The sequence below is a fragment of the Triturus cristatus genome, chromosome 3_2, assembly GCF_964204655.1.
Source record: "Triturus cristatus chromosome 3_2, aTriCri1.1, whole genome shotgun sequence".
Classification (NCBI taxonomy): Eukaryota; Metazoa; Chordata; class Amphibia; order Caudata; family Salamandridae; genus Triturus; species Triturus cristatus.
In genome coordinates, this window is record NC_140584.1 from 1,214,809,077 (window position 1) to 1,214,930,972 (window position 121,896).

The 121,896-nt window shown below is 50.5% G+C and overlaps 1 protein-coding gene across 1 annotated transcript; it reads right to left on the reverse strand.

The window, feature by feature from the left end:
- Nucleotides 1–43,934: 43,934 nt before the first annotated feature.
- LOC146859482 (peptidoglycan-recognition protein SC2-like) lies at nucleotides 43,935–118,706 on the reverse strand. Its single transcript, XM_085650212.1, has 5 exons — nucleotides 118,637–118,706; nucleotides 89,671–89,756; nucleotides 72,331–72,532; nucleotides 64,761–64,879; nucleotides 43,935–45,131 (listed from the first exon to the last, which is right to left on the reverse strand). The coding sequence occupies exons 2-5, from the start codon at nucleotides 89,717–89,719 to the stop codon at nucleotides 44,953–44,955; spliced, it is 549 nt and encodes a 182-aa protein (XP_085506338.1). The 5' UTR covers nucleotides 89,720–89,756; nucleotides 118,637–118,706; the 3' UTR covers nucleotides 43,935–44,952.
- Between the last annotated feature and the right edge of the window lie 3,190 nt (nucleotides 118,707–121,896).

The following is a 121,896-nucleotide window of genomic DNA, read 5'->3' on the forward strand; positions in this document are numbered from 1 at the left end:
GCCCCGTCCACCACAAAGGGCTCAATGGCGGTATCGACGCCATCTTGGCGCAGCCGCAATCACACCTCGCAGCACGTGAGCTGCTTACCTCCTGGGCGCAATAGCAGCCGCCCGGCCGAGGGCAATGAAAGTGCTGTCAGGGTCCTCTCCTGTGGCCTGTATGTCCTAGGCCTCACCATAGGTCCCTCCACAACCAGGATGCTGGGCACACTCCTCCGTGGGCTCCACCGCGTGTGTGGGAAAGGCCTCCCTTCCCTCCAGGCACTCTCCGGGGTTGCAGGGCTTCTCTAGGATGCAGCAGATTCGCTTGGGGGCACACAGCAGGTCAGCACAGGCCAGGCAGCACTTCGTGGGTCCAGGGCTGTGATCAAAGGCTCACTCGTCACCATTTAGCTTAGGCTCATTAAACTCTGCATGGGGTCGTTTCTGCCCCTCGTCGCCAGTGTAATGGTCATGAGGCCGCTCGCACACATGCTATCAGCGCTGCGGCCGTAATAATTGCCTGGGACACTCGTTCTGGTCTCAGCGTGGTCCCGACTGCTTTTTGCGGGCCACGCCCCTTTATTTGTAGTAAGCGCGTGACGTCACGCGCCAGCGCTAGCGCAACACCTCCGACGCGGGTAGACTGCACCGCTACCCCACGTCGTAGAATACTACATGCCCCCTTTTAGTCCTCTTCCAGCAGGGCAAATGCAGGGGTCTTCTCCAGAGCAGTTCCAACTGCATGGGGTCACTAAATTGAAGGTGTTGCCAGGGCACAGCTCCTGCACTCGAGCAGCCGTGTGGAAGTGCCGATCTCCCGCCTGCACCGTCTACCCCGGGACCTCTGCAGGTCAGGAGGGCTCGCTCTGGGGCACACTGCTCTCCAGCACAGGCACCATGCCGTGATGCACCAAAACCCAAGCGGGAGCTCCACACTGAGTGCCCTCCACCCACCCTCCCCTCAGAATGCCGAGTAAGCTCTTGTCCAAATGACATTTTTCAAAACTCTCCGCACTTCATTAGATTCAAAACAGGGTTATACCCAGATGTAGCACCTCTTTGGGTACCAGGCACACTTCAGTGTACTCAAGGAACCACCCTATGTTACTGATGCATTGGTGCTTTCCCTTGACCTGGAAAAGGCATTTGCCATACTGAGCAGAAGATACATGTTCGCTGCGCTGCGCCGCGTAGGGCTGGCAGGTGATTTCATATGTGGATCTCCCTACTTTATTCTAACCCTACAATCGCTGGTGCTGTTTGCATGGGTGATGGAACCAGTGGCCGGTACACCTGCCAGAGGCCTACCTTTGACCAATGACCTACACATATTTTCAATAAAATAAAACAAATTCCCTATTGTGCTGTAATTTCTCAATATACAATCTTACCCCAATAGGTGTGCACTGAAAAGACTTGCAATCTTACATTACCATACTCAATATTATCAGTAACAAACTGTCCCCTATATTGTATCAAAAATGGTTTATTTACATAAATATTAAAATACCTTTTACAATGTCGATCTGTCGATGTATGAACATACAATCAAACAACATAGGGGACTTGCATGGACAAATGCGGTGTATCAGGACATTTTAGATGTAAAGCAGGAGAGTCCTATCACTATTACATTCAATATGTAACACTCGTCAGCAGATCCTCCGTTCCTACTATCATTACAAGTTGTAGATCGCATGTCAATTATCGAAACCTCATCGAAAAATAAAAATGTATAATTAATAACACATTCAGAATCTTAAAAAGATTATGTCATCATAATTCTTTAAAAATACTATTGACGCGGCGTTTCGATGGTGCTTGTAATCAAATCCCCGCCTTCAGCAGGACAAATTCACATGTATGTAGACAACGTATGTAACGTTTAAAACGTTGCTGTTGGTTTAAGCAAAACGTCTAGGAAAAGTCTGGATCGCTTTTTATCCAATATACGATGATTTACTTTATCTTAGGGATTGAGATGTGAATCCCCCGCTGTCAGTCTCGCTTGTTGTCATTTCCTTTTTCATAGTACCCTTGTTTTGATGTGTTGTTTGTTGTACTGTGTCTCACTTGCTTCACAATAGAGGGTGAATCTCAACTGTGGATGGATTATGCCACAGATTTCCTATTTACCTTTGCTCCCTGGTCTTTAAAAGATCCTCTTGGAGCACAGGAATCTTAACCGCAGAGTTTTTACATCCTTTCATGGATCGTTATCACACTTATAGTGACACATTGTGGACTCAATGTGCAGTTTTGGATTCTTCCTGGGGTCTTATGCTGAGGTGGCCTATTGTGTCTTATAGCGACATGTTGTACAATTTTGGCTTCATCTTGGGGTCTTATGCTGAGGTGGCCTATTATGTTTTATAGTGACACTTTGTGCAGTTTGGGATGAATATTGGGTTCTTATGCTGTGGTGACCTATTATGTCTTCCAGTGACACATTTTGCAGTTTTGGATTCATGTTGGTGTCTTATGCTGAGGTGGCCTATTATGTCTTAAAGTGACACATTGTGGAGTTTTGGATTAATATTGGGATCTTATGCTGAGGTGGCCTATTGTGTTTTATAGCGACATATTGTGCAGTTGTGGATTCATCTTGGTGTCTTATGCTGAGTTGGCCTATTGTGTCTTATAGTTGAACATTGTGCAGTTCGGATTAATCTTGGATTGTCTTATACAGAGGTGGCCTATGGTGTCTCATAGCGACAGATTGTGCACTTTCGGATTCATCTTGGGGTCTTATGCTGAGGTGGCCTATTGTGTCTTATAGTTGCACATTGTGCAGTTTTGGATTAATCTTGGGGTGTTAGTCCGAGGTGGCCTATTATGTCTTCTAGTGACACATTGTGGAGTTTTGGATTAATCTTGGAACGTTAGTCCGATGTGGCCTATTGTGTCTTCTAGTGACACATTATGCAGTTGTGGATTAATCTTGTGGTCTTATGCTGAGGTGACCTATTATGTTTTAAAGCAACACATTGTGGAGTTTTGGATTAATCTTGGGGTCTTATGCTGAGGTGGCCTATTGTGTCTTATAGCGACACATTTTGCAGTTGTGGATTCATCTTGGGGTCTTATGCTGAGGTGGCCTATTGTGTCTTCAGGTGACACACTGTGCAGTTTTGGATTAGTCTTGGGGTCTTATGCTGAGGTGACCAATTATGTCTTATAGCGACACATTGTGCAGTTTTGGATTAATCTTGGGGTCTTATGCTTGAGGTTCTGGACTTTTAAGAGTCCAGAGGTGTCAGGGAAACAACACCCGAAGACCCCTGAGTTCCTCCTGTCCCGGTGCACAAATAAACAGAGACACGGGCTTCTCGATGGCGGCGTCAAAGACCAAGGTTTATTTACTGCAGGGACACAGAAATCATAGGAACCACACAGAGGCAGAATCTACGAGACTGTTCAAATTGCATTAAGTGGGTTACTCTTTAAATACACGCAAAATGTCTTTAGGCTACATTACACGAATATTTCTCATGCCCAACCCGGTATCCCAAACAAACAGTAAATTTGACATCAAACAATAATTAGTCGCAGGTTTTCGGTATTCGATCAGGTCCTCTCGACAGTTTTCCATTCGTTGCCCGATCCTCCCCATCATAAAAATCGTAACCTCCCCATTGTAAAAGCCCAGAAGGTAAGGAGCAGAGCCAGGTGCAAAGGATTGAAATGTAGGATAAGAGGTGTTTATGGATCATAAACGGGCATGGCTACCGTCTTCGGCCTTTCAGTCAGGACAACGGACACGAGAACCAGTATAGCAGGAGTGGCCTCAGGCAAGGGAGGTAGCTTGACTCTGCCTCGTCATGCAGCGTCAGCCTTTCTCGAGCTCGAGCTTACGTGTCCTTAACAAGGTGACTCTGCCGGGGTCATCGTCCGTTCATTGACTATGTAAGGGCAAGAAACAAGATGGATGCCGTAACTAAAATGGATGCCACGACTTTACCACAGAGTGCCCTATTTCTCAGTGAATTCATGCTAGTTGCGTAGCGAAAACACTGTCATGTATGCAATGGATCATTTGCGGTTCATTGGCACCAAAATCGTGTCAGTACTACGATACCGAATTCACGGGTTCGGATCGCTACAGAACCTCAGACCGTCCTTTTGCCCTTACATAGGCAATAACTCACTCTAAGTCAGAGTCCATCTCTATGTTCATCAGGTCACTGATATGTTGTTGGAGCATTACTCTATCCCGTGGCGTATCTCTAAAAACAGGTGGTCTTCTTACGCATGTAGAAATGCAGAGATTACATAAGGCAGGACCACACTGAACAATGAGACAGCACGAAAATAAAAATACTAATGCAACACCAGTGACTATCAGAACCTTCCATCCCCACGCAGACAACAGGCTCCAGAACCATCCCATTAATGACCAGTCACCTTCCTCTACATGAATAGAGTCAGAAATCTTATGTAACTTAGAGATGGCCTTGTACACCGTTGGCGCATTATCTGGAATAAAAACGCAGCAACTTGATTGGATCATCTTACATACTCCACCTCGATCTGCAAGTAACACGTCAAGGACCATACGGTTCTGTAACGTCATGAGGCGATCCGCTTGAAGCTCAGCTGTCAGGTTACTAAGAGCACCCGCCGTTTCAGTGATAGTGGATTCAACCCGTGTTAGTTGACGTAAGTTTCTACTGTTGGCCATAGGCCCCCAGAATGGAAGGAAACCCTTGAAAAAGTCTCCTGCCTCTTGGCCAGCAGTATCTTCTTTACTGAAAACACCTCTCACAACTCTAGTTTTGTGATAGTCCGGTGCAGCAGTATATGTCGGAGGTAACAGTTGAGCGATATAACATGAGCCTGAGAAGTCAGCAGGCAGCCATGTGTATGCTCTGTCTTGGCAAACAAAATAGGTACCCTTAGCAGCTAAGAATGCCGGGGAAGACTGTGACGGAAAAACATATGTTTCGATACAGTCACTCTTCCCTAGTCGAGCTTTCGGATTCCTCCCATTTCCTTGCAAACAGACCTGACCTTGGTGGGGTACGACCCAGATCGGAGTTGAGCTCTTACGTTTGTTCTCACCCAGAGTAATGCCATATTCCGTAACATTCCAACCCATGTAAACTCGCAATTCATCCTTGGGAATGAACGGAGTATTATTGACATCTCTCACCATGTCAGTGATTCCTTTTACCAAGGCTCTATTAGCAGAGTTATACCGGGTGGAACGCGGAGGTCGTGGAGGATAGGTCTCTAGGGCATAAGCGAACATGGTCTGAAATGCCCAGAATGATCCATTATAACTAAAAGGCAGGACCAGATAGGGGATGCCCTTGTCCATGGTATGTGGTATCAAACCACACACCCAGCAGTTTGTTGTATTAACCACTAGTTGATGTTGGTGCAAGAGTTGAATGAAAGTGTTATTTATAAACTCAGAGCGTCGAGCTTGCTCGTGGGCAGGAAAAGGATGGAAAGAATGAAGAGAAACAACAGTCGGAGAAACAGGAGCATGGGGAGATACTGTAGATGCAACAGGTGTAAAGATCAACTGAATACCAAAAATAATTCCGCCTACCAAAGTTATTAAAACAATTAGAAGTGTCAGAGTACATTGCATTAGAAAACATTTGCTATACAATATGTCATATAGCTTTGTCTTGTGCACATTTATGACATTAACCCGTCGTAATTCAGGAAGCTCCATCTTCTACAACCGTTCGCAACGGATGGTTTGTACCTGTTAAAAACTTGCCTCTGTTTATCCTGGGAGTTCCCAAGACAAACAGAAGAAACCGACCTAGTGTCTGATTCCCTGCAAATTAAAACAAGGCACACGTTACGACCCTACGGTAACCCAGATGGCAAGGTGAGAGAAACAATAAAAAAAAAAAAAAGATAAAAAAATTTTGAGCAAACTTCCTGACTGAATGGAATGCAGTAAGATCAAAACAGTTTTCAAACAGAATGGTAATTATGCAATGTCATTAGTTCATAACATGAGAACGTAGATTATATCTGTACTTTCCGGGTCTTGTCTGGTCTTGAAATAGCTGGTCTACAGGTGCGGAAATGTTCGACTCCACAGGTGACAAATGTTCACTTTGTACAGTACTTGGTTCGGGATTCAAAGGAGTGGTTCCTGCTGGGGTGTCAAAGTTCTGTGTTTCCGTTCGTGGGTGGTCCGTTATGTACTCTACATCACTGAAAGGCATGTGCCTAGGAACAGGTTCTGTCTCGGATGCACCAATTCCCTGTCTAACCCAGTTATCATAGGGGAGTGGAAGGGGGACATGCTTCGTATGGCTGGCGTGCACCCAGTTTTTCCTTCCAGCTAGGCGTACTGCAGTTCTTGTTGTGAGGAGGACTTGGAACGGACCCACGAATCTTGGCTGGAGGTTCCGAGTACGTTCAAAGTTCCGAACTACCACTTGGTCGCCTGGTTTCAACGTGTGGCCTGGACTCTCCGGCAGTTTAGGCAAGAATTCGAATACCTGTTGATGAATAAGGCTCAATTTAGCAGTCAGATCATGAAGGTAATCAATCAACATTGGGTATTCAATCTGTTTGAATTCCTTTGGCCTAGGGACTCCCCAAACATTAGCAGGGCGGCCGAACACAATCTCATATGGGCTAAGCCCTACTCGAGAGTGTACAGTCGCTCTGGTGGACAGTAAAGCTAAAGGCAGTGCGTCTGGCCAAGAGAGACCAGTGGAAGCTTGAATTTTCGCAAGTTTCAGCTTCAGGGTGCCATTGTACCCTTCAACCAAACCCGCTGATTGTGGGTGATTCGCACTGTGGTATTTTTGGGAAATACCCAGACCTGCACACACACTCTTCATAACTTTCCCTACAAACTCACTTCCATTGTCCGACCAAACAATCCGTGGCATACCATACCTGGGGAAGTATTCTTTTAGGAGGATTTTGGCAGTGGACATAGCAGTGTTGTCCTTTAACGGATATGCCTCAATCCATCTTGAGAAGGCACAGACTACCACTAGGACGTATTTGAGATTGTTACATCTATCCATGTGGATATAATCCAACTGAATCACTTCAAAGGGACAAGAAGGGGGAGCAAAATGGCCAGTTGGGGTTGGGGTTCCCTTGCCAGGATTATGCATGAGGCATACCATACAATTTTTCACCACTCTTTCTGCACACTTAGTAATTCCATCGTTCTTCCATACTGGAGCTAACATTTTACAGATCCCTTTCGAACTGATGTGTGCCGCTCCATGCGCCATCGTAACTACTGCAAGTACATACGCATCAGGTAACATCCAACGCTGCTGCTCAGACAAATCGACCCAACATCCACTTGAATCCATTTTACCCGTTTTCTCCTTCCATTCATTCTTCTCATTTTCAGTTGCTTCATTCTGGATTGCCTTCACACTTTCAATCGTATTCTCACACATCCCTGATTCAGCAATCCATCTTGCAGACGTTGCAACATACATTCGGCTCGTCATGTTCTTGGCCGTCTCTTTGGCGACCTCATCAGCAAACGCATTCCCACGGCCAACATCATCCGTAATCTTCCGATGTGCACTGCACTTCACAATTGCAACTTCATTCGGTAGAGTCAGGGATTCCAATAGATCGCTGACTAACTGTCCATGTTGGATCTTAGTCCCATGGGACGTGAGAAAACCTCTTTCTCTCTAGAGACGCCCAAAATTGTGGGCAACGCCGAAGGCGTATTGGCTATCAGTAAACACATTCACTCTCTTTCCCTCAGCTAAAACACACGCTCTTGTTAGTGCAATTAATTCTGCAGCTTGGGCAGAATTCTGACTTATTCTTGCAGTCTCAACAATCGTACTCAAAGTCGTAACTGCATACGCGGCCGTCACATCACCATTCTGTAGCTTATAACAAGATCCATCGACATATAAAGTGCCGTCTGGATCTAGTAACGGAGTGTCTTTTAAATCAATCCTACCTTTTGTTTCTTCCTCAGTTCTGAAACAACAATCATGGGGCTCTGAATCACTCGACTCCTGAGTAGTCGGCAACAGTGTTGCTGGATTCAATATGTTGCATCGCTTGATCTGAATATGACTTGCCAAAAGCGTCAGCTCATAGCCTGATAGTCTAGCACTGGTGAGGTGCTGAGTTTTCGTTCGATTCATGAGTGTATCCACAGCATGTGGAACCATGACTACTAACATGTTGTTCATGACTAGTCCAGCAGACTGTCGAATAGACACTGCAGCTGCTGCTGTAGCTCTCAAACAACTTGGCAACGCTCTGGCTACCGGATCTAATGTGGATGAGAAATATGCACAAGGCCGCTGTTTGTCACCAAATTGTTGCGTTAATACACTCAATGCACAACCTTCTCTTTCATGGACATATAAAGTAAATGGCTTACTGTAGTCAGGAGTACCCAACACAGGAGCTGAACACAGCGCATCACGTAAGTCAGAGAAGCTCTGCTGACATTCATCAGACCATGGCAAAGGGCTTGGAACACCTTTTCCAGTCAGGGCTACCAATGGTTTCGCCATGAGAGAAAAATTTGGGATCCATTGCCTACAGTATGATGTAATACCCAAAAACGCACGCACTTCTCTTTGTGTGCTTGGTACAGTCATCTGTGAAATTGCTTTGATTCTCTCTGGGGTCAACCTTCTTCCCTCCTTTGACAAAAGATGACCTAAGTAGGTCACTTCTTGGCAACAATATTGCAGTTTAGAAGGTGACACCTTGTGATGTAAGTCTGACAAATGACGTAATAAAGAAATTGTAGCTGATTTGCAAGTTTCCTTGTCATCAGCAGCCAGTAAAAGATCGTCTACGTATTGGATCAGAGCAACACCATGAGGAAGTACAAGGGCATCTAATTGACTCTTCAATGCTTGGCTGTAAATTGAAGGGCTTTCACAATAACCTTGTGGAGCGCGTTTGAACCTGAAGCTGCGACCTCCTAAGGAGAAACCAAATATGTCTCTACTTTCCTCGGCTATGGGAATGCTGAAAAAGGCATTTTTCAAGTCGATCACTGTTAACCATGAAGCTGAGGCAGGAATCAACGTCAGCAATGCTGTGATATCTGGGACTACAGGAAACTGTGGAATCACTATTTTGTTAACTTCTCTGAGGTCAATCACAAACCTGTAAATTGGAGGTTTGGAAGGGTCAGTACGTTTCAAAATTGGCAGAACAGGACTATTGCAGACGTTCCCTCTAGTTTCCCCAATCACATCTTTCTGTATTAAGTCTTTCACAATCAATAAGAGTGCTCGTTCACCTTCATTCGAAATCCGATACTGTGGGATTCGTGGGAATTTAACATTAGCTTTCAGACTTACCACATAAGGGGGAATTTCCAAGAGGCCTACATCGTTAGGACTAGTCGCCCAAAGAGTATCAGGGAGAGAACGCAGCTCCAGTGGGAGCTTATCCATCGCTATATACATTCGAGAAATGACTCTTTTGCCTAATGTGAGCTGTACTCCTGAGGGGGAACAGTACAGTGTCGCGTGCAGGCGTTTCAACAGATTTAAACCAAGCAGATTCTCATTACAACCGGTTGTTAAGATAAGGGGTGCTTCTAGTTCGCATGGCCCAACAGATATTGACAAAGGACTAGAAACAGGATTGTGAACAGGGGCGCCTGAGAATCCTACCGAAGTGTTCGTTAAGCCAGACAAAGGTGCGCCAGGGAGTTTCGCATGCATAATTGAACTTTTTGCCGCACCAGTATCCAACAGAAACGGTTCGACCACGCCTGAGGTAACTACTGCGACATAAGGTCCACTCTGATCAACTGGAACTGATACTACTCCCTCTCTTTGTCTGCGGCTGTCCTAGTGCTCGCTTCTTTGAATCTCCTCATTATTATCATAGTAATCTTCAACATGATACTGTGGAGATCTACCTGTTTGCGCAGATTGTGCATTTCGCTGATCGAAATAATTCGATTGGCGATCGGCCTGTGGTGTCATCGTACCACGTCCTCTACCTCTAGGAGCTTGCATAAACCCAACATTACCTCTCTGAGCTGGGACACCACTAGTTTGTGGGTGCAGTACTGGACACTCATTCTTATAGTGACCCTCCTTTTTACAATAGGCACACTGATTCCATGCTAACTGTTGTCGCGGAAAATTATAATTAAATCTTTGGGCCGTCCCTTGCTGGAATTGTGGCTGTTGCTGAAACTGGGGTCGCTGCTGTGAATCTGACTGATTCGATCGAGGCGGATACGCCTGTTGCAAAAGAACTTTAGTCTTTAAATCTTTTGTTTTCTTTTCTGACTTTTCCTTCTCTTCTTTCTCTCTATTCTCGTAATACTGAGCAGTTGCAAGTATCTGTGCTGTCGTCGACACTGCCCATGCACTTTCAGAATCCTTTAACTTGTTACTAAGCTCAGGTAGTAAATTAAACACGAACTTGTCGACAAACAATCTCTGGCCTCCCTCAGTACTCATATCTTGCCCACTGTGGTCTACGAAGGTCTCTTCAAATCTAGTAAAGAAGTCAGAGACGCTTTCGTCCTTCTTTTGCTGGCATGCCGATAATTTATCCCAATTGACTCGTAACGCTGGCATCAGCGTTTTCATCAGAGTAATTATTCTGCCAGGTAAAGCAGCAATCAGAGGTTCAGGTTTAGCACCGCCAATTTGTTGCGCATTTGCCGCTATAATAGCTGCCCAATCACCTCCTAAGGCGACTGGGTGGTTCTCTTGCCGAATTTTAGCCCATATAGGCTGTGGCACCACATTACCAAATAGCATTTCAATGTCTGCTAAATTCATGACACACGCTTGAACTGTCTGCGTTAACTCTTTGTAATAACCAGCAGGATTTTTACGCGGGTCCGGTAACGCTTGTTTTACGGCTAATACTTCGGCCCGTTTCCAAGGGATGTGTATCCACACTCTCTGGAAATGTGCCGGAGCAGCTGCAATATTACGAGCCGCATCAGCTTGAACTGCATCACGCCATATCGGTGGAACTTCCCTCATCGGATATTGACCTCGTTTTTTCCTAGTAGTACTCGGTGAACCATCAGGGTCTCTTGTCGCTCGAAGAGGGGACTCATCCCTATAAGCTAAAATCAGTTCTATCGCTCCCCTTACTTCTGGACCTATTACCATTCCTGCGGCAAATTTCTGTTGAATATTTATCAGGTCAGAGGGGACGGAGTCTAAATCATCATCTTCCCATTCTTCACGCACAAGAGAACACATCACGTCAAAAACATAACGTTGGGTTGGTTCATTCCATTGCATAAAGGTATCTAACACTCTTCGTGCATTATACTTCGCAGCTTTCGACATCCACCTAAGAGCTGTCGAATCTAACGTGTCTCGTTCCTGGGGACCAGGAAACTGGCTACGTCTCTGTATAGAGTCAGAAACGGGGGTCTCAATTAAAGACCTGTAGAGAGGAGTTAAGATATTAGTTACAGAGTCGGTTATTTTCCGACGAACGGAAAGCGGAGTCAGAATGTTCACAGGGTTCGGAGACAAAACAGCTGAAGCAGATGAAATAGTAAGGGTAGGAGTAGCAGGTAAAGCAGTTTGTGAAACGACAGGCAAAGGCGGAACGGGCGCCCCAGGAAGAGGGGGTGCCAAAGGAACATTAACCACGGGAAGGATAGGAGTTGGAATCAAAGGAAGTGGAGCAACTATTCCAGGCTGACCAGCAGCTGGCTGTACAACAGGTAGCAACTGTGGTACTGTAATACCCTGTGCATACGGTGGGGGTGAATTCAACAGGTAAGACAACAGAGGATCTTTTTCATGATCCTCCATCGGCTTAGTAGGACATGATGGCAATACAGGGTAACATTTATCAATTGCCAAATTATATTTTCTATTCGCCATCTCCATTGCTTTCTCAGTCTCGTTGACATGCAGCTGCCTAGCAGACTTCATTAAAGTCAACCCTTTCTCTTTCTGTTCTTTCTTTGTTTTCCTAATTTCTCTCTGTTTGGCTTCTTTGCGCCATACGCGAAAAGAATCAAACATTGCCGGCCGGGCTTTTTTCTTGAACAATTTCATTTCTAGATTGTCTAGTATTTCCGTTTCGAAGCTACCATGCGGTGGCCAACTAAGGACACCATCTTTTTTGGTATAACGGACCCATACTTCATTATACGTAATAGGACCAACACCATGTTTACAATAGAGCTCATATGTAGGAGTTCCAATCGGAGGAACCAAACACGAATCCTCCAACCGGGAATCCCCGTTGCAACGTAACCAGGACAAAAAATAGTTACTACTGGTAGTCATGACAACAAAGACAAATTCCAACCAAAATGCGCAGAGAACTTAGGCCTACCAAAATGAACCAATACCAAAACAAAGATTATCTAAACAAGAGCAACCAATGATAATCTACGAATTAAACCAAAGCAACAAGGAACAACCAAACTGAGCGTAACCCACTTAATACTTAACTGAAATGTGGAAGACGTCACCAAGGAGAACCCGTCTACGTCTCGCCGTACTAAGGTCTGCACCTCGGGTCCAAGACAGGGCGACAGTCAAGGCAGCGGTCCTCTGTAGCCGTCTGGGAACGGGAACCCTCGTGGAAGAGATCGTCGGGCCACTTTTACGACATGCAGGGATCGATGAAGCAGGGTACCTCCCTCCGGAATCTTCACACGAAACTTCTCGAACTTTTCAGGCTTTGGACCGGTACCGGATGACGTCGCCCCACGTTGGGCGCTAATTTGAGGTTCTGGACTTTTAAGAGTCCAGAGGTGTCAGGGAAACAACACCCGAAGACCCCTGAGTTCCTCCTGTCCCGGTGCACAAATAAACAGAGACATGGGGTTCTCGATGGCGGCGTCAAAGACCAAGGTTTATTTACTGCAGGGACACAGAAATCATAGGAACCACACAGAGGCAGAATCTACGAGACTGTTCAAATTGCATTAAGTGGGTTACTCTTTAAATACACGCAAAATGTCTTTAGGCTACATTACACGAATATTTCTCATGCCCAACCCGGTATCCCAAACAAACAGTAAATTTGACATCAAACAATAATTAGTCGCAGGTTTTCGGTATTCGATCAGGTCCTCTCGACAGTTTTCCATTCGTTGCCCGATCCTCCCCATCATAAAAATCGTAACCTCCCCATTGTAAAAGCCCAGAAGGTAAGGAGCAGAGCCAGGTGCAAAGGATTGAAATGTAGGATAAGAGGTGTTTATGGATCATAAACAGGCATGGCTACCGTCTTCGGCCTTTCAGTCAGGACAACGGACACGAGAACCAGTATAGCAGGAGTGGCCTCAGGCAAGGGAGGTAGCTTGACTCTGCCTCGTCATGCAGCGTCAGCCTTTCTCGGGCTCGAGCTTACGTGTCCTTAACAAGGTGACTCTGCCGGGGTCATCGTCCTTTCATTGACTATGTGAGGGCAAGAAACAAGATGGATGCCGTAACTAAAATGGATGCCACGACTTTACCACAGAGTGCCCTATTTCTCAGTGAATTCATGCTAGTTGCGTAGCGAAAACACTGTCATGTATGCAATGGATCATTTGCGGTTCATTGGCACCAAAATCGTGTCAGTACTACGATACCGAATTCACGGGTTCGGATCGCTACAGAACCTCATGCTGAGGTGGCCTATTGTGTCTTATAGTGACACATTGTGCAGTTTTGGATTAATCTTGGGGTCTTATGCTGAGGTGGCCTATTGTGTCTTATAGAGACACAATGTGGTGTTTTGGATTCCTCCTGGGGTCTTATGCTGAGGTGGCCTATTATGTTTTATAGTGACACTTTGTGCAATTTTGGATGAATCTTGGGGTCTTATGCTGTGGTGACCTATTATGTCTTCCAGTGACACATTGTGGAGTTTTAGATTAATCTTGGGATTTTAGTCCGAGGTGGCCTATCGTGTTTTATAGCGACACATTGTGGAGTTTTGGATTAATCTTGGGGTATTATGCTGAGGTGGACCATTGTGTTTTATAGCGACACATTGTGCAGTTTTGGATTCTTCCTGGGATCTTATGCTGAGGTGGCCTGTTGTGTTTTATAGCGACACGTTGTGCAGTTTTGGCTTCATCTTGGGGTCTCATGCTGTGGTGACTTATTATGTCTTCCAGTGACACATTGTGGAGTTTTAGATTAATCTTGGGATTTTAGTCCCAGGTGGCCTATTGTGTCTTCTAGTGACACACTATGCAGTTGTGAATTAATCTTGGGGTCTTACGCTGAGGTGACCTATTATGTCTTAAAGCAACACATTGTGGAGTTTTGGATTAATGTTGGGGTCTTATACTGAGGTGGCCTATTGTGTCTTATAGCGACACATTGTGCAGTTGTGGATTCTTCCTGGGATCTTATGCTGAGGTGGCGTATTATGTTTTATAGTGACACTTTGTGCAGTTTTGGATGAATCTTACGTTCTCATGCTGCGGTGACCTATTATGTCTTCCAGTGACACATAGGGCAGTTTTGGATTCATTTTGGTGTCGTATGCTGAGGTGGCCTGTTATGACTTAAAGCGACATATTGTGGAGTTTTGGATTAATGTTGGGGTCTCATACTGAGGTGACCTATTGTGTCTTATAGTGACACATTGTGGAGGTTTGGATTCATCTTGGGGTCTTATGCTGAGGTGGCCTATTGTGTCTTCTAGTGACACATTGTGCAGTTTTGGATTCATCTTGGGGTCTTATGCTGAGGTGGCCTATTGTGTCTTATAGTTGCACATTGGGCAGTTTGGATGAATCTTGGATTGTCTTATACTGAGGTGGCCTATGATGTGTCATAGCGACAGATTGTGCAGTTTCGGATTCATCTTGCGGTCTTATGCTGAGGTGGCCTATTGTGTCTTTTAGTTGCACATTGTGCAGTTTTGGATTAATGTTGGTGTGTTAGTCCGAGGTGGCCTATTATGTCTTCTAGTTACACATTGTGGAGTTTTAGATTAATTTTGGGATTTTAGTCCGAGGTGGCCTATTGTGTCTTCTAGTGAAACATTGTGCAATTGTGGATTAATCTTGTGGTCTTATGCTGAGGTGACCTATTATGTCTTAAAGCGACACATTGTGGAGTTTTGGATTAATGTTGGGGTCTTATGCTGAGATGGCCTATTGTGTCTTATAGCGACACATTGTGCAGTTGTGGATTCATCTTGGGGTCTTATGCTGAGGTGGCCTATTGTGTCTTCTAGTGGCACATTGTGCAGTTTTGGATCTATCTTGGGGTCTTATGCTGAGGTGGCCTATTATGTTTTGTAGTGACACTTTGTGCAGTTTTGGATGAATCTTGGGGACTTATGCTGAGGTGGCCTATTGTGCCTTATACCGACACATTGTGCAGTTTTGGATTTATCTTGTATTTTCTTATACTGAGGTGACCTGTTGTTTCTTATAGTGACACATTGTGGAGGTTTGGATTCATCTTGGGGTCTTATGTTGAGGTGGCCTATTGTGTCTTCTAGTGACACATTGTGCAGTTTTGTATTCATCTTGGGGTCTTATGCTGAGCTGGCCTATTGTGTCTTCTAGTGACACATTGTGCAGTTTTGGATGAATCTTGGGGTCTTATGCTGCGGTGACCTATTGTGTCTTCTAGTGACACATTTTGGAGTTTTCGATTAATCTTGGGGTCTTATGCTGAGGTGGCCTATTGTGTCTTCTAGTGACACATTGTGCAGTTTTGGATTAATCTTGGGGTCTTATGCTGAGGTGACCTATTATGTTTTATAGCGACACATTGTGCAGTTTTGGATTAATCTTGGGGTCTTATGCTGAGGTGGCCTATTGTGTCTTATAGTGACACATTGTGAAGTTTTGGATTCGTCCTGGGTTCTAATGCTGAGGTGGCCTATTATGTTTTATAGTGACACTTTGTGCAGTTTTGGATGAAACTTGGGGTCTTATGCTGTGGTGACCTATTATGTCTTCAGGTGACACATTGTGCAGTTTTGGATTAATCTTGGGGTCTTATGCTGCGGTGACCTATTATGTCTTCTAGTGACACATTGTGGAATTTTGGATTAATCTTGGGTTCTTATGCTGAGGTGGCCTATTGTGTCTTCTGGTGACACATTGTGCAGTTTTGGATTCATCTTGGGGTCTTATGCTGAGGTGACCTATTATGTCTTATAGTGACACATTGTGCAGTTTTGGAATAATCTTGGGGTCTTATGCTGAGGTGGCCTATTGTGTCTTCAGGTGACACACTGTGCAGTTTTGGATTAATCTTGTAGTCTTATGCTGAGGTGACCTATTATGTTTTATAGCGACACATTGTGCAGTTTTGGATTAATCTTGGGGTCTTATGCTGAGGTGGCCTATTGTGTCTTATAGTGAAACATTGTGCAGTTTTGGATTCATCTTGGGGTCTTATGCTGAGGTGGCCTATTATTTCTACCAGTGACACATTGTGCAGTTTTGGATTAATTTTGGGGTTTTATGCTGAGGTGGCCTATTGTGCCTTATAGCGACACATTGTGCAGTTTTGGATTTATCTTGGATTGTTTTATACTGAGGTGACCTGTTGTGTCTTATAGTGATGTAGGAGAGTAAGATCTGCTTCACATGGGTACCCCACTTTTTTGCTGGTGTTTCACTATTTTTCGACCTTAGTCTGGCTGTGGCCCTGCTAATCAGTACCTCAGCCTAGCTGCTTCGTCTCTAAAATGGTTTCCATGTACATTACGTACATTTCTAATTGGATTCTGGAGTGCCTTATAAGCCCCTAGTATATGGTATACTATGTACCTAGGGTATAGGTACCTCAGAGGCCTACCAGGGGCTGAAGCATGTATTATGCCACCCCTGGGAAGCAATCCAAAATGACACCACAGGTCTGCTACTGCAGCCTGGGTAAGGTGGTGCTTGCACCCCTTACTGTGGTATAAGCTACCTATATCACTACCATTGCACCCACATATAAAACCTATAACTAACTCCTATGGCAGGCCTTAACAATCCTGAAGGCAGAGTGCTTGGTTTTTATGTGAGAGGGTGCCCCTGCATGAGCAGAGCCGCTCTGCAGCGTTCGGAGTACCTCCTCTGATGCTTTTTGTGGTGCAGCCTGACCATATACTCTTAAGTGCATTATAACCTCATGGTAAATGCTAACTTTGGACTGGCTGCACGGAAACATGTCGTGTTTGGTGTCAAACGCTTTGGAATACTACCCCCCCCGCCAGTTCTGGTGGCGGAGGTAGCATTCCACCCTTCTAGAGGGAGAGACATGTTCACACTGGTCTACCTGGTAAAGACTTTCTAAAGCCCTCGCATCACAAAATGGATGCCACTGCCACAGACACGGGTCTGACCTCCTGCTGCTGACGGAAACTCTGGCAGGGGACGCCTGGACAATAGATTTCCTGGCCCAGGGAAGTGTAACCACCTCTTCTCAACAAAATGGAGCTAAGGAGGTCAAAAGGCAGGTCGCCCCCCACTCATAACCATATACACAACAAGACCTGCCCTGAAAAATAATTTTTGTTTTTATAAGCACAGTGAACACATCCTAATCAATGACCCTGGCTCTTTCAAACCTATTGTGTTTTACACCATGTGCACGGCAATATTTGCCATTGGCCAAACAGGTCTAGTATCACTAGCTCATGAGACTCCTAAATGTCTAGGTGTATTTACAAAGGTGTTTCCCTGCTACTCTGTTTCCCAAATGATATATGTGAAAAGGAAAACTCGACAGGACCATGTAGTGTGGTACCTGTTCAAATGTCACAGAGAAGAAAGTGCAAAAAAGTGTGGGGGCCAGCAGTGCCTCACGGAAGTAACCCCAACGAGGATGCGCAGACAGGTACTCGCCTGCTACCTCACGTTCTCATAGGCAACTGCCGCCCGAAAGGAAAAAAGGAATAAATCAAAAAACCTTATGTCAATCCTAATAACTAGTGTCTAGTGGAACTAATAATCTAATCTGTGTCTATGTTCCAAAAATAATAATAATGTGAGTGTCGACCCCAAAACAAGGAAGACTGTGTCTGATCAGGACCCACGTCACTCCCAATTAAAACCGGGCAAGACTACACTGGCTATATGAGACTTTATTCTGTGCTGTGTGTCTGCCCAATAAAACCAACATATTTCGTTGCCTGTTTAAATTAGCGGCAACTTCTTCAGGGCTAGGGTCGACTGGCCTCTCTGCGTTGCTAGTTCTGACCAGTATTCTATCTGTCTGCACCGTAGGGGTTGCTCACTTTCAGCATACCTCAACCCTTGGTATAGGTAGGTGTGTGCTACCTCGAATAGTCCTGGACTGCTTGCCCACTGGCCGCGGATTCGCGTTTCTCGTCAGCCTGGCAATCCGGATACTTCTCAGTTTTGGATTAATCTTGGGGTGTGATTCCAAGGTGGCCTATTATGTCTTCTAGTGACAAATTGTTGAGTTTTTAATTAATCTTGGTGTCTTATGGTGAGGTGGCCTATTGTGTCTTACAGCAACACATTGTGCAGTTTTGAATTCATCTTGGGGTCTTATGCTGAGTTGGCCTATTGTGTCTTCTAGTGAGCCGTTGTGCAGTTTTGGATTAATCTTGATGTCTTATGCTGAGGTGGCCTATTGTGTCTTCTAGCGGCACATTGTGCAGTTTTGGATCTATCTTGGGGTCTTATGCTGAGGTGGCCTATTATGTTTTATAGTGACACTTTGTGCAGTTTTGGATCAATCTTGGAGTCTTATGCTGCGGTGACCTATTATGTCTTATAGTGACACATTGTGCAGTTTTGGATTCATTTTGGGGTCTTATGCTGAGGTGGCCTATTGTGCCTTATAGCGACACATTGTGCAGTTTTGGATTTATCTTGGATTGTCTTATACTGAGGTGACCTGTTGTGTCTTTTAGTGACACCTTGTGGATGTTTGGATTCATCTTGGAGTCTTATGCTGAGGTGGCCTATTGTGTCTTCTAGTGGCACGTTGTGCAGTTTTGGGTTATTTCTTGTGGTCTTATGCTGAGGTGGCCTATTATGTCTTTCAGTGACACATTGTGCAGTTTTGGATTAAGCTTGGGGTCTTATGCTGAGGTAACCTATTGTGTCTTCTGGTGACACATTGTGCAGTTTTGGGTTATTTCTTGGGGTCTTATGCTGAGGTGGCCTATGGTGTCTTATAACGACACATTGTGGAGTTGTGGATTCCTCTTGTGATTTTATGCTGAGGAGGTCTATTGTGTCTTATAGTGACACATTGTGCAGTATTGGATTAATCGTTGGGTCTTATGCTGAGGTGGCATTTGTGTCTTATAGGGACACATTGTGCAGTTTTAAGTTCATCTTGTGCTCCTATGCTGAGGTGGCCAATTATGTCTTCTAGTGACACATTGTGGAGTTTTGGAATAATCTTGGGGTGTTAGTCCAAGGTGGCCTATTATGTCTTCTAGTGACACATTGTCGAGTTTTGGATTAATCTTGGGATGTTAGTCCGAGGTGGGCTAATGTGTCTTCTAGTGACACATTATGCAGTTATTCATTAATGTTGGGGTCTTATGCTGAGGTGGCCTATTATGTCTTCTAGTGACACATTGTGAAGTTTTGGAATAATCTTGGGGTGTTAGTCCCAGGTGGCCTATTATGTCTTCTAGTGACACATTGTCGAGTTTTGGATTAATCTTGGGATGTTAGTCCGAGGTGGCCTATTGTGTCTTCTAGTGACACATTATGCAGTTGTGGATTAATGTTGGGGCCTTATGCTGAGGTGGCCTATTGTGTCTTAAAATGACACATTGTGCAGTTGTGGATTCATCTCGGGGTCTTATGCTGAGGTGAGCAATTGTGTCTTATAGAGACACATTGTGCACTTTTGGATTAAGCTTGGGGTCATACATTAGGTAGTCTTCCACCCGCACATGCTGGCTGGTAGTCTTCAGTTTTAGATTATTCTTGTGGAGTCTTGAAATGTTTTATAATGACCTATACATCTTGCCACATTAGATTATTCTTCGGAAGTCTTGCACCGCACAAGCTGTGCATGAAGGACCTACCATCGTCATCTTGTGGCTCACACACAGGAAGAGAAGTGGCAGCTGGTGAGCTGGGTGGCATCGGCGGCTGAGGCGCCAAAACGTGCCCCGCGATCCCCCTCGGTTGAATGCTGACGCTTGTTGTTCCAGCATTATTAAAATAAAGCATGTCCTGCTGAGCTCATTGGTATTAATCACTCAGATTGACCACTAGGTTAGCTGGTTTAACCACACATCTTTGGAATACCTGAGGCTCTGACAGGAGCGCCATCTTGAGGTCAGGCACTGGGTCTGGGATAAGGATGGTAGCCACTAAGGAATGCGGAGCGATCCTTGCTGCAATATAGGTTTTCTATGGGGCAATTTAAATATCTGCATTTCATATTGACAGCTTTCAGCAAAATATGAGAGATAAACTTAACATCTTTAAAACTGATCTACCCAGTAATTATCCAAACAGACATTAGCTGGGTTGGGAGTCTAGTGATTTTACCATTACTCTGCCTGACCCGCTGCTCGAGGTCTCCATAGTAACAAGTGAGTACGCTGTGAACTGCAGCATGAAGTAGCCTCACAACCTCCCTGCTCAAGATGTAGAGCTAGACACCAGGGGCCTCGTTCACAAATATAACTTACACTTTTGAGTAAGTTTACTACTTGTCGGTATTCACAAACTCGGAGTGTTACTACAAAAAAACCAGCAGTAAATACTGTAGCATCCTCCCGTAGAAAATAACGTAGGTAGGATTTTAAATAAAATCCCATGTGGAATAACGTTACATTTTTTATTATTTGTTTTCTGTGGAGTTTTATGTAGCGTGAACTAGACCTGAAGGTATCAGAGCGCGTTACATGAGCACCAGTTGCATTACAGATAGACACATTCCTTTTCGTTAGGCACTAGGAGATTAAGTGATTTGCCCAGAATCACAGGATGTTGAGTGTCCCGACCGAGACTCGAACCCGGTTCCCCAGCTTTAATTAGTAATGTAATAAAACATTTAAAATGAGAATATTAAAATATTTTATAATTAAATAAATAGGTGCTATTTTTATAATTTTAAACATCAATTTATATTTATGTATGTATGTTTGTTTTTACTATTTTTTAAATAATTTAATCTAATTTAATATTATTTCCTACAGGGTTTCAAAAATCCTTACATCCATTATTTTCTATAGGAGGGTGTTGCAGTACTAGTGGTTGGTCATGTGTAGTGCTGGACTTACCACTGTCTTTTTAAGTAGTAACTTACACTCAGAGTTTGTGAATACCGAAAAGTAGTGAACTTACTCAAAAGTGTAAGTTACCTTTGTGAATCCAGGTGTAGAGACGCCTCCATAGTGCCGAGCGGCGGTCCACTGGTGTGTGCTGGGAAAGCTGCGCTGGTGGCGCCGCTTTCCACCTGACCCAGATGCTGCGTTTGCTTTAGCTGCAGCAGTGAGGTTTGTGCCTGTCTTGTGCACAGTGTGGTTTACTCTGGGTCCATGCCTCTGTGCCTGTGATCACTAGTGGCTCTCTGTGTGTTGGTCTGATTGGACGGCCAGCTTGTGTATTGTACTGCGTACATGCACTGGTGGCTTTCCACTGTGTGAGTAGGTGCTGTAGTAAGTCTGGGATCAAAGAGGGTCTGTCTGCTTGTAGTGCTCGTGGCCAAGCGAGCACCTTTAGTTTGAGACTGTGTTGGTGTTTGGGGTCGTAAAGTGATTGTCGAAGGCTCTCGTACAGGATACACTCTACTATCTAACACGCAGCATCCATGACCTTTGTGCTTTGAGAGCGCGTGGGATGTGTTTTTGAAAGATAGCGGCTAGTGCACTGGTAGCAACATTCTCCGTAAACACTAGCCCCTTTGATGCTCATGACGGAGCGGTTCCGTCATGAGCATCGGTTGGGCTGTGCTTATGACGGAACCGCTCCGTCATGAGCACAGCCCCTGGTGGAAGCACTGGCACTCCGCCCCCGATCTTGCCCCCACAGAGGGGGATGGCAGCGGAAGAGTTTCCGCTGCCACCCCCAACCCCCCCTACGCTTCCCCATAACATCAGTGCGCACAGCGCGCGCCGACATCATCAGGAAGAGCTGGACGCGCTGGAAACCATTTGTTTCCAGCGTGTCCACGGAGGAGGAGGTAGGTTTTGGTCTCCGGTGGGGCGGGGGGGGGGGCAAATCTGGATGCCTTGTCTCAATGCAGGGCATTCCTGGTGCACGATCGCGCACAGCGTCGCGATCGTGCACCAGGAATGCCCCCACTAGACACCAGGGATGTCATTTTCTGTGCAAAGGAAGGGACCCCTTGGGCAAGGGTCGCTTCCTATGGGGGAAAATTTAATTTCAGACTTTTCTGCCTCCCCTGGGGACAGATCGGCTGTTTTTTGGCCGATTCTGGACCCGGGGGGCAGAAAAGCCCACTAGAGCCAGGGAATTGTTTTTTTTTAAATCGGAAGCTACCCCTTGGGCAAGGGTCGCTTCCAGGGGCCCAAAATATTATTTAAGTATATTCTGCCCCTTCTGGGGGAGATCGGTTTTTTTATTTGGCCTTTCTGCCCCCAGGGGGGGGGGCAGAAAACTCCACTAGACACCAGGAAATGTATTTGGTTTTAAATGGAAGCGACCCCTTGGGCAAGGGTCGCTTCCAGGGTCCAAATTTATTTAAAAATTATATTCTGCCCCCCCCCCGGGGACAGATAGCCTGATTTTTTGGGTGTTTCTGGCCCCAAGGGTGGGGGGGGGGGAAGAAAAGCCCACTAGGGCCAGGGAATTTGTTTTTTTTAAATTGGAAGCGCCCCTTGGGCAAGGGTCGCTTCCAGGGGCCATATATTTTTTTTAAGTATATTCTGACCCCCCTGGGGGCAGATCAGTTTGTTTAAATGGCCTTTCTGCCCCTGGGGGGGCAGAAAACCCCACTAGACTCCAGGGAGTGTTTTAAATTTTAAATGGAAGCGGCCCCTTGGGCAAGGGTCTCTTCCTTATGGGCCTAAATAATTTTAAAGACTTTTCTGCCCCCCCCCACCCCCGGGGACAGATGCCTTATATTTTTGGGCGTTTCTGGCCCGGGGGGCGGTGGGGCAGAAAAGCCCACTGTTAGACGGACCGGGGGGGTCGGCCGAGGACAAGGGGAGAGGTCTCCGGGGAGAGCCGTCTCCAGCGATCGTACAGATGAGTAACTTCCCCCCCACAGATACACACCACACAAGGATAAGATTTAACGTTCTTTATAGGTGATTTCTTAAGGTACGATGAAATGGTACAAGGAGGTCTGGACTCAGGGGTCCCCTCGACTCTAGTCTCTTGGTTTGGGAAAAGGGGGTAGCGGGACAGTCTGGTTACCAATCTGGTAGCTGAGATGGTATGGTGGATAGCTCACAATCCTCGAGCTCGGTGTTCTAGCTTGGACGGGCCGCGGCAGCGCCAGCAGGTCCCGGTGAAGGTGGTCGTTACACGGTCCGCGGCAGCGCCAGCAGGTCCCGATGAAGGTGGTCGTTACACGGTCCGCGGCAGCGCCAGCAGGTCCCGGTGAAGGTGGTCGTTACACGGTCCGCGGCAGCGCCAGCAGGTCCCGATGAAGGTGGTCGTTACACGGTCCGCGGCAGCGCCAGCAGGTCCCGATGAAGGTGGTCGTTACAACGGTCCGCGGCAGCGCCAGCAGGTCCCGATGAGGATGGATGATGCAGAAGGCCGTGGCAGCGCCAGCAGGCAGGACGATAATTCACAAGGCAGAGCTACGGCAGCGCCAGTAGTCCGTCAAGGCTGAGTTCTTCTCGGTGTCTCTCGACTCCAGGATACAACTGCCTTCCTGCTCTGGAGCTGCCCTAGTTATAGGTCTGGCGCCCTTTGATGTCCGGACCCTCGCACTTGGAGGTCGGGGGGTCCGGGATGAGGGAGTCCAGACACCCAGCAGGGGGTGGAGCCAGCGCCTGGGGGAGCTGGAGGGCAATCGGCACCTGGCGGGGGAGAGCCATCGACACTTCTTTCTCCTATTGACCTGCCAAGTGGTCCATTCACCTCCTGGGTGGAGGGTGGTGCCGGGATGTCGGGGCCGGGCCAGGCCCAGGGTTAGGGTCGAGCTGAGGCCATGCGGCCTCGTGGCGCAGTGTCCACGATGGCGGCTGATCCGGCCGGGGGAGCCGGTAGTGGTTCGGCCCCATGATACATGGATGTCCGGGGGCAGGAGTTCCGTTGGGAGACGGGGTGCGGGTTGCCCTTGTGGGTAACACCTGGGAGTCCGGGGCTTGGGCCTTGTCATGCGGGGAGGGAGCAAGCCCTTCATGTGGCCTGTCCAACATGCGTCCCCCCCAGCTGAAGGCGGGGGGAGTCACCCATCCTCTTGGGGACTCTCCTCGTCGAGGCGGAAAAAGCGTGACAGGCCATCTGCGTTGGCGTGGTCTTGGCCCGGTCGATGTTCCACAGTGAAGTCCATCCCCTGCAGGGAGATGGACCAGCGCAATAGTTTTGGGTTTTCCCCCCGCATCTGCATTAGCCACTGCAGGGGTCGATGATCGGTTTGCACCCGGAAGTGGGTACCGAAGAGATAGGGCCGGAGCTTTTTGAGGGCCCACACTACTGCGAAGGCCTCCCTCTCGATTGTGCTCCAGCGCTGTTCTCGGGCCAGGAGGCGTCTGCTGATGAAGGCCACCGGCTGGTCAAGACCCTCGGGGTTCAGCTGGGAGAGAACCGCCCCGATGCCGTGGTCGGAGGCGTCCGTTTGCACAATGAATTCCCAACTGTAATCGGGGGCCTGGAGCACAGGGGCGGTGCACAGGGCGGCTTTCAGCTTCTCGAAGGCCGCTTGACAGTCGGGGGTCCAGTTAATCTTCTTCGGGTGGTTTTTGGACGTGAGACCCGTGAGGGGCCCCACGATGCTGCCATAGTCCCTCACGAACCGCCGGTAGTAGCCGGTGAGTCCCAAGAAGGCTCGGACCTCGGTCTGCGTGACTGGGGGTTGCCAGGACTGGATGGCAGCGATTTTGAGTTGCAGAGGGGCCACCAGACCGCTTCCCACCTGGTGTCCGAGGTAGGTCACGGACCCCTGACCAATTTGGCACTTGCCGGCCTTGATTGTGAGGCCGGCCCGCTGGAGGGCTTGCAGGACCTCTCGGAGGTGGTGGAGGTGGTCGGACCAGTGGCGGCTGTATACAGCGATGCCGTCCAGGTAGGCGGCGCTGAACTCTTCGAGCCCCGCCAAGACCTGGTTCACTAGTCGCTGAAAAGTAGCTGGGGCATTCTTCATGCCGAAGGGCATGACCTTGAAGTGGTAGTGGCCATCGGGGGTAGAAAAGGCGGACCGTTCTTGGGCCCGGGGTGTGAGACCGATCTGCCAGTAGCCCGCTGTCAGGTCGAAGATGCTGAGGTAGCGGGCAGCCCCCATGCGGTCGATCAATTCATCCGCTCGGGGGATGGGATGAGCGTCGGTCCTGGTGACAGCGTTCAAGCCCCGATAGTCGACGCAGAATCGGAGTTCAGGAGTGGTGCCGGGGGCAGCGGCTTTGGGGACCAGCACGACCGGGCTGGCCCAGGGGCTGTCCGAGGGCTCGATGACCCCGAGCGTGAGCATCTTGGACACTTCCTCTTGGATGCAGGCCCGCACCCGATCTGGTATGCGGTAGGCCCGGTGTCGGATAGGGGGACTGTCCCCAGTGTCCACGTCGTGCAAGCACCAGGGGGTGACCCCTGGGGTGAGGGAAAACAGAGTAGCAAACTGCAGCAGGAGGTCCCGGCAGCCTTGGCGTTGCTCTGGAGTGAGGGCATCGGAGAGCCGGACCCCGTCCACTGAACCGTCTTTCTCCTGAGTCTTCAGGAGATCAGGGAGAGGCTCGGAGTCTTCTTCTGCCCCACTGTCTGTAGCCATCAGGAGGCTGAGTTCCGAGCGCACAAAGTGGGGTTTGAGTCTGTTGGTGTGGAGGACCCGGAGGGGGTTCCGGGGAGACTCCATATCGATGAGATAGGTGACGGGGCTCTTGCGTTCGACCACTTTGAAGGGCCCCGTCCACTTGTCTTGCAAGGCACATGGTTCGGTGGGGGACATCACCCACACTTGTTGACCAGGTTCGAATTCGACGGAGGAGGCATTCTGATCGTACCATTTTTTCATGTCCTCCTGACTGGCCTCAAGATTCGCTTTTGCCATTTCCCTGAATCGCCGGGTCTGATTGCGTAGTGCCAGGAGGTACTTGAAGACGTCTGGAGGGGTCTTTAGGGGGGGCCATCTCCCAACCTTCTCTGACTAGGCTGAGGGGCCCTCGCACAGGGTGCCCGTACAGGAGTTCGAAAGGGCTAAAACCGAGGGACTTCTGGGGAACTTCTCGATAGGCGAAGAGGAGGCACGGAAGTAGTACATCCCACTGGCGACGGAGGGGCTCTTCCAATCCCCCAATCATTCCCTTGAGTGTGCGGTTGAATCGCTCAACTAGTCCGTTCCCTTGAGGATGATAGGGGGTCGTGAATCGGTAGGTGACCCCGCACTGTTGCCAGAGGGACTTCATATATTTCGAGATAAAGTTTGTGCCTCGGTCGCTGACGACTTCTCGGGGGAAGCCCACCCGGGAGAAGATCCCCATTAAGGCCCGGCCGACCACCGGAGCTGTTACAGTTCGCAGGGGCACAGCCTCGGGGTAGCGGGTGGCGTGGTCCACCAGTACCAGGATGAACCGATGTCCTTGTGCTGTGCGGGGGTCCAGGGGCCCCACAATGTCTATTCCTACCCTCTCGAACGGGGTGGTGACCACTGGGAAGGGTTGCAGAGGTGCTTTGAGCTTGCGGCCGCTCTTCCCGCTGGCCTGGCACGTGGGGCAGGACCGGCAGTGGTTGAGGACGTCATTTCGCATCCTCGGCCAGAAAAAGTGGGTCACCAGGCGACTGTAGGTTTTGTCCTGGCCCAGGTGTCCAGCCAGGGGGACATCGTGGGCCAAATTTATCAGGAAGTCTCTGAAACGGAGGGGCACCACCAGCACTCGACTGGCCCCTAACTCCGCGATTCTCTGTTCACTGTATAACAGGTCGTTATCCCAATAGACCCAATGGGCTCCGGTGGAGTCCCCTGCGCTCTGGGCGATGGCTTGCTGGCGGAGTCCCTCGAGGGAGGGACAGGTCTTCTGCTCCTGGCGGAACTGTTCCTGGGTGGGCCCCCCTTCTTGACGCCACTGAGCCAGGCCGGGAAGGTCCTGGGGCTGGGCGACCCCTTCGGGGGTTGGCTCTGGGGGGTCGGTATAGTCGGTGTCCTCTACTGGAGCGATCGGGGGAGGAGGTGCAGGCCATTCTGGTTCTTCTGGTCGGGGGATGGCACGGGCGGCCATGGACCGGGTGGTTACGCACGCCCAGTCCGGGAGGCCCAGCATCCCCAGGTGCTCTCTTCTTTCGACGGCGGCCCACGGGGAACTCTCAAGATCATTCCCCAGGAGACAGTCCACGGGGGCATCATCCCGGACCGTCACCTTCAACATGCCGGAGACCCCTCCCCATTCGAAGGGGACGCAGGCCATCCGACATAGACTCTCGGAATTGTCGGCTGAGCGGACGGGGCAGAGAATGTTCGGCAGGATCTGCTCTGGTTTTACCAGGTGACAGCGGACGGCCGTCACACTGGCCCCTGTGTCACGTAGGGCTTCGGCCCGGCGCCCATTAATGTTCACCCACTGGCTATATTTTCTGGTGTTGGCGGGTAGGGGAGCCCGCGGGACCATGTCTTTTCCCCCTAGGCACGCTAGAACCATGGCGGCCGGTTCCCACTCTTGTTGGGCCTGCTCATATTCTTCTTGTTCCTCGGAGATTTGTTCTCCCCCCAGGGCGGCGGCAGCTACCTGGCGGGGTTTTGGCGTTTGGTTCTGCGGGCAGTTCGGGTCATTGGCGTAGTGGCCGACTCGCTGGCATCGGTGACACGTGACGTTGGCTCGGAACCCCGGGCGCATCGGGGGGTTGCCCCGGCCGGCCGGGGGCGGGGTGCTGGCCGCGGGAGTGGCCGGGACGGTGTCTCTCCCTCGCCCCTGGCCTCCTCCTCCTCCTCGGGGACGGTGCTGACCTTGGTTGTTCCGGTCTTGCTCGTGTGGCCCTCTCCGGCCCACTCGGGTGCTTTCCCACCGGTCAGCTTCGGCGGCGAGTTGCCGTGGGTCAGTCAATTTACTGTCGAGGAGGTGCTGCCTGAGCTCGACGAAGCAGTTGTTAGACAGGTGCTCCCACACCATGAGATTAAAAAGTTGCTCGTAGGTCGTTACGTGGCTTCCCTTGATCCAACCCTCGAAGGCTCGGCTGAAATAGTTGACATATTCCACCCACGTTGTACCCGGGATCCGGGTGCAGTCCCGAAACCTCTGGCGGTACATTTCGGGTGTGAGCCCATATCGGGTGAGGAGGGCAGCCTTCATGTGGTCATAGGATGACATCTGATGGTCTGGGAGCTGCAGTAGGGCATCGCGGCCTTCGTTGACGAACCTCCCCCATAGGCCGTCTCCCCAGTCACTCCGATCGATCCGGTGGGAGGTCATGGCGATCTCGTAGGCTTTGAACCACTGTTGTATGTCGTCCTCTCGGACATACTCTCGGACAACATCCTTGGGGATGTGGACTTTCTTTTCGGTTGCTCCCGGGGTGCGCGGTCGCTCGGGCACCTCCGGTTCTTTGTTCTGCTTCCGTAGTTCTATTTCTGCCAGTTTGCGCTCGTGTTCGAATGTTAGTCTTTTTTCTTCGAGCTCTCTCTGCCTCTGTTTTTCTTCCCGTTCTTCTCGGAGCCGCAGATGTTCTAGGTTCAGTTTTTGCTCGGCTAATTTTAGTTCACCGTCCATTTTGAGTCGTGCCATTTCCAACTCATGTAATCTGTTTTTTTCTCTTTCTTGGATCTCTTCCTGCGAGAGGCCCGTTCCTCGCTCCTCGGGAGCCGTGGCGTTCCTCTCCGATGCTGCACCGTTTTGGTCTGGGGATCCGGCGACCCCGGTTTCTGCCCACGACTCAATGGCGTGCTTAAAATCGTCTTTGGTACTCAGGCCGGTGGTAGCAATGCCTAGTTCCATGCAGAATTGTTTCAGTTCACGATGGCTATACTCTTCCAATTTATCCATCTGGAATTTCTCGGTGGATCCGCTCTCTTTGGTTGACATCGTGGTTTTGTCGTGGGGTGAGCTACTCTCTGTACGATTACGCGTTGATTCGGATCGCGCCGCTGGCCACCAATGTTAGACGGACCGGGGGGGTCGGCCGAGGACAAGGGGAGAGGTCTCCGGGGAGAGCCGTCTCCAGCGATCGTACAGATGAGTAACTTCCCCCCCACAAATACACACCACACAAGGATAAGATTTAACGTTCTTTATAGGTGATTTCTTAAGGTACGATGAAATGGTACAAGGAGGTCGGGACTCAGGGGTCCCCTCGACTCTAGTCTCTTGGTTTGGGAAAAGGGGGTAGCGGGACAGTCTGGTTACCAATCTGGTAGCTGAGATGGTATGGTGGATAGCTCACAATCCTCGAGCTCGGTGTTCTAGCTTGGACGGGCCGCGGCAGCGCCAGCAGGTCCCGGTGAAGGTGGTCGTTACACGGTCCGCGGCAGCGCCAGCAGGTCCCGATGAAGGTGGTCATTACACGGTCCGCGGCAGCGCCAGCAGGTCCCGGTGAAGGTGGTCGTTACACGGTCCGCGGCAGCGCCAGCAGGTCCTGATGAAGGTGGTCGTTACACGGTCCGCGGCAGCGCCAGCAGGTCCCGATGAAGGTGGTCGTTACAACGGTCCGCGGCAGCGCCAGCAGGTCCCGATGAGGATGGATGATGCAGAAGGCCGTGGCAGCGCCAGCAGGCAGGACGATAATTCACAAGGCAGAGCTACGGCAGCGCCAGTAGTCCATCAAGGCTGAGTTCTTCTCGGTGTCTCTCGACTCCAGGATACAACTGCCTTCCTGCTCTGGAGCTGCCCTAGTTATAGGTCTGGCGCCCTTTGATGTCCGGACCCTCGCACTTGGAGGTCGGGGGGTCCGGGATGAGGGAGTCCAGACACCCAGCAGGGGGTGGAGCCAGCGCCTGGGGGAGCTGGAGGGCGATCGGCACCTGGCGGGGGAGAGCCATCGACACTTCTTTCTCCCATTGACCTGCCAAGTGGTCCGTTCACCTCCTGGGTGGAGGGTGGTGCCGGGATGTCGGGGCCGGGCCAGGCCCAGGGTTAGGGTCGAGCTGAGGCCACGCGGCCTCGTGGCGCAGTGTCCACGATGGCGGCTGATCTGGCCGGGGGAGCCGGTAGTGGTTCGGCCCCATGATACATGGATGTCCGGGGGCAGGAGTTCCGTTGGGAGACGGGGTGCGGGTTGCCCTTGTGGGTAACACCTGGGAGTCCGGGGCTTGGGCCTTGTCATGCGGGGAGGGAGCAAGCCCTTCATGTGGCCTGTCCAACACCCACTAGAGCCAGGGATTTAAAAATAAATTAATTGGTGGCTTCCAGGGGACATATTTTTTTTACGTGTATGCTGCCCCCCCCCCGGGTCAGATCAGCCCGTTTATTTGGCCTTTCTGCCCCCATTTGGGTAGTGACATAGTATGTTATAATGTGAATTGTTTTTATTTCTTGTGAATTGTAATTGTAATGCTTTATTTCTCCCTTTTTGTTCTAGTTCAAGGCTTCTGCTCTTTAGATTGTTGCAGGTTGCGGTTTCGTTACTGGTGGTTCTGCTGTTTGTGTAGTTGCAAGTGTTTGGTAAGGGACTTTTTTTGTACAATGTAAATGAGTTTCATTTTTCTGCATGAATGTGTTTTTTGACTAATTGTTTTTTTTTTCTTTCTAGTTTTTTCGTTGATTTTTGCTGTGTCTTTGCAGAGTAGGTGCTGGTGAGTGTAGCTGTCTCTTGTAAGTGATTCGTATAGTTTTTGAGTATAGAGATCTTTGTGATAAAGGCACACAATGTTTTACTTACTTATGTTGCACAGTGTTGGTTGTTGACTTGTTTGTGCAGTCTCCTTTCTTAGTAAGGATAATGGCTAGCCGCAGGATTAATGCTCAGCAGGTTGTTGGTATGCTTTTTGAGTCTTCCTCTGACCTTGGTTCAGAGACTGACTCTGCATCTGAGGCAGAGGAGGAAGGGGAAGATTCAGGCAGTGAGTTTTCTCTCCACATGGCATTATCCGATGATGAAGCTACTCTCAGTGCGGATGAAGCTACTCTTAGTGTGGATGAAGTGCCTGTGTTAGATGATGACATTGATGTGCCGATAGTGCCTGGGGCTGCAAGGCTTCCCGTTGGAAGTGCTGACCTCTGGGTTGCCCCAGGCATGGTGCAGCCGGCATTGCCAGACTTTGCTGGTGTTCCAGGGTGTAGAGTGAATACTGAACACTTTTTGCCAATACATTTTTTTCAGTTGTTTATGGACGATGTGTTTTTGGCAGAGGTTGTTGAGCAGACTAATTTGTATGCCGAACAGTTTTTGAGGGACAGCAGTGCCAGCCTTAAGCCCCACTCTAGAGCTACCCGGTGGACTCCCACAAATCTGGAAGAGATGAAGAAGTTCTTGGGTTTAACTTTTTTGATGGGCTTGCTAAGGAAGCCATCAATGTCTTCATATTGGTCTAGCAGTCCCTTGATGGCAACGTCTATTTTTCTGGCAGTCATGAGTCATGATAGGTATTTGCTTCTGATTCGGATGATGCATTTTGTTGATAATGGTTTAGCATTGCCACGAGATCACCCTGATTGTGACCGTCTTTTTAAGATTCGGCCCATCCTTGATCAGTTTGTTGATCGGTTTTCTGAGATCTATGCTCCAGGGAAAGAAATTGCAGTGGATGAGTCTTTGGTGTTGTTCAAGGGCCGCTTGGTTTTTAGGCAATACATTCCTAGTAATAGGGCACGCTATGGAATTAAGCTGTATATGCTGTGTGACAGTAGGACTGGATATGTCTCTAATTTCAGTGTGTACACCGGTAAGGAATCCAGGATTAACCCCCCTGTTTTTCCGTCCACTTTTGGAGTGACTGACAAAATTGTGTGGTAACTTGGTAGAGGATTTTTTAACAAAGGCCACCATTTATATGTAGATAACTTCTACACTGGTGTGCAGTTGTTCAGGGAATTGGCCAAAGTGGACACTGTTGCTTGTGGCACAATCCGCTCTAACTTGTTTGTCAAAAGCTTGTGCGGGGACAGTGCAGTGCGTTGCGTTGCGAGGAGCTTCTAGCTGTGAAGTTTTCAGACAGGAGAGATGTCTACATGCTGACTACCATCCATGATGAAAGCACTGCACCTGTGACTGTTTGGGGTCAGGTTGCTGAAGCGCGCAAACCTGTGTGCATTTTAGACTATAATAGGCACATGGGTGGTGTTGACAGAGTAGATCAGAGGTTGGAACCTTACGCTGTTCTTCGTAAGGCTTCCATTTGGTACAAGAAGTTGGCTATCCATCTTTTCCACTTGGCAACCTTTAATGCTTTTGTTGTGTTCCAGGATTCTTGTCCTGAGTCAAAGCTGACTTTTGCTAAGTTTCAGGAGTCTGTAATAGGCAGCCTTGTTTTAGTGGAACAGGCAAGTGTTCCTAGAGTTGGAGCTGTGGTGGATGTTGCTAGATTGAAAGATCGCCACTTTCCTGATCACATTCCTCCCACACCCTCAAAAGACTTTCCCAGTAGGAGATGTAAAGTCTGTTGGTGAAGAGGTATGCGGAAGGAGACTCGTATGTACTGCCCCAAGTATACTTCTAACCCTGGGCTGTGTGTGCCTGCTTGTTTTAGAATGTACCACACGCGTAAGAATTTATGGGAGCATCCATGAGTGGTAAAGTGAACTGCCTGGCCTCTATTGTTAAATATTTTTTGTTCATTTTCAAGGTTGGCATTTGTGTAGTGTATTTAGTTTCAGTTTTTGTGTTAGTAGATTTGTATCTATTTGCAATTTGTGTTTTCTTATTAATATAAAAAAAAATCCTAAATGTGATGGCGGTATGCATGGAGTGGCGCTTGTCTGGCAGTGTGCGTGGTCTGGCGCTTGGCTGGCATTGTGTTTGGATTGGCGCTTGGCTGGTGGTGTGTTTGTACTGGCGCTTGGCTGGCGGTGTGCGTGGACTGGCGCATGGCTGGCGGTGTGCGTGGACTGGCGCTTGGCTGGTGGTGTGTTTGTACTGGCGCTTGGCTGGTGGTGTGCATGGACTGGCGCTTGGCTGGCGGTGTGCGTGGACTGGCGATCGGCTGGCGGTGTGCATGGACTGGCGCTTGGCTGGTGGTGTGGTGTGTGTGGACTGGTGCTTTGCTTGCGGTGTGCGTGGACTGGCGCATGGCTGACAGTGTGGTGTGTGTGTGGACTGGCTCTTGGCTGGCGGTGTGTGTGACTGGCACTTGGCTGGCGGTGTGCGTGGACTGGCGCTTGGCTGGCGGTGTGTTTGTACTGGCGCTTGGCTGGTGGTGTGTTTGGACTGGTGCTTGGCTGGCGATGTGGTGTGTGTGGACTGGCGCTTGGCTGGCGGTGTGCATGGACTGGCGCTTGGCTGGCGGTGAGGTGTACGTGGACTGGGGCTTGGCGGGTGGTGTGTGAGTAGTGACTAGCTGCTGGTCACTACACACACTGCTAGCCAAACGCCACTCAACGCAATCAGTGAGCTGGTGTGGTTGCTGTGTCAGGAATGTGGGCGTGTGAAAGTGATGGGCCCTTGAATGGCGCTGTCTGCTGGTGTGAGTGTTGTAATGTGCTGGGCCCGCGGCTGGCGTTGTGAATGGTTTTATATGTGTCACACGTATGAAAGGTGTATGAATGGCCTGTAAAGAGGTTGGTGCCTTGTCGTGGCTTTACAGCTCACAAGCTGTGAGTCAATGGTTCAGTTTCCGGTCCTTTCAATTAACAGTGCATTTCATTTCTCTGGTTAATACAACTGTATATACTGAACCTTCACTCACCCTTGTGCCAAATCCAACCAGAATGTATGTGTGCTTGAGGAATTGGTGGTTGTGCATAAAAATTTGTCTTTTCTGTTTTTGTCAAGCAGGGTGTACCTAGTTCTTTTTTGTGAATGTTGTAATGTGTTGGTTTTGTGCCTGGTGGTGTAAATGGTCTTGTGTGTATCATGTATGAAAGGTGTGCGAATGGCCTGTAAAGCGGTTGGTGCCTTGAAGTGGCTTTACAGCTCACGAGCTGCGAGTCACTGGTTCAGTTTTTTGTTCATTCAATTATTGACAGTGCATTTCATTTTTGTGAAATCTCTTGTTAATAACATTTTATATACTGAACCATCACTCGCCCTCGTGCCAAATCCAACCAGTATGTGATTGTGCTTGAGGAATAGATGGCTGTGCAGTAATCTTTGTCTGTTTTGCCTCTCTGCCAAGCTGTACATTTCATTTAATAATAACCTAACAACTGTAGTTTTTGTCGTAAACTAAACACCCATGGGAGTGCATGGTGATGTTTCTCTTGTGGATCCCAACAAGTTATCTTACCCACAATGTCCTGCAAACCTCAAAATGTGACTGTGGCATGTTCCTTGCATTATTGTGCCCAAATTTTCACACGGCGGAAAGTAACAACAAATTTCCAACCCTCCAGCATTTCTCCAAGTATCTCAATAGAAATGGTACCTCACTTGTGTGGGTGGGGCAAGTACCCGCGGCAGGGAAGGGCCCAAAACCTATTGAGGCAACATCAAAATTACCTATCACAAACCAACCTGGTTTTGCAAGGGGGGTCCCCCATCATTCTCCTACCCAGAATCCCCTGCAAACCACAAATTTAGCTGAAAATCCACTTTTTTCTCACATTTCTGTGTGGGAAAGTTCTGGAATCTGTGTGGATCCACAAATTTCCTGCCACCCAGTGTTTCCCCAGGTCTCCCGATAAAAATGGTACCTCACTTGCGTGGGTGGGTCAAGGACCCGCAACAGGTAAGGGCCCAAAATCTATTGAGACGACATCAAAATTACCTATCATAAACCAACATGGTTTTGCATGGGGGTCCCATGAGTTTTTGGCCCGGGGCTCGCCAGTCATCTAGGGAAATCTACCTAACTCACACATTTCTGGAAACTAGACACCCGGGGGAGTCCAGCGAGGTATGGCTTGCGTGGGTCCCCTGTGAGAAGTTGGCCTGATATATGTTGTCCACTAATTATAGTGGGCACCTTGTATCAGTCCAAACAGCCCCTTATGCTGAATAGGTTAAAGACAACCTTTATTGAAAGCTATCCTAGTGGTAGCTATGGAGAGCAGCCTTCAGGCTAAATGTAGAAGGAAAGTAAAGCAGTTTGTTTTACCAGTCTATAATCTCTTGAATGATCAAATGAAAGGACAACCACACCAGGTATATATTTAAAATATATGTTTTTAAGATAAAACACACCCCTCTAGTCTCTTTATGAGGCTGGAGTTCGAAGTACTTAATTTACAAGTTAGCAATCAACAGTAATAGCACAAATACACGTTTGGGCCCTAGGGGTGTACCAAACCATATACCAATAGAGTGGTATAAGAACCACGACTGAACTAGACACAAGGCCTAGAGCCTGTAGAATCGCTGGGACCCCAAGGAACCACCCAAGGTAGTGACACAGGGGACCCACGGGGGCCTTGTGCAGTGTGTAAACACAGCCACGGGTTCCCGTTATCTTCTATGGGCAATGTCACTGTAGGAAAATTAAAGATTAGGGACACTTAGAATCGAGTCAAGACCAAACCCTTTTGGACTTAGGAAGTTCTAGGGCTAGCACCCACGGGAGCACCGGAGTACTCGTATTACCTCACCCAGGGAAGCCGGGTGCATAGGTGTCTTTTGGTGTCGGGTCGCGTCGTTGATTACAATGGAAGCTGGCGAAGAACTGCTGCTGCCGTGAAGAGGAGAAGTGTCTGAAGAGATCCAAGCCTGGATCTAGGATGGAAGGAACCTGAAAGCAGAGGGGACAGAGTCTGGGTCACTTACCAGTGACCGAGGGCAGGATGTCCCAATGCCCACAGATGTCGAGTGCTTCAGGTGAGTTGAAGGGTGCCTTGACTCTTCAGCCACGAGGTCCAGAAGGAGTCGACGAAGTCCACAAGCCGGATTCGACCTGTCCCATGAAGTCTTTCGAGTGCTGCGGTGTCGGCGACCAGAATGGACCCAATAAGCCTTGGCAACAGCAAGTCTCGTGGAAAGAGAAGAAGGACGTCTGTGCAGACCAGCAAGGTCTGAGGGACTCACCCAGCAAGGGTAAGTCAGGGCACGCCTGGAGCAACCAGGAAAGCCCAAGTAGAAGAGGAGTTGCCTTCATGGGGACCCACTAGCCAACGGGCTAGCAATCGCGAAGGAGCCTCGAGCGGTCGCACTGGAACCTGGCCTACACTCGTGGAGTGGAGGCCAGAGATCTTCAGTGCAGTCAGTGCTCAAGGCTGGGGCTACTCGGAGCCCAAAGCAGAACTTCAAGAAAGAACAGGAAGTCGATGTACCAGCAATAGGATAGAAAGTCGAAGGTCCAGGATATATGTTGCAGAGTTTCGTCCAGGGTAATCTAAAGTCGCAAGGACTTGGTTCCCATACTTATACAAAGTTTGGGGGTTGAACATACTCTAGGGACCCACCTATGGGAGGGTTTGGAAAGAGGGATGGTTACACCCATTTCCTTTGTCCAGTTTCATGCCAGAGCAGGGGCAGGTAGCCCCTGCAACCGGTTTGAACTGGACTATGCACAGGGACACCAAGTGTGCCCCCAGTGCAGAACAAGAGAGTGCTCCCGCCCAGCCCCAATACACACCTGCCTGTCTGGGGAGGTGGTTACACCTCCCTGCGACAGGAAACCTACTGTTCAGGCCTCCCCTACCAGAGTTTCGGTCAGCAGCAGGAGGCCAGACCCGTGTCTGTGGCAGTGGCATTCATTTTGTGATGCCAGGGCTCTAGAAAGTCTTTTCCGGTTAGACTAGTGTGTACATGTCTCTCCCTCTAGAACGGTGGAATGCTACCCCCGCTGCCAGAACTGGCGGGGGTAGTATTCCAAATTGTTTGACACCAAACACGACATGTTTCCGTGCAGCCTGTCCAAAGTTAGCATTTACCGTGAGGTTATAATGCACTTAAGAGTATATGGTCAGGCTGCACCACAAACAGCATCAGAGGAGGTACTCCGAACGCTGCAGAGGGGCTCTGCTCATGCAGGGGCACCCTATCACATAAGAACCAAGCAGTCTGCCTTCAGGATTGTTAAGGCCTGCCATAGGAGTGACATATAGGTTTTATATGTGTGTGCAATGGTAGTGATGTAGGTAGCCTATACCACAGTAAGGGGTGCAAGCACCACCTTACCCAGGCTGCAGTAGCAGACCTGTGGTATCATTTTGGAGTGCTTCCCAGGGGTGGCATAATACATGCTTCAGCCCCTGGTAGCCTCTAAGGTACCTATGCCCTAGGTACATTGTATACCATATACTAGGGGCTTATAAGGCACTCCAGAATCCAATTAGAAATGTACCTAATGTACATGGAAACCATTTTAGAGAGGAAGCAGCTAGGCTGGGGTCCTGATTAGCAGGGCCACAGCCAGACTAAGGTCGAAAAACAGTGAAACACCAGCAAAAAGTGTTTGAGACTAGTGCAATGCGAGACTGGGGCGGTGCGAGACTGGTGCAATGTGAGACTGGTGCAGTGTGAAATTGTTGCAGTGTGAGGCTGGTGCATGTGAGGCTGGGGCAGTGTGAGACTGGCACAGTATGAGGCTGGCACAGTATGAGGCTGGCACAGTGTGAGAGTGGTGCAGTGTGAGACTGGTACAGCGTGAGGCTGGTGCAGCGTGAGGCTGGTGCATGTGAGGCTGGTGCAGTATGAGACTGCTGCAGTCTGAGACTGGTGCAGTGTGAGACTGGCACAGTGTGAGACTGGCACAGTGTGAGACTGGCACAGTGTGAGGCTGGCACACTGTGAGAGTGGTGCAATGCAAGACTGGTGCTGTGTGAGGCTGGTGCATGTGAGGCTGGTGCAGTGTCAGACTGGTGCAGTGTGAGGATGGAGCAGTATGAGGCTGGTGCAGTGTGACGGTGGTGTGATGTGAGACTAGTGCAGTGTGAGACTGGTGCAGTGTGACCACCTCCCCAGACAGGCAGATGTGTATTGGGGTTGGGCGGGAGCACTCTCTAGTTCTTTGAAGTCCTGCACTGGGGGCACACTTGGTGTCCCTGTGCATAGTCCAGTTCAAACCGGTTGTAGGGGCTACCTGCCCCTACTCTGGCGCGAATTTGGACAAAGGAAATGGGTGTAACCACCCCTCTTTCCAAACCCTCCCATAGGTGGGTCCCTAGAGTATGTCCAACCCCCAAACTTAGTATAATTATAGGAACCCAGTCCTTGAGACTTTAGATTACCCTGGCCGAAACTCTGCAACATATATACTGGACCTTCGACTTTCTATTTCAACTAGAAGACGGAAGAAATCTCCCTTGGGGTCAAGGAGTGACTCTCCTGCTTGGCAGGCACAAAAGAAGCAACTGTCCGGTCTGCAACTCTGAAGCTCCCGCCGGACCCTAAGTCTTTGCAACACCAGAGGTGGATTTTTAGACTTCCCAGAGGCTACCCTGAGTCCACAGCAAAGCTGAGGCCCGTGGCTATCGTGGGTGATGTGGAACCGCGATCTCTGGACACTGAACTTTTGCCAGTACATCATCTTCCTGGTCTTCCTTGAAGTTGTGCTTTGGGCTCCTAGTAGCCCCAGCCTAGGGCACCTACAGCACCGAAGATCTCTGGCCTCCACTCCAGGAGTGACCCGTGGGCCAGTTTCCAATGCGACTGCTCGAGGCTCCTTCGCGATTGCTAGCCCATTGGCAAGTGGGTCCCCACGAAGGCAACTTCTCTTCTGCTTGGGCTTTCCTGGTTGCTCCAGACGTGCCCTTGCTGGGTGAGTCCCCCAGACCTTGCTGGTCTGCACCGACATCTTTCTTCTATTTCCACTTGACTTGCCATTGCCAAGGCCTGTTGGGTCCATTCTGGTCGCCGACACCTCAGCACTCGACAGACTTCGTGGGACAGCTCGAATCCAGCTCCTGGTTGTCGTCGACGCCTCCTGGACCACGTAGCTGAAGAGTCAAGACACCCGTCAACTCACCTGAAGCACTCGACATCTGTGGGCATTGGACTATCGGGTCACTGGTAAGTGACCCAGGGGGCATATGTATCAAACTCCCCTTTAGCGAATCTTAATTTACGAGATTTTGCGATTCGCAAAATCAGATTCGCTAAACGGGATGTATAAAATAAATCGCTAATCATTTGCGATTCCTTAAAAATCGCAAATAATTCGCAGAATCCCGTATTGCGATTTCTTAATAGCGAAATTCGCTAAATAAGAAATCGCAAAAACGGGAATCTGCAAGCCTGGTGCAGGCTGATGACATCACAAACAGGAAACTGTAGTGATTGCCTGCACCTGCTCACCTGAGCCACACCCAGAGGCTGCTTGTGGAGTGTGAGGAGGCTTTCCTGGAGACAGCAACCAGCAATGGATCCCAAACAAAACCAGCAGGGCAAAGATGCAGAAAAAAGAAAGAGAAAACACAAGTTTTCAGAAAAGGAGCAGGAGGTCCTCATTGAGGAGATGGTCTGCAGCCATGAGCTCCTGTTTGGGAAGAAGGCACTCAAAGTCCCAGAGGCCAGGAAGAGGAAAATCTGGCTGGAAATACAGAGCAAGGTGAATGCTGTTGGAGTCACCACACGCACCATCGAGGAGCTGCGCAAGCGGTGGTATGATATGCGCCAGAGGTCCAAGGAGAGGGTGGCAGCCAGACTCAAGGATGCCACTCAGACTGGAGGAGGACCATCCACTGCAGAGCAGCCAACCCCCCATGAGGAGCTCGTGGAGTCTACCCTCCTGCCTGAGAGCGTTGGTGGTGTGGCTGCAATCGACAGCTCCGACCCCTCATCCAGCAGACAAGGTAAGATGCATGCCAAATCACCCTGCACTCCTCCCCATCCCTTGCACACTCCCCCAAATGCGCATAGTAAACTCCCAACATGCCAATCCAGCCCAGGTCTTACAGCACACCCAGCAATGCATCATGGTACTCGTAGTACTGTGTCTGACTGTGTGTCCATGACACCATCACAATTAAATGCAACATATGTGTTTTGGGGATCATTGAATAGAAATGTGTCAGAGGTTAGCCGTCAAAGATTTGTAACTTTATTGAGTGCCACATGCAGACAGTAACACAAACTCATATAGTCCCCTTTACATCCACAGCACACGGCATGCCACAAGAAGACAGCGCTGAGGGAGAGGAGCCTGCAGACCCTGCGGACTCCAGCGATGAGACAGAGCAGCAGCCAATTCAGCGCAGGAAGCGCGCACATGTGCCCCCACTGCCTCCATTTGAGGATGAAGTCCCAGCAACAGGCGATGACACCGACAGGAGAGAGGGGAGTCAGGGTGTGAAAGACATGCCCCGTCATGACGCACCAACACCAAGGCAAAGGGAACAGGCCATTTCCAGGTCAAGGCCCAGGAGCAGCACTGCAACAGAAGGAGAAGGCACCGTGTTCTCCGGCTTGGAACAGTCCATGTTGCAGGAACAACGCCTGCAAAGCAAGGCAATGCGGTCAATGAATCGCCAGCTAGGCCGCCTACATCAGGACAATCGCAACATGGTAGCGGCAATACAAGAGCTCTGTGCCATTTTGAGGGACACCCAAGCTGCCAATGACAGGGCTGGACGACGTGCCAATGCACGGCTACACAATTATACTAAGGCAGTCAACCGCCTCTGCACCACCACCAGCGCACTCACACGCAGAAGCGTAACCATGCAGGTGGACATGGCACATTGCTGCCAGGACATAGCACGAGGGCTGGCGCAGGTGACCACTGCTGTGGAACAGCTGCAGACAGCCAATGCAGGTGGCAGCGCACTAATGGCCTCTGCTGAGAGTGAGGACACATCGAGTCGCAGCAGCATCACTCCAACCTTGCCAGGTGAAAGACGCCGCAGTGGCAGACAGGTAGCAGGCCAAGGGCGCACCATGGGGGTCAACCACCCTGGACGGCACCGACGGAGGTGATCATCTGCGGGGACACTGACTGCAACACGGGTGCATTAACCCGCAAAAGGCTGTTTGCCCTATTTCTTGTGCCTTCTCTGCACTGTGTGTACAACATGTGCTGGGGACAATTACAATTTCTTTCATGTTAAGTGTGATTAAACACTTGACACATCATCAGGCTTTGTAGTCTCATTTCATCAATACTCACCTAAAAGTAGTTTTGTGTGATCTCAGTCCGTCTCTGGCGTCCAGCAGCTGCCCCAACTCCTGGTGCTGGTCTGGCAGGGGGAGCAGGGCGCTCGTCATCCGATGTGTCTGTATCGGTCACATCAATTGTGGTGCCTTTCCTCATTGCCATGTTATGTAGCATTGCACAGCTTGCCACGATTTTACAGCAGGTCTCAGGGCTGTATTGCAGTGCGCCTCCACTTTTATGCAGGCACCTGAAGCGGCTCTTCAGGATTCCGAAGGTTCGCTCAATGACACAGCGTGTAGATCTGTGTGCCCTGTTGTAGCTCCTCTCACTTGCATTTGCAGGATCCAGGTATGGGGTCAGGATGAAGTCGCGCACTGCATAGGCACTGTCACCTGCATGGAAGAAAACACAATAGGTGAGTCAATGTCCCCCCCCTCAACTGATGTAGTGGATGTATTGATGTGTGCAATGTATTTACCGAGCAGGTACCCCTCCCCAAACTCTCCAGCACTCAGACGTCTGTGTATTCCACTGTGTCGGAAGATGAAGGAGTCATGTGTACTGCCGGGGTATTTGGCTACGATGTCTGTGATGTGATACTTAGCGTTGCACACAATCTGTATGTTGAGGGAATGGTAGCATTTCCGATTCCTGTAGACATATTCAGTTTCTGCTGGGGGTGTGATGGCCACATGGGTCCCGTCAATGCAGCCGATGACGTGGGGGAAACGTGCAATCTGGTAGAAGTCCAGTATCGTTTGCTGTAATGCCTGTTGGGTGGTGGGGAAGTAAATGTGATGTGAGAGCCTCAGTTGCATTGCATCTAGGAAGGCATGGAAGAAGCGCGAAAGTGCACTCTGTGACACCCCACCAACCTCCGCTATGACCCGTTGAAAACTCCCTGACGCCAGGAGGTGCAGGGAGCACAGGACCTGCACATGTGTGGGAATTGTTTGTGTCCTGCGAGTAGGGTGCTCCAAGTGGGGTTTCAGCTCCTCAATCAGGTCCATTATGGTCTGTGGGTGCAGTCTGTACTTGTCATAGATCTCCTCTTCAGTGTTCTGGAACAGGGTGATGCGCAGCCTGAAGATACGTTCCTGTCTCATTCTCCTGTGTGCAAGGGCCCGAATACGCAGCCTCCTGGCTATCACGTACATTGCAGCCATTGTGGGTGTGTTTGTTGCATTGTGGGCTGGTTTTTGTACCTTGCACCAGTTTACCACCTGCAAGCAATTGGTGTTAATAGCGATTTCTTAATTAGCGAATTTCGTGAAATCGCAATTTGCGATTTTTTCATACATGTGTTTGCGATTTCTTAGCTAGCGATTTCTTGTTAGCGATATTCGCAACGCTAAGGAATCGCAAATTAGGTATTCGCTAGGAAATTCGCTGTTTTCTTGTTTCGCAGCCTAAGAAATCGCTAATTTAGCGATTTCTTATTTTTCAGTTTGGAAGTGTGTCATACATATGAAATAGCGAAAAATCAGTCGCAAACGCTGTTTTTTGCGAATCGCAGCGTTTGCGACTAATTTTTGCTTTCATACATATGCCCCCCAGACTCTGTCCCCTCTGCTTTCAGGTTCCTTCCACCTTCAATCCAGGCTCGGATCTCTTCGGACACTTCTCCTCTAACTCGAGTACTCCAGTGCTCCCGTGGGTGTTGGCCCTAGACACCTCTAAGTCCAAAAGGGTTTGTTTGTAGTCATCATCTAAGTGTCATTAACTTGTAATTTTCCAACCGCGACTTTCCCCATAGAAGTCAACGGCGATTTGTGCCTGTGTTCTAACACTGCACGCGTCCCCCGTGTGTCCCCTACTTCACTACCTTGGGTGGTTCCCTGGGGCCCAAACGCTTCTAAAGGCTCTAGGCCTTGTGTCTAGTTCAGTCATGGTTCTTATACCATTTTATTGGTATATGGTTTGGTACCCCCCCTAGGGCTAAAACGTGTATTTGTGCGTTTACTGTTGAATACTAACTTGTAACTTAAGTACTTCGAACTTCAGCCTCATAAAGAGACTAGAGGGGTGTGTTTTATCTTAAATACATATATTTTGAATATATATCTGTTGTGGTTGTCCTTACATTTGGTCATTCAATACATTATAGACTGGTAAAACAAGCTGCTTTACATTCTTTCAAGACTTATCCGGAAGGCTGCTCTCCATAGCTACCACTAGGATAGCTTTCAATAAAGGTTATCTTTAACCTATCACCATAAGGGGTTGTTTGGACTGGTACAAGGTGCCCACTTTAATTAGAGGACAGCATATACCAGGCCAACTTCTCACATCCAGCCTCACACCGCACTAGCCTCAGACCGTGCCAGCTATAGACCGCACCATCCTCACACCGCTCCAGCCTCACACTGCTCCAACCTCACACTGCTCCAGCCTCGTACTGCACCAGTCTCTCACTGCACTAGCTTCCCACCACACCAGCCTCACACTGCACAAATCTCACACTGCACCAGTCTCACACCACACCAGCCTCACACTGCATCAGTCTCACACTGCACCAGTCTCACACTGCACCAGTCTCACACTGCACCACTCTCACACCACACCAGCCTCACACTGGACAAGTCTCACACTGCACCAGTCTCACACCACACCAGCCTCACACTGGACCAGTCTCACACTGCACCAGTCTCACACCACACCAGCCTCACACTGTGCCAGCCTCACACTGCAGCAGCCTCCCACTGTGCCAGTCTCATGCGAATCCTTGTGCTTGGCCTCAGCACCAGAGCTGTTCAGTGACTGCAGAAAGTCCCTCTTTTCCCCCTCAGAGATCCCAATGAACTGGAGTTTGGCCCATACCCCGAATAGGGGAAGCTGTACATTCCTTCAGGCCCTGCACCTCCAGAGGGAAGAAATGCTTCACAGGTATTGTCACAGAAAGAAATAAGGCAACAAGAGCATGTTCTAAGTTTTTATTGGCTGACACTGAACATGAGAGCAAGGGGTCTGGGCACAGGCAATGCAGGGTGCGCATGCTTGTCTGAATGATGGAAAAGCAGTGAATGATGGAATGGGGGTGCCTGCTGCTGTACCGAGGGTGCCGCCAGTGCAGTGAGGGTGCAGCACATGGAATGTCTGGGGTCCAGGCAGAGTGTGGTATGTGGGTGTCTGCAGTACCTTCAGAGCGGGGCACCTACAGTGCAGAGTACTGGGGACCCGCGGTTTGGTCTGGGTGCCGTACAGGGGGCACCTGGTATCTCTGCTTTATGACCCAAAAGTGCAGAGTTCTGGATTCCTGTGGTGTGGTCAGGGCGCAGTACATGGGGCAGCCGGTATCTCTACTTTACTCCCATAAGTGCAGAGTTCTGGGTCCGTCTGGTGTGGTCAGTACAGGAGTTCTTTGCAATACAGTGAGAGTGGGAGCGTTAGATGTATACAGAACAGTTAGTGTGCACGTGCAAGGTGCGGTATGTGTGCTGTACACAATACTGTGAAGGCACAGCACGTGTGATGTGTGCAGCGGTCTGTGGCATGTGCGATTTCTTATGTATGCTCAGAGTGCGGTGTGAGATGTCACGACTATGGTCGGAGAGCAGCATGTGGGGTGTTAGACGGGTCAGATTGCAGTGTATGAGATGTCAGCACGTGGTGTGTCACCACTAGGGTCATAGTGCACTGTGTGAGAAGTCAGCACTAGGGTCAAAGTGCAGCACTTGGGGTGTCACCACGATAGTCAAAGTGCAGCATTAGGGGTGTCAGCAGGAGGGTCATGGTGTAGCATGTGTGGAGTTTGCAGTAAGTTTATATTGCAGCTCATGGGGTGTCAGCACTAGGGTCAGAGTTCAGGACGCGGGTGTCAACACTAGAGTCAGAGTGCAGGACACGGTGTTGGTACTAGGGTCAGAGTGCAGGACGCAGGTGTCAGCACTAGGGTCAGAGTGCAGGACGCGGGTTTCAGCACTAGGTGCCGCACTGCTCACGCCTGGAACTTCGACCAGGTCTTGATGAGGTTGTAGAAAGTGTTTCCGGGACAATCTGTTGCTGTCACATTGCGGTGACCCTTCAGGGTGTAGGTGGATTTGATGTACCCCTTGGAGACCCCGCAGCTGATGAGGCTCTTCACAGCGTTCTGGGCAGCAGAGTTGGGGTTTTTGCCTAAAATATAAAACAAAGAGAACTGGTGAGTGATCTCTGGAGGGTGCACTGGGGATTTTGCTGATGCTATCTGTGCTATTCTGGTATACGCCATGACCTCCCTGCTTCTACCATCAACTGGTCTCTCTGGCACAGCCGCTTAAAACTGGACAAACATAAGCTTTTTCTGGGAGCAGTGAGGCCTCACAGAAACAAGATCCCACCATAGGGGTCAAGACTGGGGCCTCACAGAAACAAGATCCCATCCTACGAGTTGACACCAAAGCCTCACAGAAACAAGATCCCATCCTACAAGTTAACACCGAAGCCTCACAGAAACAAGACCCCATCATACGCGTTAACACCGAAGCCTCACAGAAACAAGACCCCATCATACGAGTTAACACCGAAGCCTCACAGAATCAAGACCCCATCATACGAGTTAACACCGAAGCCTCACAGAAACAAGACCCCATCATACGCGTTAACACGGAAGCCTCACAGAAACAAGACCCCATCATATGAGTTAACACCAAAGCCTCACAGAAACAAGACCCCATCATACGAGTTAATGCCGAAGCCTCACAGAAACAAGACCCCATCATACGAGTTAACACCGAAGCCTCACAGAAACAAGATCCCATCCTACAAGTTAACACCGAAGCCTCACAGAAACAAGACCCCATCATACGAGTTAACACCGAAGCCTCACAGAAACAAGACCCCATCATACGAGTTAACACCGAAGCCTCACAGAATCAAGACCCCATCATACGAGTTAACACCGAAGCCTCACAGAAACAAGACCCCATCATACGCGTTAACACGGAAGCCTCACAGAAACAAGACCCCATCATATGAGTTAACACCGAAACCTCACAGAAACAAGACCCCATCATACGAGTTAATACCGAAGCCTCACAGAAACAAGACCCCATCATACGAGTTAACACCGAAGCCTCACAGAAACAAGACCCTATCATGCGAGTTAACACGAAGCCTCACAGAAACAAGATCCCATCATACGAGTTAACACCGAAGCCTTACAGAAACAAGACCCCATCATACGAGTTAACACCGAAGCCTCACAGAAACAAGATCCCATCATACGAGTTAGCACCGAAGCCTCACAGAAACAAGATCCCATATTACGAGTTAACACCGAAGTCTCACAGAAACAAGACCCCATCATACGAGTTAACACCGAAGCCTCACAGAAAAAAGATCCCATCATACGAGTTAACACCGAAGCCTCACAGAAACAAGATCCCATCATACGCGTTAACACCGAAGCCTCACAGAAACAAGATCCCATCATACTGGGTTAACGCCAGGGCCTCACAGAAACAAGATCCCATCATACGAGTTAACACCGAAGTCTCACAGAAACAAGATCCCACCATATGGGTTAACACTGGGGCCTCACAGAAACAAGACCCCATCATACGAGTTAACACCGAAGCCTCACAGAATCAAGACCCCATCATACGAGTTAATGCCGAAGCCTCACAGAAACAAGACCCCATCATACGAGTTAACACCGAAGCCTCACAGAAACAAGATCCCATCCTACAAGTTAACACCGAAGCCTCACAGAAACAAGACCCCATCATACGAGTTAACACCGAAGCCTCACAGAAACAAGACCCCATCATACGAGTTAACACCGAAGCCTCACAGAATCAAGACCCCATCATACGAGTTAACACCGAAGCCTCACAGAAACAAGACCCCATCATACGCGTTAACACGGAAGCCTCACAGAAACAAGACCCCATCATATGAGTTAACACCGAAGCCTCACAGAAACAAGACCCCATCATACGAGTTAATACCGAAGCCTCACAGAAACAAGACCCCATCATACGAGTTAACACCGAAGCCTCACAGAAACAAGACCCTATCATGCGAGTTAACACGAAGCCTCACAGAAACAAGATCCCATCATACGAGTTAACACCGAAGCCTTACAGAAACAAGACCCCATCATACGAGTTAACACCGAAGCCTCACAGAAACAAGATCCCATCATACGAGTTAGCACCGAAGCCTCACAGAAACAAGATCCCATATTACGAGTTAACACCGAAGTCTCACAGAAACAAGACCCCATCATACGAGTTAACACCGAAGCCTCACAGAAAAAAGATCCCATCATACGAGTTAACACCGAAGCCTCACAGAAACAAGATCCCATCATACGCGTTAACACCGAAGCCTCACAGAAACAAGATCCCATCATACTGGGTTAACGCCAGGGCCTCACAGAAACAAGATCCCATCATACGAGTTAACACCGAAGTCTCACAGAAACAAGATCCCACCATATGGGTTAACACTGGGGCCTCACAGACACAAGATTCCATCATACGGATTAATACCGGTGCCTCAAACAAACAAGATCCCATTATGAGGGTTAACATCGGAGCCTCACAGAAACAAGATCTCATCATACTGGTTAACACCAGGGACACTTAGAAACAAGATCCCACCCTACAGGTTAACACCAGAGCCTCACTGAAAGAAGATCCCATCATACGAGTTGACACCAAAGCCTCACAGAAACAAGACCTCATTATACGGATTAACACCCGGGCCTCACAGAAACAAGATCCCTCCAGGAGGATTAATACCAAGGCCTCACAGAAACAAGATCCCATCATAGGAGTTAACACCGGGGCCTCAAACAAACAAGATCCCATGATACTGGTTAACATCAGGGCCTTACAAAAACAAAATCGCACCATATGGGTCAACACTGGAGCCTCACATACACAAGATCCCATCATATGGGTTAACACTGGAGCCTCACAGAAACAAGATCCCATTATAGGTGTTAACACTGGGGCCTCACTGAAACAAAATCCCACCATATGGGTTAACACCAGGGCCTCAGATAAACAAGACCCCATCATACAGGCTAATACCGGTGCCTCAAACAAACAAGATCCCACCATACGGGTTAACACCGGGGCTTCAGAGAAACAAGATCCCATCATACGGGTTAACACAAGGGCCACACAGACACAAGATCCTGTCATACGGGCTAACACCGGGGCCTCACACAAACAAGATGCCAACATGAGGGGGACCAGGGCCTCACAGTAACAAGATCCCATCATACGAATTAACCCCAGGCCCTCACAGAAACAATATCCCACCATATGGGTTAACACCAGGGCCTTAAATAAACAAGATCCCATCATGAGGGTTAACATCGGGGCCTCACAGAAACAAGATCCCATCATTTGAGTTAACACCGGGGCCTCACAGAAACAAGATTCCATCATACGGGTCAACACCAGGGCCTCAAATAAACAGGATCTCACCATATAGGTTAACACCGGGGCCTCACAGAAACAAGATCCCACCATATAGGTTAACACCGGGGCCTCACAGAAACAAGATCCCATCATATATGTTAATACCAGGGCCCCACAGAAACAAAATCCCACCATACGGGTTAACACCAGGCCCTCACAGAATCAAGATCCCCCCATGCAGGTTAACAACGGGGCCTCACATAAACAAAATCCCACCATGTGGGTTAACACCCGGGCCTCACAGACACAAAATCCCATCATACGAGTCAACACCGGAGCCTCACAGAAACAAGATCCCATCGTACGGGTTCACACTAGGACCTCACAGAAACAAGATCTCATCATACGAGTTAACACAAGGGCCTCACAGACACAAGATCCCACAATGAGGATTAACACCAGGGCCTCACAGAAACAAGATCCCATCATACGGGTTAACACCAGGGCCTCACAGAAACAAGATCCCATCATACGGGTTAACACCAGGGCCTCACAGAAACAAGATCCCACCCTACAGGTTAACACAAGGATCTCACAGAAACAAGATCCCATCACAGGAGTTAACAAGGGGGCCTCTAACAAACAAGATCCCATCATACGGGTCAACACAAGGACCTCACAGACACAAGATCTGTAGGAGAGAAGGATCTGCTTCACATGGGTACCCCCACTTTTTGCTGGTGTTTCACTGTTTTCTGACCTTAATCTGGCGGTGGCCCTGCTAATCAGGACCCCAGCCTAGCTGCTTCCTCTCCAAAATGTTTTCCATGTACATTAGGTACATTTCTAATTGGATTCTGGAGTGCCTTATAAGCTGCTAGTATATGGTATACTATGTACCTAGGGCATAGGTACCTCAGAGCCTACCAGGGGCTGAAGCATGTATTATGCCACCCCTGGGAAGCACTCCAAAATGACAGCACAGGTCTGCTACTGCAGCCTGGGTATGGTGGTGCTTGCACCCATTACTGTGGTATAGGCTACCTATATCACTACCATTGCATACACATATAAAACCTATAAGTAACTCCTATGGCAGGCCTTAACAATCCTGAAGGCAGAGTGCTTGGTTTTTATGTGAGAGGGTGCCTTTGGAGTACCTCCTCTGATGCTGTTTGTGGTTCAGCCTGACCATATACTCTTAAGTGCATTGTAACCTCGCGGTAAATGCTAACTGGACTGGCTGCACGGAAACATGTCGTGTTTGGTGTCAAACGCTTTGGAATACTACCCCTCCACAAGTTCTGGCAGCGGGGGTAGCATTCCACCCTTCTAGAGAAAGAGACATGTTCACACTGGTCTAACACGGTAAAGAGTTTCTACAGCCCTAGCATCACAAGATGGATGCCACTGCCACAGACACGGGTCTGGCCTCCTGCTGCTGACCGAACTCCGGCAGGGGAGGCCTGGACAATAGGCTTCCTGTCCCAGAGAGGTGTAACCACCTCCCCAGAAAGGTGTATTGGGGTTGGGCGGGAGCACTCTCTGGAGCTTTGAAGTCCTGCACTGGGGTCACACTTGGTGTCCCTGTGCATAGTCCAGTTCAAACCGGTTGCAGGGCCTATCTGCCCCTGCTCTGGCGCGAAACTGGACAAAGGAAATGGGTGTAACCGCCCCTCTTTCCAAACCCTCCCATAGGTGGGTCCCTAGAGTATGTCCAACCCCCAATCTTTGTATAAGTATGGGAATCCAGTCCTTGCGACTTTAGATTACCCTGGACGAAACTCTGCAACATATAACCTGGACCTTTGACATTCTACTTTAACTAGAAGACTGAAGAAATCTCCCTTGGGGTCAAGGAGTGACTCCCCTGCTTGGCAGGCACCAAAGGAGCAACTGTCCGGTCTGCATTGCTGAAGCTCCCGCCAGACGCTAAAGTCTTTGCATCACCAGAGGTGGATTTCCAGACTTCCCCCGAGGCTAGCCTGACTCCACAGCAAGGCTTAGGTGACGTGGACCCGTGACACCTGGACACCATGATCTTTTGCTGATCCATCATCTTCCTGGTCTTCCTCGAAGTTGTGCTTTGGGCTCCGAGTAGCCCCAGCCTTGAGCACCTCCTGCACTGAAGATTGCTGGCCTCCACTCCATGAGTGATCCGTGGGCCAGTTTCCAGTGCAACCGCTCGACGCTCCTTGGCGATCGCTAGCCCGTTGGCTAGCAGGTCCCCACGAAGGCAACTCCTCTTCTGATTGGGCTCTCCTGGTTGCTCCAGGCGTGCCCCAACTTACCCTTGCTGGATGAGTCCCCCAGACCTTGCTGGTCTGCACCGACGTCCTTTCTCTGGTTCCAAGTGACTTGCTGTTGCCAAGGCTTGTTGGGTCCAATCTGATTGCCGACACCGCAGCACTCGACAGACTTCGTGGGACAGCTTGAATCCAGCTCCTGGTTGTCGTCGACACCTCCTGGACCTCGTGGCTGAAGAGTCAAGACACCTGTCAACTCACCTGAAGCACTCGACATCGGTGGGCATTGGACTATCATGCCCTTGGTGACCCAGACTCTGTCCCCTCTGCTTTCAGGTTCCTTCCATCCTAGATCCAGGCTTGGATCTCTCCAGACACTTCTTCTCTTCACGGCAGCAGCACTTCCTGAGCAGGTTCCATTGAAAACAGCGACGCGACCCGACACCATTTGACACCTATGCACCTGGTTTCCCTGGGTGAGGTAACTCGAGTACTCCGGTGCTCCCGTGGGTGTTGGCCTTAGACACCTCTAAGTCCAAAAGGGTTTGCTTGTAGTCGTCCTGTGAGTGTCCTTAAACTCTTCATTTCCAACCGCGACTTTCCCCATAGAAGTTAACGGCAATTTGCGGCTGTGTTCTCACACTGCACGCGACCCCCGTGGGTCCCCTGTGTCACTACCTTGGGTGGTTCCTTGTGGTCCAAGCACTTCTACAGGCTCTAGGCCTTGTGTCTAGCTCAGTGATGGTTCTTATACCACTTTATTGGTACATGGTTTGGTATGCCCCTAGGGTCCAAACGTGTATTTGTGCTTTTACTGTTGAATACTGACTTGTAACTTAAGTACTACGAACTCCAGCCTCATAAACAGACTAGAGGGGTGTGTTTTATCTTAAATACATATATTTTAAATATATACCTGGTGTGGTTGTTGTTTCATTTGGTCATTCAAGAGATTATAGACTGGTAAAACAAGCTGCTTTACATTTCTTCAAGACTTAGCCTGAAGGCTGCTCTCCATAGCTACCACTAGAATAGCTTTCAATAAAGGTTGTCTTTAACCTATCACCATAAGGGGTTGTTTGGACTGATACAAGGTGCCCACTATAAGTAGTGGACAGCATATATCAGGCCAACTACTCGCTTTGGTGGCAGCGTGAGGGATTTCAGCTTGCTATTGTTTTACCAGATAATCTAAATTGAATTGATCAACAGAAAACCACTAAAGGTACCTTAGGTACCTATAATATCAGGTTTAGTATACAGTAAGTTCTACTGAACTTAGAGTTGTGTGTTAATGGATAGCACACCCTTTCTACAACTCAAGAGAATTTAGTAGGCCACACTAGTGTAGGTAGTGCAATACACCACACTAGTAATGTCTAATCAGCCAGGAACCAGTGGGTCCCTGCCAGAAGCCAGTGGGCTTCTCCCCTATAAATATGAGGATCTCTCCTTTGCACAGCTTAGGGCCTTATGTTCCATTAGGAAGCTGAAGACAGGCAGAAGCCCAACCACCCAGCATCTCTTAAAGATACTCAGGCTGGATGATCTCTCAGGGCCTAGTGGGCCTTAAGGGGTAGGCAGAGTGGGTGGGGCAGCAGTTGAGCGTGGGCCTAGGGGTGGAAACTCCCCTGACCCCACCTCTACTGCTGACCAGACTGATGACAATGATCAGGATCTGGTGAACCCAGCTCCCCTGGATGAGGATGAGGAGGATGGCAACAATGCTCCCCTCTTTGTCCCTCCAGGAAGAGTTGAAAACAGGGTTTCAAGGGATAGATCTCTCTCAAGGGAGTCTGTCCAGTTTACCTCTTCTGTAGGGACCTCTAGTTCTTCTCACAGAGGGAGGGAAACCTCCCAGGAGAGGAGAGAGAGACTGCTGAAGTATGAGCAAGATAAGTTCAGCCTCGGAAAGCAGCAGATGCCCCTAGATAGGGAAGCCCTAGAGCTCTACAGAGCTAGCAAAAAGGAGGGACTAGAGTTCCTTGGTGCCAGCAATTTCCCTAGAGATAGGGAGAAGTCTTATGACCATAGAAACCTAAGTAAGATTGTCCCTCTCTACCAGAGTGGGGATGGCATCCACAAATGGATAACTGCCTTGGAGAGGGCCAGTAAAGTACAGAAGGCCCCCCAAGGGCAGTGGGCAGCAATCTTATGGCTCTCCTTTGCAGGCAAAGGTAGAGATAAGCTCCTCACTGTAAGAGAAGAGGATGCAGATGATTACCAGGTCATGAAAATTGCACTGATAGATGGGTTTGGCCTAACCACTGAACAATACAGGTTAAAGTTCAGGGATACCCAAAAGGCACAAAATCAAGACTGGGTGGACTTTGTTGACTGTGCTGCTAAGGCTCTGGAAGGTTAGTTATTGGGCAGTAAAGTTTGTGACTTCATAGGATTGTACAATCTGATAATGAGGGAGCAGATTCTTAATAACTGTCAAAATCAGCTGTTGCACCAGTACCTGGTAGACTCTGATCCTACCTCTCCCCAAGAATTGGGAAAGAAGGCAGACAAATGGGTCAGAACCAGGTTGAGGCAGAAGGTACAGAACCAAGGTGGTGACCCAAAGAAGCAAGATTCTAAGAACTCTGACAAGGGTGGGGACAAGGGTAAAGACCAGAAGTCTTCTCAAGGGCCCCCAAAATCTTCTTCAGGTGGGGATTCACAGTCTAACAAAGGGAAAGTCCAAAATAAACCATGGTGCAAAGTCTGTAAGCAAAAGACACACTGGACCAGTGATGCACCAAGTCCAAAGAGAATACTCCAGCCCCCACCAATGCCCCTAAGGCACCTGCTCCCCCTAGTGCAGTTACAATTGGTGGTGGGAATACACAAGCCAAGGGTATGGTAGGGGTGACCCTGGGTACTGAGTTGGGCTCTGGCCTAGTCAGAGAATCCACTCAGGCTAGGCTGTTTTTGTCTGGGATGGGGGCATGGATATGACCCCCTCTGGGAGTCCCAGTAACTTGGGCAAGTACAGGCAACAGCCTTTAATCAATGGAGTACAGGATTTGGCATTCAGGGACACAGGAGCAAGTGTCACTATTGTGACAAAAGATCTTGTGGATCCTGGGCAGATTATACTTGGTGAAATGTACCAAGTGAGCAATGCTAGCAATGTCTGGACAGACCATTCTCTGGCAGTTGTTAACTTCTCCTGTGGAGGGGTAACTGGCCTGAAGAAGGTTGTGGTGAGTACAGACCTACCAGTCGAATGCTTGCTTGGCAATGATCTAGAGACTTCAGCTTGGGCAGAAGTAGAGCTCAGGACTCATGCAGAAATGCTGGGCATCCCTGCAGATGTGTTTGCTGTGACCAGGTCACAGGCCAAAATGTCTGAAACTGAACAGGCCTTGGATTCTGGAATAATGGACCAAGTGCCATCCAAGAGGAGGAGCAGAAGGGTTAAGGCAGAGCCTTCCCCCCTGACTCAGAAGGAGGATCAGTATCTTGAGGGAGATGATCACAGTCCTGAAGAAAGAACTGTCCCAGAGGAGCTTAAGCCTGCTCAGGGTGAGTTCTTGGGGACAGGAGGCCCTTCCAGGGCAGATCTGAGCCAGGAGCAGCAGAGCTGCCCCTCTCTTGAACCCCTCAGACAGTAAGCTGCTGCTGAGTCTGCTGGGAGTGCTAGTGGTACCCATAGGTGTATTGGGATGATGGAATCCTGTACTCAGAGTGTAGAGATCCCAAGCCTGGTGCCACCAGGAGGTTGTTTATATCTCTGAAGTTCAGGGGCTTCCTATTGACCCTAGCCCATGATATCCCTTTAGCAGGTCACCTGGCCAGAACAAGACTTGGGACAGACTGGTCCCTCACTTTCACTGACCCCACATGTCTGAAGACACCAAGGAGTTTTGTCGCTCCTGTGTAACCTGCTAAGCCAGTGGCAAAGCAGGTGGCACTACAAAGGCCCCCCTGATACCACTACCTGTGGTGGGGGTGCCCTTTGAAAGGGTAGGGATTGACATTGTTGGTCCCATGGATCCCCAAACAGCATCTGGGCACAGGTTTATCCTGGTGGTAGTGGATCATGCCACCAGGTACCCAGACGCTATACCCCTTAGGACCACTACAGCACCTGTGTTAGAAAGGGCCCTGTTGGGAGTTTTCTCAAGAGTGGGTTTTCCTAAGGAGGTGGGATCAGACAGAGGTACCAACTTCATGTCTGGATACGTAAGGCAATGTGGAAGGAGTGTGGAGTGACTCCCAAATTCACCACACCCTATTACCCACAATGCAATGGTTTAGTTGAAAGGTTCAACAAAAACTTAAAGGGCATGATTAAAGGACTCCCAGAGAAGCTTAGGCGTAGATGGGACATTATCTTGCCCTGACTTTTGTTTGCATACAGGGAGGTGCCACAAAAAGGGGTTGGCTACAGCCTCTTTGAATTTTTGTTTGGCCACCCTATCAGTGGTCCATTGTGTTTGGTGAAGGAAGGATGGGACTTACCTCTCAAGCCCCCAAAGCAAGACATTGTGGACTATGTACTTGGTCTCTGCTCCAGGATGGCTGAGTACGTGAAAAAGGCAACTAAAAACCTTGAGGCTATCCAGGAACTGCAAAAAACCTGGCATGACCAAAAGGCTGTACTGACTGTTTACCAGAACAGCCCCATACAAGTTATCGGCAATTCGCGGCTGTGTCCCACACTGCACGTGTCCCCTGTGTCACTAGCTTGGGTGGTTCCTTGTGGTCCAAGCACTTCTTCAGGCTCTAGGCCTTGTGTCTAGCTCAGTCGTGGTTCTTATACCACTTTATTGGTATATGGTTTGGTACGCCCCTAGGGCCCAAACGTGTATTTGTGCTAATATTGTTGATTACTGACTTGTAACTCAAGTACTTCGAGCTCCAGCCTCATAAAGAGACTAGAGGGGTGTGTTTTATCTTAAATACATATATTTTAAATGTATACCTGGTGTGGTTGTCCTTTCATTTGATCATTCAAGAGATTATAGACTGGTAAAACAAGCTGCTTTACATTCCGTTAAGACTTAGCCTGAAGGCTGCTCTCCATAGCTACCACTAGGATAGCTTTCAATAAAGGTTTTCTTTAACCAATTCACCATAAGGGGTTGATTGGACTGATACAAGGTGCCCACTAGAACTAGTGGACAGCATATATCAGGCCAACTTCTCACAAGATCCAATCATGCGGGTTAACACCAGGGCCTCACAGAAACAATATCCCATCGTACGGGTTAACAATAGGGTCTCACAGAAACAAGATCCCATCATACAGATTAACACCAGGGCCTCACAGACACAAGATCCCACCATGAGGATAACACCAGGGCCTCACAGAAACAAGATCCCACCCTACAGGTTAACACCAGAGCCTCATAGAAACAAGATCCCATCATACAGGTCAACACAAGGATCTCACAGAAACAAGATCCCATCACAGGAGTTAACAAAGGGGCCTCTAACAAACAAGATCCCATCATATGGGTCAACACAAGGGCCTCAAAGACACAAGATCACATCAGATGGGTTAACACCGGGGCCTCAAACAAACAAGATCTCATCCTGAGGGTAAACACCGCAGCCTCACAGAAACAAGATCCCATGATACTGGGTTAACACAGTGTCCTCACAGAAACAACATAATACCATATGGGTTAACACCGGGGCCTCACAGAAACAAGATCCCATCGTACGGGTTAACAATAGGGCCTCACAGAAATAAGATCTCATCATACAGGTTAACACAAGGGCCTCACAGAAACAAGATCCCATCGTACGGGTTAACAATAGGGCCTCACAGAAATAAGATCTCATCATACAGGTTAACACAAGGGCCTCACAGGAACAAGATCCCATCATACAGATTAACACCAGGGCCTAACAGAAACAAGATCCCACCCTAAAGGTTAACACCGGAGCCTCACAGAAACAAGATCCCATCATACGAGTCAACACAAGGATCTCACAGAAACAAGATCCCATCACAGGAGTTAACAAGGGGGCCTCTAACAAACAAGATCCCATCATATGGGTCAACACAAGGGCCTCACAGACACAAGATCCCATCATATGGGTTAACACCGGGGCCTCAAACAAACAAGATCCCATCCTGAGGGTAAACACCGCAGCCTCACAGAAACAAGATCCAATCATGCGGGTTAACACCGGGCCTCACAGAAACAAGATCTTACCATGAGTATTAACACCGAAGCCTCACAGAAACACGATCCCACCATACGGGTTAACACGAAGCCTCACAGAAACAAGATCCAATCACTTGGGTTTAAAGCAGTGCACATGAAGAGAGAGACACTGATCCTTCCCCGGCTTCATGCAGTGCACATGTTGAGAGACCCTGATAGTTCTCCCACTCCTGCCAGTGCACATAAAGAGCGAGACCCTGACCCTTCCCCGCCTCCAATCAGTGCATATGAAGAGAGAGACCCTGGTCTTCTCCACCTCCAGGCACTGCACATGACAAGAGACACCCTGATTCTTCCCCATCCTCCAGGCAGTGCACATAAAGAGAGACAGAGACCCTGATCCTTCCCCGCCTCCATGCAGCGCACATGAAGAGAGACCCTGATAGTTCTCCCACTCCTGCCAGTGCACATAAAGAGCGAGACCCTGACCCTTCCCCGCCTCCAATCAGTGCATATGAAGAGAGAGACCCTGGTCTTCTCCACCTCCAGGCACTGCACATGACAAGAGACACCCTGATTCTTCCCCATCCTCCAGGCAGTGCACATAAAGAGAGACAGAGACCCTGATCCTTCCCCGCCTCCATGCAGCGCACATGAAGAGAGACCCTGATAGTTCTCCCACTCCTGCCAGTGCACATAAAGAGCGAGACCCTGACCCTTCCCCGCCTCCAATCAGTGCATATGAAGAGAGAGACCCTGGTCTTCTCCACCTCCAGGCACTGCACATGACAAGAGACACCCTGATTCTTCCCCATCCTCCAGGCAGTGCACATAAAGAGAGACAGAGACCCTGATCCTTCCCCGCCTCCATGCAGCGCACATGAAGAGAGACCCTGATCATACTCCGCCTCCATGCAGCGCACATGAAGAGAGAGACCCTGATCCTTCCCGCCTCCAGGCAGTGTATATGAAGAGAGAGACACTGGTCCTTCCCCGCCTCCATTCAGTGCACATGAAGAGAGAGACCCTGATCCTTCCCTGCCTCCAGGCGGTGTATATGAAGAGAGAGACACTGGTCCTTCCCCACCTTCAGGCAGTGCACATGAAGAGAGAGACAATGGTCCTTCCCCACGTCCAGGCACCACACATGAAGAGAGTGACCCCGATCCTTCCCCGCCTCCATGCAGTGCACATGAAGAGAGAGACCCTGATCATTACCCTCCTCCAGGCACTGTATATAAAGAGAGAGACACTGGTCCTTCCCCACCTCCAGGCAGTGCACATGAAGAGAGAGACACTGTTCCTTTCCCACATCCAGGCAGTGCACATGAAGAGCCCGACCCCGATCCTTCCCCGCCTCCATGCAGCGCACATGAAGAGAGAGACCCTAATCATTTCCCTCCTCCAGGCAGTGCACATAAAGAGAGAGACACTGGTCCTTTCCCGCCTCCAGGCAGTGAACATGAAGAGAGAGACACTGGTCCTTCCCCGCCTCTAGGCAGTGCACATGAAGAGACCTTGATCCTTCCTCTCCTCCAGGCAGTGCATATGAAGAGAGAGACCCTGATCCTTCCCCACCTTCAGGCAGTGCACATGAAGAGAGAGACCCTGATCCTTCCCCACCTCCTGGCAGTGCACACGAAGTGCGAAACCCTGACCCTCCCCCGCCTCCAGGCAGTGCACATGAAGAGAGAGACCCTGATCCTTCCTGTAGGAGAGTAGGATCTGCTTCACATGAGTACCCCCACTTTTTGCTGGTGTTTCACTGTTTTTCGACCTTAGTCTGGCTGTGGCCCTGCTAATCAGGACCCCTGCCTAGCTGCTTCCTCTCTAAAATGTTTTCCATGTACATTAGGTAGATTTCTAATTGGATTCTGGAGTGCCGTATAAGCCCCTAGTATATAGTATACTATGTACCTAGAGCACTCCAAAATGACACCACCGGTCTGCTACTGCAGCCTGGGTAAGGTGGTGCTTGCACCCCTTACTGTGGTATAGGCTACCTATATCACTATCATTGCACACACATATAAAACCTATAAGCCACTCCAGGCCTTAAAAATCCTGAGGGCAGAGTGCTTGGTTTTTATGTGAGAGGGTGCCCCTGCATGAGCAGAGCCCCTCTGCAGCGTTCGGAGTACCTCCTCTAATGCTGTTTGTGGTGCAGCCTGACCATATACTCTTAAGTGCATTATAACCTCGCTGTAAATGCTAACTTTGGACTGGCTGCACGGAAACATGTCGTGTTTGGTGTCAAACGCTTTGGAATACTACCCCCCCCCCCCTGCCAGTCCTGGCGGTGGGGGTAGAATTCCACCCTTTTAGAGGGAGAGACATGTTCACACTGGTCTAACCCGGTAAAGACTTTCTACAGCCCTGGCATCACAAAATGGATGCCACTGCCACAGACACGGGTCTGGCCTCCTGCTGCTGACCGAAACTCTGGCAGGGGAGGCCTGGACAATTGGTTTCCTGTCCCAGGGAGGTGTAACGACCTCCCCAGACAGGCAGATGTGTATTGGGGCTGGGCGGGAGCACTCTCTAGTGCTTTGAAGTCCTGCACTTGGGGCACACTTGGTGTCCCTGTGCATAGTCCAGTTCAAACCGGTTGCAGGGGCTACCTGCCCCTGCTCTGGCACCAAACTGGACAAAGAAAATGGGTGTAACCACCCCTCTTTCCAAACCCTCCCATAGGTGGGTCCCTAGAGTATGTCCAACCCCCAATCTTTGTATAAGTATGGAAATCCAGTCCTTGCGACTTTAGATTACCCTGGATGAAACTCTGCAACATATATCCTGGACCTTCAATGTTCTACTTTAACTAGAAGACTGAAGAAATCTCCCTTGGGGTCAAGGAGTGACTCCACTGCTTGGCAAGCACCAAAGAAGCAACTGTCTGGTCTGCAATTCTGAAGCTCCTGCTGGACGCCGAAGTCTCTGCATCCCCAGAGCTGGATTTCCAGACTTCCCCGAGGCTACCCTGAGTCCACAGCAAAGCTGAGGCCCGTGGCTATCGTGGGTGATGTGGAACCGTGACCCCTGGACACAGTGATCTTTTGCTGATCCATCATCTTCCTGGTCCTCCTTGAAGTTGTGCTTTGGGCTCCTAGTAGCCCCAGCTTTGAGCACCTCCTGTACCGAAGATTGCTGGCCTCCACTCCACGAGTGACCCGTGGGCCAATTTCCAGTGCGACCGCTCAAGGCTCCTTCACGATCGCTAGCCCGTTGGCTAGTAGGTCCCCACAAAGGTAACTCCTCTTCTGATTGGGGTTTCCTGGTTGCTCCAGACGTGCCCCGACTTACCCTCACTGAGTGAGTCCCCCAGACCTTGCTGGTCTGCACCGATGTCCTTTCTCTGTTTCCAAGTGACTTGCCGTTGCCAAGGCTTGTTGGGTCCAATATGGTCGCCGACACCGCAGCACTCGACAGACTTCATGGAACAGCTCGATTTCAGCTCCTGGTTGTCGTTGACACCTCCTGGACCTCGTGGCTGAAGAGTCAAGACACCCGTCAACTCACCTGAAGCACCCGACATCTGTGGGCATTGGACTATCATGCCCTGTGGAAGAGGTGTGGCGCAGCGGCCAGGGTGCCTGACTCCGGACTACGGGGTTCACGGTTCGATTGCCGGTGACAGGTTAGCCCAGCACCATGTGACTCTGGGCGATAGCTTGCTTAATCTTCCCGAGGGCCCCCAGCGCTGGGACAGCACTTCAGAGGTAGCTGTGCGCTTTACAAATACTGGTATTTCATTTCATTTCACTGGTAAGTGACCCAGACTCTGTCCCCTCTGCTTTCAGGTTCCTTCCATCCTCGATCTGGGCTTGGATCACTTCAGACACTTCTCCTCTCCACGGCAGCAAGACTTCCTGAGGAGCTTCCATTGAAAACAGCGACGCAACCCAACACCATTTGACACCTATGCACCCGGCTTCCCGGGTGAGGTAACTCGAGTACTCCGGTGCTCCCATGGGTGTTGGCCCTAGACACCTCTAAATCCAAAAGGGTTTGCTCGTAGTCATCCTCTAAGTGTCCTTAAACTCTTAATTTCCATCTGCGACTTTCCCCATAGAAGTTAACGGCGATTCGCGGCTGTGTTCTCACACTGCACGCGTCCCCCGTGGGTCCTCTGTGTCACTACCTTGGGTGGTTCCTTGTGGTCCAAGCACTTCTACAGGCTATAGGCCTTGTGTCTAGTTCAGTCGTGGTTCTTATACCACTTTATTGGTATATGGTTTGGTAAGCCCCTAGGGCCCAAACGTGTATTTGTGCTTTTACTGTTGAATACTGACTTGTAACTTAAGTACTTCGAACTCCAGCCTCATAAAGAGACTAGAAGGGTGTGTTTTATCTTAAATACATATATTTTAAATATATACTTGGTGTGGTTGTCCTTTCATTTGGTCATTCAAGAGATTATAGACTGGTAAAACAAGCTGCTTTGCATTCCTTCAAGACTTCGCCTGAAGGCTGCTCTCCGTAGCTACCGCTAGGATAGCTTTCAATAAACGTTGTCTTTAACCTATCACCATAAGGGGTTGTTTGGACTGATACAGGGTGCCCACTATAACTAGTGGACAGCATATATCAGGCCAACATCTCACACTTCCCCACCTTTAAGCAGTGCACATGAAGAGTGAGACCCTGACACTTCCCCGCCTCCAATCAGTGCATATGAAGAGTGTTAGAATTGGGAATCTCTGGTTGACACAGGTAGGGACCTGGGTCAAGCAGGGATCCTCTCTTCCAGTCAGGGTAAGGGGTTACACTCCAACAATAACCCCGGCTCACCCTCTAGGTAGCTTGGCGCGAGCAGACAAGGCTTATCTCAGGGCGCAATGGTTAAGCATTTGTGACCACATACAGTGATTCAATGATACCCCCACAAATGGACTCCACACTGGTTTTATCAAAAATAATTACTTTAAATAGAGGTAGACTTAGCACAAGACCCAATAACGATAAACGGGCCCACAATACAATTTGTAATAAGCAGTTCTTGGTTTTAAGCATATTTCATTAGTTCTGTGCGGTTCGTACGGGCTGGAAAGAAACTTACGAGGGGGCTCACAAGCGTTTGCAGATGCTCCGGGCGAAGCATACTCCTACGGTGCTTACGGATGGGGCTCACAGACGCCCCCGATGCTCCGGTGCGAAGCGTACCCCTGCGGTGTTCACGAGCGGGGCTCACACACGCTACAGGTGCTCCGGTGCGGAGCGTACACCATACGGTGCGAAGCGGACACAGTACCTTTATCTTTAGAAGTTCGTCACGGACGATGCGTTGAATCCCAGCGCGTTGTACGGTGCGATGTCCTCCTCTTGCGGTGCGAGCTACGGCTCGTAGGGGGCCTCAGTCACGATGCTCAAGGGGTCGGTGTGAAAGTACGGTGCGCTGGCTCTTCGTTACGAGCCGTACCTTGAAAGCGGCACCTTTTCTCTCAGCGCGGTGTGAAGCAGGCAGTACACTCCAGTGGGGAGCCACGTACCAACCACTCTACGTGCCGCAACCTGCCCACAACAGGGGTAGAGGGGGCACGCTGAGCAGTAAGATGCGGAGAGGGGGCAACAAAGGGCATCACAACGTCCTTCCTTCACGTTGCGAGCTACGGCTCGTAATGGGCCTTAGTCGCGTTGTTTGGGCCGGACAGCGGGGCACAGGCTTGCCAGTGTACGCGCCGATTTGGGAGGCGCACACTTCTCTCGGCGTCAGCTTCACAGCGAGAACAGCGGCTCTCAAGGGGGTGAAGTCCACTAGTCCTGGGACTTCGTTCAGGGGGCAAGCTCAAGCACAAGCCCTTGGAGATCTTAAACAGCACAAGTTGAAGCAAAGTTTATCAGCAATCTTTCTCCTCTCCTTCAGCAGCAAGGCAACCACTGCAGGCCAATCCCCCAGGTCAGGGACAGTACTCCTCCTACAGCTTTCCCGGTTCCTTCCCCTCATGCAGAGGTTCGTCTTGTAGCAGGATCTAATTTCTTAGGAGCAGGGCTCCTACTTTTATACTACATTTCTTTTGTTCTTGCAGGCCAGGGGGGCCCTTGCCTAGTTCGGTCCGGTTTCTGAGCACTTTGTTGACATGATGCAGGCTTCTGCTTTCAGTGTGCAGGGCAGAGACATCAGAAGCTCCACAGGGGGTGGAGCCAGCATTGTGGTGGCAGAGCACAGCCCTATTCAAAGTCCAGGTGCACTCCTCCCACCCATCCTGGTGTAATCTTCCTATTCACCACCTGGCTGCCCAGTCTGTCTCCTGGAATTCCCCAGCACTGTCACTCACACAAACCAGACAGCAGATACACATCAGCGCAGAGAACATTAAAATAAATTTTGCTAAAAGATGTATTTTATTATTCTGAATTCAGGCATACTAAACTCGATTTTCTACCATGTTCCCTGGGTCTGTTAGGATCATAGGATGTAACAATTCTAACAGCCCATTCTGGCCTATGAGAACAGGTAGCCTTACAATAGTGAAAAACGAAAATGGCTGTAATTCACTATTAGGACATGCCACACACCTCAGGGCATGTCCTACCTTATGCTTACAATGCACCCTGCCCTTGGGCCTACCAAAGGGGTGACTAATAGGAAGTTAAGGGAAGATTTAGGGACTGGCAAGTGGGTGCACTTGCCCAGTCAGCATGACAGTACCAGACTGCACGCAGGTTCTGCAATGGCAGACCTTAGACACATTTTACTGGGCCGCTTCTGTGGGTGGCACAACCAGTGCTGCAAGCCCACCAGCAGCATTTGTATTTACAAGCCGTGGGCACTCCTGGTGCACTTTACTGGGGCCTGACAGTAAACCAAATAAGCCAATCATGGAATCCAATCAACATATACATTTTATATAGGGAGCACTTGCACTGTGGCACTGGTTGGCAGTGGCACAGTGCTCTGAGCAGCCAACACCAGCAAAACACATGAGGCACAGCGATAAAAAAAGTGGAAGGGAGACTCACGCCAAGGTGCCAGGTCTAACAGAGAGTGTGACCCTGGCCCTTCCACACCTACAGGCAGTGAACACGAAGAGAGAGACCCTGACCCTTTCCCGCTTCCAGGAGTGCACATGAAGAGGGAGACCCTGATCCTTCCCGGCCCACAGGCAGTGCACATGAAGAGAGAGGCCATGATCATTCCCCACCTCCATGCAGCACACATGAAGAGAGAGACCCTGATCATTCCCCACCTGAATTTAGCGCACATGAAGAGAGAGACCCTGAACCTTCCCTTCCTCCAGGCAGTGTATATGAAGAGAGAGACCCTGATCCTTCCTCACCTGCAGGAGGTGTATATGAAGAGAGAGAGACTGATAATTTCCCTCCTCCTGGCAGTGCACATGAAAAGAGAGACACTGATCCTTTCCCTCCTCCAGGCAGTGCACATGAAAAGAGAGACACTGATCCTTTCCCGCCTCCAGGCAGTGCACATGAAGAGGGAGACCCTGACCATTTCCCGCCTCCAGGCAGTGCACATGAAGAGGGAGACCCTGATCCTTCCTGGCCTACAGACAGTGCACATGAAGAGGGAGACCCTGATCATTCCCCACCAGCATACAGCGCACATGAAGAGAGAGACCCTGATCCTTCCTAGCCTACAGGCAGTGCACATGGAGAGAGAGACCCTGATTTTTCCCGCCTCCAGGCAGTGCACATGAAGAGAGAGACCCTGATCCTTCCCGGCCTACAGACAGTGCACATGAAGAGAGAGACCCTGATCCTTCCCGGCCTACAGGCAGTGCACATGGAGAGAGAGACCCTGATTTTTCCCGCCTCCAGGCAGTGCACATGAAGAGAGAGACACTGGTCCGTCCCCACCTCCAGGCAGCGCACATGAAGAGGGAGACCCTGACCATTTCCCGCCTCCAGGCAGCGCCCATGAAGAGAGAGACCATGATCCTTCCCCACCTCCAGGCGGCTCACATGAAGAGAGAGACCATGATCCTTCCCCACCTCCAGGCGGCTCACATGAAGAGAGAGACCATGATCCTTCCCCACCTTCATGCAGCGCATATGAAGAAAGAAACTTACTTGTGAAAGAGCCCATGACACTGATTCCAATGGAGTTAGAATTGTAGTTCGGAGCATGCGCACCAACCGTGGTCCAGCCGCGCCCTTCATACACTCGGCCGTCCTCACCGACGAGAAAGCTGCGAACAAAGCAGAGAAGGAGAACTTTAACGTCTATATCCTCAGGACCTTAGCCAACCGAGCAAGGAAATCCTATGATGGTCGTAGTCTGCACTGTCCGCACAGTGTGCCTGTGACCCCCTTACTCCAGCCCTTGAGCCTTGAAGGCTGAGCTTCTCCTCACCATACTGTGGGGCAGATCTACGAAGAAGTGCCGCAGCGTGGCACCGCTAGCCCTTTGGCTGAGCCACGCTGCGGCACTTTCGAAGCACAGAGATGCAACATATTTACAAGAATATTGTGCATCTCTGTGCTTCCCCCTGTGCTGGCGCACAAACTGCAGCCATGCGCTGGCGCAGGCACCCTTGCATCATGATGCAAAGATGCCTGCATTGTGGTGAGATTGTTTTTGTGCAGGAAGGGGCACCTTCCTGCAGAAAAACAATCACTACTGGAATTTTCCTCTTTCAATGCGTGCTGTAGAATGCAGCACGCATTGAAAGAGGAAAAAATGAGGAGAAATGAAAACATTTCTCCTCGTTGGGCCTTGCTACGCCACCTCTAGGGTGGCGTAGCATTCCCACGCATCTCCAGATTTACAATTTCTCGTAAATCTGGAGATGTGTATTGATTCATGGGTGTTGCGTGGGAAAATCCACAGCAACACACATGGAACGCCCCTTCAACGCAAAGTGCTGCGTGTGAAGGGGCCGTATTTACAAGGATAGGAAAAGTCATGCAGGGTGGCTTTTCCCGTCCTTGTAAATATGGAGGAGCCCCCTGCTCCACCAGTACGTGACGAAAAATGACGTACTGGTGGCGCAGGGGGCTTGTAAATCTGCCCCACAGCTTTCCTTCCTGAACTCTTGCCTCACCCTGCTTCTTCATCAATGGATCTTTCCTCTGTTCTGCTCTCTTGTAACTCACCTCGCTCTTCGATGACAGGCCTAACGTAGCCTGTCCGCTGTGTGTTCTGTTTCCCTTCTTATTTGTCATGCAGATGCAATGAGCACGTATGTGATTGACCGTGACTACTGTGTTCTGCCAGGTCAGTTTATGTGTGCATGGATCATTCCTCTGTGGCTCTTCACTGTAGCTGTAACACACACTGCTTCTCTTGTCTGCATCTGTGACACTTGGCTCTCCTTGCCACTGGTGGTATCACCCCATGGGCCTTTTACTTGTACATGTGTCTCCTTGGGCTCCCCTTGTTTCTGGTGATATCACCCCATGTCTCTGCTTCTTGTATGTGTGTCTCCTTAGACTCCCCTTGCCTCTGGTGGTTTCACACCATGGCTTGCCTTCCTTCTACGTGTGTCTCCTTAGGCACCCCTTGCCTCTGGTGGTTTCACCCCATGCCTCTCCTTCCTTGTAGGTGTGTCTCCTTAGGCACCCCTTGCCTCTGGTGGTTTAACCCCATGGCTCTCTTACTTGTACGTGTGTCTCCTTAGGCACTCCTTGACTCTAATGGTATCACCCCATGCCTCACCTTCCTTGTACGTGTATCTCCTTAGCCTCCCCTTGCCTCTAATGGTATAACCCCATGCTTCTGTTTCCTTGTACGTGTGTCTCCTTAGGCTTTACTTGCCTCTGGTGGTATCACCCCATTGCTCTCTTACTTGTACGTGTCTTCCTAGGCTCCCCTGGCCTCTAATGGTATCACCCCATGCCTCTCCTTCCTTCTACGGGGGTCTCCCCTTGCCTCTGGTGGTATCACCCCATGTCTCTCTCACTTGTTGGTGTGTTTCATTGGGCTCCCTTTGCCTCCGGTGGAATCACCCTATGTCTCTCTTGTACGTGTGTCTCCTTGGGCTCCTCTTACCTCTGGTGGTATCACCCCATGTCTCTGCTTCTTGTACGTGTGTCTCCATGGGCACCCCTTGCCTCTGGTGGTATCACCCCATGTCTCTGGTTCCTTGTATGTATGTCTCCTTGGGCACCCCTTGCCTCTGGTGGTATCAGCCCATGTCTCTCCTTCCTTGTGCGTGTGTCTCCTTAGGTACCCCTTGCCTATGGTGGTATCACCCCACGTCTCTCATTCCTTGTGAGTGTGTCTCCTTGGGCTCCCCTTGCCTCTGGTGGTATCACCCCATGTCTCCTTCCTTGTGCGTGTGTCTCCTTGGGCTCCCCATGCCTCTGGTGGTATCACCCCATGACTCTCCTTCCTTGTGCATGTGTCTCCTTGGGCTCCTCTTGCCTCTGGTGGTATCACCCCATGTCTCTCCTTCCTTGTAGGTGTGTCTCCTTGGGCTTCCCTTGCCTCTGGTTGTATCACCCCATGTCTCTCCTTCCTTGTACGCGTGTCTCCTTGGCACCCTTTACCTCTGGTGGTATCACCCCATGTCTCTCCTTCTTTGTATGTATGCCTCCTTGGCACCCCTTGCCTCTGGTGGTATCACCCCATGTTTCTCCTTCCTTCTGTGTGTGTCTCCTTGGGCTCCCCTTGCCTCTGGTGGTATCACCCCATGTCTCTCCTTCCTTGTACGTGTGTCGCCTTGGGTTCCCCTTGTCTCTGGTTGTATCACCTCATGTCTCTCCTTCCTTGTATGTGTGTCTCCTAAGGCACCCCTTGCCTCTGGTGGTAACACCCCATGTCTCTCCTTCCTTGTACATGTGTCTTCTTAGGCACCCCTTGCCTCTAGTGGTATCACCCCATGACTCTCCTTCCTTGTACGTGTGTCTCCTTGGGCTCCCCTTGCCTCTGGTGGTTTCACCCCATGTCTCTCCTTCCTTGTACGTGTGTCTCCTTGGGTAAACCTTGCCTCTGATGGTATCACCCCATGTCTCTCTTCTTTGTACGTTTGTCTCCTTAGGCACCCCTTGTCTGTGGTGGTTTCAGCCTCTGGCTCTCTTCTTTGTACGTTTGTCTCCTTAGGCACCCCTTGTCTCTAGTGGTATCACCCCATGTCTCTCCTTCCTTGTACGTGTGTCTCCTTAGGCTTCCCTTGCCTCTGGTGGTTTCACCCCATGTCTCCCTTGCCTCTGGTGGTATCACCCCATGGCTCTCTTACTTGTACGTGTGTCTCCTTAGGCATCCCTTGCCTCTGGTAGTTTCACCCCATGTCTCTTCTTCCTTGTACGTGTGTCTCCTTAGGCACCCCTTGTCTCTGGTGGTATCACCCCATGTCTCTCCTTCCTTGTACGTGTGTCTCCTTAGGCATCCCTTGCCTCTGGTGGTTTCACCCCATGTCTCTCCTTCCTTGTACGTGTGTCTCCTTAGGCATCCCTTGCCTCTGGTGGTTTCACCCCATGTCTCTCCTTCCTTGTACGTGTGTGTCCTTAGGCCCCCCTTGCCTCTGGAGGTTTCACCCCATGTCTCTCCTTCCTTGTACGTGTGTCTCCTTAGGCTCCCTTTGCCTCTGGTGGTTTTACCCCATATCCCTCCTACCTTGTATGTGTGTCTCCTTGGGCTCCCCTTGTCTCTGGTGGTTTCACCCCATGGCTCTTTTGTACGTGTGTTTCCTTAGGCACCCCTTGCCACTGGTGGTATCTCCCCATGTCTCTCCTTCCTTGTACGTGTGTCTCCTTAGGCATCCCTTGCCTCTGGTGGTTTCACCCCATGTCTCTCCTTCCTTGTACGTGTGTCTCCTTAGGCACCACTTGTCTCTGGTGGTATCACCCAATGTCTCTCCTTCCTTGTACGTGTGTCTCCTTAGGCACCCCTTGCCTCTGGTGGTATCACCCCATGGCTCTCTTACTTGTACGTGTGTCTCCTAAGGCATCCCTTGCCTCTGGTGGTATCACCCCATGGCTCTTTTACTTGTACGTGTGTCTCCTTAGACATCCCTTGCATCTGGTGGTTTCATCCCATGTCTCTCCTTCCTTGTACCTGTGTGTCTTTGGACACCCCTTGTCTCAGTTGGTATCACCCCATGTATCTCCTTCCTTGTACGTGTGTCTCCATAGGCTCTCCTTGTCTCTGGTGGTATCATCCCATGTCTCTCCTTCCTGGTACGTGTGTCTCCTTGGTACCCCTTGCCTCTGGTGGTTTCACCCCATATCCCTCCTTCCTTGTATGTGTGTTTCCTTGGGCTCCCCTTATCTCTGAGGGTTTCACCCCATGGCTCTCTTGTACGTGTGTCTCCTTAGGCATCTCTTGCCACTGGTGGTATCACCCCATGTCTCTCTTCCTTGTGCATGTGTCTCCTTGGGTACCCCTTGCTTCTGGTGGTATCCCCCCATGTCTCTCCTTTCTTGTACATGTGTCTTCTTGGGCTCCCCTTGCCTCTGGTGGTATCACCCATGGCTCTCTTCCTGGTGCGTGTGTCTCCTTGGGCTTCCCTTGCCTCTGGTGGTATCACCCCATAGCTCTCTTCCTTGTGCGTGTGTCTCCTTGGGCTCCCCTTGTCTCTTTTGGTATCACCCATGGCTCTCTTCCTTGTGCGTGTGTCTCCTTGGACTCCCCTTGACTCTGGTGGTTTCACCTCATGGCTCTCCTTCCTTGTATGTGTGTCTCCTTGGGCTCCCCTTGCCTCTGGTGGTATCGCCAATTGCTCTCTTCCGTGTGCGTGTGTCTCCTTGGGCTCCCCTTGCCTCTGGTGGTATCACCCCATGGCTCTCTTCCTTGTGCGTGTGTCTCCTTGGGCTCCCCTTGTCTCTGGTGGTATCACCCACGGCTCTCTTCCTTGTGCGTGTGTCTCCTTGGGCTCCCCTTGCCTCTGGTGGTTTCACCCCATGACTCTCCTTCCTTGTACGTGTGACTCCTTAGGCTCCCCTTGCCTCTGGTAGTATCACCCCATGTCTCTCTTCTTTGTGCGTGTATCTCCTTAGGCACCCCTTGTCTGTGGTGGTTTCAGCCTCTGGCTCTCTTCTTTGTACGTTTGTCTCCTTAGGCACCCATTGTCTGTGGTGGTTTCAGCCTATGGCTCTCTTACTTGGACGTTTGTCTCCTTGGGCACCCCTTGTCTCTAGTGGTATCACCCCATGTCTCTCCTTCCTTGTACGTGTGTCTCCTTAGGCTTCCCTTGCCTCTGGTGGTTTCACCCCATGTCTCCCTTGCCTCTGGTAGTATCAGCCCATGGCTCTCTTGTACATGTGTCTCCTTAGGCATCCCTTGCCTCTGGTAGTTTCACCCCATGTCTCTTCTTCCTTGTACGTGTGTCTCCTTAGGCACCCCTTGTCTCTGGTGGTATCACCCCATGTCTCTCCTTCCTTTTACGTGTGTCTCCTTAGGCATCCCTTGCCTCTGGTGGTTTCACCCCATGTCTCTCCTTCCTTGTACGTGTGTGTCCTTAGGCCCCCCTTGCCTCTGGAGATTTCACCCCATGTCTCTCCTTCCTTGTACGTGTGTCTCCTTAGGCTCCCTTTGCCTCTGGTGGTTTCACCCCATATCCCTCCTTCCTTGTATGTGTGTCTCCTTGGGCTCCCCTTGTCTCTGGTGGTTTCACCCCATGGCTCTCTTGTACGTGTGTCTCCTTAGGCACCCCTTGCCACTGGTGGTATCTCCCCATGTCTCTCCTTCCTTGTACGTTTGTCTCCTTAGGCATCCCTTGCCTCTGGTGGTTTCACCCCATGTCTCTCCTTCCTTGTACGTGTGTCTCCTTAGGCACCACTTGTCTCTGGTGGTATCACCCCATGTCTCTCCTTCCTTGTACGTGTGTCTCCTTAGGCACCCCTTGCCTCTGGTGGTATCACCCCATGGCTCTCTTACTAGTACGTGTGTCTCCTTAGGCATCCCTTGCCTCTGGTGGTATCACACCATGGCTCTTTTACTTGTACGTGTGTCTCCTTAGACATCCCTTGCCTCTGGTGGTTTTATCCCATGTCTCTCCTTCCTTGTACCTGTGTGTCTTTGGACACCCCTTGTCTCTGTTGGTATCACCCCATGTATCTCCTTCCTTGTACGTGTGTCTCCTTAGGATCTCCTTGTCTCTGGTGGTATCATCCCATGTCTCTCCTTCCTGGTATGTGTGTCTCCTTGGCACCCCTTGCCTCTGGTGGTTTCACCCCATATCCCTCCTTCCTTGTATGTGTGTCTCCTTGGGCTCCCCTTGTCTCTGGTGGTTTCACCCCATGGCTCTCTTGTATGTGTGTCTCCTTAGGCACCCCTTGCCACTGGTGGTATCACCCCATGTCTCTCTTCCTTGTGCATGTGTCTCCTTGGGTACCCCTTGCTTCTGTTGGTATCACCCCATGTCTCTCCTTTCTTGTACATGTGTCTCCTTGGGCTCCCCTTGCCTCTGGTGGTATCACCCATGGTTCTCTTCCTGGTGCGTGTGTCTCCTTGGGCTCCCCTTGTCTCTGGTGATATTACTCATGGCTCTCTTCCTTGTGCGTTTGTCTCCTTGGACTCCCCTTGACTCTGGTGGTATCACCCCATGTCTCTCCTTCCTTGTACGTGTGTCTCCTTAGGCACCCCTTGCCTCTGGTGGTTTCACCTCATGGCTCTCCTTCCTTGTGTGTGTGTGTCCTTGGGCTCCCCTTGCCTCTGGTGGTATCGCCAATGGCTCTCTTCCGTGTGCGTGTGTCTCCTTGGGCTTCCCTTGCCTCTGGTGGTATCACCCCATGGCTCTCTTCCTTGTGCATGTGTCTCCTTGGGCTCCCCTTGTCTCTGGTGGTATTACCCATGGCTCTCTTCCTTGTGCGTGTGTCTCCTTGGACTCCCCTTGACTCTGGTGGTATCACCCCATGTCTCTCCTTCCTTGTATGTGTGTCTCCTTGGGCTCCCCTTGCCTCTGGTGGTATCGCCAATGGCTCTCTTCCGTGTGCGTGTGTCTCCTTGGGCTCCCCTTGCCTCTGGTGGTATCACCCCATGGCTCTCTTCCTTGTGCATGTGTCTCCTTGGGCTCCCCTTGTCTCTGGTGGTATCACCCACGGCTCTCTTCCTTGTGCGTGTGTCTCCTTGGGCTCCCCTTGCCTCTGGTGGTTTCACCCCATGTCTCTCCTTCCTTGTTCGTGTGACTCCTTAGGCTCCCCTTGCCTCTGGTGGTATCACCCCATGGCTCTCTTGTACGTGTGTCTCCTTGGGCTCCCCTTGCCTCTGGTGGTATCATCCCATGGCTCTCTTCCTTGTGCATGTGTCTCCTTGGGCTCCCCTTGTCTCTGGTGGTATCACCCACGGCTCTCTTCCTTGTGCGTGTGTCTCCTTTGGCTCCCCTTGCCTCTGGTGGTTTCACCCCATGTCTCTCCTTCCTTGTTCGTGTGACTCCTTAGGCTCCCCTTGCCTCTGGTGGTATCACCCCATGGCTCTCTTGTACGTGTGTCTCCTTGGGCTCCCCTTGTCACTGGTGGTGTCACCCATGTCTATCTTCCTTGTGCGTGTGTTTCCTTGGGCTCCCCTTGCCTCTGGTGGTATCACTCCTTGGCTCTCTTCCTTGTACGTGTGTCTCCTTGGGTACCCCTTGCTTCTGGTGGTTTCACCCCTTGCCTGCACCTCTGTCCTCCTATGTTTCCCCTTGCATGTGCCTGTATCTCACAGAGTGCTGTCGCCTACACCTGACCTATACTCCTTCATGCCCCGCTGTCCCCTTACCTGTATCCGACGTCACACCAGCCATTGCTGTTCATGTGGTAGTTCTGAATGCTCTTCGCCTGGCTGACGCATGCAGACTGAGAGGTGCAGGGGCTTCCCTCTGTGTGATGGATGATGACGTACGACACAGGTGTTTTCATTGCGGTGCGACAGGTAGGGGACCTTCCACCCCACTGGGATTTGGAGAGGATGGTTGGACAGCCTGTTACAGAAAGATCAAGTATCAGACATGAAGGTAACTCCACACACATGCTGCCCAGATCACAGCTCCTCTCTAAGACATAAACGTGGCATAGAGTCAAGAGCTCCGCGGGGAAGGCTCTAACTGGCCACTTCCTCCACCTAGGGATCTGGTAATCCCAGGATGTGTTGTGGACCAAGAGATCTGACTGCATGTCTCCTGGGAGAAGATTTTCTTGATTATGGGAGGGGGCTCACCAGCACAGCCACAAAGGGAGGGGGCACACCAGCACAGCCACAACTTTGTTGGGTTGTGGGATAGACCACCTGTGTGGGTGACTGTCCAAGTGACCTCTCAAGGACCCTAGCGAAGCCTAGAGGCTGCTCTCCAGTGTTGTGGGAGGACTGCCTGCTGCCTCTTTCTCTTAGTTCTCAGTATGCCTGGATTTGAAACTCCTCATTGTCCCTCATTCTATGTAGAATTTGTCTGCATGCACTTGGATAGAACGATGTGTTGTCGCAGAATATGGGTCCCCACTCCATGTACGTAACTCCTAAAGGTATAGACTGTTCTATGGGGCTAGCAGTAGCCAGAACTAGCTGTTTCCCCTCCCTTCGGTTTCCCAACCTGAGCTGATCATCAAGAAATAATTATCAAGGCAACAGCACTGTTTTCAAGTCATCCTCCTGAGGAAGCACCTCTTGGAAGAGGCCGAAACCATACCAGTTTGAGCAGGTCACAGTTTAACACTAGACAATGACTGGGGCACACCTCTCATAGTTAGACTTCATCTCCCTGCCAACCACCATATCCTGGGCTCTGTGCTGAGAACAGAAAATGTCTACGTGGAATTTACAAAATTAATTTGGCTGTTTCACTTTCCAATGGTTCCCATTGGCCAACTGGAGAGAGCCACCTGCCGCCCAGGTCTGGTGTTAAGTGAGTGAAAGACAGAGTAAAAGAGTAAATAAAGAGGTGTAAGAGAGTGAGTAGGAGAGAGAGTAAAATGGAATAATAGAGTATGATTGAATAAAGAGTAAGGGTAGAAAAGTACGAGAGGATAAAAAAGAGAATTTTAAGTAAGAGAATACTTTAGAGAGTGAGTAAAATAATAAGCTGGTAACTGACTAAAGTCCAGGGGGCAGATTTACAAGAAACTGAAGCATCTTTGCATTACAGAAGGGATGCGTCAGTTTCCCTACGCCTGCTTACAAAGCTCTTGCGCTACCATGGATGCGTCCTATTTACAATACGGGGCACCATGACGCAAGGATTGACAGATGCGTCAGACATAGTGGCCGCAAAAATTTGGCGTGTAAATTTGGACTGCTTTTTGCGACCATAAAATTGGTACATGTGGTCCTAACGGAGTAAATAGCAGAGTGAGTAAAACGGAACAAAAAAAAGAGATTGAGTGAGACCATAAGAGAGGGAGTAAAAAAGAGATTAAGGAAATAAAACAGCAAGAAAGTGAGTACAAGACAAGGTAAGTCACTAACTAAGATACTAATTAAGAGAACTAGTGTTAGAAATACGGGTCTCTAGTTGGCAGAGGTAGGTACCTTTGACCAAGTAGGGACCCTTGCTTCTAGTCAGGCAAAGGGGGGTACAGTCCTGCATAACCCCTGCTCCCCCCTTGGTAGCTTGGCACTAGCAGACATGCTTATCTCAGAGGCAGTGTGTGAAGCATTTGTGAACACATACAGCAATACCGTGAGAACACTACAAATGGACACCACACCAGTTTAGAAAAATAAGTAATCTTTACTAGACTTAACACAAGACCAAACGACAAAAAATTCACAATACTGTAATCAAAAATAGACTTTAAAATGGTAGAAGATAGCTTAGTTCAATGTAGATTGTAAATGCGACACTTTACTCTCAAAGTACCTTGGATGCATCACGCAAAACAAACAAAAGGTTTGCAGGGAAGGTGATGCGTCAGTTCCTTGCTTCGGAGGAGGTGATGATTCGGTTCCTTACTGCAGCTCAAGGGAGGTGATGCGTCGGTTCCTTACCGGAGAGGAGGTGATGCGTCGGTTTCTTACTGTGTTCCGGTTAAGATGCGACAAGATGGCGCCTCAATGCGATGCGACGATCAGGTGCAATGTAACAAAATGGCGTCTTTGGTGCGATGCGGCAACGTTGGATGCGATGAATGCAAGCACGACGGCCGTGCGGCGAACTCTGTAACTTCTGAGCCGTGACAGGCCCGCAACATGCTTTTCCGGTGATACGACGGCAACCTCTGCAGCGGCGACACACTTCTCCGGTGATGCGACACGCTTCGTTGACGGCGAACAGCTGCGGTGGCGGCATGCTTATTCAGCGATGCAACGGCAACTGCTGCGGCGGTGACACACTTCTCCTCGTTGTGTCGCGCTTCCAGCTCCCAGCGACAAGCAGTCTTCTCAGAGGGCCCAAACAACAGTAGGCACCTCTCTGCAAGTAGAATCCCCAGCAAGGGAATTCAGAGGAACTGGTGGTGAAGTCCTGTATCCCTGAAACTCCATCCAGGAGGCAAGCACACTTCAAGCCCTTGGAGATTCTTCTTCAAGATTATGAAAAGTTCACAAAAGTCCTCTTCCCCTTTCCTTGGCAAATAAAGTAACCACTGCAGGCCAACCCCAGAAATAGCACAGCACAGGGGCAGTCTCCTCCTTCAGTTTCTTTGGTTCTTCTCCTTGGAAAAGGTTTGTCTTGATTCCCAGAAGTGATCTAAAGTTCTGGGGTCTGGGCCCCAATAAATAAATCCTTTGTCCTCTGAAGGCAGAGGGTGCCTGTGCCCAGCCAAAACCAGTTCTGTGCAGCTTCCGGCAGGAGGTGGAGACAGCATTGTCTGAGAGCAGGCCTGGCCCAGGTAGCTGAAAGGACATCTCCTCCCCCTACTCTCTATTCTATGAGGGCTCAGGTCAGTGAAAGGAAATCTTCGCCCCCTACTCTCTATTCAATGCAGGTCCTATTCAGCCCAGCCCTGACCCATCAGACTGCTGGAGCCAAGGCCCTCTCCAGCCCCCTGTCACTCACAAACCAGACATGGAATACACAAACCTAACAGAGGCATGCTGGATGGTTAGGCAAGAAAATACCTACTTTCTAAAAGTGGTATTTTCAAACACAGAATGTAAAAACCACCTTCACTAAAAGATGTATTTTAACATTCTGAGTTCAGGCATACTGAACTCGAATTTCTACCTTGTTCCCTGGGTCAGTTAGGATTATAAGATGTTATAATCAAACTGCCCATTCTGGCCTATGGGAACAGGTAGCCTTGCAATAGTGAAAAACGAAATTGGCTGTAATTCACTATCAGGACATGCCACACACATCAGTGCATGTCCTGCCTTTTACATACAATGCACCCTGCCCATTGGGGTACCTTGGGCCTACCTTAGGGATGACTAACATGTAGAAAAGGGAAGATTTAGGGATTGGCAAGTGTGTGCACTTGCCAAGTCGACATGGCTGCCCCAGGCTGCACAGAGGCTCTGCAATTGCAGGCCTGAGCCATACTTTACAAACTGCTTCTGTGGGTGGCACAACGAGTGCTGCAAGTCCACCAGCAGCATTTGATTTACAGGCCCTGGGCACACATGGTGCACTGTACTAGGGTCTGACAAGTAAATCAAATAAGCCAATCATGGAGTCACTAATCCATAACACAATTTACAAAAGAGAGCATATGCACTTTAGCACTGATCTGCAGTGAAAAATTGCCCAGAGTCATAAAACCACCAACAACAGGTCAGAAAAAATACAGGAGGAAGGCAAAAAGTTCAGGGATGACCCTGGTAAAAGGGCCAAGTCCAACAACTAGTAAAGAAGAAAGTATGATGGTAAGTGAAAGAGTGAGTTAGAGTGAGTAATAAATTAAGAGCATAAGCAAGTGAGTAAATGGAACTGAGACTGCTAGTAAGGAAGTAATTAAGAGTAAAAGAGAAAGTAAGAGTGTGAACGAAAGAGAGCAAGAGACTAAAGAGTATATTTACTAGGAAATGGTGTGGTGTTGCAACGCTGAGCTGCGTCCTTTCTAAAACTCAGGGATGCGTAATATTGCCAAGAATACGGAGTACCCCTGTGGCAGCACTAAAAATTGCTGCCAATCACCAGCGTAGACACCCTTGCTCCATTTTGCAAGGGTGTCTGAATTGCTGAGATGATTATGTGTAGAAAGGTATCCCTTCCTGCACAGAAACAATCGATAATGGCGATTTGCTACGTCTATGTGTGCTGCAGAATGCAACCCACATCGAAATAGCAAAAAACGAGGAGACATAAAACAATTTCTCCTCGTTGCTCCACTCTAACAACTGCTTTTCACTGGTGTTAGTTTTTGGCACTGCCTCATATTTAAAGATTCTTGTAAATCTGGGTCAGCATCAAAAAGCAATGGGTGTTGCATGGAAACTCCCACAGCAACATTCATAGCTCTCCCCTTTCACGTAAAGTGATGCGTGAAAAGAGGCAATATTTACAAGGCAGCGTTAAGCCGCTCAAAGTGACTTAGCACCACTTTGTAAATATGGATCAGGGCATAGCACCACTGGAGTATCAGTAAAAGTTACGCTCCTGTGGCTCTATGCCCTTCTAAATATGCCCCTGAGAGGGTAGGCGATTACTAAAGTGAGATTCTGGAGTATATTACCAGGAATTCGAGCACCGCTGTTTTAACGTAGCAGTGCTCCAAAAAGATTACTGCTATGGTATGACAGTTCCTAACACCATGTTAGTGTCATATGTATAATATGACATTCATTGTGTTAGGAAGAGGCCAGTGTCGTAAAAACAGACATTTGTCATTAACAAATCTGCTGCAAAAGTGACGTTTGCCCAATTAGCATCTAGAAAATAGATGCTAGCCGTCCTAGCGTCAATTTTGTGTGCTTAGTGAGAAAAAAATATGCAAAAATGCTGCTACATGGAAAAAAAAAAGTTACACTTACCCGAAAGCAGCAATGGTGCAGCCAGAAGTGAGCAAAACCTTGGACAAACACCCCAGCAACCCCAGTACCAGCCAGGCTGACCAGCCAGAGTCCCAGGGGAAGCGGAAGTGCAAGTTCAGTGAGGAGGAGAATCAGATTTTGATCACGGAGATGACGGAGTACCAACACCAGCTCTTCTTCACCTCCAAAATGTCATTGGGGAGGAAAAAGGCCATTTGGCAGACCATAGTGGACAGGGTGAACAGTGGTGCCAATGTCAGGAGGACAGTGAGTAACCCTAAAAAGCACTGGCATGGTTGCAAATGCAGGATGAGGAGAAACTGGCAACCAATTTCAAGGCAGCATTGCAGCCCGGAGATGGTAGTCCATTGTCCCAGGAGGAGTTGGATCACTTGGAGGAGCGGTGTCCGCTGTCATCTGCGAGGAGTCGGTGGATGGAGTTCTGGGACGGGACGGTGCTGACTATGATGAACTGCAACAGGGTAAGTATCTACAAGAGACAACGGGGGGAAACTACGTAAGGTCAAGCATTGCAGGAAGCTATGCCCAGGCGCTCTGCGGCACTGCCTGCGGGACAACCGGTAGGATGCCGGCTCATCTAAGGTGAAACATAACTTCAATGGAGGGATCATAGGTATTGTGATAATAAGTTGGCATAGGGCAGCGCCGCAAGACTTCTAGCTGTGTTACCCTACGTCACAAGGGCAGGTATGCGCTGTATCTACAAGATATCTACAAGATACAGCACACTCCTGCCCTTTCTGCCTGCACCGGTGCACAAACAGCAGACGTCCGCCAAAGCAGGCACTCTTGCACCATGGTGCGAGGGCACCTACGTCGGTGTATTCCAGTCTGTACAGTCCATTGCTGAATTTTGTAAATGATGCCGGATGGCACTACTAAATTGCTTGCAGCACCATTTTGTGCCATTTCTATGTGAATGTGGCCCTCGGTAGGTACATGTCACCGTTTGCAGCACCACTACCATGTGGGGTGTTCCCTGACGCATATCTCTGTATAACAGCCTACAATGTCAGTCCATTGGATATGGTCATACATAATGTAGGTGTCGAAGGTACATGAGAGTCAATGTCTGATCAGGGTCTCATCACTGTGTGGCATTAAGTCGGCAGCCAGGACCAAATTGGGAACAGCCAGAGGGGGCATTTTCACAAACAAGTGTATGGGTCAGATTAAGAGTGTGTACCACTCTGCTGAGAACCAACTGTGGTCATGATGAGGTCGGGTGAACCTCAGGGATCGTAATCTGACTAGCATTACAGGGCCCATCCACTCAGAGTAGGCACGCAGTGGTAGTGAGAACAATGCTGAGATCCAGTTGTCTGAAAGGGACATACAGTGCTGTGTGCCATCCATACCCTTGTGTAACAGGTGTCCCACGCATCAATGAGGAACTGAAAGTGGAATGTATTGCACCTTGATTGTCGACTGGATTACTCATGTCAACATCTAAGAGGGATCAGCAATAGCATTTCTCCGTCTCATTACAGAGGATGAACCCTCACCTCCTGGCCAGCATGCTGTCCCAGACGCCAGAGATGATGGGCATGATGACAACATGCAAACCATTGACTTCCTCGCTGCTGTGCTGCCTCATGTGCTGGCACAGATGAATGCTGCTGCAGGCATGGGATCCACATCTTTTGCCCCTGATGTGTGTCTGCCCCTTCTACAACGCCCCCCTCATGTGAGACACCACACACATCAGAGGAGGAAGATGTGGATGGCACCTGTTTCTGACAAAGAATTGTTTGGTAGCAGTCATCTGTGCCACATACCCAGTTCCTCCTTTGCCCTGTGCTTATAAACATGCCAGGGAACAGCTACTGTCACTTTCTGTGATTTCGCCCTGTTCACCTCAACCATTTGTGGACTGTCAATGTGGTCGATCCTCTCTAAGGCCAGTGTGGTCATGCTCCTCATTGAAGCGCTCCTCTCCTCCATATGTCATAGATCATGTTCCACCAATGGACTCTGTCTGGACAACCACTGGCTCAAAACCTCTTTTGTGGTTGTTGTGATATGAACTGTCCCTTTGAGCGACATAAGTATCAGCACATGTGAATGAATGCACGTAGTACTACCTGTCTGTTGGAGTCAGGACTAGGTTGACCACCGTGCATTCTGTGAGGCAAAGACACCAACTACTTGTACAAGGGACATGTGTTGTTTGGCGTCAGGGACAATGCTTGGCAGTGCGAGTGAAACACATTTGGTGAACCCTATGTGTGTGTGTTGACTAGAAAGTGGTTACTCAAGGTTGCAAGCATGAAGTGCAACAGATGTCATGCAGTGAATGTTAATGGTGAATGAAGTCACCCCACAAGTGCCGGGTGTACCCGTGGATACTAGCAAGCAAACAACATTGGTTTTACAGAGCAGCCTTCAATTTGTGAGTCAACAGACCTTCAATGTGGCCAAATGTTTTGATCACAACATCACTCCAAAGCATGTTGCATGATGTACCCACACAGTGAAATGTATGTGAACATGTTTCACTGTGTACCATTTCCATCATGATTGCCACGTGCACTGCTCAACAATGTCTGGAGATAGATAATATAAAATCCTGTCATCCGGAGAGATCCCTGTCCATAGGTAAAACAACTACACACTCATGTTTCCAAACACTGCTAGCAAAGACAAATGCATGTACATAACATTATCTGAGCACACATGCTATCTCCCACACAGTAAATCATGATGTAGACCTGTATGAAGCAAACAATGACATTTAATGTATATAGAAATCTTAAAAACTACCTACTCTATACTAACTAATTGATCTTACCTAACCTATACTATCTTATCCTACCTACTACCTTAACTTAACCTAGCTTACTCTACACATTTAGCACAACATGATAAATACTAACCTGCCACCCCCTTAAGACACGTCTTCAGACAAGGACAACAGAAACTGCACCTAAACATCAACTAACCACACACAGAAAACTAAACAATTATATACATATTTATTTTTCTTTTCATTTTGTATAATTTTAGTATTTTTTAATACACATATAAAACACATCAAACCCCACCCCAAAAAATGCACAAAGTACCCCTTCCCACTAAACTTCTAACCCACACCTACAAAACCCCTAGTATCACTATCCCTACACTATCACTAGATTAACTAACCTAAACTAAGCTATAAAAACGTTATGTAAAATATTATAACTATATACAGGGGGAAGGGCAGAAAGGCTTTCTGTAGCAATGGTCGCTTGGATTTTCCCACTGCCTGCGTGATCTTATGGAGGAGTGTCAAAGCCTAGTCCATTTTATTTCCAAAAAAAGCCACCCACAACTTCAAATCGGAAATGTCCTTTTTTATGCCTGTTTCGAAAGAGCTAGGCCCTCTGCTGGCCTGAGGTGTGGGGCCGGGTGGTTGAGATGGTTCACCGGTGGAGGTGCTGGGTACTTGTGCCTTGGAGGTACCTTGGCCTGACCGTCATTCCTGCCTGAGCTCCTCTTCTCCCGGGTTGGTGGTCCTGGAGGAAAGCTTCTCCACTTCCCCTGAGCCTTCTCCTCCTCGTAACGCTCCCTCGTGGCCCTGTGGGCCTTAGCGCTCCTAGTAGCGCTCCTTTCATGGGTTATGCTTTGTCAGCTGCTCTGGGGTCATGTTGTCTGTTTAAGCAATAGGGATAACTGTCAGTCAAATAGTGACAAGAAACCGGTACAAACATCATGAAGCAATATTAATTTCACAACACCTCCTACAGATTAGATTCATCTTGCAGCTTAGAGTGAGCATACACATGCCTATTATCTATCAGATCAGATTTACTGAGGTCAAATTACGAAGACAGGGCAAATGTCCCACAATGCAATCTCACCACCTTGGAACAACTAGGTATGACCATGTCAGCACATGGTAGGCTTAGGAACAATGCTGTTTTGAACCCATGGAATGGTACACATGTAATCTTTACTTAACATCAGTGTGCTCTCTGCATCCTGCAATGGGCTTTATGCCATAGGGACTTGCCGCAGTAAGAAGTGAAACGTCTGCACAGTACATGTATGATCTCACAGCATAGTGCAACGGATATGGCAAGGATGCATATCAGGGCACATTGCTAACTACACTGAACACTTGGCCGGTGTTACATTTAACAATGGATGCAGGATGAGTACCACACATCACACGGAGGCATATAAAACCTCTCCTATCTGAGCGCGTGTAAGTCCATAGTAGACCATGCCACCGCTCGTTACATGCTCCCCATTTCATAGCATGTGCAGCTTGCATGCATTTCAAGTTATTCACAACCACGGCCATGTTCAGATGTGTAACCACTACCACATATTTTCACATGGTCTGCCTCTGCGATCATGGCTCCCCTGTCAAGCCTCTATCATGTGGTCCCTCCCAGATTGGCAATGTGTTCTCCTTGACATTAGTCAGAGGCCGATAGCCATGCAACACTTAACATCCACTTCCCCTGACCTATGAATCACCATACAAAGTTTATTTCTGATGGGGTGCACATTGGATCTGGAAAGTCGCACCGCATCTGACATCACACTCAGTCCTTTCACTACACAATGAGCATTGATGAAGGCACTCACTGGGGGTCCTATGATGGGGGTCCTGCTACCAGACAAACATGTAGAACACATCGGAAAACTTTGAACACATATTTGATATGCAACAGAAGCAGAGCACATATGCATAACTATTGGCTATGCAACCCTTCAGGTTGTAAGTAATCAAATGACACAGCTGACATGCCTGAATGATAGACATTGGTAAGGCAGGCTCAAGTGTACATACATGTGATGAGCCAAAACATGCATCTGTCGGCCAATTTCCAGACCCAGCTAATGAACCTCATCACTGCTACATTTCGTTAGGGTAGCTGACTGATGATTCTGTGCACCTACCAAACTCACATACCATACTCAGAAAGCCATTGCAGTACGAAGACCATCTTAAATTTGGACACCAGGAAATGAGTACACTACGTACATCACACATTATGTGTACTTGTTCCTTAAGTAGGTGAGTTCTGTACCTGTCAGTTCTGAGGAGTATCAGTTATTGTTCCGGCATGTTCAATGCATCCCTTAGTTTTTAATAGTAAAATTGAACAATAACACGTATGGGATAGGTTGAGATGTGTCAGATTCAGGCTGGCATATCCTTGGATACAATACCATGTGAGTGAGCTCCCCTCTGACATACATTGGGCCTCACATACAAGCAGCATGTACAATGGGAGTCTCATATGTAAGGCCAGCTCCAGTGGCTCGGCCTCAAAATCACCTCCATGAGGCCATGCAAAGCCAGCATGCGGGACTTGGATGCATTCCATGGTATGGAGTCAACAAGCCGGTGCAAAGCACAGCGCAGCCATAGTGGACATCAAGGAGCCATACCTTTTACATACGAAATGCTGTTCAAGACCAGTGACATGTGTTCAGCCACATTCAAAGGTTAGCTAAGCAGTGGAAGCCATGACAGGCCTCATTAATGACTGAGTACCCGGGGAAGGTATGCCAATCGCTATGGGCCTTATTTACAAGGCCCTCGTGCAGCCGGTGCATCACTTTCGATGTAGTAAGAAGCGACAAGCCAGCAGTGCAAGGGCTTTGCATATAACCCCTACGTTCTCTAATGACCCATCACAACTGTACCTGACAAATGCCGGTTGTGAAATAAGCAGCTCTGGAGCTGATCTGCACTACCTGGTCAGTCATCATATGAGTTGTCTGGATGAGCTGTGGGCATGTGCATCATCTCAATGCTTCCCTGTGACTCATTTGTATCACCTACAGGGACACTAACACGTGTGTGGCCGCTCAATGTCACAGATAGCACTGTTGCACAAATCGTGCCAGCCCTACTGTCACCACATTTCTGGCTTTTGCATGAAGGCATGGGCTATTTTGTGCCAAAAGTCATTTGAACCATACTCAATGTTACCACGAATCATCAATGGGTTCATGAGACACATAGGGAAGCAGACAAATCATGTGAACTTACCAACTGCTCCACCAACTTCGATGCCAACATAGTCCAGGCGGTCAGACTCCCTGCTGGCCACATCAGTCCAGCGATGCTTAAGCTGATGGGGGTTGCGGTCCACTCCAAAGAGCCTCAGCATCTGGAGTCATCAACTCTCCCACCTTTGCTTCCGCACCTTCATGGGGTAGCCCTGGAGCACACGTCCCCCACTGGCTACCATGGCAGGCAGGTAATGTGTGATGAGCGACTGGAATCTCCGAAACTCCTGCTCAGTTATAGGGCTAGACCGACCCTTCCCAGGAATGATCCCACCCACATAATAACACCCAAACACAACTGAACCCCCCAAAAAACCTACTACTACATCTATAACAACTACACCCCAAAAGACAAACACCTGACAGCACACAGGACAATACACAACAATACACAACAATAAAGCACAAAAGGACTTGAAGGAAACAACAGGGACAGCAGACATGACAAACCAGCTCAGCCAAAACACAACTACTCCCAAGCTAAGACAGTAAAACAGTGACTTAAATTGGAAATGAAAGTAACTTCACAGTTCCTGGTTTGCAGCAAGCAGGATCCATTACATCACTTCCCTGTATCCATAACATCACTTCCTAGGTGGATGCATCACGTTTTCAGCTGATGAATCATTTTTTTATGCCACTAGTCAATGCGTCAATTTCACACAAGGCCTGACAAGGCATCTGCTTGGAAGCGTAATTTTCGACGGACGCAGTGGCTTCAAAATTCACGCTTTAGGCTCATGCGGCTTTTATTTTTGACGCAATAGGGCAAATGTCTGTATTTGGGTGTATTGGGACATGCAATTCATGTAATAATTTACAGAGATTGCAGTATTGGATGTGAATAGTGGAGTTGACCTGTTTCCTGTCTTTCCATGTATTTACTATGTGTGTTGACAGTGTACATATGTGTGTGTTAATGCTGTTCAAGGATCACCGATGCATAGTGTCCAAACACTCTAGTAGCACAAGGGCGCAGATTACAAGAGGTGCCAGGTGTGCTAAGTTAATCTTATCACCCATTTACATTGCATTGGCTTCCCCCAGGAATGCGACAAACTAGCACTGCCATGGGCTCAGTGCACCTACATCTACATCAGCACGGCCTACTGCTAAACAGTGCCATGTGCCACAGTAGAGGCATCAGGTTGTGGGAAAAATTGGGAGTGTTATATGTTCCCTTGCAGGTGAGTGCTGCGATTGGCTGCAGCCACTTGGAAGGGAAGGTATGGATGGCGACACATGATTGTTTGAGTATGGGTAATTCATATTCCAGGATCATACCCCACATGAAAGTAACAGTGTCATTTGCGGGCAACATGATTCTCACTCATGCTGTTAGTGCTATGTTAGATCACCATGCATGCCTTGGCGTGACCTCCTACAAATTGCTGCCAGTAAGAGTGTGTAAATCGCACCACAACTACACTCTGCATCAAGGTGGTGTTGCTTGTGCATAGCAGTGGGTGTTCTCCTGCAACTGCAACACAGTTGCACTGGCAAAGTATAGTATGTAGCATTTGTGATATGAGATCACCTAAAGGATTTCATACGTGGATATATTATTGATTTAGCATATGTAGACTGCTGGTTTGGGACTGCGTTCCCATGCACATACTGTGTAGATCACTTCACAGTCATCATACTATGAGTTGACTGCTATCGTCCACAAGAACGAGGCCGTACAAATGACTAGTTGTAGGAGAGACGCACACACAGTCAGTGCACACTATGTATGTTACCACACCATGTTAATTGTGGCTGGCCATGGAGGACTATCTGCTACAGGTAGTTGGCATTCACACTATTTCATTTGTACCAGATGCTGTTCAGTACTGTTTGTTACACATAGCTACATACACTTTCTGTGAGGCAATTATTAGCTGGTGTGATGTGCTTGTTTTTATGTTTACTGTGACTATGAAATCAAAAAGCATAACCCCGGTAGTGCTCATATGTTTATTTACATATATATGTACACAGTTTCATGTATTCATCATTGAATGACCTCATGTGAGTCACTCATGCATCAGTGATTTCTTTTTATGATGTGGTCCCTCTGCTGTGCGGCAACTGATGGAACAGTTTGATGAGGCACCTCATCTTCCTCCTCCTCCTCGTCCGGCAGTTCCTACTCCTCATTGCCATCAGCCCATGGTACATTTGTCCCAACACAACTTTTGTGCGATATGCAGCAAACGAGTATTATTTTGCATACTGTTGGTGGCGAGTAGAGTAATTGGCCTCCAGACATATCCAGACTACTGAAGAGGGATTTCAGTAAGCCGAATGTCCGCACGACTATCTGCCAGGTCCTGCTTAGGGTTTCGTCTGAGGCTTTTTAAGGGGAGTCATCACTCACGGCTGCAGAGCAGACCCTTTAGGGGCACAATTAGTTAAGAGGCAAAACCAGGGGTGGTCCAACATTCATGTCCATTCTGTATGTGTCCTGATTGACCCATACACCTTGCTTACTCTAAGAGACATGCTATGGCATTGTGTGGCACACACACAAGAAGGGATTGAACTGACTGGCAAACTGCTACACACACAGGTGTGCTGCCCTCTGTAATTCAATTTCAATTTTTCAAGGCTGAGTGCCAATGTCATGCAGGTGATGATATTTCACCAGTAAGGACAGTTTATATGTCATTGTTAGAAACACATCTCACATTCATCTGTTGTGTCTATTATTGATGACTATTGCCATCTCTTCACTGATACCTGCCTGGTTTGACAGCCGGTAGCTGGAGTAAGTGATGTGGTTTACTTCACTCACACATATTTGGCAGTGAGAGTTGGAGTCAATGTTGTTCAATGTCTTCAGCCGTGGGAAGAATACTGAGTGGATCTCAACGCGGGACATGATAGTGTACACACGGCAGTGCACAGTGTGCACTATGCTGACAGTAGACAAGGTGTTTGAGATAGGTGGCAATCTTGCACTGTACAGGGCAACTGGTAGACTGACTACACGACAATGCCACACTGCTTGTGGACAGCGTAGGCCATATTTTCCACATGATTCAGTGTCCAGGGACCTGTGGCGGTGCTGGCAGAATCTGTCCAGCATTGAAGCGTTGCTCCAAAGCAGGCGCATTATTCCAGAGATAACTGTGCTGTTGGCTGTAATGGGAGGTGTAGTTTGTGCACGAGGCTGCACCTTTCTGCACAGTCTGGAGCCTTGGAGGAATATTAGAGTGGTTTGTGCACTACAATACGGTGTGCACTTTGATTGTGATATATGTATATGATGAGTGATGTAATGCAGCATGGTAGACATGAGGTTACAATATGACAACATTTCTCCGTTTCACAGGTCTCGGATACATCTCAAGCCTCATGACCCTGGGACATACATATGGACACATGGACTAGAGACAAGGTATCCCTTCCTCCAACAGGGTGTTTGTAAGCAACATTTCACATGGCGTTGCATTAGTGAAGCTCTTTGACACTATTGAATGCACACACAGGGCCTCATTTAGCAGTTTTTGCTACAGGGCAGCACTTGACGTCATCCGGCTGCGCTGACCTGTATCCAAAGTGAAAGGCTGGAATGTGCCATATTCCTAACATACAGCACATCCATGGTTCGTCTGCATATGCACCACAAGTGCCAACACCCCCCCTTGCACCATGGTGCACGTGTGCCAGTCTTGTGTCCTACAATAACGTCATGCTTTAAGGGGCATAATCCTGCACCAAAAACAACATATCTATTCTATTTCCCCCTCCCGCGAAATGCAGGACACAGTAAACTGGACATGACAAACAGACATGTAATTATGTACGCACATTTCACTTCCCCGTGGGAGACACACTATTTGCACACAGTCCCAGGGTCCCCGAACAATCAATATGTGGAAATGTGTGAGATCTTCATTGGTGTTACATGGGAAAAGCCACCACAAAGCCCACGGTACCCATCCTTAACATGCGGTGAAGGAATGCTGCACCTTGCTCTGGCTTGCCTTACTGCATATCTATGAGTCCATGCAAGGGCACGCAGGCTGACTTTGAATTGCTTATTGATATTAGTTGGACCAGTGATGCTCCTTCTGCGGAGTTCACTTGCACACGTGACCCACAGTGGCGTATTTAGTCTGGACATGTGTGATTTGTAGGATTGTGTTGTGCATATGCCATGGACTATGGCGCAAGAATGTAGACCCACACCTGCTATGCATGCACATGCTCATTCAGCCTAACACTAATATCAACGTATTTCAACATTATTGACTGTCATGTGGTCTGTCATGCGCTTGAGAAATACTTACCAACCATTAGGCCATTCCCGTAAGTCCCATTCTGGAAGCGCTCATTGATGATGGAATGCCGGAAAATGAAGGAATCGTGCGCACTGACTGGTAACTTTGAGCGGACATTGAAGAAGAGGCCCAGATAGTCCACGATTGCCTGCACGTTCATCGACGATGTATGCTTCTTTTTGTGGTACAAGTGTTATGTAACCACTGGAGGCACAAGTTGTACATAGGTGCAGTCCATTGCCCCCAACACATGTGGAAATCCTGCAATGGCATAAAAGCCTTGCTTGTTTTTCTGTTGGTCCTGCGTTGTGTTGGGGAAGAAGAGATACCGGGTGTGTGAGTTTTATGATGGCATCCAGGACGGTGGGGAGGAACCTTAAGAAGGATGCCTGGGATACTCCTGCCACTGTGGCTGTGGCGTGTTGGAAAATTCCAGATGCCTGCATGTGCAGGACAGCCAGTAGCGTGGCCTGGAGAGGGATGTTGGTGCACTGCTGCGATGTTGGCTGCAGCCTTTGTGCAATCTGGTGCAGGAGGCGGACAATAGACTCCTTCCTGAGCCTGTTTCAGGCAATGACCTCCTCCTCCCTGAGGTCAATGAGGGTGATCCTCTGGCGGTATGTCCGCTCCCTTCAGCGCTGCCTCCGTGGTGATGGTGAGGGTGGAGGTGGTGGTGGTGATGGTGGTGAGGGTGGAGGTGGTGGTGGTGATGGTGGTGAGGGTGGTGGTGGTGGTGGTGATGGTGGTGAGGATGGTGGTGGTGGTGGTGATGGTGAGGGTGGAGGTGGTGGTGGTGATGGTGGTGAGGATGGTGGTCTTCTTGGAGCTCCAGGCTGCAGTAGGAGTAGGTCAAGGGTGACATTAGGCTTGCAGGAGTGATTTGGATATGTTTTTCTTTTCCATAGCGTTGAACATTTGCCGCAATTGGGACTCTGCGCCTGTATTTCCAAAGTAGCGCCACTGCCCAAAATTGTTGTACATACGACTCCTATCTTGCATATCATTAGCAAAAGGTGCTAGAGGTGAAAAGTGACGCTAAAGTTGTCTAGCATCACTTTGCAAATATGGCATTAAAAAAAAAAAAGCCTCCGCAGCTTTAAAAAAATGTATGCTGCTGCGGCGATAGCGCCTTGTAAATATGCCTCTAAATGAGTGTGAAATCCTGTGACAGAGCCATAGAATCAGTCAGTAGGAGAGTGAAGGAGAGAGCGAGATAGCATGCAAGCAATAGAGTTAGTGTGAAAGAGTTAAAGATCAGCACAGCCCTTTAAATCTGATGAAGGCAAGTGGGAGATCTGTCATTGCACGTGTCTGAGATAAGCTCTGGCCTGCCAGTGCAAATGCCACATCCACCTCACCATGAACTCTGGCCTCTCTGGCTTGTTTGGTGTGGACACCGCACCCTCCTGGGCTGAGCTCTGACCTGTCTCGAGTGGGCATCACTCCCTCCTGGTATGAGCTCCGGCTTGCCTGGTGTGGGCAACCCACCCACCTAGGATTAGCTCCTGTCTGTCTGATACAGGCACCAAACCCTCCTGGGATGAGCTCTAACCAGTCCAGTGTGGGCATCACACCCACCTGTCATGAGTTCTGGCTTGTCTAGTGTGGGCACCACACCCTCTTGGACTAAGCTCTAACCAGTCTGGTGTGGGCACCGCACCCTCCTGGGTGAGCTCTGGCCAGTCTGGTGTGGGCACCGCACCCTCCAAGGATGAGCTCTGGCCAGTCTGTACCTCTCCCAGGCATGTTTCACGTGTTTGCTTCCGCACCCATGTGTGACCGCCTGCTGGGCTCATGCTGCAGCATTAACACCCTCCTGTGGGTGGGACACACCCCAGTCTGTGAGGAATGTGTTCTGTGTTACTATTCTCTTGAGCCCCAAAGCCCTTGTGTCAGGAGGACTGACCATGAGTGATGGCACAGACAGCAGACAGCAGCACAGCCAGCAGGAGCATCGTCGCTGATCCCGGGGAAGCTTCCAGGGAGGATGGCCTGGGGGGGAGAGGAGATTAGAGAGAGAAGCACAATGAACGCTGCACAGGTACAGGAAGTGAGCAAGAAAAACATCATATGTGGGGACCTCCCACCACTCAAATACAATTTATTAGAGAGTTTCCCTAAAACAGAGTCTTCATTCAATATAGTCCTCCCATAGTGGGTCCACGGATTGTGTCCGTAGCCTGTTTAAGCACAGTGGTCTGACCAAGAGCCAAGTGACTGTCTTACCATGTTCATGATACACCCATGGACTGTACAAAGACATAACCATACAGCATACCCATGGCACAACCACAGCGTGTACAGTGACAGAACCCTACAGCATACTCATGGCACAACCACAGCGTGTACAGAGGCAGAACCCTGCAGCATACCCATGGCACAACCACAGCGTGTACAGAGGCAGAACCCTGCAGCATACCCATGGCACAACCACACCCATACACTGTACAGAGACACATCTCGGCAATGTACTTATGACACACCCATACACTGTACAGAGACAGAGCCGTACAGTGTACCTATGGCACACCCATTGACTGTATGGAGACACACCTCTACAGTGTATCCTTAACACAACCTTCCCATAGACTGATGTGGACAAAACTCTACCGCGTACCCATTGCACATCCATACACTGTACAGAGACAAAACTCTGCAGTAAACCCTTGGCACACCAATGGTCTGTACAGAGACACAACCCTACAGTGTATCCATGACATAACCCTCCCTTAGACTGTTTGTGGATACAACTCTACATGGTATCCATGACACAACCCTGCCTTAGACTTTGAAGGGACATAGGCCCACAGTTTATCCAGGACACAATCCTCCATTAGACTGTGAAGGGACACAGTCCTACAGTGTATCATGACACACCCATGCACTGTACAGAGACACAACAGTGCTGTGTTCCCTTGGCCCACCCATTGACTGTGCTGAGACACAACCCTACAGTATGCCCATGACACAACCCTCTTTTAGACTGTAGGGACACAGCTCTACAGTGTATTCATGACACACACTTCACTTTGACTGTCAGGGGACACAGCCACACATCTTCTCCATGACACAACCTTCCCTTAGACTGACTTGGGACACAACCCTACAGTGTCTCTATGACACAACCCTCCCTTAGACTGTATTGAGACACAGCCATACAGTGCATCCATGACACAACCCTCCCTTATGCTGTGAGGGGACACAACCCTACAGTGTATCCATGACACAACCCTCCCTTAGACTGTGGATACAGCCCTACAGTGTATTCATGACACAATCCTCCCTTGTACTCTGAGGGGACACAGCCCTACAGTGTCTCCATGACACAACCCTCCCTTAGACTGTGTTGAGACACAACCCTACAGTGTGTCCATGACACGACGCTCCCTTAGACTGAAAGGACACAGTGTCTCCATGACACAACCCTTCCTTAGACTGGAGGGACACAGCCCTACAGTGTATCTATGACACACCCCTCTCTTAGAGTGTGTGGGGACATAACTGTTGTATCTGGTTTCCTGTGCAATGCATCTTTCCTGCTTCTTTGCCCTCGCTGCTCAGCCAGTGTGGATGTGCTGTGCAATGTTGGTGTGCATGGTGAGGTAATGGAATGTTTGGATGCCTGGTGGTGGAGTGTCATTTGGGAGTATGGGCTGAGCTGCAAAGAGGCTGCTCCTGGTGGGACTCAATCCTTTATGGGCTTAATGTCTGTTACCATCTACTGCAGACCACCTAAGAACTGTATCAATAAAGCTTCATCATTATTCTACACCTCAGCTACTGGACTAATTTAACTTCATTACAATAACCCTATAGGGTATCTGTAGAAAGTACCTTATTAGTAGTAGTAAATATATATTTACCACTAGCAATAAGGCCATTAATGCGTCTAAGGCTCAGTGCAGGTCTCAAAGTATTCCCATGCTCAAACCTGGGCAGCGTGACTGTGAGAAGGCAGGCTTAACTTAAGAGACATATGTAAAGCATTTAAAAACACACATTCAGTGAACAATTCAAACAGAGCACACAATACAAATACAACACCAATTTATAAAAATAGGAAATATTTGTATCTTGAAAATGACACCAAAACGACAAATATCCCATGTAGGGAACCAGAGATATGAATTTCTAAAGATTAAACACTTTCTAGTGCGTAGAAACCAATAGTGCCACTTCTGGACATTTGGTCGCCTCTGACCGGGACAAAGTCAAAGTTTGAGGCCAACCGCAACAGAGCACTAGTCGGACACACTATAAGCAGGAGGCCCAGGTCAAGATTTTACCTTCACACTTAGACATTTTTTTGGGAGGATTTCTCACCAGAGTTCGTGCAGCCTCCTCCAGCAGGCCAGGTGTGGTGAATGTTCACAGGATTGCCTTTCTATGAGGGTCCGGCCACCCTCTGGAGCTTTTTCACAAAAGTTCACCAAACTTTCCAAAACTTCTGGAACCTCTTCCCGAAGTTTCTTATGAGGGTCCAAAGTGTTCAAAACACAATCCAAGGTTCTGGAATCTGAAAGATGATCCTTAAAAGGTTGGGACCACAATTCCCACAATGCACCTGGACAACACCCTTAAAAGTCTACTGGATACACTCTAGGCAGGGGAGTCTTGGTGGAGTTGAGGCAGGTGAGTAATGTTAGCCTGTAGCTTGCAGGGATTCCACTATTTATTCCTCTTGAAGCAAGGTACATACAAAGGGCTGTAGTTGTAAATAACGCAGCAGGCACAGTCTTTTCAGAGTGCGGGCTTGATGGTTCAAATCAAGTTTCCAGCTTGGCAAGACTTCTTCTTAGTTTCAAGCAGCAGATCTGAGAGGCTCTGCACCTCTCAGATACTTATTCAGTGTTCTATGGGGTCAAGCAGAAGGACACTCTTGTACAATGAGGTGCAGCCAACACCCCAGAGCATGACCACTTCCTTCAAAGTGCGGCATAATCTTCTCCCAGAAAGTACTATTCCTCTAAAATTCAACATGGCTGAAATCTCAGCAGAGCAGCAAGAGCTAGTTAAACCTATCTCCAGTATGGCTCATTTCCATGGCTCTCCTCCCCCTACCATCTGCAAGCTCCTTCCGTTAGCCGGTCGTTTGGGTGGGTCAAAGGGGAGGGGGTAGATGGACCTGCTCTCTTCTGCATGTCCCATCCTCTGTTTGTTGTTGATGCTTTACGACCCCTCCCCCCTGTTCTGATATTCCTGTGGAGCAGAGCTCACTCTAACAGCTTGCCTCTCTTCAGGGTGAGCCACTTATCACCTCATCAAACCAGCCCGGCTAATCCTGTTAACTCTGACCAATCGGAGGAGACCTCAGAAATGCTGATTATTTGCTTACAGGCAAAAAAGCCTTATACTTCTTTTCTGTACACTTTAGGATAATCTCAACAATTGCATATTGTTGCATTTATCAAAACCATTCTCCAAAGTCTTTGAATGATCTTTTTCCTTTGGTTCCTATCAATATGTATGCATTCATAATCGATTGCAATGTTATCCTATGGGGCTAGGCATCTACAATGGGGAAACTGCAGTGTCCAATTTCTCCAGCATCAGGGCATATGAAGCTTTTTTTATAAAGCCCCTGCTTATAGTTACATGACCCCCCCCACCCCTGGAACACCTGGGGGAGACTTTAAGGGCCCTGAATATGTAAACACATTGCAGATCCTCACTCCACAGCACCCCTAGCACCAACTTCGATTTTGGGAAGCACTTTACTACAATGAGGGACATGAAACGTGCAATTTCTATATCCCCAGGGCATAGAAAACATCCTTTATAAGGACCCTCCTTGTAGTGACAGAGCCTCCCACCCTTAAGACACCCAGGGGAGACCATGGAGGCACCCAATATTGGAAATTATTGTAGAATACACATTTTAGGTGCCCCTACCACCAAAGTCAAGTTTGAGCACAATTTACATTAAAACGCAGTGCAGCAACACACGGCTGCCTTTAAAGTGACCTCAGGCTCTCAGCGGTGCACACATGCAAGCGCTGAAAGGGCTGCTGGCCTCTAAACTACCATGCCCTATTGTATACTAGGGACTTAAATGTAGTTTCAATCCCCCTGCCCTACTATGTACTAGGGTAGGTCATGCCGATTATAGGGGTACCCTAATGTATAGTATACTCTATTGTATGTAGGTGTATTCACTGTATTCTCAATGTGTTTTCACCAAAGCACTGGTCCTGGGCCTGCCTATCAGAACCCAGGATACAGGCAGAGTCAGTTACCAATAGTAACAGTGAGCACAAAATGGGGGGGGCACAGGGCACACAGGATGACTTTCTGTTAGAAATGAGGGGGCTCTGGTTGACGCAGGTGTGAACCCACAACAAGCAGGGACCCTTTACTTCTTGTTCATCACAAAAGAGCTGCTCCCAGTGTGATAACCCAAAGCGAGCTACAAGAACGTCGTGAGTGTGGGCATCTCACAAAAAGATACGGACTGGTCTCACACACCACCTGGTGTCATGCTTCATCATTGACCAGTCCTCGCCCTCCAAAACCTTCGTTTGATGGAGGACGGGCATACACTTGACGACAAGGATGCACTTCTAAGTGATGGAGTGGGGGCCCGTGACTATGTGAGTGAAATTAAAATTAAAAATCATTATAGTAGTCAGTAGCAATTCTTTACAGGTACAACTGACCCAGCGAGTTACATTGTCTCTTATTAAAACTTTGTTTCAGGCTTCACTATTGGAAGCATCCCTTAGACGGTGAAGTGTGACCTATACCACACTCCCGCAGTGGTGACACATTACCAAATTGTGGTAAGAACGGAGCCCATTATTATTCTATTTAGGTCCTGATGAATGCCGCGGACCCTTCGGGGCCACCCAGGCAGAAACATGTCGACCATCCACGAGATCATTCACTAGACGGTTGGGAACAATAAACATCCCAATTACCGTCACTCTTATTTTAATATCATATAGTTTTCACTTCACATTAAAGAATTGATGAACATTTAATATTGGAGGCTGCTGCTCCTAGAACCCCACGCCTCTAGTTCCCCCCTCCACACATCGTGTGGAGTTCTCTTGTGATTGAACCCTTTACTTCTTGTCAGGGCGAAGGATGACTCCCCAGAATAACCCCTGCTCACCCTCTAGGTGCGTGGCGCGAGCAGTCCAGGCTAAGTCTCAGGCGTACACGGTTAAGCAAATGCAATTACACATACAGTAAACCCCTTGCATGCACCACAAACGGACACCAATCAGGAAGTATATAAAAATAAGCTTTTATGTAGATTCAGCAGATTCAAATACAAGGCCCAGTAACGTTGAACTGATGGGGCCACAATTCTTGGAAATACGGTAAAGTTCTCTTTGTTTTACGGAAAGTTCTTTAGGCGGGCACAAGGTAACTGTCGGCCTCCGCGCACTTCGTGCGGAGGCAGCGCCCAGGAAGCACACAGCAGATGACAGGGAAATAAGAACGTTGCGGACCCTGGATCCGATGCGAGCTCGCGGTCGAGTTCGTGAGTACAGTACCTTGTTTCTTGACGCAAAGGCGGGTGCGGGATTTCAGCGGCCCTTCGACAGAAGGGCGAGGCGGCGTCCGAGGCTCTCACACTTCACGATGGGGGTCTGATCTTCAGGCTCACGACAAGAGCGGGGTGTTGCAGGTGGCGGGTGAACAAAGCGGGGCAGCCGGGCACGCAGATACGTCCGGGCCGTCCGAGGCTTGGAGATGCTCACATACGCCGATTCCGGCGGGAGGGTGAAGGTGCGCAGCGAGCCTCCAACGAGCGAGGTGACAGGGGCAGCCCAGCACAGCGTAGGGGGAGCGGCTCAGATCGAGCGAGGCTCGTCCCAAGGCGGGGGCGGCTAAGCAGTCCTGGTCACGGCTCAAGGAGGGACTGGGGCACGAGGGTCACAGCTCCGGTGAGGGAAAGGACACCACAGTCCAGCAGCAGGCGAGTGAAGATCAGGTAGAGCCCAATGGTCCTGGGGCTCAGTTCAGGGGGCAAGCTCAGTTCCAAGCCCTTGGAGATCGTTTTGGAAAAGCACAAGTCTTGAGAGTAAAAGTAAAGTAAAAGTCTTCAGCAACAGTTTCTCTTCTCCCCTTTGGCAGCAAGGTCACCACTGCAGGCCAATCCCCCCAGGATAGAGACAGTCTTCCTCCTACAGCTTTCCCGGTGCCTCCTCCTCAGGCAGAGATTCTTCTTGGTCAAAAGCGGATCTAGTTTCTCAGGAGCAGGGCTCCTCCATTTATACAGCAAATCTTTTGTTCTCCCAGGCCAGGGGGGCCCTTGCCTAGTTCAGTCCGGTTTCTGAGCACTTTGTTTACGCGATGCAGGCTCCTTCTTTCAGAGTGCAGGGCAGAGTCATCAGACGCTCCACAGGGGGCGGAGCCGGCATTGAGGTAGCAGAGCACTGTCCTATTCAGAGCCTAGGAGCACTCCTCCCACCCATCTACCTGTCGATCGTCCTATTCATTACCAGGCTACCTAGCCCTGCCCATCTGGGTTCCCCCAGCCCTGTCACTCATACCAGCCAGACATCAGATACACATCACGCAGAGGCGGCTGAAAGGTTTAGGCAAGCAAAGGCCAACTTTCTAAAAGCGGCATTTGCAAACCCGGAATATTAAAATAAACCTTGCGAAAAGATGTACCTTATTATTCCGAGTTCAGGCATACTAAACTCGATCTTCTACCATGTTCCCTGGGTCGGTTAGGATCATAGGGTGTAATAATCCAGGCCGCCCATACTGGCCTATGAGAACAGGGTAGCCTTGTAGTAGTGAACAACAAGATGGCGGTAATTCACTACTAGGACATGCCACGCATCCAGGCTTGTCCTACCTTAGGCTTACAACGCACCCTGCCCGCGGGCCTACCAGAGGGGTGACTAACATGCAGCTAAGGGAAGGTTTTAGGGACCGGCAAGTGTGGGCACTTGCCGGTCAGCATGTCAGTACCAGACTGCACGCAGGTTCTGCGATGGCAGACCTCAGACATATTTTACCGGCCGCTTCTGTGGGTGGCACAACCAGTGCTGCAAGCCCACCAGCGGTGTTCGCATTTACATGCCCTGGCGCCCCCGGCGCACTTTACTGGGGTCTGACAGTAAATCAAACAATCCAATCATGGAATCCAACCAACATATACAATTTACATTGGGAGCACTCGCACCGCGACACTGGTTGGCAGTGGCACAGCGCGCTGAGCGGCCAACACCATAAAAACACATGAGGCACAGCGACAAAAAGAGGGAGGGAGACTCACGCCAAGGTGCCAGGTCTAACACGTGTCCCCTCCAGCTGAAAAGTGGGGAGAACTACCCTACCCCAGGGAGTTCCTCATCACTAAGGCGGAAAAATCTGGACAGACCGTCAGCATTGGCGTGATCTGTACCAGGGCGATGTTCCACCGTGAAATCCATACCCTGTAGGGAAATGGACCACCTCAACAGCTTTGGATTCTCACCCCTCATATGCATCAACCATCTGAGGGGCCTGTGGTCCGTCTGAACCCGGAAGTGAGACCCAAACAAGTAGGGTCTTAGCTTCTTCAGCGCCCAGACCACAGCAAATGCCTCACGCTCAATAGCACTCCACCTTTGTTCCCGTGGAAGTAACCTCCTGCTAAGAAAGGCTACGGGTTGATCTAGGCCCTCCTCATTAATCTGTGAAAGAACAGCCCCCACACCATGCTCTGAAGCGTCTGTCTGAACGATAAACTCTTTGGAGAAGTTGGGAGCCACGAGCACGGGCGCCGTGCACATAGCAGTTTTCAAGGCCTCAAAAGCTTTCTGACAGGTGTCAGTCCAGATCACTTTCCTGGGCTGCTTCTTCGAAGTCAGCGCGGTCAAGGGGGCAACCATGTTGCCATCCCCCTTGACAAACCTCCTGTAGTACCCGGTGAGACCTAGGAAGGCTCTCACCTCCGTCTGGGTTTTGGGCGCCTCCCAATTCAGGATGGTTTCTATCTTGGGCTGAAGGGGTGCCACCTGGCCACTCCCAACTTGGTGTCCCAAGTACACCACGGAACCCTGCCCGATCTGGCACTTACTCGCCTTGATCGTGAGGCCTGCCTTGCGCAGCGCCATCAACACTTCCCAGAGGTGACGCAAGTGTTCCTCCCAAGTGGAGCTGAACACTGCGATGTCATCCAGGTAGGCTGCACTGAACGAATCCAGCCCAGCCAACACCTGGTTGACCAATCTCTGGAAGGTGGCAGGGGCATTCTTCATCCCAAATGGCATAACCCGGAACTGGTAGTGCCCATCTGGGGTGGAAAATGCTGACCTCTCTTTGGCCCCCTCGGTCAAGGCGATCTGCCAATACCCAGACGTTAAATCAAACGTGCTGAGGTAGTTGGCAGCCCCTAGCCGATCGATGAGCTCATCAGCTCTGGGGATGGGGTGTGCGTCGGTCCTGGTGACCGAATTGAGTCCTCTGTAGTCCACACAGAACCGGAGTTCGGGTGTGGCTCCCGGCGCTGCAGCCTTTGGGACCAAGACCACGGGGCTGGCCCAAGGACTGCTAGAAGACTCAATTACCCCGAGTGCAAACATCTTGGAGACCTCCTCCTTGATGCATGTCCTCACCCTGTCAGTCACCCTGTAGGCCTTGTGCCGCACAGGTGGACTATCCCCAGTGTCCACATCATGGACGCACCAATCAGTGACACCAGGGACCAGGGAAAACAGGTCAGAAAACTGTCCCAGTAACTGGCGACAATCATTCTGTTGCTCAGGGGTCAGGGAGGAAGAGAGGATGACACCATCCACTAACCCATCTTGCTCCTTGGCTGACAGGAGGTCAGGAAGAGGTTCTGTCTCCTCTTCCATTCCAGCATCTGTTGCCAAGAGCATGCCCACTTGGGACCTCTCCAAGTGGGGCTTGAGGCGGTTGACATGTAGGACCCTTAAGGGGTTCCTAGGAGACTTCAGGTCCACCACGTAGGTAACAGGACTCTTGCGCTCCACCACCTCAAAGGGACCGGTCCACTTATCCTGGAGCGCACACGGCTCCACGGGGGCCAAGACCCATACTTTCTGTCCAGGCTGAAGCTCTACCAGAGTGGCATTCTGGTCGTACCACCGCTTCATCTCCTCCTGGCTGGCTTCCAGATTTGCCTCAGCAAGTTGCCTGAATCGCCTAGTCTGATTCCTGAAGGCCAGCATGTAACTATATACATTCTGGGGAGGCTTCCTGGGAGATTGCTCCCAGCCTTCTTTGACCAGACTTAGAGGTCCTCTGACTGGGTGACCATACAGAAGCTCAAAGGGACTGAACCCCAGAGACTTCTGTGGCACCTCACGGTAAGCGAAGAGAAGGCATGGTAAGAGGACGTCCCACTTACGCCTCATGGCTCCTTCTAGGCCCATTATCATGCCTTTGAGGGTTCGGTTGAATCTCTCAACCAACCCGTTTCCTTGGGGGTGGTAAGGGGTGGTGAACTTGTAGGTTACACCACACTCTTGCCAAAGAGATTTCATGTACTTGGACATGAAATTGGTACCTCGGTCAGACACCACTTCTAGAGGGAATCCCACTCGGGAGAAAATTCCCATCAGTGCCCGTCCCACCACGGGGGCCGTCACTGTCCTTAGAGGAATGGCTTCCGGGTACCGGGTGGCATGGTCCACCAGGACCAGGATGAACCTATTGCCCATCGCTGTCCTGGGGTCCAGTGGCCCTACAATGTCAATCCCCACTCGCTGGAATGGGGTACCGACCACAGGGAATGGCTGGAGTGGAGCCTTCTGCTTCCTTCCACTCTTTCCACTTGCCTGGCAAGTCTGGCATGTCCTGCAGTGAGTATCTGAACTCCTGCGCATTTGAGGCCAATAAAAGTGGGTGACAAGCCTTTCAAAGGTCTTGTCCTGCCCCAAATGCCCTGCCAATGGCACATCGTGAGCCAGCCCCAGTAGGAAGGCTCTGAAGTCCTGGGGTACCACCAGCGCACGGGCTGACCCAGGCTCAGCAACCTTAGGCTCTGTATATAGGAGGTCGTTCTCCCAGTAAACGAAATGTGATCCTGACTGATCACCTGCGGCCTGGTCTGCAGCCTGCTGCCGCATACCCACGAGAGAAGGGCACTCCTTCTGTGCCTTGCAAAAGTCCTCCCTGGTGGGACCCCCTTCCTGCTGCCAATGGGTCAGCTCCGGCAGGTCTCCCAGTTCAGCTATCTGCTCCCCTGTAGGCTCCAGGGCATCCCCCTCAAGGTCTGCTTCCTCCTGGACCGTGGGAACTTCAGGGGCCGGCTTCCCGCGCCCTTTGCTCCTTCTCTCTGAGGCCGGTTCCTGGGCCTCCCTCTCAGGCTCCAGGACCTCTTGAGTCCCTCTACTGGCTGCCATGGACCGTGTGGTGACACACGCCCAATCCGGCATACCCAACATCTCCAGGTGAGCACTCCGCTCCACCTTAGCCCAAGGTGAGCTCTCCAAATCGTTCCCTAACAAACAGTCTACAGGCATGGCGGGCCTCACAGCTACCTGAAGAGTACCAGAGACCCCCCCCCCACTCAAAGGGAACCTGAGCCACCTTGCAGTGTCTCTCTGTGTTGTCAGCGGCAACAACGGGATAGAATGCATTGGGGACCACCTGCTCCTGAGACACCAGGTGACACCTGACAGCTGTCACACTGGCTCCTGTATCTCTAAGAGCTTCCACTCTATGGCCATTTATGGTCACCCACTGCCTGTACTTCTTAGTGTTCTCAGGCAGCTGGGTTGGAGGGACCACTTCACGGTCTCCTAGCGAGACCAGGGACATCTCTGCGGGACCCCACCCACCTTGGACATCCCTCTCCTCCCCCAAGGCTACACTAGTCACCTGCCGGGATGGAGTACCAGTGGGTGCTGGTTTACCAAACAATGGACACTTTACATCAGAGGCAAAATGCCCCAAATTGTTACACCTGTAACATCTTACGGGCCCCTTTTGAACAGGAGGACCTGTCGGGGCCCCGGTCGGTTTCTGGGGTGGGGGAGGCTGAGAACCCTTCCCTTGGTTCCCTTGGGGACTATTTTGGGGCCCTTTTTGGAACTGCTTCTGTTTACCCCTGTCCCCCCCACTCTTCTGCTGGGGACCCTGCCCACCTTTGGCGGAATCTCCCACGGTACCCTTGTGGACCCTGGTACTGACCCAGCGGTCCGCCTCCTCAGCAAGCTTCCTAGGGTTAGTCAGCCTACTATCGATCAGGTGCTGGCGTAGCTCAGGAAAACAATTACTGGACAAGTGCTCCCATGCCACTAAATCAAGAAGCCCTTGATAATCATTTACCTTACTACCCTTTACCCAACCATCCAGCGCTCTGCAAAAGAAAGTCACATACTCCACATACGTACTATTGGGAATCTTAGTGCAACCCCTAAACCTCTGTCTATATAACTCAGGGGTCAAACCATACCTAGCCATCAATGCTTCCTTCATATGGGCATAAGAATTATGAACATCAGCAGGTAAATCTAACAGTGTGTCCCGCCCTTCACTCAGGAACCGTCCCCACAACCCCGCTCCCCAATCTTTCTCAGGGACCCGGTGGGAAGACATGGCTACCTCGTAGGCTCTGAACCACTGCCCGATGTCGTCATTCTTGAAGAACTCCTTCACTACATCCTTGGGAATATAAACTCTGGGTTCCGCCGGTACTGGCGGTGTGCTGCCACCAGAGGGATTAAGCTCCAAACTTTTTGCTTTCAGCTCCAGCTCCCTCAGCTTCATGTCATGCTCTAATTGTAGTTTCTTTTCCTCCATGGCTAATCTTTGTTTTTCCATATCCATCTGCCCATGGAGTTTTGCCATCTCTACTTCATGTGCCCGGGTTGCTGCCCTGTCTGCCAACTCTTCTGGCGACAGGCCTCTGCCAAACTCATGGACACTTTCTGGTGGAACCATTTCCACCTGATTCTCTGGTGCCTTTGACTCATACCAGGCCCTCAGCGCCTTCACGAGTTGTTCCTTCCTTTTCAATCCAGTTTGGGCAATTCTGAACTTGGAGCAAAAACCTTTCAATTCTTCATTGGTATAATTCTGAAGTGCGCTTTCTTCCCAATCTATGTCCTCAAATCCAGAGATTATAGAAGCTGCCCTTCCGGCGGGAAGTGAACCAGGCATGGCTCTAACAACGGAGATTCTTGGCAAAACAAAACAAATTCTAGTCTTGTGGCTGTGTTACTGGTCTGCTCTCACTACGTGGTGATCAGTGGTTCACTATACGCAAACCGCAAATGCAAATCCGTAAATCCCACCGCTGCCACCAATGTTAGAAATGAGGGGGCTCTGGTTGACGCAGGTGTGAACCCACAACAAGCAGGGACCCTTTACTTCTTGTCAGGGCGAAGGATGACTCCCCAGAATAACCCCTGCTCACCCTCTAGGTGCGTGGCGCGAGCAGTCCAGGCTAAGTCTCAGGCGTACACGGTTAAGCAAATGCAATTACACATACAGTAAACCCCTTGCATGCACCACAAACGGACACCAATCAGGAAGTATATAAAAATAAGCTTTTATGTAGATTCAGCAGATTCAAATACAAGGCCCAGTAACGTTGAACTGATGGGGCCACAATTCTTGGAAATACGGTAAAGTTCTCTTTGTTTTACGGAAAGTTCTTTAGGCGGGCACAAGGTAACTGTAGGCCTCCGCGCACTTCGTGCGGAGGCAGCGCCCAGGAAGCACACAGCAGATGACAGGGAAATAAGAACGTTGCGGACCCTGGATCCGATGCGAGCTCGCGGTCGAGTTCGTGAGTACAGTACCTTGTTTCTTGACGCAAAGGCGGGTGCGGGATTTCAGCGGCCCTTCGACAGAAGGGCGAGGCGGCGTCCGAGGCTCCCACACTTCACGATGGGGGTCTGATCTTCAGGCTCACGACAAGAGCGGGGTGTTGCAGGTGGCGGGTGAACAAAGCGGGGCAGCCGGGCACGCAGATACGTCCGGGCCGTCCGAGGCTTGGAGATGCTCACATACGCCGATTCCGGCGGGAGGGTGAAGGTGCGCAGCGAGCCTCCAACGAGCGAGGTGACAGGGGCAGCCCAGCACAGCGTAGGGGGAGCGGCTCAGATCGAGCGAGGCTCGTCCCAAGGCGGGGGCGGCTAAGCAGTCCTGGTCACGGCTCAAGGAGGGACTGGGGCACGAGGGTCACAGCTCCGGCGAGGGAAAGGACACCACAGTCCAGCAGCAGGCGAGTGAAGATCAGGTAGAGCCCAATGGTCCTGGGGCTCAGTTCAGGGGGCAAGCTCAGTTCCAAGCCCTTGGAGATCGTTTTGGAAAAGCACAAGTCTTGAGAGTAAAAGTAAAGTAAAAGTCTTCAGCAACAGTTTCTCTTCTCCCCTTTGGCAGCAAGGTCACCACTGCAGGCCAATCCCCCCAGGATAGGGACAGTCTTCCTCCTACAGCTTTCCCGGTGCCTCCTCCTCAGGCAGAGATTCTTCTTGGTCAAAAGCGGATCTAGTTTCTCAGGAGCAGGGCTCCTCCATTTATACAGCAAATCTTTTGTTCTCCCAGGCCAGGGGGGCCCTTGCCTAGTTCAGTCCGGTTTCTGAGCACTTTGTTTACGCGATGCAGGCTCCTTCTTTCAGAGTGCAGGGCAGAGTCATCAGACGCTCCACAGGGGGCGGAGCCGGCATTGAGGTAGCAGAGCACTGTCCTATTCAGAGCCTAGGAGCACTCCTCCCACCCATCTACCTGTCGATCGTCCTATTCATTACCAGGCTACCTAGCCCTGCCCATCTGGGTTCCCCCAGCCCTGTCACTCATACCAGCCAGACATCAGATACACATCACGCAGAGGCGGCTGAAAGGTTTAGGCAAGCAAAGGCCAACTTTCTAAAAGCGGCATTTGCAAACCCGGAATATTAAAATAAACCTTGCGAAAAGATGTACCTTATTATTCCGAGTTCAGGCATACTAAACTCGATCTTCTACCATGTTCCCTGGGTCGGTTAGGATCATAGGGTGTAATAATCCAGGCCGCCCATACTGGCCTATGAGAACAGGGTAGCCTTGCAGTAGTGAACAACAAGATGGCGGTAATTCACTACTAGGACATGCCACGCATCCAGGCTTGTCCTACCTTAGGCTTACAACGCACCCTGCCCGCGGGCCTACCAGAGGGGTGACTAACATGCAGCTAAGGGAAGGTTTTAGGGACCGGCAAGTGTGGGCACTTGCCGGTCAGCATGTCAGTACCAGACTGCACGCAGGTTCTGCGATGGCGGACCTCAGACATATTTTACCGGCCGCTTCTGTGGGTGGCACAACCAGTGCTGCAAGCCCACCAGCGGTGTTCGCATTTACATGCCCTGGCGCCCCCGGCGCACTTTACTGGGGTCTGACAGTAAATCAAACAATCCAATCATGGAATCCAACCAACATATACAATTTACATAGGGAGCACTCGCACCGCGACACTGGTTGGCAGTGGCACAGCGCGCTGAGCGGCCAACACCATAAAAACACATGAGGCACAGCGACAAAAAGAGGGAGGGAGACTCACGCCAAGGTGCCAGGTCTAACACTTTCCAACAGTATCCATGACACAGCTTTACAGTGTCTCTGTGGCACACCCCTCCCCTAGAATGTGTGGGGACACAGCTCTACAGTGTATTCATGACACAACCCTACAGTGTCTCCATGACACACCCCTTCCTTAGACTGTGTGGGGATACAGCTCTTCACTGTCTCCGTGACACAACCCTACAGTGTCTCAATGACAAAACCCTACAGAGTATCCATGACACAACCCTACAGAGTATCCATGACACAACCCTACAGAGTATCCATGACACACCCCTCCCTTAGAATGTGTGGGTACACCGCTCTACAGTGTGTCCATGGCACAACCCTACAGTGTCTCCATGACACAACCCTCCCTTAGAATGTGTGGGAACACAACATTACAGTGTCTCCATAACACACCCCTCCTGTAGACTGTGTGGGGACACAACTTACCGTGTCTCCATGACACAACCCTCTCTTAGACTGTGTGAGGACACAGCTCTTCGCTGTCTCCATGACACAACCCTACAGTGTCTCAGTGACACAACCCTAGAGAGTGTCCATGACAAAATCCTACAGACCATCCATGACACACCCCACCCTTAGAATGTGTGGGGACACAGCTCTACAGTGTATCCATGACACAACCCTACAGTGTATCCATATACGCCCCTCCCTTAGACTGTGTGGGGACACAGCTCTTCAGTGTCTCCATGACACAACCCTACGATGTCTCCATGACACAACCCTACAGTGTATCCATGACACAACCCTACAGTGTCTCCATGACACAACCCTACAGTGTATCCCTAACACAACCCTACAGTGTCTCCATGACACAACCCTACAGCGTATCCAAGACACACCATTCCCTTACACTGTTTTTGGACAGAGCCCTAGTGTATTGGTGTGACAACAATCAATCAGGTGTTTGTTAAGTGCGACTACTCACCCGTAAGGGTCTCAAGGCACTGGGGGGGGGGGGAGGGGGGGGGGTATCAGTTTCCAATCCATCAAGGAGGGGGTCTGTCGAAGAGCCAGGTCTTGAGGCTTCCTGTGAAGATGGGGAGGGATGTTGGTTGTCTGAGGTCGAGCGGTAGGGCATTCCAGGCTCTGGCTGCGAGGAAGGAGAAGGAGCGGCCTCCCGATCTGGTCTTTCTGGTGCGGGGGACCATGGCGTAGGAGACCTGGGCTGATCGTAGGGTTCTTTGGGGTGGGTGGTCTTCCGAGGGCGGGGCGCCACCAGGTGTCGTTCCAGGCGTCGGGGTTTGGGCCAATGATGAGTGCTTCTGTTTTGACGGTGTTGAGTTGTAGGCAGCTGATTTCCATCCATTTTGCGACAGCTTCCATGCCTTCTTGGAAGTTGAGTTTGGCTGTGTTGGGTTCGTTGGATAGGGAGAGGATGAGTTAGGTGTGGTCTGCGTATGAAACAATGTTTCTTCCGTGGGTTCTGTCGATGGGGGTGAGCGGAGCCATGTAGACGTTGAAGAGCGTGGGGCTGAGGGAGGACCCCTGGGGGACTCCGCAGGTGGTTGGTGTAGGGTCAGAGAGGAAAGGAGGGAGTCGGACCCACTGCGTTCTGGCAGAGAGGAAGGAGTGGATCCAATCGAGGGCCTTGTTCCAGATCCCTGCATCGTGGAGTCTGCGTATTACGGTGCAGTGAGAGACTGTGTCGAAGGCCGCTGAGAGGTCGAGGAGGATGAGGGCTACTGTTTCTCCTTTGTCCAGTGGGGAGTGGATGTCGTCTGTTGCATGAGGAAGGCGGTTTCTGTGCTGGGGGTTTTTCTGAAGCCGGATTGGGAGGAGTTGAGGACAGTGTGCTCTTCGATGAAGGTGGGAAGTTGGCCGTTGATTGCTTTCTCTATGACTTTTGCTGGAACCTGGAGCAGGGAGATGGGTCTGTAGTTTTTGAGGTCGGTGGGGTCCGCACTGAGGTCTGCTTCAGGAGGGGGTTGATCTTGGCGTGTTTCCAGTCGTCAGGGAATGAGGCGTTCTCCAGGGAGCAGTTGATGGTGTGGCAGAGCATGGGTGCTATGGTGTCGGTGGCTCTGTTGAAGATGTGGTGGGGGCAGAGGTCCGTGGGGGCCCCGGAGTGGATTGACTTCATTGTCTTCAGTGTGTCTTCGGTGGTGAGGGCTGTCCAGTTGTCAATCATTGTCTTCAGGGTGTCAGGGGTGGCTGGTGAGGGTTCAGTGTGTTTGTTGTCTTCATCAAAGTTGTCGTTAATGTTCTTGATTTTGTGGTGGAAGAAGGTGCTGAGTTTGTTGCAGAGGTCTTGTGAGGGAGTAATGTTAGGAAACTCGCTGGTGGGTTGGGCAAACTCCTTGATGATGCTGAAGAGTTCTTTGCTGTTGTGTGTGTGTGTGTGTGGAGATTCTATCTTCAATCGCTTTTTTCCTCGTTTTCCTGATGAGTTGGTGGTGCCATTGGTGGCGGCTCTGAAGTAGTTGTGTGCCTCTGTGGATTTGGAGTTCCTCCAAACCTTTTTAAGGTGGCGGCATGTGTGTCTGGACTCTCGAAGCTTGGTGGTAAGCCATCTGACTTTCTTGGTGTGTGTGTTGTTGTTCTTCTTGAGGGAGGCTATGGTGTTGGCGCTGTCAGAGATCCATCTCTGCAGGGTTAGGGCTGCGGTGTTGGGGTCGTCGTCTTCCGTGAAGGTTGGGGTGGAGTTGCTGAGTGAGGAGGTGAGCTTGTCATCGGTGATTTTGGTCCAGTTTCTTCATGGGAGCAGGTGCTGCTGTTTGTGGATGGTGGGTGTTCTGAAGGCGAAGTGGATGCATCGGTGATCTGTCCACGGGAGTTCGGTGGTGTGGCTGAAAGTGATGGAGTTTCCTGTTGTGAAGAGAGGGTCAAGAGTGTGTTCTGTTGAGTGCGTGGGTTCGGTCACGATCTGGCGGAGTCCAATGTTGTGGAGGTTGTCCAGGAGGGATGTGGTGTTGGGGTCCAGTTGGTTGTCGAGGTGGAAGTTGAGGTCTGCCAGCAGGGTGTAGTTGGTGGATGCGATGGCTTGCGTGGAGATGATATCCGTGATAGAGTTGGTGAAAGGTCTGCGGAGTCCGGGGGGTCGGTAGATGAGAGTTCCTCTGAGGGTGGTGGTAGCCTGGCCTGTATCTTGAAGTGTAGGTGTTCCATCAGGTCTGTGGGCTCATCAGAGAATGTGCTCAGCTGGAGGGTAGATTTGTGGATGATGGCGATTCCTCCTCCAGGGCAGTTGGGGAGGTCCTTCGGAGAGATCTTGTATCCTTGGGAGATGTTGATGGCGATGTCTGGTCCCGAGGTGGTGTTGGTCCAGGTTTCGGTGAAGAATACTACGTTTGGTGTGGTACTGTCGAGGAGGTCCCAGATTTCGGTGGCATGTTTGTGGAGTGATTGGACATTGAGAAGTATGCATTGCAGGGTCTTCGGTTTGTTTGTGTTCTTGCAGGCGGGTTGTGCTGGGTCCGTGTTCCTGGCGGTGCTGCAAGTGTGCTGGCAGCGATGACAGCTAAAGGGTCCATGGGTGTTGGCTGGTGATGCAAGCTTGCAGTTGTTGTTGCGGCCTGGGTTGAGTGCGTGGAGTGCCGCTTGGTCGTAGCATTGGCAATGCGGAGGTCCAGGGTTCTTGGCGCTGGTCGCGGTGGGTTCGCAGACGGGCGCAGACAGGCTTGCCGTAGGCGCGCCTTCGGTGGGCCAGCAACACGCCTGCTGCGTGCGGCCGCCATTAAGTAGGGGTTGGGGAGGGCTGGACAGCTGGGAGGCGGGAGTGGGGAGGGGAACTGGCTCAGGCTGGTCGCGCTCGGGGGGAGGGACCGCGGGGGCAACAGCTGTAGGAAAAACGGGGGGAAAAGCAGGCAATAGAAGAAGAGGTAAAAAGACTAAAGGGGTGACAAAGAAAAGTTAAAAAAAGAAATAAAGAGTACAAAGTGAGTGCTAAAAAGAGTGAAACAGTGAGAAAAGCTGAGGTGGAAAACGGGGCAGAAGCGGAGCGAGAGAGAGGAGTCAGAGGTCCATTGGACCACCAGGGATGAGGCGCAGGTATAACCTGCGGGCGGAGGAGGTCCTCGAACACCAAACACTTGAGAGTGCAGGGACTCGGAGAGGCCTCACTTAATGGTGGAGCTGCGAGGGTGGGAAGAGCAGTTTCACTGACAGTGAGTCAGAAAGAAACTCAGAGCGTGAAGTAGGACATGTTCTCTACACGTGCCCTGAATAGATACATTTACTTTGCCCCTCTACACCACGACATTTCAAACTGTTATTCGTCAAGTCACACTATGTGCTGTACAAAGATCAGCAAGGATAAAAGGAGTGCATGATCCTCTTATGCACAATGCTTGAGTTGATGCAATAACCGCACTCCTTCCACACAGCAGGGGTCTGCTTTAAGACACGCCATTTAAACATCTCAGGGCTCCTTTCACAGGCACCGACATCCAATTCCCTACGTGAAGCAGGGTGAGGAGAAACCACAGTCCTTCCTAACCATTGAAAGAGAAAAACTCACAGCATTTCAACATCCCACACAGAACAATCCTATCGTGGTGTCCGAATTTTAACAAAAGAAAAACCACTATACTTTTTACATTTAATGGAAAAAGTCAGAGAGTCAACAAAATACTGTCAGAGTTTCAAACCCGACACTTAGCAGGCAGCAATACATGTAATTTACAACTTGCCCAAAAGCTACGTTTTTGTGCACGTTCCCTGTGTAATGTATGTTCTTCCCAGCGCCCAGGCGTGCACCTGCAAACCGAATCTGTGAATGTATAATTAGAGAACAGACACAAAACCGTCAAAGAAGCAGGAGAGGGAACAGCCAGTTCTGTCAGCGATGACTCAGAGGGAAAGAAGGACTGACAGCCAAAGAGAGGGACTACATTACTGTCAGGCAAGAAGGCCCAGAGCAACCAATGAAAACGGACTCTGTGGTTCCCTTCAAAAGATGCCAGAGACCAGGCGTCCCTTCTTAACCCCCGCTCTTGGCACAAAGAGAGGACATCATGCCACAGACCAGGCAGGCCTTTCTGCCGCTTCCTTACACCCTGCTCTTGGCACAAGGAGAGGACATCATGCCACAGACCAGGCGGGGCCTCGGCCTCTTCCTTACACCCTGCTCTTGGCACAAGGAGAGGACATCATGCTACAGACCAGGAGGGCCTCTCTGCCTCTTTCTTACCCCCCGCTCTTGGTGCCAGGAGAAGACATCCTGGCACAGACCAGGCGGGCGTCTCTGAATCTTTCTTACCCCCGCTCTTGGTGCCAGGAGAGGACATCATGCCACAGACCGGGTGGGCCTCTCTGCCTCTTACTTACCCCCCGCTCTTGGTGCCAGGAGAGGACAAGATGCCACAGACCAGGCAGAGCCTCTCTGCCTCTTTTTTACACCCTCCTCTTGGCACAAGGAGAGGACCATGCCACAGACCAGGCGGGCCTCTCTGCCTCTTCCTTACACCCGGCTCTTGGCACAAGGAGAGGACATCATGCCACAGACCAGGTGGGGCCTCTCTGCCTCTTTCTTACACCCTGCTCTCGGCACAAGGAGAGGACATCATGCAACAGACCAGGCTGGCCTCTCTGCCTCTTTCTTACCCCTTGCTCTCGTCACAAGGAGAGTACATTATGCCTCTGCCTCTTTTTTACACCCTGCTCTTGGCACAAGGTGAGGACATCATGCCACAGACCAGGCGGGGCCTCGGCCTCTTCCTTACACTCTGCTCTTGGCACAAGGAGAGGACATCATGCCACAGACCAGGCGGGCCTTCTTAACCCCCGCTCTTGGTGCCAGGAGAGGACACCATGCCACAGGCTAGGCGGGCCTACTTACCCCCTGCTCTTGGTGCCAGGAGACGACATCATGCCATAGACCAGGCGGGCCTCTCTGCCTCTTTCTTACACCCGGCTCTTGGCAAAAGGAGAGGACATCATGCCACAGACCAAGTGGGCCTCTCTGCCTCTTTGCTACCCCTGCTCTCGGCACAAGGAGAGGACATTATGCCACAGACCAGGCAGGCCCCTCTGCCTCTTTCTTAGACCTGCACTTGGTGCCAGGAGAGGGCATCATGCCACAGATCAGGCTGAGCCTCTATGACTCTTTCTAACTCCTCGCACTTGGTGCCAGGAGAGGACATCATGCCACAGACGAGGCGGGCCTCTCTGCCTCTTTCTTACACCCTGCTCTCGGCACAAGGAGGAGATATCATGCCACAGACCAGTCAGGCCTCTCTGCTTCTTTCTTACACCCGGCTCTTTGCACAAGGAGAGGACATCATGCCACAGACCAGGCGAGCCTCTCTGCCTATTTCTTAGACCTGCTCTTGGTCCTAGGAGAGGACGTCATGGCACAGACCAGGGGGGCCTCTCTGCCCCTCTCTTACCCTATGCTCTCGGCACAAGGAGAGGACATTATGCCATAGACCAGGCAGGCCTCTCTGCCTCTTTCTTACACCCTCCTCTCGGCACAAGGAGAGGACATCATGCCACAGACCAGGCAGAGCCTCTCTGCCTCTTTCTTACACCCTCCTCTTGGCGCAAGGAGAGGAAATTATACCACAGACCAGGCGGGGCCTCTCTCCCTCTTTTTTACACCCCGCACTTGGCACAAGGAGAGGACATCATGCCACAGACCAGGCGGGCCTCTCTGCCTCTTCCTTACACCCCGCTCTTGGCACAAGGAGAGAACATCATGCCACAGACCAGGCGGACCTCTGCCTCTTTCTCACACCCTGCTCTTGGCAGACAGAGAGGACATCATGCCACAGACCAGGCAGGCCTTTCTGCCGCTTCCTTACACCCCGCTCTTGGCACAAGGAGAGGACATCATGCCACAGATCAGGCGGGCCTCTCTGTCTCTTTCTTACACCCTGCTCTTGGTGCCAGGAGAGGACATCATGCCACAGAACAGGCAGAGCCTCTATGACTCTTTCTTACCCCCCCCCCGCTCTTGGTGCCAGGAGAGGACATCATGCCACAGACCAGGCAGAGCCTCTCTGCCTCTTTCTTACACCCTCCTCTTGGCACAAGGAGAGGACATCATGCCACAGACCAGGTGGGGCCTCTCTGCCTCTTTCTCACACCCTGCTCTTGGCGGACAGAGAGGACATCATGCCACAGACCAGGGAGGCCTTTCTGCCGCTTCCTTACACCCCGCTCTTGGCACAAGGAGAGGACATCATGCCACAGACCAGGCGGGCCTCTCTGTCTCTTTCTTACACCCCCCGCTCTTGGTGCCAGGAGAGGACATCATGCCACAGACCAGGCAGGGCCTCTCTGGCTCTTTCTTACCCCCGGCTCTTGGCACAATGAGAGGACATCATGCCACAGACCAGGCGGGGCCTCATTGCCTCTTTCTTACACCCCGCTCCTGGTGCCAGGAGAGGACATCATGCCACAGACCAGGCGGGCCTCTCTGCATCTTTCTTACACCCTCCTCTTGGAACAAGGAGAGGACATCATGCCACAGACCAGGCAGAGCCTCTATGACTATTTCTAAAACCCCACTCTTGGTGCAAGGAGAGGACCTCTTGCCACAGACCAGGCGGGCCTCTCTGCCTCTTTCTTACCCCCTGCCCTCAGAACAAGGAGAGGACATCATGCCACTGACCAGGCGGGGCCTCTCTCTTACAGCCTGCTCTTGGTGCCAGGAGAGGGCATCATGCCACAGACCAGGCAGCGCCTCTATGACTCTTTCATACCCCCCGCTCTTGGTGTCAGGAGAGGATATCATGCCACAGACCAGGTGGCGCCTCTCTGCCTTTCTTACACCACGCTCTTGGTGCCAGGAGAGGGCATCATGCTAAAGAACAGGCAGAGCCTCTATGACTGTTTCTTACCCCCGCTCTTGGTGCCAGGAGAGGACATCATGCCACAGACCAGGCGTGCCTCTCTGCCTCTTTCTTACACCCGGCTCTTGGCACAAGGAGAGGACATCCTGTCACAGACCAGGCGGGCCTCTCTGCCTCTTTCTTATACCCTGCTCTCGGCACAAGGAGAGGACATCATGCTACAGACCAGGCGGGCCTCTCTGCCTCTTTCTTACACCCATCTCTTGGCACAAGGAGAGGACATCATGCCACAGACCAGATGGGCCTCTCTGCCTATTTCTTAGACCTGCTCTTGGTGCCAGGAGAGGACAACATGCCACAGACCAGGCGGACCTCTCTGCCTCTTTCTTACACCCTGCTCTCGGCACAAGGTGAGGACATTATGCCACAGACCAGGCACGCCTCTCTGCCCCTTTCTAACACCCTCCTCTTGGCACAAGGAGAGGACATCATGCCACAGACCAGGCAGAGCCTCTCTGCGTCTTTCTTACACCCTCCTCTTGGCACAAGGAGAGGACATCATGCCACAGACCAGGCAGAGCCTCTCTGCGTCTTTCTTACACCCTCCTCTTGGCACAAGGAGAGGACATCACGCCACAGACCAGGCGGGCATCTCTGCCTCTTTCTCACACCCCGCTCTCGGCACAAGGAGAGGACATTATGCCACAGACCAGGCAGGCCTCTCTGCTTATTTCTCACCCCCCGCTCGTGGTGCCAGGAGAGGACATCATGCCACAGACCAAGCGGGGCATCTCTCTTACAGCCTGCTCTTGGTGCCAGGAGAGGGCATCATACCACAGACCAGGCGGGCCTCTCTGCCTCTTTCTTACACCCGGCTCTTGGCAAAAGGAGAGGACATCATGCCACAGACCAAGTGGGCCTCTCTGCCTCTTTGTACCCCTGCTCTCGGCACAAGGAGAGGACATTATGCCACAGACCAGGCAGGCCCCTCTGCCTCTTTCTTAGACCTGCACTTGGTGCCAGGAGAGGGCATCATGCCACAGATCAGGCTGAGCCTCTATGACTCTTTCTAACTCCTCGCACTTGGTGCCAGGAGAGGACATCATGCCACAGACGAGGCGGGCCTCTCTGCCTCTTTCTTACACCCTGCTCTCGGCACAAGGAGGAGATATCATGCCACAGACCAGTCAGGCCTCTCTGCTTCTTTCTTACACCCGGCTCTTTGCACAAGGAGAGGACATCATGCCACAGACCAGGCGAGCCTCTCTGCCTATTTCTTAGACCTGCTCTTGGTCCTAGGAGAGGACGTCATGGCACAGACCAGGGGGGCCTCTCTGCCCCTCTCTTACCCTATGCTCTCGGCACAAGGAGAGGACATTATGCCATAGACCAGGCAGGCCTCTCTGCCTCTTTCTTACACCCTCCTCTCGGCACAAGGAGAGGACATCATGCCACAGACCAGGCAGAGCCTCTCTGCCTCTTTCTTACACCCTCCTCTTGGCGCAAGGAGAGGACATTATGCCACAGACCAGGCGGGGCCTCTCTCCCTCTTTTTTACACCCCGCACTTGGCACAAGGAGAGGACATCATGCCACAGACCAGGCGGGCCTCTCTGCCTCTTCCTTACACCCCGCTCTTGGCACAAGGAGAGGACATCATGCCACAGATCAGGCGGGCCTCTCTGTCTCTTTCTTACACCCTGCTCTTGGCGGACAGAGAGGACATCATGCCACAGACCAGGCAGGCCTTTCTGCCGCTTCCTTACACCCCGCTCTTGGCACAAGGAGAGGACATCATGCCACAGATCAGGCGGGCCTCTCTGTCTCTTTCTTACACCCTGCTCTTGGTGCCAGGAGAGGACATCATGCCACAGAACAGGCAGAGCCTCTATGACTCTTTCTTACCCCCCCCCCGCTCTTGGTGCTAGGAGAGGACATCATGCCACAGACCAGGCAGAGCCTCTCTGCCTCTTTCTTACACCCTCCTCTTGGCACAAGGAGAGGACATCATGCCACAGACCAGGCGTGCCTCTCTGCCTCTTTCTTACACCCGGCTCTTGGCACAAGGAGAGGACATCCTGTCACAGACCAGGCAGGCCTCTCTGCCTCTTTCTTATACCCTGCTCTCGGCACAAGGAGAGGACATCATGCTACAGACCAGGCGGGCCTCTCTGCCTCTTTCTTACACCCATCTCTTGGCACAAGGAGAGGACATCATGCCACAGACCAGATGGGCCTCTCTGCCTATTTCTTAGACCTGCTCTTGGTGCCAGGAGAGGACAACATGCCACAGACCAGGCGGACCTCTCTGCCTCTTTCTTACACCCTGCTCTCGGCACAAGGTGAGGACATTATGCCACAGACCAGGCACGCCTCTCTGCCCCTTTCTAACACCCTCCTCTTGGCACAAGGAGAGGACATCATGCCACAGACCAGGCAGAGCCTCTCTGCGTCTTTCTTACACCCTCCTCTTGGCACAAGGAGAGGACATCACGCCACAGACCAGGCAGAGCCTCTCTGCGTCTTTCTTACACCCTCCTCTTGGCACAAGGAGAGGACATCATGCCACAGACCAGGCAGAGCCTCTCTGCGTCTTTCTTACACCCTCCTATTGGCACAAGGAGAGGACATCACGCCTCAGACCAGGCGGGCATCTCTGCCTCTTTCTCACACCCCGCTCTCGGCACAAGGAGAGGACATTATGCCACAGACCAGGCAGGCCTCTCTGCTTATTTCTCACCCCCCGCTCGTGGTGCCAGGAGAGGACATCATGCCACAGACCAAGCGGGGCATCTCTCTTACAGCCTGCTCTTGGTGCCAGGAGAGGGCATCATACCACAGACCAGGCGGGCCTCTCTGCCTCTTTCTTACCCCCTGCCCTCAGCACAAGGAGAGGACATTATGCCACAGACCAGGCAGGCCTCTCTGCTTCTTTCTTACCCCCCGCTCGTGGTGCCAGGAGAGGGCATCATGCCACAGACTAGGCAGGCCTCTGTCTCTTTCTTACACCCTGCTCATGGCTCAAGGATGGGACATCTTTGATCTGAAGTTATTGAGACCCACCCCTGGGCCTCATCCATTATTCGCTGAACAGTATATCTTTTCATCAATATTGAGGTTTAGTTTGTTGTTTACATTATTTTTTTAACCTGAATTGTCTACTTGTAGAATTTACAATCCATGATTTGCTTTGGATTTTGACCCAAAATAACATTACAGAGTGCAGTGTGCTGCCTGCATTACTATGCATGGGCGTTTCTGCACCCACCTCTGGCCCTTCACTTGCACTGTCTTTTCGCACTCACCTACGCCCCTTCACAGTCACCTGTGCCATCCCTTCACAGAGACCTGTGTCGCTTCAAACTCACCTGCAGCGTCTCTTCACACTCACCTGCACCTCTTTCACACTCACCTGTTCCGTCCCTTCACAGTCACCTGTGCCGTCCCTTCACAGTCACCTGTGCCCCTTCACACTCACCTGCACCTGCACCGTTCCTTTAAACTCACCTGTGCCCCATTCACAGTCACCTGCGCCGTTCCTTTATACTCACCTGTGCTGTCCTTTCACACTCACCTGCACCGTTCCTTTATACTCACCTGTGCCCCTTCACACTCACCTGTGCCATCTCTTCACACTCACCTGCACCGTTCCTTTATACTCACCTGTGCTGTCCCTTCACACTCACCTGCACCGTTCCTTTATACGCACCTGTGCCCCTTCACACTCACCTGTGCCATCTCTTCACACTCACCTGCACCGTTCCTTTATACTCACCTGTGCTGTCCCTTCACACTCACCTGCACCGGTCCTTTCTACTCACCTGTGCCCCTTCACACTCACCTGTGCTATCCCTTCACAGTCACCTGCACCGTTCCTTTATACTCACCTGTGCCCCTTCACAGTCACCTGCACCGTTCCTTTATACTCACCTGTGCCCCTTCAAACTCACCTGTGCTGTCCCTTCACACTCACCTGCACTGTTCCTTTATAGTCACCTGTGCTGTCCCTTCACACTCACCTGCACCGTTCCTTTATACTCACCTGTGCTGTCCCTTCACACTCACCTGCACCGTTCTTTTATACTCACCTGTGCCCCTTCACACTCACCTGTGCCATCTCTTCACACTCACCTGTGCTGTCCCTTCACACTCATCTGCACCCCTTCACACTCACCTGTGCCGTCCCTTCACAGTCACCTGTGCTGTCCCTTCACACTCACGTGCACTGTCCCTTCACACTCACCTGTGCTGTCCTTTATTCTGACCTGTGCCGTCCCTTCACAGTCACCTGTGCCGTCCCTTCACACTCGCTTGCACCGTCCCTTCACACTCACCTGCACCGCTGCTTTATACTCACCTGTGCCGTCTCTTCACACTCACCTGTGCTGTCCTTTCACACTCACCTGTGCCCCTTCACACTCACCTGTGCCGTTCCTTTATTCTCACCTGTGCTGTCTCTTCACACTCACCACTGCTGTCCTTTCACACTCACTCTCTACGGCTGCGCCCAAATTGTGGAATTCCCTCCCAGAAGAACTTTCTAGTCAGGTGTCCCTTCCGCGTTTTCGTAAAGTCTTAAAGACCTGGCTTTTCCAAGATACGTCAGTTTGAGCATGTTTTCTCTTTCACCGCATCCTGATGCTCTGCAGTCAGCACCTTGACGCCCTTGGGCTAAGTTCGTGCTTTACAAAATCAATATTCATTCATTCATTCATTCACCTGTGCCCCTTCGCAGTCACCTGTGCCATTCCTTCATACTCACCTGTGCCGTCCCTTCAAACTCACCTGTGCCGTCCCTTCCCACACACCTGTGCCCCTTCACACTTACCTGTGCCCCTTCACACTCACCTGCGCCATCCCTTCACACTCACCTGAGCCATCTGTTCACACTCACCTTTGCCCCTTCACACTCACCTGTGCCATCTCTTCACACTCACCTGTGCCCCTTCACACTCACCTGTGCCATCTCTTCACACTCACCTGTGCTGTCCCTTCACACTCATCTGCACCCCTTCACACTCACCTGTGCTGTCCCTTCACAGTCACCTGTGCTGTCCCTTCACACTCACCTGCACTGTCCCTTCACACTCACCTGTGCTGTCCTTTATTCTGACCTGTGCTGTCCCTTCACAGTCACCTGTGCCGTCCCTTCACACTTGCTTGCACCGTCCCTTCACACTCACCTGCACCGCTGCTTTATACTCACCTGTGCTGTCTCTTCACACTCACCTGTGCTGTCCTCTCACACTCACCTGTGCCCCTTCACACTCACCTGTGCCGTTCCTTTATTCTCACCTGTGCTGTCTCTTCACACTCACCACTGCTGTCCTTTCACACTCACTCTCTACGGCTGCGCCCAAATTGTGGAATTCCCTCCCAGAAGAACTTTCTAGTCTGGTGTCCCTTCCGCGTTTTCGTAAAGTCTTAAAGACCTGGCTTTTCCAAGATACGTCAGTTTCAGCATGTTTCCTCTTTCACCGCATCCTGATGCTCTGCAGTCAGCGCCTTGATGCCCTTGGGCTAAGTTCGTGCTTTACAAAATCAATATTCATTCATTCACCTGTGCCCCTTCACAGTCACCTGTGCCATTCCTTCATACTCACCTGTGCCGTCCCTTCACACTCACCTGTGCTGTCCCTTCCCACACACCTGTGCCCCTTCACACTCACCTGTGCCCCTTCACACTCACCTGCGCCGTCCCTTCACACTCACCTGAGCCATCTGTTCACACTCACCTTTGCCCCTTCACACTCACCTGTGCCATCTCTTCACACTCACCTGTGCCCCTTCACACTCACCTGTGCCATCTCTTCACACTCACCTGTGCCCGTTCACACTCACCTGAGCCATCCGTTCACACTCACCTGTGCCCCTTCACACTCACCTGTCCTGTCTCTTCACACTCACCTGAACCATCCGTTCACACTCACCTGTGCCCCTTTACACTCATCTGTGCTGTCTCTTCACACTCACCTGTGCCCCTTCACACTCACCTGAGCCATCCGTTCACACTCACCTGTGCCCCTTCACAGTCACCCGCGCCGTCCCTTCACACTCACCTGTGCCGTCTCTTCACACTCACCTGTGCCCCTTCACACTCACCTGAGCCATCTGTTCACACTCACCTGTGCCCCTTCACACTCACCTGTGCCGTCTCTTCACACTCACCTGTACTGTCCTTTCACACTCACCTGTGCCTTCTCTTCACACTCACCTGTGCCCCTTCACACTCACCTGAGCCATCCCTTCACACTCACCGGAGCCATCCCTTCACACTCACCTTTGCCATCTATTCACACTCACCTGTGCCGTCTCTTTACACTCACCTGTGCCCCTTCACATTCACCTGAGCCATCCCTTCACACACACCTGTGCCCCTTCACACCCACCTGTGCCCCTTCACACTCACCTGAGCTATCCCTCATACTCACCTGTGGCGTCTCTTCACACTCACCTGTGCCCCTTCACACTCACCTGTGCCCCTTCACACTCACCTTTGCCGTCTATTCACAGTCACCTGTGCCCATTCACACTCACCTTTGCCGTCTCTTCAAACTCACCTGTGCCCCTTCACACTCACCTGAGCCATCCCTTCACACTCACCTTTGCGGTCTATTCACAGTCACCTGTGCCTCTTCACACTCACCTGTGCCTCTCCTGTGAACAGGTCCTGGGGTGTGAGGCTCCTGGAATCTCTTTTTCCTTTTATAGGCGCTGAGTTGTTGGTGCTCAGAGGACGCAGGTCGCGCTCGGTCCAGTATTTGGGAGGGGAGAAGGGAGGGGTGGGGGCTTGTTAGTGTCCTTGAAGCGCGGCGTTATCAGTGGGCTGTGCCACCTGAGCTGGAAAACACCTGACACTGAACATGCGAGCACCCACGGAGCAATGCTCGGTCCAGCTGTGAGACCACCGCCAGCCCCTCACCCCAGGTGCCCTCCCAGAAGCCCCTCCAGCACACCCTCTCTCTCTCTCTCCGTCCCTCACTCTGCCCCCGCCTACTCTGGCTCCAGCTGTGAGACTACCGCCAGCCCCTCACCCCAGGTGCCCTCCCAGAAGCCCCTCCAGCACACTCTCTCTCTCTCTCTCTCTCTCTGTCCCTCACTCTGCCCCCGCCTACTCTGGCTCCAGCTGTGAGACTACCGCCAGCCCCTCACCCCAGGTGCCCTCCCAGAAGCCCCTCCAGCACACTCTCTCTCTCTCTCTCTCTCTGTCCCTCACTCTGCCCCCGCCTACTCTGGCTCCAGCTGTGAGACTACCGCCAGCCCCTCACCCCAGGTGCCCTCCCAGAAGCCCCTCCAGCACACTCTCTCTCTCTCTCTCTCTCTGTCCCTCACTCTGCCCCCGCCTACTCTGGCTCCAGCTGTGAGACCACCGCCAGCCCCTCACCCCAGGTGCCCTCCCAGAAGCCCCTCCAGCACTCTCTCTCTCTCTCTCTCTCTGTCCCTCACTCTGCCCCTCCTGCTCCAGCTGTGAGACCACCGCCAGCCCCTCACCCCAGGTGCCCTCCCAGAAGCCCCTCCAGCACTCTCTCTCTCTCTCTCTCTCTGTCCCTCACTCTGCCCCTCCTGCTCCAGCTGTGAGACCACCGCCAGCCCCTCACCCCAGGTGCCCTCCCAGAAGCCCCTCCAGCACTCTCTCTCTCTCTCTCTCTCTGTCCCTCACTCTGCCCCTCCTGCTCCAGCTGTGAGACCACCGCCAGCCCCTCACCCCAGGTGCCCTCCCAGAAGCCCCTCCAGCACTCTCTCTCTCTCTCTCTCTCTCTCTCTCTCTCTCTCTCTCTCTGTCCCTCACTCTGCCCCCTCCTGCTCTGGCTCCAGCTGTGAGACCACCGCCAGCCCCTCACCCCAGGAGCCCACCCAGAAGCCCCTCTAGCACTCTCTCTCTCTCTCTCTCTCTCTCTCTCTCTGTCCCTCACTCTGCCCCCTCCTGCTCTGGCTCCAGCTGTGAGACACATTCGACGCACTTTCGCCCTGGAAATCCCTGTGTGTGTGTGTCTGTCTGTCTGTCTGTCTGTCTGTCTCCAGTAGATGGAGGGGCTTCTGGGAGGGCACCTGGGGTGAGGGGCTGGCGGTGGTCTCACAGCTGGAGCCAGAGCAGGAGGGGGCAGAGTGAGGGACAGAGAGAGAGAGAGAGAGAGAGAGAGAGAGAGAGAGAGAGAGAGTGCTCAAGATTGTGCACTTAAAAACAATTAGTTTGAAGTAGATTTTATCCAAGAAAAATGTATTAATTCACATTGAGGGAATGTCAGCTTCCCACAGCGATCTCCAGGGGACAGAAGATGGTAGATCGAACTTTATGAAAAGAATAACCTGCTTTTAAATATAGTGTCTCACTCCACAATCTGTGGCTTCCAAGCACCAAATCAACAGGTGTCCCAGGTACCGAATGCAACGGTGCTTTGTTTACCAGCCTCAAAAGGAAGGAGGGATCAGTGGACATTGCTGGGATTCGAACCCGGGACCAGCCGATCCCTCCATGCTTAGGAAGCGTTTACTACTTTCTTTTCAGAATTACAAATGTCGCATTGTCAGCCTGTGTTCACCTTCTATCATTGCCACACTTTGTTGGACTAGGAAGCGCTATGCTCAGGGCGCCCGGCAGACCATGGCAGGAATGGGAGGTTTCATGAGCGCCCTTTCAAAGCCGGTGGCGTGCTGGGAGATTTACCTGACGATGTGGCCCCATGTTATCAAAACCTACACGGGCCCGCGTAAGTTATAATACATGAGATAGTGTGATAAAGGTTATGCAACCAAGCTCATTTAGTTTTACTGCACAGTTTGTTTCTTAGCCAGGGATGGGATTCTTTGGGTAAAGGCGGGTGGAGCCTGGGGGTTAGGGAGGTGGAGGGGGTGAGGGCGTAAGCCATCACCAGATATTTTTGTCTGAGATCCCCACATAAACCTATCTCCTTCCTGCCACTTGGCACTGTTTAGGACACATATATATATATGCATGCTGGGCTGCATGACTCTAAAGAGATAGTCCCTAGAGGGATGTATAGTTGACAGCGGACCAATCGCATGGCCAAGCCACAGAACCACAGAGACTCTCATCCTGCAGTCTGACAAACACTATTATAGACAGGCATGTAGAGCGGGGAAACGTGCGACGACCCTCCCATTTGTGTGCCATCAACAGGGCGGATTGGATGACCCCCCTCTAAAACGTCAGGTCCATGGTTTGGCCAGACGCGCTGACTGAGGATGGTAAGAAAAGTCCCCAGTCCCGAGTTGGGGCAAGTTAAAACAGCACATGGAGTGATTGTGTTTTGTTTTTGCACCTGGCGTCCTGGCGGCAAGGAGGCCTGGTGTTGGAGGGAGGCCCACCAGGTAGTCGGGGAGACTAATCCGGCACCTTCCTACCGCAAAGTTATAGCCAAGCGCCGCTGAGAAGCCCCCTCGGGAAGGTCTTTCTCCTATGATCGTACTAGGCCCAGTAACACCACCACACAGGACTCAATATCAGTTGCGAGATTAGGTTTCTTTATCAGCAGTAACACGTGCAATATTTACAGAGGGATCTCTATCTTGAAGGGCCCGGTCCACTTGTCCTGCAGGGCGCAGGGGTCCACGGGTGACATGACCCAGACTTGCTGGCCCGGCTCAAACTCGACGGCTGAGGCATTCTCGTCATACCAGCGTTTCATATCTTCTTGGCTGGCTTCAAGGTTGGCTTCTGCCAGGGCACGGAACTTTCGAGTTTGGTTCCGCAAGGTCAGGAGGTACCGGTAGACGTCGGGCGGGGCACTTTGGACGTTCGCCTCCCAACCCTCCTTGACCAGGCTGAGGGGCCCTCGGACGGGGTGCCCATACAACAGTTCGAAGCGGCTGAAGCCCAGGGACTTCTGTGGTACCTCCTGGTAGGCGAACAGGAGGCAGGGCAACAGGACATCCCATCTCCTCCTG

What these genes read in the sequence shown, in the direction of transcription:
- LOC146859482 (XM_085650212.1), bottom strand. Translation starts at nt 89,719, where the DNA reads ATGCTCCTGCTGGCTGTGCTGCTGTCTGCTGTCTGTGCCATCACTCAT. An exon ending in TGTCTGTGCCATCACTCATG is followed by an intron (nt 72,533 to 89,670) that starts GTCAGTCCTCCT and finishes TTTCTGTAACAG; the next exon opens with GCTGTCCAACCATCCTCTCC. An exon ending in TGTCATGGGCTCTTTCACAA is followed by an intron (nt 45,132 to 64,760) that starts GTAAGTTTCTTT and finishes TTTATATTTTAG; the next exon opens with GCAAAAACCCCAACTCTGCT.